At 35.8% G+C, this 144,179-nt stretch overlaps 6 protein-coding genes across 10 annotated transcripts; 2 read left to right on the top strand and 4 right to left on the bottom strand.

Moving 5' to 3' along the window:
* Positions 1–9,293: 9,293 nt before the first annotated feature.
* On the bottom strand, positions 9,294–16,685 carry LOC129265690 (tRNA (guanine(37)-N1)-methyltransferase-like). Of its 2 annotated transcripts, none has more exons than XM_054903655.2 (4): positions 16,561–16,685; positions 13,337–13,943; positions 10,639–11,421; positions 9,294–9,519 (listed from the first exon to the last, which is right to left on the bottom strand). In XM_054903655.2, exons 2-4 carry the CDS (start codon positions 13,908–13,910, stop codon positions 9,440–9,442), a joined length of 1,437 nt encoding a protein of 478 aa, XP_054759630.2. In that variant the 5' UTR covers positions 13,911–13,943; positions 16,561–16,685; the 3' UTR covers positions 9,294–9,439. The 2 variants fall into 2 exon arrangements, with proteins under 2 accessions (XP_054759630.2, XP_063958925.1); XM_064102855.1 differs by having other exon boundaries at positions 16,550–16,627.
* A 2,273-nt stretch (positions 16,686–18,958) lies between these two features.
* Positions 18,959–31,097, top strand: LOC129265691 (uncharacterized). The gene is made up of 3 exons (XM_064101520.1): positions 18,959–19,588; positions 20,613–21,478; positions 30,799–31,097. Exons 2-3 carry the CDS (start codon positions 20,821–20,823, stop codon positions 31,095–31,097), a joined length of 957 nt encoding a protein of 318 aa, XP_063957590.1. The 5' UTR covers positions 18,959–19,588; positions 20,613–20,820.
* A 21,377-nt stretch (positions 31,098–52,474) lies between these two features.
* Positions 52,475–70,767, bottom strand: LOC129264344 (proteasome subunit alpha type-3-like). The gene is made up of 9 exons (XM_054902213.2): positions 70,493–70,767; positions 66,650–66,856; positions 66,150–66,182; positions 65,514–65,582; positions 61,169–61,242; positions 59,053–59,122; positions 57,302–57,429; positions 56,328–56,460; positions 52,475–55,524 (listed from the first exon to the last, which is right to left on the bottom strand). The coding sequence occupies exons 1-9, from the start codon at positions 70,511–70,513 to the stop codon at positions 55,480–55,482; spliced, it is 780 nt and encodes a 259-aa protein (XP_054758188.1). The 5' UTR covers positions 70,514–70,767; the 3' UTR covers positions 52,475–55,479.
* An 8,825-nt stretch (positions 70,768–79,592) lies between these two features.
* On the bottom strand, positions 79,593–101,355 carry LOC129264345 (enolase-phosphatase E1-like). Of its 2 annotated transcripts, none has more exons than XM_054902214.2 (7): positions 100,868–101,355; positions 96,215–96,347; positions 87,893–87,994; positions 86,963–87,159; positions 85,086–85,218; positions 83,202–83,325; positions 79,593–82,343 (listed from the first exon to the last, which is right to left on the bottom strand). In XM_054902214.2, exons 2-7 carry the CDS (start codon positions 96,338–96,340, stop codon positions 82,192–82,194), a joined length of 834 nt encoding a protein of 277 aa, XP_054758189.2. In that variant the 5' UTR covers positions 96,341–96,347; positions 100,868–101,355; the 3' UTR covers positions 79,593–82,191. The 2 variants fall into 2 exon arrangements, with proteins under 2 accessions (XP_054758189.2, XP_063958924.1); XM_064102854.1 differs by having other exon boundaries at positions 101,097–101,330.
* Positions 101,356–112,778: 11,423 nt separating this feature from the next.
* LOC129264346 (coiled-coil domain-containing protein 170-like) lies at positions 112,779–125,570 on the top strand. Its single transcript, XM_054902215.2, has 11 exons — positions 112,779–113,170; positions 114,148–114,218; positions 115,226–115,271; positions 115,638–115,763; positions 116,152–116,541; positions 117,058–117,243; positions 117,735–118,052; positions 118,547–118,747; positions 119,833–120,006; positions 121,300–121,542; positions 121,876–125,570. Exons 1-11 carry the CDS (start codon positions 112,973–112,975, stop codon positions 122,398–122,400), a joined length of 2,478 nt encoding a protein of 825 aa, XP_054758190.2. The 5' UTR covers positions 112,779–112,972; the 3' UTR covers positions 122,401–125,570.
* Positions 125,571–128,596: 3,026 nt separating this feature from the next.
* On the bottom strand, positions 128,597–138,157 carry LOC129264347 (TWiK family of potassium channels protein 7-like). Of its 3 annotated transcripts, none has more exons than XM_064102852.1 (4): positions 137,750–138,056; positions 136,766–136,823; positions 131,894–132,320; positions 128,597–131,563 (listed from the first exon to the last, which is right to left on the bottom strand). In XM_064102852.1, exons 3-4 carry the CDS (start codon positions 132,270–132,272, stop codon positions 130,806–130,808), a joined length of 1,137 nt encoding a protein of 378 aa, XP_063958922.1. In that variant the 5' UTR covers positions 132,273–132,320; positions 136,766–136,823; positions 137,750–138,056; the 3' UTR covers positions 128,597–130,805. The 3 variants fall into 3 exon arrangements, with proteins under 3 accessions (XP_063958922.1, XP_063958923.1, XP_054758191.2); XM_064102853.1 differs by having other exon boundaries at positions 136,658–136,823; positions 137,750–137,841; XM_054902216.2 differs by lacking the exon at positions 136,766–136,823 and having other exon boundaries at positions 137,750–138,157.
* Between the last annotated feature and the right edge of the window lie 6,022 nt (positions 138,158–144,179).

The following is a 144,179-nucleotide window of genomic DNA, read 5'->3' as shown; positions in this document are numbered from 1 at the left end:
AGAATCATGTTCTTTATTGACCCTTCATGACTATTTCTGCTCGTCTTGCAGCTTTTCAATTTAGACCTCATCCAACACTTTCGAATCCCACTCTTTTCGTGATAGCATGATCATAACAAGCATAGTATCATTTTAAAGAGAATTAAATGATCTTTTGAATGATATCAAATATGTATTGTGTAAAATTGGGGGTTGGGAGAAATTAATGGCCAAACTCAGATTTCCAAACTTTTTTTGAGGGGTTTATACAGGAAAATTTTCACATAGACTTTTTTTTTTCTAATCCTGGGGTATGTCCTGAATTAAACCATTACTTAGACCCATATTCTGAAATCTAGTTTAATAGTCTCACCCTGTGTTAGACTTATGGGAAGCCAAACATTTCAAAATTGAATTTGCATTGTTTTCTCTCTTTACTTGGCTTGTCCTTGGGTTTCCATGATGAAGGAAACTATTCCAGTAATTATTCCCAGTCAGTTATGAATGATTTGAGGATTTTGAGCATCAAATGAGCTGACAAATTGAACTTGTAACTGTCAGAAAAACTCATCACAATTGGCTATCCATAGATAAACCACAACAATAAAACCCAGTTCAGAATGTGGGCCACTGTGTTTCTCATCTTGGTACTAATCATGAAAAAAAAAAAACTTAACATTCCATTTAACTTTAGAAAGTGATGCTGGAAATAGTAACTATATATGTATATGTTTGATATTTTGCAGTAGTATTATATATTTTCTGCAAATTTCAAGACCATATAATGGCAAAAATACACTTGTGTTCCAGGATATGAACTGTATAAGTGCCATATATTTTGCAAACATGTTATCAATTTGCTTTTAGACAGGAAATTTATAAGATTCTTTTATAGGTATGTATGTATAATGGGAACAATTATTTTGTGGATTTTTCAGTCATGAAATTTGCAAAAATAAGTGAAAATAACACCACCATGAATTACTCAGTATATAAAATATATATGAAAAACTTTTCATATTTCACCCGTCTATTGTAGGCGATTCATATCAATTTCTATTTAAGTTAAGATTGATTGGTTCCAATCCAACTCATTTACGAGACTAGTGGGTGTTTCGTAAAGCTGTCCGAGGTTATGCATTACTATATATTCACTACTGACCTTCAATTACTTTGATTTATCAGATACATTTAAAAGCTATTCTCTGTATATTAAAGGTAAATGCCCCCAAGAAAAAAGTTGATTTGAATAAATAGAGAAAAATCAAACAAGTATAACACTGAAAATTTCATTGAAATTGGATGTATTAAAGTTATGACATTTTAAAGTTTTGCTTATTTTTCACAAAACAGTTATATGCAAAAGACAGTGATATGCAAATGAGACAGTCGATGAAGTCCCTCACTCACTATTTCTTTTGTTTTTATTCTTGGAATTATACAATATTTCAATTTTTACAGATTTGACTATAAGGACCCTCATGTTTGAACCACAAAATGTTAAAGCAGTGGTAATTCCACATGTTCAGGAAGGAATCAAACTTTATTTCACATAGCAATGAAGAGAAAATTAGAATATTTCATATAATAAAATACAAAAGAAATAGTGAGTGGATGTCATCAGTCTCCTCATTTACGTACTGTCCTAGGATGTGAATATAACCGTTTTGTGAAATTCAGCGAATTTTAGAATGTCATAACTTTCTTATTTTACATCCGATTTTGATGAAATTTTCAGTGTTATGCTTGCTTGATTTTCCCTTCTTATCCAAGACAACATTTTTTTTGGTATACTTGTCCTTTAGATTTCTCTTTAACAAGCTTCTGAATAGTTTTTTTTTAAAGTTTGATTAGGGTTATAGAGAATGCGATCCCATTATGATAAAACAGTAAAAACTTTGGGTATCTTCTTCAGCACAAGAAAGGGTCATTAGTTGAGCATAAAGTTGTGCATAACTTACGAACAGTTTTATGAAATGACCCCCACGTCACCTAATGATGGTTTTACATATACTAATCGGGCGATGCAAGAAACGAATCGAGCGCAACTCCCAAAACCAAGTGAAACTCTTCTGATTGAATACAAATTTGTAGTTCATTTGCGATACACTGCAACTCAACTTTCTTGCAACACCCCCATAATACAACCCTAGGGAACTGTGGCATAAAAGTTATTATTACAGTGACAATGTAATCTTATCTGAAATCCTTGATTTTGATTGACTGTTCAGCATTGATGCCATGGTAACCATGCATTGGAAGGCTAATCTGCCATAAGAGTAACATTTACGCAACTGGCCTCATGGTTCCCACATCTTTACAGTCCTATATTGTTGCCACCCTGATGATACAAGATTCTTGCTATAATAATTAAGGGTATTAATTAAAATGGTCGTTGGAGACCTTTCTCAAGAGTTAAAACGACCAGCCGCCAGATTTCGCACTGGCATCTCGTAAATGGGAGAGGGCTCTGTCACTAAAGTACTTAGGGATCTTGGCTGGGAATCTCTTCAGACAAAAAGAAGGAACCTTAGACTCTGCATGCTATATGAGATGAATTACAGACTGGCCAATATTTAAATAAATGAGTTCGCCCATCAGAATACAAGATCTACAAGGGGAACAACCAAATAATCCACCAGGTTTGCCATGAGGCCCAGGTTTTTCATGATTCTTTCTTTGTGAATACCATAATAGCCCTTCAATTGAAACATTTAAATAAAAAAATAAAAATAAACCAGCTCCAATAAGTCATTCCACACACAGTGCACTACTCTTTCCATCAAGTTATCGTGGATGTGTCATCAAGCTACATTTTGCTGACTCAACTAACTATTCAGATTCAGACATTGTTATACCAAGACATACCAAGACTCAAGTATAAGTGATGCGAGGAGTGAAGGAGCCATGGGTTAAGAGGGAGCTGCGCAGGAGTGACATTCCTTGAAATGAGATCACAAGTTTTTAATTTTTTTTATAGAGATGAAGATGGAGGAGTAAAGAGGAAGGGAGTACGAGTGTTTCAGTTGAAGAAAAGCCGCAAACAATCACAAAGCCCATGAGTTGCAAAGTGGTCTCGCATAGTTGTCGCAACAAGTCGCTTTGCTGGTAGAATCTGTGAAGCAGCTGCAATCACAACAGAAACTGACATAGTGCGTTACAATTGCGGACAAAAGGGGCATATCAAATCTAACTGTACTGAGCCATCCCTTTGTTATAGGTGTGAGGGAAGAAGGCATTTGAGGAAGGATTGTCCAGTTGCCTATCCTATTAGAACTGAAAATTCTACAGCACAAGTCAGAAAGATGGATACATGTACTTCTTTGGATGAGTTGGCCCGTAGGTTGGAATCACCTCGCCCAAGAGGCACGGTACAGATTGCTGGTGTACAGTTAGGATGTGTGCTAGATACTGGTGGAGAGATTTCAATTATTCCGTCATCCATCTATCATTCTCAATTGAAGGACAAACTACATGACTTGAAATTAACAGTTTATTCATGAATGGGATAGGGATAGAAGGATATCTCAAAATGCCAGTGGTCATCAATAGTCAAGAAATGGATGGTAGTTTCTTAGTGACTAAAGATTCAAGGAATCAAGCTGGTCATACAGATCATCCTGTACTGATTGGATGTAATCTTCTGAGAAAGTAGGACCTTGAGATGATCCCCTACACTATTAACTGTCTGGTCAAACATCCTCAAAACATCTTTCAACAAGATTTCTTGACATTCTATAGATGGAAGAACATCACACACAACTTGTCGAACTGAGTCTAGAGAGAAGTGGAAGGACTTCTTCTGCACTAGTCTTTATAATATGAACCAATTCATCCTTGTCAACAAATGGTCTTTCCACTGGAAAAAGAACTGTGAAAAATAAGTGGATGTGGGGAATAAATAAACATTATTATTCAAGTAATATCTAACTATGTGTGAAAATACATAGAGGACATATTTTGAAAGAATTGGCCATCTATTTTTGATCAACAGTCAAAGTTTTCTAACTATAAAAGGTCTGTACAGAAAACAGTAGACTCAGTTTAAGTTTCCCTTCTGTAAGTAGAATAATTGCCAAAGTGGAAACAAACATTTTTCTTATCACACATAACTCGGCACTTGTTGCTGCAATGGCATTCAACCTTAGGTAATACATGTAAATGCACTGGGGGACCCCCAGGTACCTTCATGTATGCTGCCTAAGGAGATAACACTGTAAGTGCTAGAAATAATATTAATAATAATAATAATAATTGGCATTTATATAGCGCTTTATCAATCTACGACTGTTGAAAGCGCTTCACAATTATTAGTACCCACATAGCAGCAAAATGGAGGGTAATAAAGTTAGATGTGCCAACTGGCAATTGGCGGAAATCAACTACCTTCTCGAACCTGCCCATGACAATGCTGCGATATTGGCAAATAAATGTATGGACATTCATACGAACAGAAAGAGAACAGCAGCGTGGGAGGCAGTGAGAGCCAGTTTCGAGCTGAAGTTCGGACAAAAGTATACTCTTCCTCAAATAAAAGAGAAGTGGAAAAAGATGCGGGTCACCGCCAAAAAAGAGTATGGCGAGTGGAGGAGGAGCAGTAAAAAAACTGGGGGTGGGCCTCCTCCACAGCTGAGCGAGTCAACAAGGATGACTTTGGAACAAATAATCAGGCGATGACTGCTTTAGATATTTTGGCAAGAGGAAATACAACACTTTTACAAGCACTTTTTTGGCGGCAATTTCTCGTGAAGAGAAATTACTACAATTCTGTTATCTGATTGGTCAAAGTCGGCGGGCTAACTTAGCCCACGATTTAGCCCCTGGCCAAAGGGGTGGCTAAATTTGTGACGTCAAATGACGCGATTTAGCCCATGATTTAGCCCGGGCTAACTTAGCCGAGCTTCGAGAAATGCAAAATTTAGCACGGTGGGCTAAATGATGTCAAATGACGCGATTTAGCCCATGGGCTAAGTTAGCCGCCCTTCGAGAATTCGGGCCATTGAGTCATCTGATGTTCTACATAGTAAATGACGACTCAAAATCATTGTCAGTGAACAATAACAATCAAGATTTGGAATGACAGCATCCAGATGAACCAAGGCCAGTTGCCAATTCACATGAGGCAGAGCCAGCCAGCTCTTCCAGACAATTATGATATGCTGTTAAGAGGTTAGAGTCACCAAAGAAAAAGACTGCCGAGGGATAAGAGGCTGCATCACAACTACACCCAGGAGATGCATTCACTCTGGAAGAGGGTTATGCTCAGGAGGTGGAAGTCGAGGTAAATACGGCAACTACGGTTGGTATTTACCATATTTCCCAATGATGAGTGACAAGAAGCAGGACAAAACAAGAAGAGTCTCTAACTGTGCTACAAATATATGGGCAAGTCTTTGAATGATATTGCGCTTCAGGGTCCAGACTTGACTGCTGGGTGTCCTTCTGGGGTTCAGAGAGGAAGCAGTTGGTTTGTGTATATGCAGCTCTTGCAAGATCAAGTCGAAGGACTTGAAGCAAAAGAAGAAAAGAGAGAAGAAAAACTTGAAGGAAAAGTTGAGATCCTATATTCAGAAATTGGAAGATAATCAGGATGGTTAAAGAAAAATAAGAAAATTAAAGAAAAAAAAAAGGATCAGAATAAAATAATTGCAGAGTTGGAATATAATGTTGACAAAATCATGGAAAGTGAGAAAAATCCAATTCAAATAATTGAAAAGGGTCGCTACTCCAATGATATTCATTTAGTTGTTTATGATTTACTCAGGATGGGGGTGGGGTCGTCCAAAGCGTAACAGATAATAAGAACTGTTGTTGATAAAGTCGCCAAGATAAAGCTAGATCATCTCTCAAAACATGCTATCATAAGGTACATAGCTACTGAGCAAGGAATGCTTGCGAAGTATGCAGCGTACCAGTCTATTACCAGCAGTGTGCAGCCTATCACTTCTCATATGGATGCTACTAAGAAAAAAGAAAAACATTTTGTAACCCATCTGATTAGTACCGACATAGGAACCGTTGGACTTTCTTTGGACGATGTATTTGTGGTGGCCTTCAGGAGACTTAACTAGCCATTTGTAGTTTCACCTTAAAAAGGACTGCTGAGGATCACGAAGCTGAGAACAGTGCTGACACAGTTAGGCAGTCCTGCATAATTTTTATGTGGACGACTGTCTCGTATCCTGTAAGTCCGATGCCATAAGACTTGTCCCAGAATTGAGGAGTATCCTTGAAAAGGGAGGGTTCAAACTTACTAAATGGCCAAGCAACGACACTGAAGTCTTTCATTCCATTCCAGAGCAAGAGAGAAGCAAGCCAGTGAAGGGTTACGGTGGAGATGCTGCAAAATGAGAATAAGGAGTTGAAAGCAAAGAACAGAAATATGGAGGAGAGAGTTGGCGACTTGAGTGGAGAAGTTCGAGACCTGAACCAGTATCATCGCAGGGAGAATCTCGAGATAGCGGGAATTCCGGAGCAGAAGGATGAAAATCCGGAGGAGATAGCACGCAAGGTGGCACAAAAGGTGGATCAGATGATCATGAAGACATCGAAATCGCCCATCGCATTGGTTCCCCTAAAGATCGACGAGGTGCGAGACCCATCATCATGAGATTTACGAATCGCCGATTTTGGAATGAAGTGTACGAAGGAAGGCAACCGATGAGAAGCGTTTCGACGAAGGATGTTGGAATCCATGGAGCACCGGCTGGAAAGATCTTCATCAATAAAAATCTGATCCCTGCAACTCAAGCTCTTTTGGGAGAAGTGAACGTGGAAAGGAAGAAGGCCGGCTTCAAGTTCCTTCGGACATATAATGGAAAGATATACCTGAGGAAGGAAGATAAGGCATCTCCTATCATTATTCATTCTTGAGAAGACATGGCCAAGATTAAGTAAATATTATTTTGTCTATGGCCCTCCCTCCCTTTCAATTTGATAATTGTCTATTGTAATGTTATAATGTTATCAATTTCTTAATATACTTCAAATGTGATTATATGTTACTATGTAAATTGTGTCATAATTGTAAATATGAAATTGAAATTGAAAGTGGAAAATTAAACAATTGAATTGAATTGAAAATTGAAAGGGTTTAGATTTGAATAAGATCCTCTTCTTATATAATGGCATACAGAGACGGACCTCATAACTCACTGCACAGTACACAGGAATAAGCCCTTGACCCGCCGAGGTCATTTGAGTGGAATTGCATCAATGTACGATGAAGCTCCTTGGTACGACCCATACGGGTTCGCTGCTCCATTTTTACTGAAAGCGAAGATTTTCGTTGGAGATCTTGCTACTATGAAGCTTTGATGGGATGAACCTGTACCATTTGGTATTCTGTCAGGACAGATGGAATCAATGGCAAATGAGTTGTGCAAGATGTCAGAGTTAGCAGGTGTTACAGATCATATATGACTTGAGACTTATGAAGAAATATCAGCTTCACCACTTTAGTGATGCCTTGGAGAAATTTGTAAGGAAATGAGACAGGGAGAAGTTTCCTGTAATATTGAGACAGCTAGTCCTGCCCCTCTCAGAAGGGGACACTCCTACGGCTGAAAATAATGGCCGCTCGCCTAGCTGTAACTACGCATCTCCAACTACACAAGTCAGTGTCTAGGACTGACAGCTCTATCGTGTATCATTACTTTAACAATGAGGGCATGCAGTTTTGAACCTTTCAAGCAAATAGGGCGACGACTATAAGAGAAATGTCTGATCGGAAACAGAAGCAAAATGTCAGATCCGACCTGAACCCCGCGGATGATGTAACCAGAGGGCTACCCCTAGAAAGATGCAGGGATAGTGGTTGAGGGTACCTGATTTCCTGTATGGATACTGAAATATATGGCCACAAAGTGATCAGGATTACATAAAGGACATTGGTTATGTAGGTCAAGCATTAAAGTGTGCTTGTATAACTCTTTTATAACACATAACTATGCACGCGTTGCTGTAATGGCAACCAATGATAGATGAACTTGAGAGACCTGCATACATAGGCAGCGGTGGGGGACGATCCCCTCCTAAATTTCTTGTTGATAACTTTTTTTTTTTTTTTGCTTGTCAAAAATTTTTGGTGGTCTCCCCTAAATTTTTGGCTTCCGCCGCCAATGCCTGCATATTGCCAATGATGGTTGCACGAGAAGAAATGAAATGGGATGTTACATTCGATGATAGATTTAGCACAATGAGCAATGGATAGAATTCTGTTGCGTGGCAGCGGAGATCGCATTATATACAGTTATTTTTGCAAGTGGGTAAGACACAATATAACTAAGAACTTGTCAATGTTTCGGATATTGACTTATCATTTTTTATCTGGTACAGAATGTATTAAAAAAAATACAGGATATGTACTCCACACCCAATACAGATACTTGACCAGAGCTGCTTTCTTTGAATAACTGTACATTAAATACAATGGCCCGTATTCTAAAGTCAGGTTTAACTTAGACCATGGTCTAACTCTGTGCTAAAATTATGGGAAACCAAAAGTGTCAAAGTTTAATATTAAGTTGTATGTTTCTTATGTTTAATGTGCTCTTTCCTGATTCATCGATGGTAAAGACAATTATCTATTTATTCTTCCTAGGTAATTATGAATGATTTTTTTTTTTTCTTCTTATTCTCATAGTTATTCCATGTTTGAGTAAAATATCTTATGCAGGGGCCCCTGATTACAAGCTGTGCTTCTTTGGGGTCCCAAACATGTCATTTGTTTTAGTTCTTTATAATGTAACCATTTATTTTGTTTGTATTTTGATCTCCTTTGACTGGTTTGAATAAATTCAATTCAATTCAATTCAATTCAATTCAATTTAAGAGCAAAATGAGCTGAAATATGATATCTCTACCGTAAGTGATTTATGTAACAATTGGCTATCCATATTTAGGCCACAACTTTAAACCTGATTTTCAGTTAAACCCGACTTCAGAATACGGGCCAATAACAATATGGTAATGCAATGTATCATGGATGCCTCGATATACATACCATGGACAGATTTCACAAGTCTACCCACTGGATATCTTCCCAAGTAATGGGCATACATGTATCTTTACAAGGAGTAAAAAATAGAGTAGTTTAGGTGGGTGTTTCACAAACTGTTCATAAGTTTCAAGCAGCCTTCCAAATGCTCGATCCTTTCTTGTGCTTCATGGTACACACCAGATTTCCATTGGTGTTGATATATTTCCTAAGAAGGGTCACCAGTCATCCATAAAGTTGCTTGTAAATAACAACCAGCTTTATGAAACACCCACCAGGCTAGTAACACTAATATGATTTCCTGTCATACTTTAAAAAAAATCTGGTTGGGGTAGCAAACAAAGCAATTAATTACCTTGTAAGAAATTAGTGTGACAGCAATTTGAGGTAGGCACTACTGTGAAAAATAAAACTTAAAGAGAATAAAATCCTTGCTAAAAATATATTCCTTAATAGTAAATTTCATTGTATCCTTGGTTTCTTCTTGTCAGGTTCATCTTGAGTTGATCCTTCTGTACACTCTGATTGTTCAGTCTTGTCTCCTACAGGTATACAAATCAAATAAGATAGAGAGAAAAAAAGGACAGACTTAATGAATAAGATTTCTATATATTTGCTGCACAACCTGTTAGAACTCCACGGATCCGTAACACAAAGTTTAGCAATTAATTGTACGCTTGATTTTGACGTTTGATTGTACATTGTAGTTAATGCAGTCAATCGTAGAGAATGTTCTACTATCATTCTTGGCTAAGCTTTGTGTTACGGGTCCCTAGGGGTGTTTCAATAACGTTAAGTGAGACATTGTATCTTGCTTAAACGCCAACACACACATTATCTAAAAGCCCAGTCACATTGTTCCGTGCAAGCCTTGCGTGTGACTTGCGAGTACCTGTTTTTGTTACCCGCAGGTCGCCCGCATTGACAGTATCTCGCACGCAACTCAGATGCAAAAGTGCACGCAGAAAAGTTTTGAACATGCTCAAAACATTATTGCGGGCGAGTTGTGGGCAATCACCCGCAAGGCTAGCACGGAACGATGTGACAGGGCCTTAACACGCAATCTGATGGATGGATATGCAGTAGTGCACACAACCTGTCCAGTGCAGAGATGTCTTATATAACCGCATGCTACTGAAATCTAAATGCGACTAAGTCACACTTAAATCTTTGTGAAAAAAACCCTCAGTTGTGTCATGAAGTCGGGAAAAATCAAACTAATCTTTTAATATGCCAAGTAAACACTGATATGTAATTCAGATGAAGGTATGTGATACAATTTGCTAGAAGAACATTTGTAAAGCATACATTTCTTCATTAATCAGGGATGATTCCATAAATATTTGCCCCCACCAAAATAAATATGTCAGCACACAAAGGAATGTCTCTCTCAATTAAAATTTTCTGATCATTCTCTTTGAATTTGTCGATTTTAAAATGGTTGAAAAATCAAATGAAACTATAGTCTTATCAAATATTTCACCTTTGAAATAAATTGTTTAGCGAGTTTTTTACTTGCAAAGATAGTGACTGAAAGTGTACACTGTACAATGCTTTGCCTTGAAATCTCTCCAAAAAATATGCTCTATGACATTAAATAGTCACTACAAATGTTACGATAAACATATCCCTAACCATAAATGATTATTCATCAAACTTACCTTCACAATCATCTTTATCAGTTGGAGCAAACAAGACAGATGGAGGCACAGAGAAGCTGATACACATCATCTCTTTATTGGGAGCAACGTCTCTGACATCATGGATCAAAGGACAGTTCAACCTACACTTCAAGATGTCTTCCACCCTGTTCTGGATATCCTCAGCAGGGTTCTCTGATTTGGAGAAGCCATGGCAATGGACAATAACTTCTGGGATCTTCTCTTTGAGTTCTGATGGCACAAGGCTGAGAAGGGATGGGAAAATGTCTAGAAATTCCACAGCAATCGCAGGGAGATTCATGATGATGTGTGCTCTGTGATTGAAGCCTTCTTTAGCTTTGACGACCAAGTCTGGTTTAACGACGTCAACGGCAAACTCTCGACCATCCAAGTTTAATGCCCTCAGTCTCCTGGAGAGTTTGTTCTGTTTTGCATTCTCCTGCAACCATCGGAAGGATTCCGGATTCAAGTCATTGGCAAATACTTCACATCCCTTTTTAGCTGCAGGAACAGCAAATGGTCCAACACCGGCAAACATGTCATATACAACGTCACTTGGGTGGAGTTTATCAATGATGCGCTGATGTTCCGTAGATAAGCGGGGGTTCCAGTACACTTTGGCAAAGTCAAAGGAATAGGCTCCATGGTTTTCTTTGACCGTCACCACTGTATCAGGGTCTCCTGCGATGCACTCCATGTTGAAAAACCGGTAGGTGTTGTCAATCTCATTGAGTTTGTTGACGACTGTCTTGATGCCTTGAGTCTTTTCCAACAAAACTTCCCCTGAATTATGGAGAGAAAAAAAGAACATGATTGTAAGAGGGAAACATTTAAAAACTTGATTCTTGTAGAACCCTTGCATTGAATTGCATGTAGTTACATAAAAACATAGAAATGTGACATAAAAAATTAAACAGATAGCTAGTGTGACATTGTGATATCATTGTAATCTAAATATATAACATGAGGTCAACATTCTTTTCAATTCATCGGGGTTTTTTTATGGCAAGGAGGAATCTCCGGGTGTTTTTTTTTCTTCAAATTAATCTATAAATCTTTCCATAAGCAAGTGATACTTATTTGACATTGTGTCATTCAGGACTATCATTTCTATGTAATTCCTACCATGAAATTGGAAGATATGCAGATTATATGGTAATGTCAAAGAAAATGAAAATATTGTCAGTAGGCCTATATTGCTTCATTACATTGTAGGTTTTCAAGACATTTACAACACTTCAAAAAAAAAACTTCCCCAAAACACTCAATAGAAAATAAATAAAAATCCTAAACTGTCTGATAAATCCTTATCCTTAACCCTACGGTCATGTGTCATGAGGTTGTTTACTTCTGCGTTACATGGTTATTTTTCCTCCTGTTGCGTTTCTATCATCAAAAGTCTCTATCTCAACTATACACCCTATGATAGTAAAAGTATATATTTTAAGAAAGGAAATTGCTTAATGAATCCAAAAGTGCACTAAGAAATAGCATTAGGTGTAAGACATAATTGTTATGTTGAATAGAAAAATATTAATAATTTTTTAAATCTCATATTTATGATAATAATAATTTGTATAGTCCCCCTATGACCCAAATAATCATATTTCTGTACAGTGCAGAGTCAGACCTTTCTAACAATGTATAATTTTATTGGGTTTATGGTCAAGAAATTAATTAAAAATCAATCAGAACTTAGTCAATTTTTTCCCCCAAAATATAAAGAAATTGATATATTGTGTGTGCTACTTTTGCCTTCATCTGCTGTGTTCATTTGATTTAAGGTATAAAACAGTTCAAAGGAAATTGTAATAGCATTAGACCGAATAATTCTTTTAAGATTCTTCACATATTGTTGGTCTGAATGTCTCTGACCTGTGTCATTTGACCTTTAAGATCTGTAACAAAATCAAGTATCACTTTCATCCTAAAGAATAGTTGAAATCACATTTTCTGTTTTTTAAACAAAAGCTACATTGAAATTAAGAATAACTGTGAAGAAATAATGTGCACGAACTTCGCTCGAGGTACTGAGACCCTGAAGTCATTGCATTGTACAAGGTGATCTACAACGAGCCATCTCTGATAACTCCACGCCTGGTGCTCCGTCTTTAAAGACATGTAACTCAAGTTCTATTTCTCTTAGAGCAATGAAACTTTCTAGATTATTAGCCAATGAATTCAGCTTCAAAATGATACCAATCTTGCTGGCATAACTCCTTTGATTTTGAAAATATGTAGGAATAACTGTACAAATTAACCCATATATGTAACAGCACCAACCTTTTTGGTGAACGACCCTGATGACACATGGCCCTAAACAAACAGAATGTCTTCAAATAAATCTGTAGCATCATTTTGCTCCAGTGCATAGACTAATATGGATGTTGCATATATTTTTTTCCACATTTCACAAATAAATCTTTCTAATTCAGTGGCTTCAAGATACCTGCTGTAACAAATTAATCATGATAATTCAAAGGACAAACAATAGACTCTGTTGAAGTCGACCTTATGCAAACATGTGTAAGTACCATACATGTATGTAGGGCCTACATCTTCTCAGTCAAATTTGGCCTGCCTAAGTCAATCAGGTTTCAGTGGTCCCAAAAGATTTGACCAAGGCCAAGGCAGATTCACCTAGTATATTCACTGTATCTGCAAAGATGGTAGGATCAAGCTATCAATCCAGTCTTACCTATCAACTTTTTATACTCCAACTGGGACTCTCTGAGATTCAGATGCATGATGTGGCCAATCCTGCTAAAACCAGTGGGAACTTCGACACCATCAGGCAACAATCTCTGAAGCACTTCATGAGCGTGCCAGTCCTTGTAGGTAAGCTCCAAGGTATATTCATGCAATCTTTCCTCTACACCGTTCTCCTTCAAGACGGATCGTTGTTTGTCTGTCATGGCATCCACGTGACATATATTCTGTGGATCAAGGAGCAGGAACTTATCATCCGGGTTCGCCGGGATGTCGCGGATGGGAGCAAAGCGGGGTCGACTGAATGAAGCCAACTTGAATGCCTTGAGGAGTTTATGTATACACCGTTTGTTGATTTTCAGAGCAGGTATGGTGACGGTTTTCCTGAATGCTTCTCTGTCGATGTCATTTGACTGCGTAATGTTAGTTGGTGGTTGGAAGACATCCAGAGTGAATGGATGTATTGAAGCCATTGCTGCTAGTCTGTTGCTTCTACAGTGTATCCGCAGGGCCAGTACCTTGTTAAGGTCTTTAAGTATCAATCTTGGCTTTGCAAAGAACATGGAACAGCCTTGTCAAATCATCCACATCTGCACCTGTATATTGAAAATGAAACAAAGAATGATTGAGATGTACACATATCACAATAGGATCTAAGCCAGTGCGCAACACTGGCACTGGTCTGACAGTCCCAGGTCCGTAAAAATTGCTGTCGGGCCACTATTTAGAAATAGCCAGATTTACTGGTCCGACTTGACCAGTAAAAATTACATCAAACTGATAAAAATGATATTTTATTCTCTTTCATAAATTATAAACATGGCTCCAGCATTTTACAAAAATGACTCTATAAAATTGAGAAATGACTCTCATGAATAGTTTTTTTTTTTTTGGGGGGGGGGGGAGTGGGGTAACAATACGCCATAATAGACAGCAAAATGAAATCAAGTCTTTTTTATGTTTTCTTTATTTTTTGGAACCAGTAAATTTTTTGGACTAGTGAAAAATTGAAAAACTGGGTATCTACTGGTCCGATATGATCATGTCAACCAGTAGAAAAAAAAGGGTTAGTGTGGAGGTAAATTGCCAATTCGTCTACTGCCAACTCGTCCACTCACCACATGGTCTACTTTCATTAAGTCTTATGCCATTCCGTCCATCAACATTTCATCTAACAACCGTTTGGTCCAATAACCATTTGGTCTAATCGTCACTTCGTCTAATCACCATTTTGTCTAGATGGCCATTTCATCTCATAACCAGTCGGTCTAATATCGATTTTATTTTCATCCATTTTGCACAATTAATACTTAGTCCAATTAGACCAAATGGTATATGGACTAAATGGCTATTGCACCAACTGAATATTTATATTAGATGAAATGGTGAGTGGACTAATCGGCAAATAGACCATGTGTATAGTGGACAAACTGAGGGTAGACCAAATGATATTAGACGTCTAGACGAGTTGGCAATTGGATGAATTGGCATTTATAGGAATTGGAAATAAACCAGTGTGGAGCCCTGTCTATTAAGGCAACAACAAAAAATCATCCTAAATGCCTCACATTCCAATACTATCTGGGCCGAATAAGATGTGGTAAGATGATATGCATCGATATCATTGTGCTGCCACTGAGCCGGGCATGATCTGAGAGCCTGAAGTCATTGCATTGTATGATCTACAACGAGCCATCTCTGATAACTCCATAAGTGCGTATTCCTATATCCTCTGAGCGAGGGCGCTATGAGATTATGACATCACATGCATTTAGGTCTATTGGGTGTGTGGTTCAATCATTTTAAAAGTTCTGGTTCAATTGAATGTGATGCATAATGCACCTTGAACCTTGAAGAGTAATCCCTTTCAGCAGCTTCAAAGCTATCCTGGGAGTGGTGCGCTAGTGCCCTTTGGTAAGGCATTTATCCTCATTACCAGGTCCCTCCGAGAGGGTCTTAAGCGGTTGGTCCCCTGGTTGCTTGCTCACAGGCATTCGTGCTTCTTAGCAGTCAGGTAAAAAACCTCGGTATAACGTATGAAAACATTCTGTATATCACTCAGTGCGAGGTGCCATGGTGAAGTAATTTGAAATTTCACTAATGATGGTGGTCCCCAAGTCTGCGCACCAAACGATTTGCGTTCAGATTTAACATGAATTTCTTTTTATTTCAGTTGATAATGTTTCTTACCTCATTATGAGTTAGTGTGCCAAATATCTCATAAAAATTTTAAAGATATATATTTTCTTGGAAAAAACTCCGGGCAGTCATTTTCAGATTGAACAAAAAAATGGTACCCCATGTCTGCGCACCCATTCACTTTGCACACGATTCAGGGATTTTGATGAGAAAGGCTGAAATTTGGGGCCGTCCCAATAAATGCCCCAAATTCATTATTTTTCCACCATTTTGAATCAGACTTTTTGATGAATATCTGTCTACGTATTGACTTGTATGTGTAAAGTTTGTGTTTGTTGCGTATCTCCTTTCAGGGGGACTGCGCAGACTTGGGGGAACTTGCCATATAAACATTTAAAGTGAGTGTGCACCTTGCAAGTAAAAACTTCCTCTTGGTTTACAGCATATTAAAAGAGACACTATTTCTCTTGCTCGATTTTTTAAAGCAGTTTTTTCGTATCATTATTTCTATCATACTTACTTACTGTTGCAAACTTGCCATTTGGTCTCATATATTCCAGATAGCTCTAATCCAAATTCGTCTATGTACAGTTTTTCTACCAACCATTTTGTCTTTTTAGTTTTTACCATTTGTCCATTTAACATTTTTAGTAGGTCCTATTAGTAATTTTTACATAATTTTAAAATCAGTGCAGCAGTGATATATGGACTTAATTCTCATCCCAGATCATCGCCAAATCATCCAATCATTTGCATCAAGATATATCTACACCATTGAGATAAAGGAATTCATTAACGTTAGAATAACTTAGATCTATCGTTAGGCCTGACATTAGACTATTTTAGACACATTTTGAATTGAGAGACAAATTCACAAAACCAAACACAGAAAGAAAGACGTGGGGCTACACACTCACATCTACAATTTAAAACTAAAAGGCCTCGATCAGACATCTCAGTTTCTCAATGAGTCAAATTTTATGATGATATTTAAGTTAGGAAGATCAGGAACGAATTTATGTATTATGGGCATGCCGTATTATGTGGTATGAATTACGTTTACCTGAAACTTACTTGAATTAATGTCCATTAGAGATCTATTCCATTTCGACCGACGGAATAGCTGATTGACACTCAACTCTTGGAAAAATAGACCGCCGCGCCGCAACGTACCGCGGGTACCGTATATTGAGAGAAAATGCGTTTACGGCAAGCCATGCACACTGACATACCACCTTTTAACATTTTTTTTCGAAATTTTATATATATATATATATATATATATATATATATATATATATATATATATATATTCTTCAATTGCCCCTTCCCTTTGGAATAAGCTACCATCTTACATTCATAATGCCAAGTCTGTGAATCAGTTCAAAACCCTACTCAAAACCACTCATTCAATGAACAAGGTTATGATATATAACTTGCTCAAAACCTAACTGTTTATTTAAGATTCACAGTTGTGGGTCGGTCAATTGGAGGTGCACACCAGTTTTTATTTTTGTTTATTTTTTTGTTATTAGTATATAGTTGTATTAGTTGTGTCATTTTCCCCTGCCAATCTTTTTTTTAACCCAAGTACAAACCATAAACAGAACACAGTGCGCTTAGAAACACCAGTAGTATAAGCGCCTTATAAATGTTATATTATTATCATTATATATATATATATATATATATGTATATATATATATATATATATATATATATATATATATATATATATGCACTGTGAGCTTTATTGTTTCACTGAAGAAGACGTCAGTTTACGTCGAAAATTTGGACTGGGAAATAAACTTTGTTGAAACTATGTTACAATGCATTATAGGCCTACCTCTTTGCCTCTTTTATCTCATCTGTGTCCAACACGCGGAATGTAATATATATATATATATATATATATATATATATATATATTTTTTTTTTTTTATATATATATATACGGGCATGCTTTCTGGGTTTATATTACGCCTTCTTCCATGTATATAAATTACATTACATCCATTGTTTTATTACTATATTATTGATTTCTATATATTTTATATGAAATTTGATGGAATGTCAATCGGAAGAAAATAAATGTTTAATTGAACAATGATGATCCATTAGTTAATAGGCCCTGTTCAAATTGAAGGTCATTCGCTCCACTCGCTTGTAGATATACGACAAAGTGATAAAGTAAAGTTTGTTTTGTTTGCTTTTACGACTACGTAGAGTTGCAATCGGTATAGAGGATAGAGAATGAAAATATAGATCAATTTTTCATCAGCTTATATAGTATTTGGATAATGACAAAAACGTTAACGCCGATCGTTTAATTTTCTTCGCTCGCTTTGCTCCCTCGCAATAAAGCTAACAAATTCATCAGACGAGGCACGAACAAAGCATTTTATTCCTATTCTGATTATGATAATAATCCCAAAGAGGTTTTATTTTATTACTTATTCCCTCTTCCTTTTTTTCTTCTCATGGCACTTGGAGGAGGTGCGGGGAGTACCACAATTTCCATCTATGCTGTCGTGTGTAAAACATGTTTCCTAATTCTTTATCGCTAGATGATCCGCTAAATTGAGGCGACTGTAGTTTTTGATAATATAATTTTCCAATTCAATGGCATACGATATTTCAATAATTCCATCGATCAAATTGATTATTTCTATGCAATGCCAATGCAGGGGTTTGGTGCTGTTGTAAATGCTCACTGAACTGTTTTGGGATATACTGACGCGGGGTCATGGTGAACAAAAATATCCACGTTGCTGTGACAACGGACTGGTATATGCCATGGTGTGCCAAAATGAAGGAAGTTGAGTCAATGTGAGAGAAAATGTGATTACATGAATAATCAGTACAAAGATATTTGCAGGAGTGATCTTGTAATAATAAAAAATGCACACTGTCTTGCTCATATCTCTCAGTCAATGCACTTTATTTAGGTCTACAGACAGATTGGAGTATGGCGCATTATTTTATTCATTTAATTGTGATTATCTTGGAGAAATTGATGGTTCTCATTTAATCTCGGATGAATAGTTTTTCAAAGATCGCAGGCTCGATATAATTATTTCAAATCTTTTAAATCATCATAATTATATACTTATATACAGTATAGAATTAAAATACCTCAACATTTCAATGCACAAACAATTTCAGCTAGTAGTCTATTCGGGGAGTGTTTTATCAATATCCTTTGTCCATTAAGTTGTCGGAATAAAAAAAAAATCATTTTCTTAATTGGCTGAGAAGCACTGTTTCTATTTTAACTATCAGATACAAAGTGCTTTGTCGGATGAAACGTTCATAAAATCCTCTCGTGAAACGCTCTTTTGATTTTCTTAAACCCGTATATAAAATGTGCAAAGTTCAAAATCCCCTCAATCGATGACTGTGACCTCGGAGGGATAAATCAATATAAATGCTAAACGGAACTTTGAACGTTCAATGTGTTATTCAATTGGACCCTTTTCATGTTCACAAATCAATTATAGTCATGGCACACCGTATTCATAACAATATATCCGTTCTGTGGCAACTATAATATTCGGGCAATATCATGTATTATACACCCGGCTCCCCGCTGAAAGCTGCAATTGTGAGGTGCTAATAATGTCTGTAAGCAAGACAGATATTACTTGTTATTGACTGGGTGCACTGTGGAGCAAGGCGAAGGAGGACTGTCAATCGATCAATAAGCGGAGAGCCTTGGATGAACCACGGGATGTTCCATTGCTATCTCTGTTTTTAATTAATAACGAGACTGGGACGGTGATGGTATGGTTATAGCCTATACGCAAATCAGTGAGTGTTGGACATATGGAATTATCACTGTGAACAGTATTGATGATTGGTGTAGACTCTTTTAGTTGTGTTGTTTAATTCGACTGTTAAAAACTGTGTTTACAACCGCTACCAAAGGACTCACGGTTTTAAGTTACATATTCTTGGGACTAGTGGCGTGGTTTTTAAGAACCAAGATGATATACTAGTAGACAGTTCAAATCTGAAGCACCTTTCTACTTGATGAATAGACCTATATATATATATACTGAGCATGCCAGTTGGAACACCGTTTGCCAAGAGCTGTATATGCGTAAGTGTAAGACTGAATAATTTTCGTTTTCACAATTCATCTAATCATGACCTTGTTGCATTGAGAAAGAATGTAGGAGTTTTAACTTCCATCTCCATCGTGATTTTGCGAACGGTAATATTTGACATCACAACATATACCAATGGAATATGTATACATATTTACGTTTACGCCATGCGCAATTTCTTTTGGACATCTTTCAGTATTCCCAGTTACTTTACGACCCCGTCAATTGAATTGATTGCGTATTATTTTTTAACCAACATTTGGTCGCGTGCTGTCTATTAAACACTAAAGTGGGCATTAGTTGTCAAACTTTTGTTTATTGAATTTACATAGCATTTGACAAATTTCTTTGTAGGCAACGTTCAATGTTTCCAACCGACCATAATTTATATTTAACGAACTTGACCAGATCGACTGCTGTCCATGAAACTGTTGACATTCATACAGGCATTTACACCCAACTAAGCATTCACTTACTATTTCGTTACAATTTCTCTGACTCATTGAAAAACAGTTTATAGCGTTTCACAGGACATACTTTTATTCTTTCCTATCTGATTGACATACAAGAATGGCAATGTCATCTCCGTAGGTCTGATTATAATTTCGCATGAGCTTTGTAACTTTGTATTCAAGTATAAACCATACGTCAAAATATTCATTTTCCCAATTTTATAGTGCCGGAACATCGTCAAAAGGTTAAGCAATAATTGGAAGAATTAAGTATGCCAAGCAAGAAGTGTTGCATATGACAAACAGTTGGAGCATATTTAGTATACACTGATTGCCCATATCGGCTTGATTATATTTGGGCAACGTTTACACATCTGTGGTTAAAAAGTTTTGAATAGAAAGCAGTGCGTTACTCAAACAAAACTAGTAAACTTTTTTTTAGGAGTTTATAGTTCTTGTAGATATCTCAACTGTTGATGCCGGACCTAGGAATCGACTTCAGTTACAAACTAATTTCACAGTTATCAGTTCTATTCATTTATTTATGCTATGTTTCATTTTCCAGGTGGGAATACACCAAGACAACAAGAGTACAATAAATCAACATGTAGACATCGAAAGCCTTGATCGACAAGGACCACTTTGAACATACTGAAGATCTAGGCGAAAAATTATTTGCCACGCCATTCACGATGTAATTAGATTTCATATGGTATCTCGATCGAAAAAGTGATTTGCTAATTCTTTAAGAACCATAGAGAACGAAACCAAGCATGATGCGAAACGGTCCCAGCAGTGACAAGGTGGAGCTTCTTGGGGATACATCACCCATCAACCACCGATTAGATCCTGCAGTCGAGTTACCCAACCAGATACCCGTCACTTCAGAAATCCCCAAGTCCTCTGCGATATGCAACGCAACTGTGAAATGGAAGTCTCGAATATCGACGACCCAGGCCCCGGACAGGAATCTGCTGGACGCGCCGCCATCTCCTGCAAAACGAGCAGCAGGAGCGGTAGATCATCCAGAGACCAGAGAGAAGAATCCGGAGGTGGTCATCACCGCTGTCGGCTCCGAGTCCAGCGTCCATACCGGAAGTGGGTTGATGAAGAATGACAAGCCAACGGATGTTGACAACCTCAGTCAGAACTCGGTCTGGACCAGGCAATCTAGGAATGGATCCATCCAGGGTTCAGGTTCGAGACCTAGCTCAAGGAACTCACTGGCATCCGGTCGAGTGGCATCTGCTTTCATCGCCATGGGGACGGGGGCATCGTTCACTGAGTTGCCTAAAGGTGGAACGGGTGATGGTCAGCAGCAGGTGTCTCGGGTCAACTCGGTGGACAATCCTCTCCTGGCTGCTATTCCGTATCTTCCAGTCAAATTGGCTTGGATCCTTCTCTTATTCAACATTTTTGTGCCAGGTTTAGGTGAGCATTTTTCAATTGAAAAAAGACCCCAAAAAAGAAAAAGACAAAAAAAACAAGAAAAAGATATATTCCAGCAAACTGACATCAGAAACAAAAATAATAAAAAATACACATATATGAGGCGATTGAAACGGGTTTTCTAAGCGCACTGGTTTCTGTTTTAATTAAAACTTGGTAATACAAAAATACAAATAATACAAAAATCATTGAACAAAATATGAATCAATTAATACTGAAAATCGAAGCTGTTGTGCACCTGATATTGACCGACACACAACTAGCTTGCATGTAATGGTCATTCCAGAGATTCATCTGATAAAATGAGTGTTTTGAACAGTGTCTTAAACTGACCGACATACTTTTCATTATGCACTTGGGTAAATCCGCTTCGAGCAGGGGGGGGGGGGGGTGATGACAATATATTGACATTACAAATTTAGGGGACACCCCGCTCCAAGGGCTATGTACTGTATACGGGGTATATAACCGTGAACAAAATAATTTCATATTTCAGTTTAAAGGGCTCTCACGATTTTTTCAATAGCTATATTGTAGTGGATTTGCTGTGATATAGACTACTGAACTACAGTTAATATCCAAATGCGAGCTAGCAAATTTTCAGTACTTAGAAGACATGACCAAAAACGCCTTTCATGAAGTGTATTTATTGAATAAATGCGGCGAGTGATCATAGCGATCGAACAAATTTTCAGTAGGTGCAAGAAAGAATGGTGTCCAAAGCATCTTCAAGTGGTGTGTAATTATCACACCACGAGCTATATTTTGTAGGGGTATGTAATTGAGTACATAATACTAATATCTTCCACTTGAAGGACAGCTCTCACGATGTTTTTTTTGTAATGGATTTGTTGTGACGTCAACTACTGAATTGCAGTTAATATCCAAATGCGAGCGAGCAAAGCGTGCTAGCAAATTTTCAATAGATGGAAGACAGAATGACCAAATCGTCTTTCAAGGGGGCTATGGGAAAAGTTGCGGCAAGTGAGCGTAGTGAGCGAGCCTTGAAAAATTGGCTTCAGTCGTTTTGAAATGATATGCATTTATTACAGAGGATGATAAGGGTAAATTATCAATAATGTAAACTTTAAAAGAAAAGGAACAAGAAATAAATAAAAAGAGCAAAAAGGGTTTACTGTCTAGAAAATTTCAAATGAGTTTTATTGAAACATTTAATGTTGAAATCAAACTCATTATAATTTGTAAAAAAAAATCGGCATTACTCCTATGTGTTTAAGATCGCATGCTCGATCTGTAATGAAAATCATAAGTCAGAAAAAATTGAAACCAGTGGGATTCGAACCTGCCATCAACTGATTTCCGGGCAGCTATGAGACGCCGAATGTACCAATATTATATAGAACAATTATTTGTTATATAATCATTATTTATTAAATAATAACTATTATTTATATATAATTTACATTTTATTTGTAAATAACTACTATTATATAAAATATCATTTCTAATTATTTATATATAATTCCAAGTAATACTTCATTATTTGTAAATAATAATAGTTCGACATTCCATTATTTATAAATAATGATTATTTATTTTTCATTATTTATAAATAATGATTATTTGTTTTTCATTATTTATAAATAATGATTATTTGTTTTTCATTATTTACAAATAATGATTATTTGTTTTTCATTATTTATAAATAATGATTATTTGTTTTTCATTATTTATAAATAATGATTATTTGTTTTTCATTATTTACAAATAATGATTATTTGTTTTTCATTATTTATAAATAATGATTATTTGTTTTTCATTATTTATAAATAATGATTATTTGTTTTTCATTATTTATAAATAATGATTATTTGTTTTTCATTATTTATAAATAATGATTATTTGTTTTTCATTATTTATAAATAATTTGTTGAGTTTTCCATTATTTATAAATAATGATTATTTGTTAAATAATGAAAACGTCTACTTCATTATTTATAAATAATTTTTTCGAGTGCACCATTATTCTCATTATTTATAAATAATCATTATTTAATGTTCGAGTTTTCCATTATTTATAAATAAAGATTATTTGTTAAATAATGAAATATCTACTTCATTATTTATAAATAATAATTTTGTTTCAATATCCCATTATTTATAAATAATCATTATTTATAAACAATTTTTACAGTTTGCCATTATATACAAATAATCATTATTTATATACAAATAACCATTATTTATTAAATAATGACATTATTTATTAAATAATGCCATTATTTATTAAATAATGGAAAACTCGCTATAACATGCAAATGTGGGACCGCCCATGATATGAATATTCATGATGCGATTTCCTTTTTCGTGATTTTTCTTCACAAATTTTTGTCCATTTCCTCTTCATAATGACATTTCTTGAAGCAATTTTCTAGGGATATGGTCTGATTGTAATATTCTTCATTTTCTATATAACTTCGTCTTCGTAGAAATATCAAAAAGTGTAATTTTATACGATTTTTCCTACAGTTCACAATCCCCATAGGCGCGCGTGTATCGTAGGGACAACTGGTGAATCGACGGAGTGCTCTTCATCGAAATACTACGTTGGTTGGTCCCCGGAAGTGGCGGGCGGAATTTAGCCCGAATCCTCGATGGAAGTCGATCAAGTGCATATGAGCTGAGAGAGTGAAATATCAGTGTACTTGTACAGCCCGGGGGGGGCACTCGACCAAAAAAGTGGTGGGGGTGTGCCGCGGGCGAGACAAAAAACGGGGGCCTTGGAGCGGGCTTATTGTAAAAAGGAGGGTCCTCGGAACGGGCTTCGGAACTACAAATGTTTGTGAAAACGGGGGTCCTTGGAACGGGTCGCCTGCGTGCGAGTGCGTATGCATCCCTATGGAACGTGCATGCAGCGCAGCTGGGCTTCGGCACTACTGCCGGGCGCGCTAGCGCAGAGGCGATGGTCAGACAGCGAGCTGCGGCCGCAAAATTGCAACCGGAACGGCGTAACGGAAAATATGCGAAGCCCTGGAGCGGATTTTTTTCTTCTTTTTTTCTCGTGAAGAAGAAAATGCTATGCTTTGGAGCGGCTTTCTTTGTTCTTTTTCTCAATAAGACACAAATGCTATGCCTCGGAACGGAAATTTGAGTGTAAAAATGGGGGTCCCCTCCGCGGCACATACCCACTATGCATTATATACTGAGTGCCCCCCCTCCCGGGCTTGTACAGGCCCTTCTACTTTTTATAAATATTTCTTGTTGCTTTTTTTGTTAAGTTAATTTTTCCTGGTGTATGGAGATAAGTTTCAGTTCTAATAATGCACTTCAAATACATTTTGGAGTGTCTGTTTGGGGCGATTTCACCCTGGTCCCAAAATGCTCGCAACGACAATACGGGGGCATGATCGATGACCCCTAAATTTTTAAAAACTTATTTTTCTATTGAAAATATCACAAAATTCACCAAAAGTGTGCACGAAAGCCTTCGTATTTTACTTTTAAAACTCCAAAAAGTGCCCAAATGACAAGCTTGGTCGATTTGCTGTGTCGCTTTCAACTTGAGAAAGTTTACGCGTCTGCTTCCCCCCCCCCCCCCTCCTCCGAAAGAAATTCTGTATTCGGCCATGCTCTAAAGAGCCTGGCACATTGATTTATGTATACTTCATTTTCATTATTTTTATCTCATTATCATCATGGCCTTACGCAAAATTTTTTCCGGGGGGGTGGGGGGAGCTGGACGCGCGTAAACTTTCTCATAAAAATCTTGAAAAGGCGAAGCGACCAAGCTTGTCATTTGAGCTTGGTCGCGTCGCTGTCTCGCTTTCAAGATTTTTTTGAGAAACTTTACGCGCGTCCTAGCTGCTCCCCCCCCCCCCCGGTAAAAATTCTGTGTAAGGCCATGATGATAATGTGATAAAAATAATGAAAATGAAAAGTACATATAAATCAATGTGCCATATGCTCTTTTGAGCATGGCCGTTCACAGAATTTCTTTCGGGGGGTGGGGGCAGACGCGTGTAAACGTTCTCAAGTTGAAAGCGAAGCGACCAAGCTTGTCATTTGGGCTTGGTCCCGTGGCTGTCTCGCTTTCAAGATTTTTTTGAGAAAGTTTACGCGTCATGCTCCGGCCCCGGCCCACCTGGAAAAAATTCTGCGTAAGGCCATGTTGATAATGAGATAAAAATAATGAAAATGAAAGTATACATAAATTAATGTGCCAGGCTCTTTAGAGCATGGCCGTATACAGAATTTCTTTCGGAGGAGGGGGGGGGGGGGGAAGCAGACGCGTAAACGTTCTCAAGTTGAAAGCGACACCGTCAGCGAAGCGACCAAGCTTGTCATTTGGGCACTTTTTGGAGTTTTAAAAGTGAAATACGAAGGCTTTCGTGCACACTTTTGGTGAATTTTGTGATAATTTTCAATAGAAAAATAAGTTTTTTAAAATTTAGGGGTCATCATATGCCCCCGTATTGTTGTTGCGAGCATTTTGGGGCCAGGGTGAAATCGCCCCAAACAGACACTCCAAAATGTATTTGAAGTGCATTATTAGAACTGAAACTTATCTCTACACCAGGAAAAATTAACTTAACAAAAAAAGCAACAAGAAATATTTATAAAAAGTAGAAGGGCCTGTACAAGTACACTGATATTTCACTCTCTCAGCTCATATGCACTTGATCGACTTCCATCGAGGATTCGGGCTAAATTCCGCCCGCCACTTCCGGGGACCAACCAACGTAGTATTTCGATGAAGAGCACTCCGTCGATTCACCGGTTGTCCCTACCGTACACGCGCGCCTATGGGGATTGTGAACTGGAGGAAAAATCGAATAAAATTACACTTTTTGATATTTCTACGAAGACGAAGTTATATAGAAAATGAAGAATATTACAATCAGACCATATCCCTAGAAAATTGCTTCAAGAAATGTCATTATGAAGAGGAAATGGACAAAAATTTGTGAAGAAAAATCACGAAAAAGGAAATCGCATCATGAATATTCATATCATGGGCGGTCCCACATTTGCATGTTATAGCGAGTTTTCCATTATTTAATAAATAATGGCATTATTTAATAAATAATGGTTATTTGTATATAAATAATGATTATTTGTATATAATGGCAAACTGTAAAAATTGTTTATAAATAATGATTATTTATAAATAATGGGATATTGAAACAAAATTATTATTTATAAATAATGAAGTAGATATTTCATTATTTAACAAATAATCTTTATTTATAAATAATGGAAAACTCGAACATTAAATAATGATTATTTATAAATAATGAGAATAATGGTGCACTCGAAAAAATTATTTATAAATAATGAAGTAGACGTTTTCATTATTTAACAAATAATCATTATTTATAAATAATGGAAAACTCAACAAATTATTTATAAATAATGAAAAACAAATAATCATTATTTATAAATAATGAAAAACAAATAATCATTATTTATAAATAATGAAAAACAAATAATCATTATTTATAAATAATGAAAAACAAATAATCATTATTTGTAAATAATGAAAAACAAATAATCATTATTTATAAATAATGAAAAACAAATAATCATTATTTATAAATAATGAAAAACAAATAATCATTATTTGTAAATAATGAAAAACAAATAATCATTATTTATAAATAATGAAAAACAAATAATCATTATTTGTAAATAATGAAAAACAAATAATCATTATTTATAAATAATGAAAAACAAATAATCATTATAATGGAATGTCGAACTATTATTATTTACAAATAATGAAGTATTACTTGGAATTATATATAAATAATTAGAAATGATATTTTATATAATAGTAGTTATTTACAAATAAAATGTAAATTATATATAAATAATAGTTATTATTTAATAAATAATGATTATATAACAAATAATTGTTCTATATAATATTGGTACATTCGGCGCCTCATAGGCAGCGACTTAACATAGCGACTGAACATAGGAGTAATGACGAAAATTTGTTTACAAATTATAATTTCGTACTATTAAAGCCTCTTTATTTACAAACTCATTACAGTCGAGAAAATTTTTCAAATGAGTTTTATTCAAACATTTAATGTTTGATCATATGATCACTGGTTTATGGGAATAACAAAAAAATGGATCATGATTATCGGAAAAAAGGTGCTTATTTGGTGTCATATGAAATGATCATAGGCCCTCACAGGCCACAATATAAACTTAAAAAACGTGGAAATAGGACAATGAAGCATAAGGAAAGATTTTGAATAATCTTTAAGAATTATATTGAGATGATACAACATTCAAAATTTTTAGCAAAATAACATTATTGTATCAATTAATATGATTTAAAGTCCCCTATAAATTGATAAATTTGTAAAGATGAGTGTTTCATTAACGGCACTGATTTGATCAATGATGATTGTACAAGCCACCTCCCCTCTCCTAAAGTGGGGGCATATATCCCCCATCCCCGGGATTCACGCCATTATGCTATGTCCAAGGGGCAGAGGTAGTTTGCTGGAGAGTAAAAAAACAAAAAACAAAAGCAACAATACCACATCATCAATGGCTATGATAAATTACTTTCAGAATACAACAGAGAATAATCAAATTTCAGCTTGGCCATAATGATAACAAAAGCAACAACAATAATAATAAATGAATAAATAAATAAATACAATTTCTAAGGTACCATCTCGTAATGCTCAAGGCGCATAGTATGATGGATTTAGAATCTATTTTTTATGAAAATGCTTGCTTTGATTATTTTTAAATCTATTTATTAATGTATCTTTTTATTTATTCATTTACTCATTTTTTCATTTATATATCAATGTCTTCATTTATTCAAGTATTTATTTATTTGTATTTTATTATATTTTGGGATAGTCGGTTTTGCTAGTGTTCATTTTACCTGCTGCTCTACGACCTCCTTTTCATATTTGATATAGGTTTGGTTCGCCATTTTCCATTTTCATCAAAACAAGGCACAAAAAAAGAATTATTATTACACCGGTATTATACCAATAATGTCACAAATTAAAATGACAGTTTTATGGCAAACTTCAAACTTACACAGGACATTAAAAATCTACATAGCGATAGCACTACATATAATTTCGCTTGCACTTTGTTCGTGTTTGAACAGTTGGCAGAACTCGCCTTAATAACATGCATCATCTGATGCATGCGAGAATGCATCGATTAATTCGATACGAGGCCGTCATAACGTTATCAAAAATGAATTACCCACGGATTCAAACAATTTGCGTTGCCCGAGGTATCAATTAAAATGTCAGAGATCAAGGTTTTTTAAATTATATTAATCGCTTATTTGTAAATTCTGACATCTTTCAAACTAAATTGAAACAAACGATGCATATTATAATCATGTTCTAATAATATTCCGTTATTTTCGTTTCATTGCACTTTCCACTCATCTTGTTGCCCAACAACCATAGCTTTCCATCGAAAAAAGGGAAAGCAGGACTTGTACCCCGCCGCACTTGTTAATTTCTTATTTGTATTTAACTTTGTACATTTTTAAAGTTCTATACAGGGGCTGCGGAAGCGGGGGGGGGGGGGGGGGGGCTTCAGCCCCTACTTTTCCAAAAACCTATACAAAAACGTAAAAACGACCATTTATTAATATGATTGTGATTTTTGCATGGTCTGCCCCCCCCCCCCACTTTTGGCTCAGCCCCCAACTTTGAAAACCGTTCCGTGGCCCCTGCCATGCCTATATTCTTTTGAGCACTAAGCATGTTTGGAGAATTTAGAGCAGATACATTTATACGGGGGGGGGGGGGGGGGAGGTAGGGCCAAACACCTGTATATAAGTGATTAAAAACTAAGGACATAAAAAGAGAAGTGAGAATGTATACCTGTATATAGGGGGCTTGGTCAGGCTACCATTTTTCTGTGTTTTTTTTTTATATTTATGACGCAAATAAATCACAAAAAGGGCAATCTTGATCCCTTTTGAATACCCTGCACATCGTCCCTGATACCAAGGACACGAGTATCAAACATCATATTGGATCTTCATCTTCACCATTGCAAAGGAAATAAACATGTGAAATCAAATAGCGGATAGGGCGACGCCGTAGTTTATTGATAGGGGAAAAACTGAAGGCGACGTCATTTTTCTTTCAATGATTATTTGATTTTACTGGTATCAAAAATTAAGTTACATGACCTAAACCTTCTCTTTTTGATAGTCTTTTTCTAAAATACTTTTTCTTTTCTTTTCTTTTCTTTTCTTTTTTTTATTTTATTTTTTTTATTTGGGGGGGGGGGGGGTCTCCCATACCTCTTAAAAACAATATAGGGACGATCGCCCCTCCCCTGTCTCGATCGGTCCAATGCCATGATCGCCCTTGGAAAAAAAATTACGGTTGTTAATCATTTTTATTTTGTAACGTAGGAATATTCCCATTCCAGTCAGTGTTCACAATATTTCTGATAAAGTACAGATAGCAAACCCTCATGAATAATCAAATTGGACTGCAGAATCACGTGATCAGTCTGGTTGGCATGGAGATACCAAACACCTTGCGGGGATACCGTGGAATCTATTTGCCCAGCATTGGTTAGATTGATGCCGAGATGCGACTTTAATAATGAAAAAAGCTGTGAGCATATTTAACAGAATCCTCTTGTCGAATTGTATGCATGCATGTATATCAATCCACTTAATGAAGCACAAATGCTTCAGCAATGATGTTTATTCGCGGTGAATATGAAAAGTGATGCAATCCAATCTTGGAATGAACTTGCTGCCGCCCCTAAAAAAGGATCACGTAATTTATAATGATTGTTATTACAAAGAAAGATTTAGTGGCTTCATAAAATATTTTTACCGGAAAAAAATTACATGAATCTTTTGAAATGCATGCGAAATAGCATGCTTTCATTTAAAAATTACTTACCCTAACATAATTATTTGTCGTGATATTTCATTTCTTTTTAATTCTATTTATTTTCTTACTTTTATTTATTTATTGATTAATTAATTAATTTGTCTATTTATTTGTGTGTATGTATGTATTTATTTATTCATCTATTTATTCATTCATTCATTCATTTATTTAATGAGGGGGGAGGGGTTTTCTGCATGTCTGATAGACTTTTGAAAATTGTGTTTGATTGTAATTACAAAGCAAGATTTAGTGGCTTCACAAAATATGTTTACCGGAAAAAAAAATCAGATTTCATTATGTATTTCAATGCAATTTTGAGCAGTCTAAATTTGATGAAGGCAAAACAGATCAAACAACACCACATCAAACGGGATGTCTTATCATTGCGTTTCTTTAATTTTGATTGCATACATACAGGTACGATACTGGCAGGTATTAGTATGCTATGTTGTGGAACCCGGCAACAGAACAACAAACAAGATGATGAAATAGGTCTGTGTTGTACGAATATCTTCGTGGGCGTGTCACAGCTTTTCACCGTAACCTTCCTCCTGATTGGCTGGATATGGAGCATCACGTGGGGAGTCTACATGGTAGTCTTTGCAAGTAAGCCCAATTACAATACTTTCCCTTTTCACGCTTATGTCGTAAATACATGTCAAACGTACAAACTTCCCATGACTGCCACAATCGTAAGGCCAGACTTTGTTATTTAATCGAAATGCATGCCGTAGTCACACACCGACGAAATCAGTTTTGATAGATAATATCGATCCATAGGAAATAAAATGACGGATTTGATCGGTCTTGAGTCGGTTTCGTTGGTGTGACTGCGACATCAACGAGTAAGAACATTTCATAAGTTCATACAGGAGAATCCATAGTTACATGCTATTGACATGCCCGCTGATTCTTGGTGTTCTGGATGACACGAATAATGTCTTTCCATGAAGGTCTGAGATGAGGGTAGCTGTTGATCATCAATGTAGCAACATGAAATAGATCCGTATTATGGATGACGCGAGAGATATAGTGAATAATCCTCCCTAGAGAGAATATATCCGATTGAATGCTGCTGAACTCTCCATCTAAGATATATTCAGGCGCGAGATGCTGATAGACCACCCCCAATCTGTATCCTTCCATCTCGTGATTGGTCAGGTTACGATTCTTATGTGCCATGGTCACCGTGGTGACATTACCCATGTCAATGATGTAAGCCTTCCATCTGTCATTTCTGTGGAGAAGGATATTGTTCGGTTTTATGTCGTTGTGAAGGAGGTCTCTCTCATGCATGGCGTGGATGCCTTCGGTGATATCAACAACGATGCTCAACCATTCTTGATCCGACAATGTAGGATTCTTGGTCTTGATTGCCTTGCTTAGCGAATACACATCTCTTGTATCTTTGTCACCCAGGAACTCGAGGACGAGTCCTGGAAAACTGGTATACTTGGTGTACCCATGACATCTTGGGAATGCTTGGTGTTCCCCAAGGAGACGCAGTACCGCCACTTCCTTCATAGTCCTGGCGTGGTTCAAGGACATCGCTCTCTTGGCGTCATCTTCGTTGACTTTCTTGCCTTTGTGTATACCTTGAACCTTGACGGCCACTGGATCGCTTTCCAGTCTTTTCAGAAAGACCACTCCGAATGCACCTTTGCCAATTGCCTTGGTGTCGTCTTTGTCCCATTGTTCTAGTTGTGATTCCATCACGGTTGGGATTTCTTCCGGAGGTATCAACGACAAGACAGCTCTGTCTACTGTTGGAACATCACTTGTTTCTAAAGATCCTTTGTTTGACAATGCACTCTGTTGAAACCTTCGAGAGAACAAATTTACAAAGAAGTTAAAAAAGCTTAATTATTCTTCTCTTTATTATTATTATAGTTAATGTATTATTATTATTATTGTTATCATCATCATCATCATCATCATTTTAAGGCTACAATGCATGCTTGACAAGATTTTCCCAAATTATTGACAGATGAAATCAAAAGACTCATGGAAAAAATATATAATAATAAAAAATCATTTTGCATATTCCACGTTGTCTAACAAGAAAGTTTAAATGAACTATGACTGTATATGAAACGTTCCTTTCACATTTTTTTTATTAATCGTTATTGCAACTAGACAATATAATTGTAAAGTAAAGATAATCCGTTATCCAGGCGCTGCGCGCGCCATTTTTTGAGGGGGCTGAAAGGACCCTCTCCTATTGAAGAGAGATTTAAAAATCCAGGGGCACTGAACTATGGTTGTATCATGCGGACAACTCTAATTTTCCTTGAGATGAACTTACGTTGATAAACTGTACCGGAGTTTGGTGATCATAATATCTTGGCAACTTATCTTGAATTTGAGTGCTTCTAATTCAGAGCCGCACTGTCCATCCTATGATGATGTTCAAAAGAGAATAAAATATGAATAAAAACAACGATTACAAAATTATAGTAATTACAGAAACATATTAAAAAACAAAAATGTTATCACCACTAGTGCACTGTTTACTACAGCCAAGAAATATATATACTGCCGCTAAGAAAATATTGCTCACCCCAGCCAGCAACTATAAACATGATTGTTTTCGAGATGTTATCACATTCAGAATAAAGTTTTTCAAGTATCTGTCTCATGGGAAAACTAGATTTTAGGTTAAGATACGATATCACGATTTTATACATTATTTTGATAGTGAATGAAGCATGGGGGAAATAATTGGGGAAATAAAATGCTTGTCTTTTGTCGAAGAAGAAAACTAGACAATTTGAAAGTATTGATTAACATGACCGTATAGCTCCATTTGCCAGTTATGGTCTTAAATTGTGCGAACTAATAATAATAGCATACATTTTATAAAGGGCTTAATACACATTGTTTCTAAGCGCTGGATACATAGACAAATATATGTAAGTTGAAGAGTTATATAGTATTAACGAAATACAAGATAATCTACCGAGAATTAACGAAATACAAGATAATCTGCCGAGAATTAACGAAATACAAGATAATCTACCGAGAATTAACGAAATACAAGATAATCTGCCGAGAATTAAAGGAAAACTGCATAATACCATTGAACTTACCGATGGAGATATAATACTCGAAATCATCCCATCCTCGACCTGTGATTCAAGTTTCGAACACCGTTCCTTTAACTCTTGGTACGATTGAATTATCATTCCAATATCTATCTCTTGTTCGTCTGACGTGATCAATCCAGTGGACATACCAGCTGCTATCATCATCTGATGGAAAGTCTAGACAATAATAGATCATTTCAAACAGTTGAAAAACGAGATATTCACATTCAAAATTAAAATGTATTAGTTAGCCTACAGGTAATCCAAATGTATCGCACACAGATGGGGAGGGGGGGGGGGTCTTCGGAGCCATTGAACCCCAAACTGTTCACGAATAAGAAATGAAAAAAGAAAAGTACAAAGCTTTCATCAAACTGTTATTATTATTTGTTTTAATGGAGCCTTTATCACGTGGGTGCTGTATATATACAAACTTCTGTCAGATGAAAAATCATCGTGACGATATGAACACCAAGACTGCATGGTGATATGGAAAACGTTTATGAAACTTAATTTTCAAAATATTGTTTTTCTCTTTATTTGCTTACTTATATTTCTGCATTGAATTAGTTGTATAATACATGCATATATTATGTTTGCATATATCATGATTCATGTACCTTATTAGGCCTTTGTAATCTTAATAAATATGGAATAAACGATGTAAAGTATAAACCTTTCTTTAAAGAAAATTATTTAATGAATGCAGGAGACCGCCATTATAAGTGGTGAAGCTTGAGATTGCTGGTGGCCTCATATAATATTAGGGATTTTTTTTTTGCACCGTGACGCAGAACAAATTCAAATCACAGTGAACAGCTGGGGTCTTTGTCGAATTGGTAAACTGCAGGGAACAGCGGTTTGGTCCTAATAAAGAGCTGACGAAAAATTGCAAACACGTCCTTTGTCTAGTGTCCCAGACGAAACTTCTGGGAGCCGTTTCATAAAGAGTTGCAACTGTTGTAACTTTGCCATTATGGCAACTACCATAGCAACCTTGATTTTGATTGGCTGCTGAGCCCTGTTGCCATGGTAGTTGCTATAATGGCAAAGTTACAACAGTTGTAACTCTTTATGAAACGGGCCCCTGTTATTGATTCACCAATTTTCGACAAAGACTTCTTGGTTCATCTTTGTCATCGAGGGTATTTGATAATACATTTTCTATGTTCTTGAAAGCGTGCTGCGTCCCAGTGATGGGAAATCTCCCTAATATCGTACAGAATAAAGACTCTTCTCTTTGTGTCCAACTATGATTAGCAATATTTTTCTTGAAAACAAAATCAAGCTTAGTATTTTCCTGAATTCTTACCTTTTGTTTAGAGCAGAGTTTCACATTTTTCTGCTCCAATTCAAAACACTTCCTTTCAAACTCTTGTACACTTTTTGATGTTTCAATCAGCTTATCAGACGAAATCTTCGGAAGTTCGGATAATAGAAGAAATAAAAAGAAAATGCAGTGGGAACTAGAAAACATCTAGTAAAGGCTAATCAACAAAATAGTGTAATCAGAATTAACTTTGGTGTTCACACAACAGCCAGAAAAGTAGTGGAAGGGCATATAATAAATTGGAAATTAGTATCCGTTTAATATCTGTTTAAGTGTTCAATATTAACAATTTATCTATACATAAATATCAATATTCGTGTATAGACCAACCCTATTAGCTTGGAAGTCAAAATAAATAGCCTTGTCAATTTTCAAACTAATAAAGTTCATACAGGTTTATCGGTCAATTTGTATGATTTATAGGATTTGTGTCACTTTACAGATATTCCCCCACGCTTTTTACTATATAGTCTCTATACAAGGGCATCCGCACATCAAAGTACAAAAAAGTAACATGAACAATGAAACCAAATGCAAACTAAAAGCGAAATATGATCGTGAATAAAACATACCTTCAGTTTATTTGACAGTCTTTCATTCTCGTGTGTAATATCAAGACAATGTTTCTGGAGTGAGGTCTGTTCTTCATTTTTCGTTTTGACCTCTCTTTCCATTTCCTATAATACCAGAAAGGATATATAACTTAATTTTCCTTCGATTAAATAAAAGAGAACTTCCACTTGCCCTTGATTCATTATGTGTTAGAAATGACCAAATCCATTCTTACTATACAAGACAAGTTTCTTTTCTCCACTTGCCATTGGTCAAAACTAGTTTTCGGCTAAATACATTTGTTTATACAGGGCCAAAATTATGGAACTCCCTTCCTTCTTCATTGAAGCAATCAGTTAGCCTTAGTGTTTTTAGAAACAAGTTAAAGACCGATTTACTGAAGAAATACTTAGATCAGTAAACAAATGCCTGCTTGTTATATCTCGTCTAACTTTATAAATTGTATTCTTTCCACAATTATCTATGCAAAAATAGAGCTCTGCCTATTTTCTTTATTTTTTCCTCTTTTCTTTCTTCTTTTCGAATTTCAGATTCTTATACTTTAGGTCTAATAGAATGCTTGCATTCTGCATTTCACCTTTTTGTTACTTTTTAGTGTATCTTTTGTAAATATGTATATCTGTACTTTGGTTATTTACTCCAATTTTTTGTTTGCTTGTTCTATGATGTTTTAAAATGATTGCTAATGTAAGTTTTTAACATTCTGGTGGCCTATGGCCCACAAGCTAAGCTTCTTAGTAGGTCACCACGTTTCATTTCCATCTCTTCTCATGGGTGTTACTAATGTTCCATAAAAAGTAGTGCATGTATTATGTATATTATCCTGTAATTATCCTGTAATTATTTACTTTTGTTCTTTGCTATTTACTTGTATCCCAATAATTTACTGTTGTTATTATTGTTGTTTGATATCGGAATTGAAACGAAATAAAGATTCATTCATTCATTCATTCATTCATTCATTCATTCATTCATTCATTCATTCATTCATTCATTCATTCATTGAATTTTTGAATCATTAGTTTATTTAATTTCTCTATCCATCTTTCAACATACAAATAGGAAAATACGTAAATGCAAATAAATTATGAACCAAAAAAAATAATAGCAACGGTCTTTCAGTAGCAATTGCGTTGTATCAATATAAACAAATACAATAAACTCATGTCATTTCCTAAAGAATTCAACATTTTAAAATTAAGAAAAATTAAACATAAAATTATGCTTAAAATGATAGAAATGAAAAAAGAGGCCAGCTAAGAAGCCATGAAAGTAAGTCGCTGTTCTGTTGAGAACAACATCATCTTACAACGTATAAACTTGAGTCAATTAATTTCAATGATAACACAATTATTATAAAAAAATTTGTAATGAATTTTAACGAAGGAATTAATTACTGATACCTGCTGATTGTAAGAAGTAAAGCGGCATTCAACATCTCACACATCTGAGATAATATTGCTATATTGATTTGGAATCCATATATTAAACCGGACACAAACGAATTTAATTTGCCTTATAATCCCTTTTAAGCATGTTTCAAGTGTGCCCCTTTCAAGCATTTAGAGGTGATATTGTGTATTTCTTCTATCCATATTATATTATTGCGGATGATGAGAAATTACCATATCAAAAGATGAAGAAAAACATGAAATCTCGGGGACCTTAAGACTAATCCCCCTTTTTTTAACAAACGATTTTAAACGTACCAAACACTCCTCGTGGGCTGAATCTAACTGGATCATTAGCTCTTTATTTTTCTCTAAAGTTTTTCCAATATTGCCCTTCATTTCTTCCATTTTATCTCCAGTCAGCCGGTTATCTATTTCAAGTTTCTGAAACGGAAAGCATAATAATTATCTTACAATGTAATTGAGAATAGCCATGGTATCATGATGCGTTACTTTTCTTATTATTCAATTGTTACAGAGGTAAATGTTTGATAATAATAATAACGGCATATTTACCCAGGATAGCCACTTCAGTTCCGAAAACTGTTCTCCCAGCGGGTCCTGCTATTATTATTACCCGGTTTTAGCACGGCTACCTTGATCAGGCGCTCGAGCATTCGAGGAATGCTTCCTACCGGGCATGGGTGTCGATCACGGGGGGATGGGGGGGGGGGATATCCCCCCCAATATTTCAATATTTCAAGTGGGGGGATGGCCTGTATTATCACCCCCCCCCCCAATAATTTAGGGTAGAAAAATTATAATAATGATGATGAAAAAATGAAAAGTTTGATCATGATGATTATAGTGATGATTATAGTATGCCATCAATCAGTTTGTTTCCCTCGCAATTTGTGTATATTGTTATTTATGTTATATATGAATGAAAACATTCTTTTTCAGGACTATTAAACAGATGGGTGGAAGTTCAAGATGAAAAAGAATGAAATGTTTATGTATATGATATTTTTTAACACATGACATAAAAGGACCCCAACGAAAAACAACTTTTGTTGATAGGGTGTTCCATCCCACCAGTGGTGAATGAATTAATTTTAATAAATCAATTAATTCAAAAGGGTGGAAAAACAAACGGGAGTAAAAGGGTGGCAAGATAAATCGTCTAAGGAATGACCATATAGCTATTAGAGTAATAGCCCCACCAATGAAAATATTTGGGGGGAACATATCGTTATACCCCCCTCCCAATAATTCCGCATGTGCAACTAAAAATAAAATAAGATTGTAATGCTACACTGAAACCAGCAAGCGAGATTAAGATACCAACTCGATTTTGATCTAAAATCGTGCTCAAAATGTCTGCTTTTCAGATCGGAATATAAAAATTTTCAGCTCGCGCTTCGCGCTCGCATCATTTCTGTACCAAAACCCCATACTTTTCATGATTAAATAGGTGAATAGAATGTCCCGTTTTCAGTTCTATACCTCAAAAGAACTCCCGCTTCGATTTGCAATAATCTTTTGTTGGATATATATCTTGTTCTTTATTAAAAAGCGTCCATTAAATTGTCTTTTTGTCCAGATCGAAATATTAAAATTTTCAGCTGACGCTTTGCGCTCGCATCTATTGTTCTTCTAGATACCCATGTTAATCATTGGTACCAAAAGTGCTTAGAATATCAAGCTTTCACGTCAGAATATAAAGAAATTTTAGCTCGCTCTCTAGTGAGATACATGTATCTATGCTCCTCATGAGTTACTACAAGCAAACCTAAACAGGTACATTTTTCCTGTTTTCATGTCATACTAAAATTTTTCAGCTCGCGCTTCGCGCTCGCATTGTTGGTGAGGTTGAGATATGTGTCTCTTTCTCATGATTCATATATATATATATATATATATAATATAGGCCTATGTGTGGGGGTGTAGGGGTGTGTGGGTGAGTTTGTTCTTTTTATATGATCGAGCGTCTTTGGAACGTTGATTCATGATTTTGCCCCCCCCCAATCTGAAAAATGGATCGATGCCCCTGTGTATACATCATGCTCAATCAACAGATCACTATGTACATGTTCCAGATAATTTTTGTCATTTTTTATTTCGTATGAGTTTAGAATAGGCTTACTTGTAACACAAATTGAATTTAAAAAAAATTATATAAGTACAGTACACTACAACAATGAAGGAATTTCCAAGAACACCATGCGTATCAATCACTCCCAAATGTCCTAACTTGTGATTTTAGTGGGGGTAATGCTGAAAGATCCCCATCCACAAGAAATTTTGTGTCATCATCCCTCCAACCAAGAATACTGATCGACACCCATGCTACCGGGTACCCATTCACCTTACTTGGGTCGAGTGCGGCACAATGTGGATAAATTCATTGCCGAAGGAAATTACGCCATGGCTGGGATTCGAACCCACGACCCTCTGTTTCAAAGTCCGGAGACTAATCCACTGGGCTACAACGCTCCATCACGTTTCCTCAATAAGAGTATAGCCTCCAGCAAGTGATGTGGACATGGTCATGTAATAAATATAATGAATAATGATCATCATCGCCATCAACGACATAAACAAGATCATTATCAGCAGTAGCATCGGTATCATCGTCGCGACAATGGTACTGCATGACGCGTCGTTTCAATCATCATCATCATCATCATCATCATCATCAACATTATCATCTTCTTCATAGCTGCTGTCGTCGCCATTTTAATTAGGTTTCATTTCATAACATTTTGAAACTACATGCTTTATGAATATTTCACATCAAAAGTTTATGAAAAGTAGCGTAAAAGATCAAACTACATAGTATGTACCACAACTATCAGATTTTATTTTCAATTCGTGTATAATAATTATTTTACCAGTATAGCCGTACCTTTTGTATGGAGCGGAGATCTGTATTTTCCTGTTCCATTTCAAAATAAATCTTTTCGAAATCCTGCAGACGCCTAGCTTTTTCAGTCAGTTTTTCAGACGTTATCTGTTTGGAATCAAATAGAAGACACTGAGTGCGAATTGGCGGATTATTATAAAGGCATACGTTTTAAACACGCTCCATATTCCAGTACTTTCCCAATAGACTGTTCAAGTTTTGAAATTCAAGATTATTTCATTTCTCAACAATACTAACAAAGCAAATTATTACACATTAAAGAAGATGACAAAATACCATCAGGACCATTATACTATTTCATATTTCACGCTTAAACGCAAATAGGTTCTAATGTGTAGGTTGAACAGTTGAAACGGGGGTCGTGGATTTGAAAGTATGGGGAAAAGAGGACGGGCTATAACCATGTAAAAAAAATCACAATCAGATGGTCATTTTCACGTTTCAGTGCTCATTTATTGAAAAAAAATGGGGCGGCTGAAGCCCACCCCCTTGCCCTAGGTTCTGCGGCCCCTGTGAAATACAGTCATTGCAGGAGAGGATCATAATGTAAGAACAAAATCCGAGGATACAAGCTTTTCAGGATGGGAGATATCAAATGATTGAAATCATTATAGTTTGATACCTGTAATTTTTGTTGGTATTCGTCTTTTTCTGTCTCCAGAGTTGAAAGAGTTTTCTCAAGTTGATTGACAAGTTTCTCCATTCCATCTGATTTCCGACTCCAATGCTTTAGATTAAACAATATTACAATATTCTAACGGCCTTTTATTCTCTACATGTACAGTATATATTTTCAGTAACGGTAAGCCTATTGCGGGTTTAGCATAATTATTTAATAAATTGAAAACTGATTCATGGACAAGAAATTTATTGTTCACGATGGTTAGAAATCTAGTCAGAATTGGAAAAGTACGAAGAAACTTGAGGCAAAAGTCGAATTACGAAAGGTTGCACAGATTCCTCAATTTGAACCATGATATAATTATTTGCACGTCTGCCAGTCTTCCAGTTACCCGCCATATTTCATGGGGTTAAGATGGTGCACACTAATAATATTGAATGGTGCGTTATAATGCAAATGTGCAATGCGTCGTCTATGGAAAATATACGAGCTGTATATAGTCTGATAGAAGTTTTGAAAAGAGTGTAAATTTCAAATGCACCCCCACTTTATATAGACCTACCTCTATTTTTAATGTCATCTCATTCTTTATTTCATCGGTTTGATTCTTCTCTTCCTTTATTGCATCATCGGCATCACTCTCTGCTTTTGACAATTTTAATTCCATTTCCTGCGAGCAAATTAAGTAAAAATGATAAGAAAAAATGACATATTCCACATTGGGTTTGATTTTTTTTCTACCAATTTAAGTGGGGGTGGGAGATTGATTTCATTCCCCGCCTCATTTAATAAAGCCTATCTTAACCATTATGTAAAGGAAATGTGAAAAAATGCTCTAAAAAAACCCTTCAGTATTAAAATATGAAATCCTTCTCATTATCTTGATCGCTAGATCCCATCAGTGACAGTCGGTGGTATTATTTTGATTGATTTCATCTGATGGAGATGGGGAATAAAATTTGGTAATGACAATGCATCCTTTGAGTACATCTTTTTCTCGTTTTTGGTTTACTTCAGTTCAATCCGTTTTAACTTATGTTATCAAGGTTATCTTTTGTTAACATCATGACCAAAGATGATGATATAAATGATAGTTGCTTTTTAAAACATACCTTTAATTGTGATTCAAACTGCTTTTTCTCCAATTTTAAACGAGCGATTTCATCTTGCATTTCAGCAATTCTACTTGTAGAATTCACGTTTTGGTCCTGACTAGCCTGTCACACAAAAAAGTAATATTGTAACTTCAAATCTTCTTCACATACACGTAAAGAACTAACTTCTTGAAGTGATGTATATAATTGCAATATGTGTTTACCGCCCCCGCCCCCTTTATGTTAAACTAGTATGCTGATGCTGAATTATACTCGTACATCTACGCACTTTTATGTTTGCATTATTAGCTATTACATCATTGTCGGATTACTCTCTCCTGTCATCAGACCGTCACAAGTCAAATTGACCTCAAGTCGACTCATTTTTTCATTCATTCATTCATTCAAATAAATATATATATTCTTTCATTGTCATTGAATATCATTTTTACGGGGTACACAAAATCATTTGTAATAAAAGCATAATATAATCATAAAACTGTGTTCATTAGACATTAGGTCTGATGTCGGTCTGTTCAATTGCAATCATATCTCTAAAAGCGTGAATACGATGATGCCTGCCTATATGTCGTTTTTCAATTATTCAATTTAATATGGTAAAAGATCAATGCGTGTAGATACAATGCCTTGGTTAAAGGCATCTATAGGTGCATGCAGTCGCCGAGGTTCGAACCCCAAACTTTCGTTTTGACTATACATGGCATAGTCAGGCGCCTGATATTTCATTTCGTTCATTTCGTTTATTTCCATTTTCAACAATTACAGTTTATTTTGTACATTTTAACATATAAATAACAAAACATATTTCAAGTATTCCTGTACAAAAATTATATTCAAGATTATTACATATCAGGTTGGAAATGGAGGAGGCTGCTAAAAAGCGGAGCTTGTAGAGTGCAGCCTCCTAATAAATATTCTTGTAGTTGCATAACATATAAAAATCAAAATAACAACTAGAGCATGAACCAGTTAAATTAAAAGGAAATAGGGGAAATTAAAATAGAAAAGGAAATAAGAAAAAGAGAGATTAAAGGTCTCCAGAATCCAGCCCCAGCACTCACAGACGGACCTCGTTGATCGACAGGAAAACGAAAGAGATGTAAAAGCGTACGTGACATGATAATCATGTTTGATTTTAAAAAAAAATACAAGAGTTTGAGTGATGAAGAGTTAAATTCAATGGTTATCTTGGAGAAATGTTTTGAACTTATATTTGAAAGAATTAAGGCTTGGTGATTCTTTGATGTTTTTATTAATAGTTCCCCAGAGTCTAGGGCCTTCAAAAGTAAAAATAGATTTTGCAAGGATGGTCCGGGGTAGTGGTAAATGGAATTCATCTGATTGACGTGTGGGATATTTGTGAAGAGTTTTGTTTTTGTTAAATGAAGAATTAAATATGAATGGTAACATATTATTGTTTAACTGATACATGAATTGACCTAAGTTATATTGGTACAGTGTTTTTATTTTTAGAATGTTGTTGTTAAAAAACAACTCATCTGTGTGAGATCTCCAGGACAAGTTGAAAATAACACGCAATGCCTTCTTTTGTAAAAGTAATATTCTATCAAGGTAGGTTGAGTGTGTATTTCCCCAAACAATTGCTCCATAATTTAAATATGGTAAATTAATGTTGAGTAAAGCATTTTTAGGGAGAAAGTTGGAAGAAAAAATTTGACTTTGTTAATAACACCAATATTGCGTGAAATTGTACGACATATAAAGTCAATGTGTGTTTTCCAAGATAATTTGTTGTCTATTATGAGACCTAAAAATTTTGTTGTAGTAACAACTTCAATGTCTTTATTGTCCAATTTGATATTAGATGGCAATTGTTCTAAAGAATTGCTAAAAAGCATGCATTTCGTTTTTTGTACATTAATTGACAATTTGTTAGCCCTAATCCATTGTACCAATTTATCCAGTTCAGTGTTCAGTACATTTATTAAAATATCGGGGTTAGGATGAGAGTATAGTACATTTGAATCATCTGCAAAAAGGGCATAAGATAATATTTCAGAGGAGTTCTGGATGTCATATCACTCAGCTACGGCACCTCCTAATTTCTTTTATCATTTTATTCTACTTTTCTTTTCCAATATTTTTCGTCATCAATTAAGCAATGATCTCGATACACTGATATACCAATAAAACAATAACTCGGCTTACTTCTAGTTGCGATTTCAAGTCGCCAGCTGATTTGATCGCCCCGAGATACTGTGTCTCTATTTTGTGGATGTTTTTACTCTTTTCTAAAACTTGTTTTTCCACTATCTGTGATAATTAAGAAAAATCTCAAATTATTCACTTGAACGGAGTTTTACTCTGATATTCATTAATTCAGTTAATTTTAGATCTGGATAACACGAGAAAAAATATATTATTTTATCTCCAATTCTGATGAAATTATATAATGAATGTAACACTGAACTTACCGTTTTCATGTAATTCTCAATTTTGTTAATCAGAAACTTACACTTTTCAAAATCAGATCTACAGGCATTGACATTTACGAACAGGTACAGAAGGTTAAATAATACGAAAAAGTACCTTTAGATCTGAAATTAACGAAGTCTCTCTTTCTTTCGATAGCATTAGTTCCTCCTCCATTTTTGGAATAGATTTATCTGCCTCCTCCACTTTCATACGCAATGACTATTTATGAGAAAGATAAAACGTACAGAATATACATGTAGATAGTAAATAGACAGATATGCAGCAGGGGTGGATCCGGGATTTCATAACATAAGGGGAGGGGCACATGTATTAGATCAATTTGCAAATAAAAAAAATGTTAACCTTTCCAAAATGTATATTATCCAACCAAAAATCATTAAAATTAAAAAATAGTACTCAGTCAAAAATCTCACTTTCAAAATGGGGGAGCCAACTTTGAACATGGAGAAGGGGGGGGGGGGGGGGTGGGCTGTGCTACGTCTGTCCCTTGGTAGATAGAGTCGGAAAGAGTATACAAATATACTTGGTTTTGAGTTTGAGAAAGGTGAGGTTGATCTGACGATTTTCTGAGTGGCTTTGCCCCTCGGATTATCGTTTATGGTGAAGCGAGTAGACCATTGGGTTGTATGATCACGTACCTTAATCGTCGTGTTTTGTCGTAGGACTTTTCTCCGCATGTTTTTTAAATCCTTCTTTTGTAAGAGGTAATTGGTTTTTATTTCAACAAACTTTCGTCTGAGTTGGCAGGTTATTGAGTCATCATCATCTATATTTCCAGCGCTTCCAATACCCAAGTCTGTCGCGAGATTCTGTTAGAAAAAAAAGAAGGAATTTGTGAATATTCATCAAGAAAGGCGGTTATATTTGCAGAATTTCAACGATGACAATGGCCCATTCACACTGGAAAAAGAGAAAGTGTCCAATATTGTATGTAAAGGGCAAGACCCATAATAGTTGAGGGCTTTCATCATCTGAATGCATCTTCTTATACGCAATATTTTGCGTTACTGAATCAATCTATTTTTTAAGTAGATGGTGGGGGGGGGGGGGGGTGATACAACAGGGCTCCGTCTTACAAACAGTTACGATTGATCCAATCAATCTCATCTATATGGAAATCCATCAATGTCATAATTTTTTTCTTCAGAAAATTTGCATAATATACTTTGTGAACAAGAGAGTGACATAATTGTCAAGAAAACTGTGATAAATTTATGAATATATATCATATCTAGAAAATAACATGAATAAACATGCATTTAAGATGTTGACGTTGCTGGCCGTCCATAGTTGTGTGATTGATTGATCAATCACAACTCTTTGTAAGACGGGGCCCTGATCACCCCCTCCCCGTAAGATAGAAATTGTACGCCAGAAGAAATACTTTTCAAAATATGTTTTTCAGCATTTTCTCAACTGATTCGAATTGGTTTTATGGAGTATAAAAATGAATATCTTACTTTAAAAAAAACCTAAAAGTGAATAGAAAAAAAAATCGACTATTTATCATTTACATTGTACCTTGATATCGTTGAACTTTGGATCACTATCAGTTATCTTCAGCTGTAGCCTACAAACTATATCAGCCGGGGTGGCGTTGCTTGGGAGACCAAGGGTGTTTAATAAGAGCTCAATCAAAGCATTCACATCCTGTAATCATGGTAATGAAAATTGAATAACGTATGTTGTTTTAAACAAATGTGCAATATTTCGTTGATAACATTATACTGATGATGATGATGATGATGACGACAAGGAGGAGGAGGAGGATGTTGATGGTAATGATTATGAGGATAATGATGATGATGAGAGTAATGATGATGAGGAGGATAATGACAATGATGATGTGATGATAATGATGACTGATGATGATGGTGATGATGATGATGTATGATGTACCGGTATGATGTATGATGATGTATCTAGTATCATTGTTAAAATATCTCGTACGATAGATTGTATAAAGAGAATGAAACAATTCCTTCCGCCTAGGATTCTTCAGAATTTATATTTTGCCATGATTTGACCTTACATTGATTATTGGTGTACATCTTGGGGAAGCTGTGCAAAAACCAACAAAAGTAAGTTTTAAAAAACTACAGAATGAGTATGCCCGAATAATTTTGAATAAAGACTATCTTACTCCCCATATGAATTGTTGTCTACACTCAAATGGCAAACAGTGGAGGAACGTATCAAATATCAATTTTGTGTTCTTGCTTTCAAAATACAAAACGATTTAGCCCCAGTCTGTCTGGGACCACTTATCTGCAAACGTAATGTAACTTATAAAAACGATATTCCGAACAATGTCCCCTTCAAATACACTGCCCAAGGACGGATAAAGAAAATCTTCTGAATAATTATGTTGCTGCCGTCTTATTTAATTCGCTCCCTTGTGATATACTAAAATGCACGTCCCTCCATGCATTAAAAAAACACTGTAAATCATTAAAATTCTGACTGTCATACGTACACTTGATGTAGATGTAATGATTCCATGATAATTGTTGATTTCACTCTATATGTAGTGTATTCTGTTTTTACTTTATTTTTTTGTTACATACATTGAATTGCTATTGATGTAGAGTTATTTGTTAAACTGCAGGGCGCCTTTGAAAGGCAGTTTTGCATGCCTACCGTGCAGTATAAAATAAAGAAAACCAATAAATAAATAAATGATGATGATGAAAACGATGATGATTATGATAAGGAAGAGGATGAATACATCATTAACAATGATACTACTAAAGATTTCATTAAGAATAAATAAATAAAATAATAAACACAAATTATTGTTAGACCAAAACTCTAAATCTATAGACAAATACATATCATTATTGAATAGATTCTTTACATATCATTTTGACTTACATCTGGTTTGAATCTCTGTATACGGCGGTTGATGATGCTATCTCTTGTTACCGTGGCAACTGGTGTCAATGGCTTTAAAATCACCGGACATGGCGTTCTATTAGCCATCTCCGCAGTTTAAGTTGTCAAGCTGCTGGGCAACTTGCTATGGAAAAACTTGGTCAAATGAGGCTTTGAAATGTTCAGAAATCGTTGAAATCACAAAATTATCTTATTTTTCATCATGTTTATATTACATCTAGATCTAATAGATAACAAATTTCGAATAACGCCAATCATTATTTTTCAAAGAATTGATATCATAACAAAGACGGTAGTTTATTTGTTTCAAACAAATAATAATCAACGAAATCACAAAATTATCTTATTTGTATCAACTTTAGATATAATAGATTACAAATAATTTCGACTTATGCTTATTCATTGTAATCATTTTTTTGGTTGAAAAATTGATGACATAACAAAAACGGTAGTTTATGGTTTCAAACAAAATGATAATAAACAGTCAAATTTATTTGTCTTAATATTCAATCACTACAAAATTGTCAAATTTGCTCTGATGCATGATGGATTGGTTGCAACATTTGCTGAACTGTATTATTAATAAGTAAACTAATTGTTTGCTTGATATTTTACCATGATAATAACGGTAAGAATAAGAATTACCTTTTGACGATGATGGTATGCTGCACGTTCAAAATAATTTCATATCGAAAATTCATATCATCAATGCAAAAGGCATTCAGTGTTTATACGATGATCGCGCTTCGTGCGCATGATCGTGACGTCACAATCACCTTTTTCCAGCCGCGTACCCAGGATTTCCCAAAAGGGGGCAATTTTTTTGGAGGATATTTCGTCCGCGAAAAAATTTGACAAGCAAAAAAAAAAAAAGGTCTTCAACCACAAATAAACGATTTCGTACCAGAAAAAAAATTGACAAGCAAAAAAAAAAAAAAAAAAAAAAGGTCTCCAAGTTCAAAAGAGGGGGCACACGTCAGTTTTCTTTGCATATTTACATTACAAATTATTAATTTTGCTTCTCAAAGGGGGGATAGTCCCCTCGGTCAGTTTTGACTCGTCAGGGGGGGGGGGCAGGGGTACGTCCCCTGCATGAGTTGTGACTCGTCAGGGGGGGGGGGCAGTCTGCCCCCCCTTAGGTACGTTAGTGCCTTTATCTGATGTGCACATAAAATATTTCAACATTTTATTGCTTCCTAACCATTATCATTTCACTAAATCTCATTTAAAACTGTATTTTAAAAAAGTCAATTAGAAGTCTCACTATGCCTCTTATTTTTTATTTTTTTTTATTAACAAGTGCACACCTAGTGACCAATAATTTTCATTTATTTGAATGCAGGATAAAAGGGCATAGGTGCCGTGGCCGGGGATCGAACCCCGGACTTCCCATGTATAGCCAGGCGCCTCTAAATTCTCTAACTTCCGATTGGAAATCCGAACAAATCCCAAATTAGATTAAGAAAAGAATGACTTTTATTCGACGGAAATTTTCAAAATTGATTTCGTAATGGTCACTCGTTGTAATCTATAAAGAAATAGAATCTTAATAATAACCTTCCTAAACAATATAGTTCAAGATGTGTTAAAACGTTTTGGAATATATTCGTTTATAAAGATCTACATGAAACATGATATATAAGGAGCATAACAATCAAGTGTCACCATTGTAACCCCCCAATCGTTTTTCGTTTCTCTTTTTTTTTTCAGAGGAGCATAAAAGCTTGATTGACCAGGAGAGACGATTGAAGCGAGTTACGACAGCAGCTAAGGCATTCAAAGCTGGACGTTCTATCCCTGGATCCTACTAGAAAACTGGGTCAAATCGTTTCTGAAGATCTCTTGTGAAGGTTCTTTCCCAGTCACAGCGTCCAACAAAATCGACCACATACAGATCAAACTTATTATACTACTGCAAATCATATGTTCCATGGGTCTATTTTTATTTTCTATTGTTTGTTTCGTTGGTTTGCCAAGTTATCTGGTTGTTTTATTTCTTTTCCATTTTCAACATGTATATCAGAAATAAAGCAATACAGATCATCAATGAGCAAAAACAATAAAATTGTAAATGGGTAATGTAAGTTACGAAGGTCGTGATTCAGAAAAGGCAAGAGAGAAGGGTAAAATATAATATTATTTTCTGAGTATTATGCCAAAATCTATCACATATTTGGAGTTTTGCAATAAAAACGTCGAAATTTATACTCGCTTGCTTCGCTCGCTCACAATTTTTAATAAATATTATGCAATACGCCATATCCAGCCCCCTCACAAATTTTGGCTCATTATGCCACATAATTCAGTAACCATAGTAACTTATATATCAGGAAAACACTGTATAACAGAAAGCATAAAATATTATTCTTATGGTCCTATTATCATTGCTAATCACAAGGATGCATGGTATTTGAATAAATGGAAATTACAACTAAACATGATTTTTATATTTTAGCTGATATACGTTTTTATACAAATAGGCCTACTGAAGAAACAGCCTGTATATGTATTGTTTTTATTCCTTGTATAAGCTTAATTCATTAACACCTTGACTTTCCTTTATCATGTGCAAAATATTAACTTACACAAAACTTGTATATAAGAGGCGTACTTCTTTGGGCAGATTTATTCTATTCATGAATACCAAAGTCTTGAACTGGCACAAAGGAGGAAATACGAAAAAATGAAAACATATTTTGCTGTATTAAGTTTTGTATGGCTACGTTTCTTGCAGAATCCTCTTTAGATTCGCAATGTATATCGCTTCCTGCATGTAAATGATGATGCAAGGGCAAATCTGTGCACAAACTTTAAAGAGAGATACATTTCGTGACGAGGAAAACGCCAAATTATTTATTCTGAAAGCATATGCATGTCCAGGGCTGATGCTACAGTTGGTAGAGTGTGACCACTCCAATGTTTTTTTTTTCTTCATTTACTGAAAAAGGGAGGGATCCCGGAGTGAAGGAGAAAGGAAAAAGAATGAGATAAGAATGTGAAGAAACTGAAGTAATCCAGGCATGCACTCCCAGTAGGTCCCTTTGTTCTGCAAATCAACATTTCTTAACGGTCAAAAAAGCAAAAACTATACTTTTTGGCGACAGGTCCTTTTCAAGCTCTGCCCCACGTCTTTAGAATACTCTTCCAGCTTCCCTTCATTGTATCCCAAATATCACATCGTTTAGATCAAATTTAAAGGTCAAGTCCACCCCAGAAAAATGTTGATTTGAATGAATAGACAAAAATTAAACTGACATAACGCTGAAAATTTCATCAAAATCGGATGTGAAATAAGAAAGTTATGACATTTTAAAGTTTCGTTTATTTTTCACAAAACAGTGATATGCACAACCAAGTGATATGCAAATGAGAGTCGATGATGTTCCTCACTCACTATTTCTTTTTTTTAATTGTTTGAATTAAACAATATTTCATTTTTTTAATACAAATTTGACAATAAGAACCAACTTCACTGAACCATATAGTATTAAACAATGCTAATTTTACATGTTCAGACAGGAATTAATCGTTGTTTCACTTGACAATGATGAAAAAATAGGATATCTCATATTTCATATAATAAAATACAAATTAAATAGTGAGTGGATGACATCATCAGTCTCCTCATTCGCATACCGACCAGGATGTGCATATAACTGTTTTGTGAAATTAAGCGAAACTTTAAAATTTCATATATTTCTTATTTTACATCCGATTTTGATGAAATTTTCAGTGTTACGCTGGTTAGATTTATCTCTTTTTATTCAAAACAACCATTTGTTGGGGTGGACTTGTCCTTTAAAGCAAGGAGAAAGCATATTCAACATAGCCCCATTTACAGTGTCCTTGATATTTTGATTTTGTTTTAATATATAATTTCTAATTCACTTTTGTTTGTATATTTCTTGTGTTCTACATTGTTATTCACTTTGATATGGATTTCATGAAAAGCGCTATATAAGACTTATTTATTATTATTATTATATAAAAAGAGAGATATTGAACACTACTACCACTGGCGTACAGGTTACTGAGCTTGGGGGCTCTTCCCCCCACAAAGTTTTCATGACCAATAAAAAAAAAGAGAGAGAAAAGGAAAGAAAAGAAGAGGGACATATATTATTTTCTGAATATTATGTCCAAATCTATAACAAAATAGGATTTTTGGAATAAAACTGTTGAAATTTTTGCTCGCTCGCAACTTCTTATTAATTTTAAATGATATGCCAGACCGAGCCCCCTCAAAATTTTTGGCTCATCACCCCCGCTCCAATATCAAAATACCCTAGCATCCCCCTACCAATGTGCATGATCATGTGATTTGAATATCCAACACGACTCTCCGAAGAGATATATAAAGTTGTCCTGATTTTACTGTCTTTCAGTTCATTTATTTAGTGTGTGATAGGCCTATAATTATGTAATTGTCAAATTTATATTCATTTAATGCAGTCTCTACAAATTTGTTGTCATACTAAAATATTACAATGCCATCTGTGATAAAAGAACTTTGTTATATGAAATGTCGTCAAGGATAGTCTAATTAAATAAGACATTGATATCATTTTTCTTGTAGCGTATGCCCATTTCATGATTGATAAAGTTTTGTTGAATGCCAAGTCCATCCGAACAAAAGGTTGTTTTGAATAGTAAGAAAGAAAGAATACGGAGAAACATTACATTGAAGATTTTATCAAACTCACACGAGTTATTATTTTTGTTAATCACAGAACAATTAAATCTTATTCCTATCATGTTTTCAACTTTATGCTTGTGTGATTTTTCTTTATCTATCAAAATCAATGTTTAATTGAGGACTAATATGCAAATTTCATCATCCATCACACAATTCATATAACAAGTAATGATCGAGTTACAATGGAGAAATACACACCCACAGATCCAATTTCACCATAAAAATTGGTGGTTTTGTACGGTTAAAGATTGTATTTGATTTTATTGGCATGTATAATTTTCACTCGATTAAGTTTATCTCAAAATCCAACCAGAATGAAAGTCTGAGTTAACTCTGTATTTCTGCTATAAATATATGCTTCTGCAACTCATGAATGAATCATTTGGCACAGATTCATTATTTATTTTCTTCATTTATAAACTCTTATGCAATTCAATCTTTATTATCTGAAATATTCTGAATAGAAAATGTCTTTCATTATATTTGCTTCTTGTTAGATTTTGATTGTATATAGTAAATAAGTTGTAGGCTTGTCAATAGGGATATATGGATGAGAAGTAAGCAACTCTTGTTTCATGTACTATCTATATTTCATCAAAGTTCAAAACTTGTTTTATGGGAGTTAGAGGTAGTTATGATAGCCTATGCGTCATAAGTAAATAAATATGAAGTCATGTTTTTCTTCTTGTTATAGTGGGTATTCAAATAAAACATATATCACATTTTGATGTTTTGTCTGATTGATCTTATTCCTTTGTTGCATGTAATAAATGTGATATTAACTACAATGAGAATTTCTCATTGGCCCAACCAAACACCTGGATGATAAAAAAAACTTTCCAGTTTCCAAAATACAATGTCATTACAATGAATCAAAAAGCTCTCTCATAATACACAGGACCTCTACACAAATTTCAAATTATAGAAAAAAAACATTAATGTAAAAAGCTCTCTTGTACTACACATGACTTCCACTCATATTTCAAATCATAGACAAAATGATACTGTACAATGATTTGCAGTGATTTATTTCAAATAATATTTTTAACACAGGTACATGAAAATCATAGAAGTGTTTGTGTGGATATGGGACCTTATTTTTCAAAATCCCCATTATAAGTTTATAGTTTAATGAACATCCCATTTAAATGTACGTTAATGTTGAAACATATATTTAGATGGAATGGCCAAGAAATCTGAATTACAACTGCCATTCCTGAAGCCTTACATCCAGAAAACTCTCTTCCAAAAATGATTAACTTTACATACACTATGGGAACTTATAGGATAGAAAACATCACATTTTCATCAAAATAACATGTACTATTTGTCACCCTCTATTTATTGGTAAATCAGTATGAAAGGTTCTTGAAAACAAGATCTGAATGGCCTATGATACAAACAAAATCTTGTTTAGTCAAATAAATATCTTCACTTTTTGAGGGCTTGCTTCTGTATGCAAATGTTACCGTTTCCTGATAAATTGAATCAAAATAATTTCAAAGGATTAAAGGACAAGCTAAGCATTGCAATTAACTTAACATGTTCGGAAGCAGTAAAATAGAAACAGATGATTTGAAATTGGGTCAATATGAACAGGAAATGTACATTTTTAGAATGTGAAATTAATATACAAATCCCTATAGTGGAGCATTGCCCATCTGCATTTGGCGATCTGGCCAGAGTTAAGGGTAATACAGTTAAGAAACCATTCCTATGGAAATGGATCACTGGCGTAAATCCTTGCGCCACACCTTTTTCAGGGGGAGATGATCTATTGTTCCATCCCCCCACTTGAATAGCATGACGTCACGGATTTACGCCCATGAAATGGATTGTGTTTAAGGACTACTTCTTGTAACATATATTTATTATTATTTATGAATAATCAGTAATATCTTTAGTGTTTTTCTGAGATGGAAATATAGTTTAAAAATATAAAAAATCAAGGCTCTTAAGTTTTTCTGATTCTGATAAAGTAACTCTCACAGGAACTCTGTAGCTTTCTGCTGCATCAACACCAAGCTGGCTATAAACAATTACATTGAAAATATTTTACGTAAATCTTCATTTTAGTTAATCGGTCGAAGTGGCTAGCCTTATAGGCAACAGAAATTACTATATGGCCTTTTTTATTATTAAAGTGGAGGTAACCAATGTGACCACCAATGTGTTCTTTTTAATCTTACATTGCATATTATATTCTAATTTTTATCGCTCAAGTTAAATTGTTCAAGCAATCATTGCATGATATATGTATGTTTTATTGGAATCAAATAAATTAATTTAATAGATATATTAATCCACTGATCCACAATGTGCTGCACTCAACCCAGGTGCGATAAATGGGTACCGGTAGGAAGTAATTCCTTAAAAAGCTGTGTGCGCTATGAACGCCTAGCTTAGCCGGGTAATATAGGAGCGTCTTGAGCACCTAACAAGGTGGATATGTGTGCAATATAAATACCCTTTATTATATTATTATTATTAGATGAATTGAATTGAATAATGGCCCAGCAGGAATTTGAACTGACAACCTCACAATCATAAATCCAATGCTCTAACCACTCGACCACATGACCCATTTTAAGTGAATTGGATGAATAACAGAAGGGGCTCGCCAGGAGAAGGGGACCCTGAATGCAAGACGGCCGGTCAGATAAACAAGGTCCGACTTTATGATTCCCTCTACAGGAAGGTCTTTTAGGCTGTGCTGGTGTAAATTTCAATTTCAACACAACTTAAAATCAATATACAAATAGCGAATGAGGCATGAGTGCGATGGTGCGAGATTTCGCATGAGGTGAAAGAAAGATGCTCTATTCAACGAGGCGTGAGCCGAGTTGAATAGTGTTTCTTTCTTTCACCGAATGCGAAATCTCGCACCATTGCACGAATAAGAATATTCGCTATTTGTGTTGTACAACACCTCGGAGTTTAGCGAATTTATGAAAAAAACAAAGAGTTTTCCCTGCAGGAATCTATGAAAAGGGAGCAAAAATATTGAAAGCGAAAGGCAAAATCCAACAAGCGCACATGCCTCGGGCAGCATCGCGCATTTATCCAGCAGGCTATACGCATATTTCACCTTCATTTTTACTGAGCGCAATGAATTAAATCGTATTGTGATGTCACCTCCTAAAGCCGTGCAACGGTACATTTTGGGTGGTACGTCGTGTGTGCAAAAGTACGAATGTTTGACATTCAGTCTCCCATTTGCTCGCATACAACAAGCTAAGTAGGTTTGCGCAACAGGCCCTGGTAGGTCCATTCATAAAATGAAATGATTCATGAAAACTTATAACCATCTCATAATTTCTCCATGGTATAACAGGTCCAGTAACACAAAGGTTAGCAATTGATCATATGATTGATTTTTATGATTGATGCTACATTGTGGTAAATGCAATCAATCATACAAATATTCTTCTACGATGATTGCTAAGCTTTGTGTTATGCACCCCTGGTGGGTGTTTCATAAAGCTGTTCATATTAATAAGTTAAGAGCAACAACTTTAAGAACAACTGGTGAACCTCTCTTAAGTGGTAAATAATCACCAATGAATATTTAATGGTAAATATTTAATGGTAAATATCATTTACCACAAGAAAGGATCACCGGTTGTTCTTAAAGTCGCTCTTAACTTACGAAAAGCTTTATGAAACGGCCCCAGGGCATGAATACTCATAACTTGGATGAATAGAAATTACAGGTTTTTCATTTGCAAAATATAGCAGTTCTTCTCAGCCGTCTGCAAAATACTCATATATTTGAATTGACAGAATGAATACGTTGAGTAGAAACTGAACAACCATTCATTTATCTTTATAGAATAATATATTCATGCAAGTCTTTGCTGTATTTATACACTAGATTTCCATTAGTGTTGGACAGTTTAACTGCTGAAAAACATATTAATAAAACGAGGTACTCGACCATTAGTGTTTAATTCTAATAGCTGTACAAAAATGGAAATATTCACAGGAAAAAAAAAAGGTTGCTATGGTTACAAGTCATCCTCGTCAGAGCTTGATGGTTCTTCTAATGCCTCCTGTTGTACAAAAAGAAAAACAAAACAAAACAAAAACAAGATGAGAAGAGTTAAATTGGAATCTAAAATAAATTGACATTGAAAATTCTGATTATTTTATGAAAAGAATACATGGGGGGCCACTGATACTGAGATATTCCCGCGCAAAAACAAATCTAATTAATCTTCCATTATACTTCTAATACAACGAGCGGATTTAGTAAAGTTTAATTTTCCTGTTTTAAAATGGAATCGATTCTGAAAAGTAGTTCTTTATCACATAATATAAGTAGAGAAAATTGTAATTACCGGGTATGCTTTTACTGAATATCACTATAATTTTTTCAATATTCCATATGTAGTTTTTATTTTTCAATGAACAATTTAAGAGACAAAATTATCAAAGTTTTAGACTTCAATCAAAGCACTTCATTGTGTATTGAAAATTTGTTTGCATGTCCTAGAAGGTGAAACATGTCACATCCACATTCTTGTAATTGCTTGGGAGTTTCGATGTTTGTGTTTATTTCATTTTCATTTCTTCAATTTTCTCTTATATCATCCATATCTTATTTTCATTGCGGGGAGGGGGCATGGAATTTCCACGATTATAAAAAACTTGGATATGACAGTTATTGTACGATATTAGTATTCTAACAATATTTCAAACTATAGGTCCTGCTCTTGCTTTAAATAGTAGCAAATACTTTTAACCCAATGGAGACAGGCTAATTAAGATATAACACAAATTATTCAGACCCCAGCGTGCATATACGTGGGCTCCGTCACCAATATGTTAAAAGAAAAAAAAAAAATTAGCTTACCTTGCCATACTTGATGGCTTCATCGGCGATCTTCTTTGGAACTAATTCATGACGACCATCTGTAACCTTTCCAACCCAGCTAAGCTCTAATTCAAAGGCCTTATCCTTGATCTCGTCATGTACTATGTGAATACTGGAAAAGAAAATAATTATGAACAATATTCAAGAACTGAGCGTTTCTGTGCAGAGCAAGAAAAAGTGTAATCCTTAAGTAATTTCCTACAATAAAATAAAGGAAACTTTGACCAAGTTGAATCTTTGGGACAACAGAAATCTTTTTGACTTGGGAGAAATTTGGAAGAAAAAAAATGAAGAGGTATAAATCACTTTTTGCATAATATGGTAAAAAAAATATGCTTCAACTTGAGCGAATATTCAACTTATGGAAGTTTGACGTATGACAGTTTACCAGTACTACAATTGTCTTTAATCAATTTTTCACTCTGATCATTGCAATTTGTTCTAACAAGATGTTGTTTCATTTAACATTTGAAAGGAAAGATAAGAATCTAGTCTTCGCTGTCAACAGATAACCATTCATGCATTTCTGCTACAAGGTGGCAGCATAGTATGATCTCAACGTGAGTGGGTTCAGGTCCCGCTCATACAGAAAGAAGTCTACCAAAAAAATCATGCTATTGCTCTCTGTGATAGCGTGCCTCAACATTCTGAATGCAGTTGAAAAAAAAAACACTCAGTTCATCGAAAAGTACGCAAATGCTGGTCCTGTGTATAGGAGACCTGCAACCTATGCATGTAAAAACTAGTACAATATTCGTCATACAGTAGGGCGTTAACCCTGTGTATTGCACATGCCGGTTCACGGCAAAAACTCAACAGTACGAAAATACACCAAATAAGGTGGTCTGTACAATAAATGGAAGAAGAAGCTTTTAAAACTTGTTCACCAATCGTGATTTTCAAGAATGGTTCTACCAAAGTGATGAATATGTTTTCACTAATCTCGTGCTTACATCTTGGCGACCTCCTTGAGGGCTTCTTCACACGTGAGGTCCTTGAGCTGTTTACCTCCCGTCAGAAGTTTCTCAATCTCCGTCTTTGCACCTTGCTTTGCTTTTCCTATCGCACATCCATAGTATCCCTATCGGAGACAACCACGGTCAAAAGATTATTTATAAAGCTGTTTGAGATCCATGCCACTAGCACTGGACAGTGTTATCAAGTAATCCAATATTAAACAAGTCTTCGAAAAATAGAAATGACAAGAGAAATTTGTTTTGCTACAATTACAAATTACATGCCGGTAACCAAACAAGGCAATGTTGTGAGACATGTTATATGATGTCAAATAATTCAATGTCATGGCATTAGTCATGTTATTGGCTCTGTCTGTTTTACACTAACTATCCAAAGAATTTTATTGGTCTACGTTTCTGGCCGTCTTGCGATAAAAACAATGCCTCCAACATTCATTGATGGCTTCTATCCCATCGGACAATGGGTGGTATTGTGAATACAAAAATATAGGTTATCCCTAGTCTAAACTAGAATTTTGGACCAAACTTCTATGGAATGCTGGTTTTATTCAGATTTTTTCCATGTTAAAGACAAAGATAATGTACTAATTAAAAGCTTAAAAATCATTGTATTTTCATGTTTTCCTATTCTTTTAATTTCACAAGATAATTAATCTTCGACAATCTTTTGCTTGTATTTTCATGTTTTCCTATTCTTTTAATTTCACAAGATAATTAATTTTTTATTTTTTATTTTTTTTAATTTTTTCACTTTAGGATTAGAATGAGTTGGCGAATGAGTTGACAACTGACACTCCATAAAAGTGGAGGCGCGATAGCTCAGTCGGTAGAGCGGGGGACTCGTATTCCGGTGACCCGGGTTCGATTCCCACTTGGTGCGCTAGTGCCCTTTGGTAAGGCATTAATCCTCAGTACCAGGTCCTTCGGAGGGGACCTTAAGCCGTCGGTCCTCTGGTTGCTTGCTTACAAGCATTCATGCTTTGTTAGCAATCAGGTAAAAAAAAATCACCACCAATCAATCAAAAGTGTGGTCAAAGTTTACCCATGCTTAGCTAAACCACATCTATTAGAATACCACCCATTGACTTAGTACACAGAATTTGCAGTGCTTTGTCATGCCATGTCTGAATGAGCCAATGAAAGAAATAGAGAGACAGAGAGAACTGGGGCCTGTCTTACAAAGAGTTGCGATTGATCCGATCGATCGCAACTATGGAAAGCCAGCAACGTCAACATCTAAAATACATGTTTGTTCAACAATTTTTCTAACTATGATGTATATTCATGCATTCATTGTTTTCTTGACGATTCAGTATGCTTCTCTTTGTTTTCAAAGGACATTGAGCAAATTTCCTAAAGAAAAAATTATGACATTGATGGATTTCCATATACTTGAGATTGGTCCTATCAATCGTAACTCTTTGTAATTGGGGCCCAGGGCCCCCGTCTTACAAAGAGTTACGATTGATCCAATCGATCGTAACTATGGAAATCATCAGTGTCATAATTTTTTTCTATAGGAAATCTGCACAATGTCCTTTGTAAACAATGAGAAGCACAGTGAATTTTCAAGAAAACTATGAATGCATGAATATGCATCATAGACTTCATAGTTAGAAAATATTTTGAACAAACATGAATAATACATGTTGATGTTGCTGGCCGTCCATAGTTGCAATTGATCGGATCAAACGTAACTCTTTGTAATCGGGGTCAAGGATACATACCCATGAGACTCCTGATGGATCTATCATAAATAGGTTGGGTGTGTCCTTCTCATAGGATCCTAATAATACACTGATGACAGATAACAAAAGAGAAGAGATAACCATATAATTATCAATATATGGTTATGTTTAGTTTATGATGATAATAATAATAATAAAAATAACAGTAATAATCATTATTATTCAGACAGTGCTAAATTCAAGAAGTACCATAGTGTGCACAATGCATAGATAATAATTATGATCAATAATAATATAATTTACAATGATAACCGCAATCAGTCATTCAAGAAAAATAAAGAAATAGATTAATGAGGGAAAGCAAAGCTATGTTTTAGGGAAGATCTGAAGCCGACAATACTGGAAAAGCTATGTTTTAGGGAAGATCTGAAGCCGACAATACTGGAAAAGCTATGTTTTAGGGAAGATCTGAAGCCGACAATACTGGAAAAGCTATGTTTTAGGGAAGATCTGAAGCCGATAATACTGGAAAAGCTATGTTTTAGGGAAGATCTGAAGCCGATAATACTGGAAAAGCTATGTTTTAGGGAAGATCTGAAGCCGATAATACTGGAAAAGCTATGTTTTAGGGAAGATCTGAAGCCGATAATACTGGAAAAGCTATGTTTTAGGGAAGATCTGAAGCCGACAATACTGGAAAAGCTATGTTTTAGGGAAGATCTGAAGCCGATAATACTGGAAAAGCTATGTTTTAGGGAAGATCTGAAGCCGACAATACTGGAAAAGCTATGTTTTAGGGAAGATCTGAAGCCGACAATACTGGAAAAGCTATGTTTTAGGGAAGATCTGAAGCCGACAATACTGGAAAAGCTATGTTTTAGGGAAGATCTGAAGCCGACAATACTGGAAGCATTTCAGTCGTTGATGTGGAACATGCATGTTCAACAATATATGACAGTGGATTCTTCAAGTTGCATGAGACAGAATTTTTACATAATGTACTCATATATCATAATACAAAAAAGACTGAAACACCTAAAATGTCAATTGGTTAATCTTTGATCTGTATTGATTTTTAAAAATAATTGTTTCCACATGTATCTAACTTGTTCTGCACCTATTCTATATACGAGAAACAAAAATATTCAATCCTTTTATCACTGATTAAAAAATACATTTCAAAGATTTATGGAATTAACTGAAATAATAGGGGATCTACAATTTGCGCCCAAATTAACTTCAAAACATACCTGAATTTTTAAATGCTATGAATTAAGTTATTGAATTATCCTTGTAAAATTATCCAACTGCCTTCATATATCAAATTTCATTGAATTCACCTGTGGACACTTCCTTAAAAGTGAAGACTAATACATCTTAAGCTCCCAATTGATATTTGTAATACAATTAACCCACGTTCTTTGAGATAGGAATGTTAAGAAACTTTCTCAAGCCTAAATTGAATTGATAAGACTATGGATTGATAAAAAAAATAAGAACACTGTTTACATGAGACAATAAGGTGTAACTGGTTTAAATTCACCTGCCTGTTTCATAAAAATTTACAACTGTGGTAACTTTGCCATTATAGTAACTACCATGGTAACAGGGCTCAGCAGGCAATCAAAATCAAGTTTACCAGGGTAGTTGCCATAATGGCACAGTTACAACGGTTGTAGCTCTTTATGAAACGGGCCCCAGGTCTCTGCGAGCAGTTTGTCTACTTTTCAGATATTCTTTCCCACATGGGCTAAACCCATTTGGCCAACTATTGATTTGCTATAATTGCCGTTTGGTCTACACAAACATTGGTCTGACACCCACCTGGTCTAATTGTCATTTAGTCTAATATGCTCAGATGGTCTAAATCCCACTTTTTTTTTCCAATAATTACTTTTCACTTGAACAAATTAGAAATTTGGTCAATAAAAAAATTAATCTACCCATATACACTAAGTGGTCTTAGATCAAGCAGATATTATATTATAAATGTGTCTAGCCTAACTAGAATGTAGAGAAAATGATAAATGGGCTAAATGGTAATGAGATCGAATGGCTAGTAAACCAACCTGTTGTATACGAATTAGGATTAGACCATGTGGGAGGGGACCAAATGATAATTAGACCAAGTGGCAATGGACCAAGTTTATCTTACCTGCTTCCAAACGGTCTGATTGCACTGTAGAGGGTATAGGCATGTGCATACATGGCGACTCGATCTGTCAGGTGCTGTGGAAGACAATCAAAGTCATTATTTTTTTTCACATAAGCAATTATATGGATAGATATAAATTACACTCACAATTTAATCACATATATTATATCATATCATTATCCATGAGCCATATCAAAGGAACCAACAGCAATGTCATCTTTTGAGATAACTCCAACATTATTTGAAATTATCAGAAAAAGAAATATGTGTATACAATTGGCAAAGTTAGAATCTTTTTGAAAGCATCTCTTTGAAAACATGCAATCCATTATAGCAATTTCAATATCCATTTGAATTAATATCAATTATCACAATTCATTGCTTGATCAACAAGAAAACTAATAAGAATAGATATTGTCAAGAAAATGTGTTGTTTAAAATGACTAAAAATGCTGAAACTTTGACAGATATCTAGACGGAGGGCATGAAGTATTTTACACGACATTGTGGGCGTTTCATAAAGCCGTTGGTAGTACATTAAAGGAGAATGAAACCCTTGAAACCAGGAGAATCCATATCAAAGAGAACAAGTGGAATGCCTCTGGCCGTCTCACCTGCATCACGCGATTCAATATAGCAGCAGTGCTGATTTTGAAAACTACTATAACTCGCACAAGATGTTCAGTGATACTTGGTTACTCTTATTTCCACGTTTTATGAACTAGACCAATACACTTATAGAGATATGATGGCAATTCAACAAATACCCCCAACGTGGCCAAAGTTCTTTGACCTTACATGACCTTTGACCTTGATCATGTGACCTGAAACTCGCACAGGATGTTCAGTGATACTTGATTACTATTATGTCCAAGTTTTATGAACTAGACCAACACACTTTCAAATTTATGGCTGTAATTCAACAAATACCCCAATTTGGCCAAAGTTCATTGACCCTAAATGACCTTTGACCTTGATCATGTGACCTGAAACTTGCACAGGATGTTCAGTAATACTTGATTACTATTATGTCCAAGTTTCATGAATCAGATCCATAAACTTTCAAAGTTATGATGGTAATTCAACAGATACCCCCAATTCGGCCAAAGTTCATTGACCCTAAATGACCTTTGACCTTGGTCATGTGATGTGAAACTCATGCAGGATGTTCAGTGATACTTGATTAACCTTATGTATAAGTTTCATGAACTAGGTCCATATATTTTCTAAGTTATGATGACATTTCAAAAACTTAACCTTAGGTTAAAGACCCTGACCGGTGTAAAAACAATCATATATCAAAATAAAGGTAATGATTCATACAATACGAATATACCAAAAATATAACATATATCTCTTTCCAATAGTTAAAAATATTAAATAAAAATCAAAGAAACTGCTCCTCCAAAGTACGCTTCGATTGAGCACCCCCACGTCGCCTGGAAATGATGACGTCACGTTGTGTCAGGAGGGTTGTGATTGCATAGGTTTGTGTACAAAAGCATTGGGTATTTTCTTCCATTTCCATGTTATGAATCCATTTTTTTTTTCGTTTTCAGATGAAAATGGCACTCAAAATTATTCACTGTTCAAATTGTTGTAAACCTACAACTATTCACTACCTTTTTTGTGATTTCTTTGTTTGGCTCTTATTGGGCCTAAATTGCTATGTCAGGAAAAGTTGTTATACATAATCTAAATGCAGATAGAATTGAAATCTGCGCCAAATAAGCAGGAAATAAAATATGGCAAAAACTAGTTCAAAACTGCAGATTTCATAAATTCAAGCTTGTGGGTAAAAATATATGTGATATCCCTCTGTGATAGAAGTGAAGAGAATGAAATGCGTTATCTGGAAAGCAAAAAAATCACCCAGTATTTCTGTGTACAAACCTATGGAATCACGACGCTTCTTACACAACGTGACGTCACGGTCTCGAGGCAGGTGAAAAGCACAATAAAGCCTATTTTCTAAGCGGGGTTCGAAACCCGATAATTGGAATATTCTTAAGCAAAATACTCAGCTGGGAAGCGGTGAAAATGCATAAAGCATACCTTGGTGTATTTAGTAGCTTATAAGCTTTCGATTGGTATATGATTTATCAATTTCATTTTCGGGTCCGGTCTGGATCTTTAAGATTTTGATGTTGATTCCCCAACATGGTCTAAGTTCATTGACCCTAAATGACCTTTGACCTTGGTCATGTGACATGAAACTCAGGCAGGATGTTCAGTAATACTTGATTAACCTTATGGCCAAGTTTCATGAACTAGGTCCATATACTTTCTAAGTTATGCTGTCATTTCAAAAACTTAACCTCAGGTTAAGATTTGGTGTTGACGCCGCCGCCGCCGTCGCCGTCGGAAAAGAATATTGAGATCACTAATGCCATGTAGATCCTCCCATTGGCAATGCGACCAAGATCTGTGATGTCACACACGTACAACTCCCTCATTACTTTAGTACTTATTTCACTTATATTCTCACTTTTATAGAGTCTATCACAAGGTGAGGTGTTCTCTTTATGAGAGGGCAAGTACAGAGGTTTCACAACATTATATCATTGATGAATCGTTTGTCATATGATTAGAATGAGCAAAAAGAGATGTTTTGGGGTATATTTTCAGTGTCCAAAAGGGGAGAGTTGTTCATCTGTGACATCATAGATCTTGGTCGCATTGCCAATGGGAGGATCTCCATAGCATTAGTGATCTCGACATTCAAATGCTCATAACTCTTCTATAGCTAGTCCTTTTTTACTCAAACTTTTGTTGATCTTATTCTTTGTTTTTCTGCTTTCACAAAAGCTAACTTGTTCCAAGAGTTTCATTCTCCTTTAAGAGCAAAGTTACAAACGACTGGTGGTAAGGTTAACTGATGGTTCTTTCTTAAGAGCTCAATCAGCACCAATGAAAATTTGGTGGACATAATTTCTCGAAAGATACATGAAGGATCACCAGTCGTTCGTGAAGTCGCTTGTAACTCATCAACAGCTTTATGAAAGACCCCCCTGAATTGAAGCGAGAGCAGGACATGGGTAACTCATATTTGTTGTGGCTCAGTCGATAAGTCTGCTGACTTTGAACCAGAAGGTCTGGAACCTGTTCTTAGGTCATAACTCAATTGCATAGGGATATCGCATAGCACAAGAGAGGATCACCAGTCGTGCGTAAAGTCATTCGTATCTTACGAACAGCTTTATGAAACACCCACCGGGGTTCAATCCCACCCAGCACTAACGTCCTTTGGAAAGGCATCTATCTACATTTGCCACTCTTCACCCAGGTGTAGTAAATGGGTACCAGGTTGGAAGGAATTCCATGAATGCTCGAGCGCCCGATCAGGGTAGCCATGCCAAAACCATGGTAAGAGTATGCAGTGCTTAGAAACATTTGTATTAAGCACTACATAAATGTTGCATACTATTATTATTGTTGTTGTTGTTATCATCATCATCATCATCATTATTATCATTATCATTTTTAAAGGGGAATGAAACCCTTGGAACAAAGAATAAGATCAAAGAAAGTTTGAGAAAAATCGGACAAATAATGAGAAAGTTATGAGCATTTGAATATTGCGATCACTAATGCTATAGAGATCCTCATATTGGCAATGCGACAGATATGTGTGATGTCACATGTGAACAACTTTTCCTTTGATGGACTCTAATATACTCCCAAAATGTATCCTTTTGCTCTTTCTTATGATGATACAAACTATTTATCCACAATATATTCTTTGAAAATCTGTATTACAAGCCCTTCTATAGTAAGAATTAATGATCTACTGATAGATGTGATAAAAGAGCATTGTGGCCCAGTGGATTAGTCTTCGGACTTTGAAACAGAGGGTCGTGGGTTCGAATCCCAGCCATGGCGTAATTTCCTTCGGCAAGAAATTTATCCACATTGTGCTGCACTCGACCCAGGTGAGGTGAATGGGTACCCGGTAGGATTTATTCCTTGAACGCTTTAGCGCCTATTAATATGGCGGCTCAGCTACAGCCGGGGTAATAATATGATACCAAGTATCAAAAGCGCAGTTGAGTATATGCACATAGTAACTGCGCTATATAAATGGACATATTATTATTATTATTAAGAGGCATTTTAAGTGAAATATATAAAAAAGCAATGGGAAAGTTGTTCACATGTGATATCACACATCTTTGTCGCATTGTAGAAATTATAATAATGATCTAAACTTCAAATGCTCATAACTTTTTTATTATTCATTCAATTTTTCTCAAACTTTTGTTGATCTGTTTTTTTAATTTTTCTGTTTTCACACAAGCTATCTTGTTCCAAACGTTTCATTTAATCTTAATCAATTGAAACTTACTTTAACAGGAATAGGAGTACCATAGGATGCCCTGTAATCTGATGCCTCATCTCTTGCAATCTCAACAACCTGAAAAAAAAGAAAAGAAACGTAGATATCATTGTGTGGACTGCTCATTGAAATTCTTCTGGGAAGTGTTTAATGACGCATCTTGTTAGCAGTTTTCACTGACTAATTTGCTCTCAGCCAATCAGATGCAGGATTTCAGTAGCTTATAACAGTTATCAGTGAAAATCACCATTTGTTTCATTGAATGCTCCCAGAATCTTGCAGTTCAAAAGAAATAATCAAAAGAATAATCATAATTTTATCAGTTGATTTAAAAAACACAGTGAAAGCATTTCCAACTTTACAGTTTATAAAAAAAGGGTCAAACTTGAGTTTTAATAGTCAGTTATTTAATTTCTAAATATTACTTTTTTCCTTGTATATTTCATTGTTTTTATGACTGAATGTGATACAGAATTTTTAATATCACTGAATTTGTAGGAGTAAATATATACTTCAAATGGCTTAATATGTCAAATTAGCAATATTTTGTTACATAAATTGCAATATATGCAAATTTTGTGCAAAGAAAGGGTCAAATTGGCATACCCTATTGGTTTAATTAACAAGTAGCAGCAATTTACTCACCTGCCTTGCATCAGCAATGAGACCAGCAACAGCCTGTCAAATAAAGTAAAGAGGAGACATGTAATCATACTTTTCAAAGTTGACTTAAAATCTATAAAAAAGAAACACCCTTTCAAATATACATAAGTAGCGAATTCCAATTTCAAGGGTGTATATAAGGCATAGCATACATATTCTATATAAAGAATAGCTCAGATGGAATCTATTGCTGGCAGCAAAAGGCAATTCTTGCTTTTAAAAAATGTCAAAAATTACAAATTGCTAATTAACCATAGAAAATAGAGATTGCTTTCGATAAAATATGTCATTAGAATGGGAAGATGTTGGAAAAAAGCCCCCATTCAGAAATATTATTTGTTTCTCTTGATCAGTGTTGGTAGTTTCGTTTTGCTTAGTTGTATTTTCTTAGCTCAAATATCAAAAGAATCAATTATACAAAAGCCTCGGATTGGACTAAAGCTTGATTGATCTGTATTCAATAAAGGCCAGATGTAGCTTACCATTCCAACATGCCTGTCGACTGTAAATATTCTCTTGTTGGAGCCCTGCTCATAAAGTTTTGATGTGACTAACTTTTCGACGCCAAAGACAATGCCATCTTTGCATCGTAGACCTACGGCCGTGCCACTGTTCTCGACAGCTTTGATGGCATACTCCACCTGGAACACCCTCCCATCTGGAGAGAACTGTGAAGCTGATAAATCATACTGAGGACAAAAGAATGAAAATACGGAGAAACATTTAAAAACTAAAATTGTAATTTAACGTAGGATCAGGGGCCCGTTGCAGAAAGCGTTGCACCGATCGCAACTCTAAAAATCATGCGCAACTTGATTTTCAACCAATCAACAGCGCGCATTTGGGACTTGCGATTTATTTTTTAACTTGTGTTTAAATGCAACTCTTCTGCAACGGACCCCAGCTCAGCTTGTTGAATTCATGTACAAGAAACCGAAGAATAGTAAGAGTCCATGATATGAATTAGATCTATAACATTGATACAAGCATGCAAATTAAATTCCAAAAATCAAAGTAACTTGTTAGATCTACATGTGTACTAAATTTAAAAAGTCATCATAAATAAGTTGCAGGAAGTTGTGGAAATCAGGAGGTAAAAAAATTGGTGAGTTAAAAATCTTGTCATTGAAAGTATCATTAGACTCCACACATAACGAAGTTAGTAGTATTTGAATGTATACGAAGTATACATTCAAATAGAGAAAAGCCCCCCAAAAAGCAATTTCAAGCAAAAGTAGGCCCTAAATTATTTTTAAGCAAAAGTAAATTATTTTAAAAAAAATTCAGTATTTTTTATTGCCCATGTTGCATCTCTTTTCGTTGAGAAATCAGTGAATTGTATTGTGAGTAAGCTTGTAACCGATTTTGCAATCGGCAACCGATTCCATTCGATTTCACCACAATCGGCAATCACTTGCCGATCTTCGATCATGCCCCTTGAAGGAAAAAATCGAAAATAAAAAATCGGCGTAGATCTGGTTACAGTGCGTGATCGCTCAGAACATATTTCAAGATTGTTTTTGAGGTGCTAGCTATTTAGAGGTCGCATTATTCAGGGAGAAAGACGCGGTATTATCTATGGCGATGTTTAAGAGGATAGATATCTTCTCTTCCGCAGTTCCGCTTCTCTTCCAACTCGTGGTGATAGCGGATGCCGCCGTGAACTTTGAAAGGTCGTATTACCGACGGAGCTCACTGCGTTACTCTCTTACATCGTTTATGATTATATACATTTCATTTTCAACCTCGTGGTGATAGCGGATGCCGCCGTGAACTTTGAAAGGTCGTATTACCGACGGAGCTCACTGCGTTACTCTCTTACATCGTTTATGATTATATACATTTCATTTTCAACCTCGTGGTGATAGCGGATGCCGCCGTGAACTTTGAAAGGTCGTATTACCGACGGAGCTCACTGCGCTACTCTCTTACCCCCTTTATAATGATATAAATCTTCTCTTCAACCTCGTGGTGATAGCGGACCCCGCCATAAACTTTCAAAGACTGTACTATTGACGGAGCTTATTGCGTTGCTCTCTTACATCGTTTATGATGATATTCATTTTATTTTCAACCTCGTGGTGATAGCGGAAGCCGCCGTGAACTTTGAAAGGTCGTATTACCGACGGAGCTCACTGCGCTACTCTCTTACCCCCTTTATAATGATATAAATCTTCTCTTCAACCTCGTGGTGATAGCGGACCCCGCCATAAACTTTTAAAGACTGTACGATTGACGGAGCTTATTGCGTTACTCTCTTACATCGTTTATGATGATATACATTTTATTTTCAACCTCGTGGTGATAGCGGAAGCCGCCGTGAACTGTGAAAGGTCGTATTACCGACGGAGCTCACTGCGTTACTCTCTTACATCGTTTATGATGATATACATTTTATTTTCAACCTCGTGGTGATAGCGGATGCCGCCGTGAACTTTGAAAGGTCGTATTACCGACGGAGCTCACTGCGCTACTCTCTTACCCCCTTTATAATGATATAAATCTTCTCTTCAACCTCGTGGTGATAGCGGACCCCGCCATAAACTTTTAAAGACTGTACTATTGACGGAGCTTATTGCGTTACTCTCTTACATCGTTTATGATGATATACATTTTTTTTTCAACCTCGTGGTGATAGCGGATGCCGCCGTGAACTTTGAAAGGTCGTACTATTGACGGAGCTCATTGCGTTACTCTCTTACATCGTTTATGATGATTTACATTTTATTTTCAACCTCGTGGTGATAGCGGACCCCGCCATAAACTTTTAAAGATCGTGCTACTGACGGAGCTTATTGTGTTACTCTCTTACATCGTTTAAGATGATATACATTTTATTTTCAACCTCGTGGTGATAGCGGATGCCGCCGTGAACTTTGAAAGGTCGTATTACCGACGGAGCTCACTGCGTTACTCTCTTACATCGTTTATGATGATTTACATTTTATTTTCAACCTCGTGGTGATAGCGGACCCCGCCGTGAACTTTTAAAGATCGTGCTACTGACGGAGCTTATTGCGTTACTCTCTTACATCGTTTAAGATGATATACATTTTATTTTCAACCTCGTGGTGATAGCGGATGCCGCCGTGAACTTTGAAAGGTCGTATTACCGACGGAGCTCACTGCGTTACTCTCTTACATCGTTTATGATGATTTACATTTTATTTTCAACCTCGTGGTGATAGCGGACCCCGCCGTGAACTTTTAAAGATCGTGCTACTGACGGAGCTTATTGCGTTACTCTCTTACATCGTTTATGATGATATACATTTTATTTTCAACCTCGTGGTGATAGCGGATGCCGCCGTGAAATTTGAAAGGTCGTATTACCGACGGAGCTCACTGCGTTACTCTCTTACATCGTTTATGATGATATACATTTTATTTTCAACCTCGTGGTGATAGCGGACCCCGCCATAAACTTTTAAAAACTGTACTATTGACGGAGCTTATTGCGTTACTCTCTTACATCGTTTATGATGATATTCATTTTATTTTCAACCTCGTGGTGATAGCGGACACCGCCGTGAACTTCAAATTGATTTGAAAACGCTAGCTACCCAAAACATTTTAATAACATATTTCAAATCATCGTGCGTGCTTGCGTCTTCTACTTCATTTTAATTGCACTTGCGACTAGATGATGCGTCGTAAGAGATCATTCCAATAATTCTAAATCGCTAGCACCTAAAAATACTTCTAAAAGATGTCCCGCCGATCGTTCATTAACCTGTGATCTATGAGAAATATTTTCATTTTATTTTCCTTTGCGCCTTTGCTCGGAAGATGCGTCTTTCGTTTATCTTTCTAATAAAAATCACTCGGTTTATTTTAAAGCAATAACACCTCAAAACCCCTGGCTTTAAAACGATCGCGCATGTTGGCGACTTCCATCCCAATGCATTCGTCTTTGTGACTTTGTCAGGAAGATGCGCGCGACCGCGAACAACATTTTGATGTATTCCTTTGTTTTTAAACATCGCCGATTCGATTTTCGATTCGATTTCGATTTTAGAAGCTTAACTGCCGATCCGATTTTCGATCTGATTTTTGATCCGATTTACAACATTAATTGTGAGGATAATACCACCTATTTATTTTCTCGTAGGATCAGGGCCCTTATTAATTTCAGTGATAAAAAACTGATATTATCACTGAAATTAATAAGGGCCCTGATCCTACGAGAAAATAAACAGGTGGGACCGAAATAAGGAGACACTGAATACATCGTGCACTAGTTCAAGGTCGATTCTTGCTTCTTTGTTTATTCTAGGTGATGAAAACATTAATTAACTTTTAAAATCATATATAGATCGACTCACCCCTGCTCCTATCGAGCTCATAGTGATGTTAGTGCTACAAAATCTGGATAAAACGACGTCAGTTTTGTTCGCAGAATGTAGAATCGGCTCAGAAAATGCTAGTCACGTTACAACAGATCGACAGAGGGCGCAAGGCCAGTGGGCGAGATACGGTACCGGTATATCTAGGCGACTTTTTTGCTCGAAACGGGCTCGAAATGAGTGCATTTTTCCCAGTTTATGAATAATTTTCTGTCTGACATGCACTTAAAAATGTTACGTAACTTCGAAACCGCGTCCCAGAGACTTGAAAAACAGTCATGCAAGACTTGAAAAATAGTCATGAGGTGTCTTGGGACGATATTTCGCGCTACAGATTTACAGTGAAAAAAATTAGGGGGGCTATAGGTTTAGGCAAAATTCACTTAGTTTTTATTTTTATGAAATTTCCCCGAATTTGAATTAAAAAATGTTTTGCTCATGTAACTAAGAAAACTGGGATTATAATTTACACCAAGTCCACAAAGCTCAACTATATGTCTCATCTCATACTTTTGTTTCATCTCTTTCCAACCATCGTTTCATTGTCAAATCTTATCTCACAATCTGCGTCATCCCTGTGGCTCGTTCCTCGTTTCTCATTATTCCAAACTCGCATCTCAAAGCTCGTCTTGTACCGTCCGTGATTACACCCTCTTTTGAAAGAAAAAAAAAAACCCGGACTGTAAGGCATTGGAATAGAGGAAACCTATAATGGAAATTGGACTTGAGAGTAAAAAAAAATCACGACTAAGAAAAAAGGGGGATATAGGGATATATATATTCCCCCTTACTCCGTGTCTGGCCCCTCAAAAAAAAATTTGACTTATTTTTGGGCGCCATTTATATACACAAAGCTCACCTAAATATGGTCCGGTCCGGGCTAAAATATGTATAGCTTAATAAGTAGAATTTACTAAGCAAAATGCCGAAAATTTCATCCGCAAAATCGGATAACAAAGTTATTGAATTTTAAGTTTAGCAATATTTTGTGAAAACAGTCGTCATGAATATTCATTAGGTGGGCTGATGATGTCACATCCCCACTTGTTCTTTTGTATTTTATTATATGAAATTAGGTTTATTGAATTGTTTTCCTCCAAGAACTAGAAAAATTGGATTGACAACTGATTTAGTGCATTAGATATTTATTGCTGCAACTTATTTCATTATAAGGGAAACATATTATTCACAAAAGTATGAAATAATGAAAAAATTATGATTTTATGTAATAACATAAGAAAACGGAAAGTGGGGATGTGACATCATCAGCCCACCTAATGAATATTCATGACGACTGTTTTCACAAAATATTGCTAAAGTTTAAACTTCAATAACTTTATTATTTTTTATCCGATTTTGATGAAACTTTCGGCATTTTGCTCAGTGAATTATACTCTATGTATTAAGATATAAATATTTTCAGCCCGGACCATCCCTTTAAGAAGTCCACTATGACGTATCCTTGATTTTCATTTAAAAAAAAAATTCATTTATCCATCATAACAACAGGGCTAAAATCATGTATCAGAACATAATTATGAGGGAGCACAATTCGCAGTGCCGTCAAAAACTAAACAAGTGGAACGCCTCTGGCAGTCTCGCCTGCATTACGCGATTTAATATAGCAGCGGTGCTACAGAAAACTACTATAAAATAATCATTCACTAAAACACCATTCATATAATGACATAATAACCACGTTCATTGACCATAGATGACATTTGAACGGTGACTTAAGACTTGTCAACTACACCCATGTCCACATTTCATTCACTCTGTCCATAAACTTTCAATTAACTGACCTTTGACCTTGGTTTTGTGACCTGAAAACTCAGGAAGGATGTTCACTAATACTTGATTAACCTTATGTCCAAGTTTCATGAACTAGATCCATAAATTTTCAAAGTTATGATAGTAATTCAACAAATACCCCCAACTTGACCAAAGTTCATTGACCCTAGATGACCTTTGACCTTGGTCATGTGACCTGAAACTCGTGCAGGATGTTCACTAATACTTGATTAACCTTATGTCAAAGTTTCATGAACTAGGTCCATATACTTTCTCAGTTATGATGTCATTTCAAAACCAGAACCTTGGGTGAAGATTTGATGTTGTTGACGCCGCCGCCGCCGTCGGAAAAGCGGCGCCTATAGTCTCGCTCTGCTATGCAGGCGAGACAAAAACTACACTGTCCTGAAAAAAATATTTAAATACAAGACATTTTTCTCAAGCCACTTCATAAACTGACCAAGTCCGGGACCAAGTCATTGTCCTTTGAGAACATTACCGACCGTCAAAAGAACCAGAAATCGGAGAAAGAAATGCAAGACAATTCTTCTTTGTTACCTAGTCAGTTTACAAGTACCGGTAATTAAATATTTATTTATTTCCGTTTTATTTCAGCAGGGTAGCCCTTTCAGTTACAAAACTGCTCTACCAAGGGGCCCTGCACGATAAAAAACAAATACATATAAATAACAATTTACACACAAAAAACTTAAAACTATATACTTAACTACAAATATTTACTTAAGTAAAATCACATTAAATTAAAATTCAAAAACTAAAATCACATTCAAGCAGAGTATAAGACATAAAAACAAGCAGGATTTTAACAATGTGGTAAAAAGCTAATGCCAAACACTCTACAAGTTTCTCTCGTTTTACTTAGGTCAGAACCAACCAAAAATCGGGAGGATTTCTCCCTTTGATGAAAATGCAAGGTCTTTACACGGGATGGTTTTCCAACTCTTCACCAAGTGATCTAAACATAATTTAAATGAGAGAGAGAGAGAAGGGGGAGGGGACACATGATCTCATTAGCATTTTAAGTTACCAATTAAAGAGAGGGGGGTGGGAATGGATGGAGGGAGGGGAGAAGGCAGAAAGACAGGGGGAGAGAGACAGATAACGATGGGAAAGGAGAAGGGAGACCGAGTACACATACATTTTTTTTAATACTGTTTTTATTATGATTTCATGAACAAATAGTTACATAACATTTCAATTTAACATTTCAAATCACATATAATACTTTACATTTTATATTTTTACTTTTTTTTCACTAACTTAATATAAAAATGAATCATATATATCTTAAAAGAAAACAATGAAATCAGTTACACATACACCCTCACACACACACACAACAAGAGTGGAATACATGATAAGAAAAAAAAACATTTTTTTAATAGATACATTTATTTAAAAAATCAATATCTGGATGTAATTTAAGAAACAACAAAAAAGAAACAAACAAGATATTTTCCTTGTCATATGAAAATTTATTATAAATACACATTCAAGTATCTCATAAATCAATTATAACCAGTACCCAAACATAATGAAAAACTTCATTGACAACAACAAAAATATACTATTTTGTATTATTACATGTAGCTGACATCCGTCTTTCAAATGCAAGAAATTTGAGAAATAAAAAAGAAAATGTTTCCATATGTATTTCAGATGTCATTAATCCAAATGAATTATTGTTCATCAATTAATAATAAATGCATGATACGATACATTTACAATTAAATCTCGTACAAGGGCATTATGAATTTGCATTCAATTCTTTTTGTTTGCATCGCATCCTGAAGATTTACACTACACGTTGACAAGTTTAATTTAACATAAGACCTTGTTAAAATTTACATTCTACACGCCTGAAGATACCATTTTAAGAGTGAGAATACCAGTACTTAAATACCTTGATCCTTGTAGAAGAAATCCCTAAAGAAGCTCTTGCAACGAGCTAAACTGGGATATTAAGTTAAAAGGATATCACTTTGCATGCGTTATGTGTTGCTCCGTGTATGACCCAGAGACCTCTAAAAGCTTTCAAGATGGAAGAATGTCTTTGCTACTGAGTCAGTTGACAGGTACCAGTATTTAGACATAAAAGAGTAGGAGTTTAACAGTGTGGCAAATAGCTGTTAATGAATTCTTAAAAAAAAAAATATTTCCACTGTTTCCAGATGAAAATCAGAAAAGCACGAGTCCCTTTTCTAAGAATATCAATCTGCAAGTTGAAACTTTTATATTGATATACCGATAGCCGTTCACCTTGTAAGCAATATGGAACTTAGAACTAAAAATCCCTCGCTGTGTATTATAATTTCTTATAATGATTTCTCAATCTGTTTACAGCAATTTGCCATAGTATGCAAATTACAAAAAAAAAATAATTTAAATAAATTTGCTAGTCAGAGAAATGAGGCCCAAAATATCTCCTGAACATAAAAAGCCCTGTCGAATCACAAAGCAATATAAGAAATGTCTTGCGTTACCATTACCATAAAAAGGAACAAGAAATAAAACAGAATTATAACTATAAGATCTCAACATCCTGCAAATGACCTTCATTCACATACAACTGTACTTGTATGCATCATGGATTCATTACACTTCATACGGCATAGAGACTTGGAAGAAAACATTCTATTCACTGTGAAAGTCCAAATGGACAACCACAGTCACTTTGTAAAAAAAAAACCATTCACCTCTCACTCTCTTCAACAAGGACATATATTTTGGAATATCCAAATATGTACCCATAATTTACCCCTTATTTTATATAAAAAGATGTATCGCACTAGAATCCAAATTGCACTTTTCATCAGACCTAGTACAATTTTCATTCTATTAAAACTCGCTAACTTTTGAAAGATATTTCATGTAATCATCAATATCTAGGTCTTCACATGGTCAAATGGATATCATTGAGAAAACTAAAAGGTACCGTACAGGTACATGTTCACGGGCGCATTGCAGAAAGAGTTGCAATCAATCGCAACTATAAAAATCATGCGCAACTTGATTTTCAACCAGCGTGCATTTGGAACTTGCGATTGATTTTTTGGCTTACGTAACGTTTAAACGCAACTGTTTCTGCATCGGGCCCCAGTATTGTTTAAACAAAGGAAAATTTTTGTTTTAAAGGAAGAATTAGCAGTACTACAATTTATAGTCGGTGCTGTGTTTCAGTCTGCACTCTCCATTATTACTACATGTAGAACTGTTGCTAGGATAGCACCGTGAGCATCCAGGGAGGACTGCATGTGCACTACTGACCTCAGAGCCAGGCCTCCATTCTGAAGCATATTTATAACTATAAGGCTGAAGCCCTATTTAAAACTATTTTAATTAAGCAAGACACTGAGTAAAATATTTAAAATTATGGCGGAGGTATCAAATTGAATACCAGCCCAGGGCCCTGTTGCATAAAACTTACTACAAATATGGTAAAATTGCCCTCCAATGGTAACTACATGTACCATGGTAACACTGATCAGCAGCTAATCAAAATCAATGATTCTACATGTATGATGCAAGTTAAAATCGCATGGCCAAGTTACCATAATGATTACTGCGGCAGCCCGAACACGTACTGTGTACAGTGTACTCGACACTGTCTTAAGACGTGTCGAGGTCCCCGGGGCAACCATAATGAAGACTTTTATGCAATGAGCCCCTGGTCAATACGTTTACACAATTATAATAATATCATGACATTCATTACAGGAGAGGCCTGAAAGGTAAATTACATTCATAACTAAGAATAAGGAAGCATCTTGGAATTTTATTAGAAAGACAGCCCATTCTAGCCTAGAGCCCTACAAAAAAATTTCTTGGAAAAGAACTTGATATTTATACTGGAAAACAAACAGTTCAAAGCAAGCAAAGGGGGATGGTGAAAGAAAGACGGCTATCTTCTAAAATTGTACATTGCGAGGAAAGAAGAGGAAGTACCTTTTGGAATTTTGTTTCTTTCTTTTCGTTTGAAAATATTGAATTCTAAAAAAGAGTTGACACAATAAGCGTTAAGCAATGCATTTTCCGATCCGGTGAGTGAGGCTATGAAACATATTTCATTGGAGATTCAGTAAGCTATTTCTTGGAGAACACAGTCGCACTTGAGAGCAGCTGCTGATTTCATCAACACTTTCCGCCCGACCAAGTTGTCAGATCTGCCAACTTCCCTTGATAATGATTGGCTGAGAAGCACAGTTCCTATGGCAACTGTCGGACATAACGGATAGAACATTTCGACAAGTCCTTTCATGAAACACTAACGTCATCCATCAGCATTAAGCCTCTTCATGACATAATAAACCCCTCAGAGTCTGTAATCAAATGCATCTCATCCTCGGCCATCTTGTTACCAGTCCCACATATCCAATCTTCTGTCATGTTGTTGGAGAGGCGGCATCAAGCAACCCAAGGTATCCAAGTACCATGGTACAGTGAGATGGCAGGTAGATGTAGGTGGTGTAGGCAGCAGTTAGAATTGTCAGCACGATGATTGAATCTGAGGTTCCATCGTTAAGGAAAACAATCAGTCTTGTGGGAATCAGGAAATTTAATGAAAACAGGCATCAAATTTAATTATTTTTAGGGTAATTAAAGCCTCTCCGTGCACCGAGATCTTCTTTAGTATGCCACCCCTCTTATTTTGATAACAACTATCACCCCTTCTTTCAAAATGGTAGGCCTATGATATGTAATTTAAACTCCAATTTGATACTGGTCAACTATTGGTAACTTGCATCAAACAGCAGATTGGAACACTTTGATTGCAGAGTAGGGGCTTCTCAAACCGTCATCCAAGCAAACTTGGCTGCTAATATTCGGACAGTAAGGACCAAATGAGAAGCAAGCAAGTCAAACTATGACTGCACTAAAGTCCTTCTTTTGCTGGATCTTTTTCCAAATGCTGTAACATTCAAGGATTAATATCAAATGTCACAAGACATCCTTCTTTAACACTGCCAATAATTCAAAAAACCAATACGGTCAGAGTAACAGATGAGCGATACAGCAATTGATTTGCTGATGGCGAACTAACAGACTGGTTGCATATTAAACTTACAGGATGGGGGTCTGATATCCAGACACTTATAAGCAGATAAATACATCATCTTTGCTCAAGACTTTTTTCAAAATTCATATCTCATGCATTTAAATAACAAAAATAATTGTGAAATTCGAGCTCTTTAATAATTGTTGTGTATTTTATAAATAATTTGATGAAATATTGATCGCAAAGTTCCTGAATTTGCCATTTTGTCTGGACAAACAAATACAATCAGGTATATGCCGTAAAACAGTTAGATCAACTAACAAAGTACTAACGACTAAGTATTAGGTTAAAAACAATCTTTTTTTTTTTAGAATTAAAAATAGTTGCCGATGTATGTTTGTTCCGCCAAGTAAAATATCATCTCTGGTAATTACTGGCCTTTAAAGTCTATTTAATCAATAAAAGAAATTAAACTTAATACTGACAGCCTTAACTCTTAAGTCAAGTTCAAGTTAAGTTATTAACCCAGCCATGCCAACTGTGCACCACATACCGTGGCGCCCGCGTGAGAGACCGGCAGTGGCAGACTGGATTTCCAGTGCAGTGAGAGTTGCAAATTTCCCACCACCACATAATTATAAATGTGTGGGACAATGCATTTTTTATGCTTGTTGAAAAGGATACTGAAAGTATATCTTTCTGCTGGTTCGAGCATATAAACAGCAGTCACAAGGGTGTATTGAGTATATAACCAACAAATGTACTCTTTCAAACGACGAAACACTTCCATTATAGACTTCTTGTAAATTTAGTGCCGGTAAATTACTTCTCTCCAAAACGGCGCGTTGCTTGCTAGTTGTTTACGTTGTTTGTTTTGTTTTATTCTATTTCAGAACCACGCCCTTGCAAGCATGCTGCGCGTGCGCCACAGTATGATTGAATGGATGTATTCTATTTCCACCCCCCCCCCAAAAAAAAAAGGGGACATAAAACATACCGGGGGAAAAAAGCCTCGGGGGAAAAATCTAGGAGTGGCTTTTATATAAGGGAGGGGCAATTAAGTAACAACACGAGCGCTTCTAGTTTCTACTCATGTAGATCGACCTAAATAGTGTCAACTTGATTTAAGTGCCAATATTATATAGACACTATTTTGAGGATCGTGCCACATCTCAGACCTCGTTTGTTCTAAATTATTCATGTAAGAACTTTATTTGATGAAAGATCGGATGTTAATAAATCCTCCCCGGCTCTGGATATATTTTATTTATAATACTGATAATAAGTTTACTATGCATATCAAATGTTGGGAATTTATTATAAAAATATTTTTCCCCCTTTTTTTTTTGTCTTCTTCCTGACATATCTCCTCTAGGTTCATCTTTTCTTCTTCTTCTCTCCTACCCTTCCTTCTATTTCTCTTTGGTCGATCTCTTCTTCTCTCCTCCTCCTTCTCTCTCTCCCCTCCCTTTTCTCCTCCTTTTGTCTCTAATCTCCTTAATTTTTTTCATCTTAACTCTTCTACTTCTTCTTTTCCTGACTTCCCCCTTTTAAGAAATCAAGTTTTATCGCAATACTCACTCTTCCCAACACCTCGTTTGCATGGAAATACATGTATTATACACATATACATGTATTTCACAATAAAATTCAAACATATGACACCACTGCAAATCAACCAATCCATCCATCATATCAATCAATCAATCAATCTATCGATACAAGCTATGCTTTTGAGTGAATCTCCCATTTCCACTGATACCCTTTTTTCTATTTAGATTATATCTTATAATTTGTCTACAAAATGCACCATATTTTGTATATATCTTTATATGTTAATTATCATTGATATGTTTTTGAATATAATTGTAATGACAATGATTTGTATCGTAAATATTTGTTATAAATGTATGAAAATGATTTGTATCAATATTTATGCCATTTCTGTTGGAAATAAAATCTGAATCTGAATCAATCAATCAATTATTCCATCTATCAATCAAAGTATTACGACACTGCAACAGAGAACAGCTGCCATCCCTTTGCACTTTCTAGTTTATCGATCATATTTTCTCTTTTTTATCTACCACTCCAATTCTATTGCTCAAAGATGACAAAGAACACAATTCTCTTCATCTACTACTAGTTTCACATTCAAGAAGTGAATATTACATGAACAGTACATGAAAGAGGCAAACACCTTTAAAAACGAAAAAGTACTAATGTTTTTAACCCACATAAAATGACAAAGATAAACCAAAGACAAACAACTTAGCTTTTAAGTATTAATATTTCATATACTATGGACTATTGCTTTAAGCTAAAAACAAAACAATAGTCGTACAATTAAAACCAAAACCCCATGATGAAAACTAAAATATCGGTACAAAGAACAGTACAAGACCACCAGGCTAAATGTACCGGTAATTGCCAATTGCTCCAAGTCAAGATTTTTATTTCACACACAAATAAAGGCTTCTTATATTGGTGAAAGTAAGATATGAATATCATTTTTATTGAGCGCAATGAAAACTCCTGACATTGCGCGCAGCGGCGCATGTCCGTGCATCATGCGGCATTTCATATCAAACTTCCATTGATACCCAACAACAATATACGATACACCTCTGTGATTGATGACGGTTTAGATCTTGTGAATTGCCGATTCTTTAGACTCATACAAAAAAAAAGATTTTATAGGTTCCGTTACAGGTACATCCGTACATGTATACGAATGCAGGTTCCTCTAGTTTCTCCAGCTCCTGGTGGTATAAAGTGACATCTGAATAGTCCACAGAATATCTTATGAGCAAATTTCAATTCTACACTATGAAATCGTAATTTTTTTTATTGTATAACATCCTTAGAATACAAACAATCTCAGGAAGACTTTTCCATACCTGCCATCCCTGAGAGCCAAGAAATAGGAACATCCTTAGATTTCCTATGCAATACTACATACAAGTTTTCTTGAAAACAGAAACAGAAAAGTTAAAAACAGATTTTTTTTCTTTCCCAAATAAGGAAGATTCCTATTTAATAATAACAGTGAGCGGGTACACTATTCCATAAATCACAGATCCTCAAAGTAAAGAGTTGATTCTTGTGAATATTCTTATTAGCTCTCATCTTACACAGTTGTTCTCAACAGTTAGTGAACCTCCATCACAAAATACACTCCTTCATTTCAATTGTTGAATGTAGATGAAAAGACTACAATGTACAGCGTGCCCAGAGAAACAAAGTTCATTGAATGTAATATTTTATCACCTGAATTCACAATTAAATATCTAAACAATGTCAGAACTTGAAACACTTTAAATATGTTCATATTCGAGTGGGGTTCACTAACTGTTGAGCACCACTGTAAAGCTTGTGTGCATGACCTCTTGTGTTGGTTCGAGTATGAAGCTGCAGAGGGTCAACACCAAACACTTATTTCTTTCTTAATATTCATTATGAAAACTGAATAAGAATTCATTCCACTTATTTATCCATGATAGAAATTCATGATAAAAAGTAATTTAAAATCATTTCACACTCACTTCTTTCTTCAATTCAATAATGAAAAATAAACAAGAATTTATTCCCCACTTATTTCTTTTTAATCTTTTGTGGAACCATTAAAGGCACAAACAACTTCATCTATTATTGATTAAAAGCCACAAGATAGCTTGGTAAGGAACAATGTCTACCTGCCCTTAAATTAGTAAATAATATAAATACACAAAGAAACACCACTAGACTTTATACTTTAAAAACAAAAAACAAACATGATGCGCAGTTTAATGAAAAGAATATACATGTAAAAACAATGACTGAACTGAATAATGAATGTATAAATTATTATTCTAAGAAAGGGATATGAATGAGTAACACATTTATACATCATCAAATATATTTCAGTGTTGAAAGCAAAAACAAGAAATGTAGTACTGTTTTAATTTTTTAATTACTTGCTACACCAAAATAACTGTCTGTTTAAAAGGCGAGAGTCAGAACCAGTAGACTACAACGCGCCCACGTAGTGAAAACAAATGAAGAATCTTCACACTACATCTCTCCATACAAGAAAAAAAAATGTGGAAAAAACTCGTCCAGACGGATTTCAGCTGTCTATGAAGTACCCTGCTTACAGTACACAATAAAATACTGGTAGTTGAATTGTTATTCCAGCAGAATAAATTGTAAGGCAGTCATGTGAGGTTTACACAGTGAGACTACTATCCATTCCAAATCCATAAGTTCTAAAAAAAGAGTCAACTTAAAAACACATAATATATTTTAGGAAATCAGTAGATGCAGTCTTTTACACTGTTCTCCCACTACTAAATAAGCACTTCTTGTTGCCTCAGTTCACATAAGTCTTGATCATGTTTACTGAGCTGTAACCCTTTCATAATATTTCACGACAGAAGACCTGTAATTTGATATCAAGTCATATTCATCAAGGAGTCTCCTTTCTAAGAATGAGTTTTACCCACATCAGCTGTGAGAAAGAAAAATAGCAAACTATGCAGCATCAGTCAAAAAACATCCCTTTCATACAAGTGTTAACATAATTTGAACAGATACATCAAGAAATCTGGCACGTATTCTCGAAAGAAATTTCAATTATAACATGGTACATTACCATGTACTGCAGATTTTTGTACATAATTACGCTTATTTCACCTCAAACACTACGAATAATTCAACTTAATGTGCGCTTTTCGCAAAGGGCGCTAAAAGGGAAGCGCGACAATACAAGAAATCTGCATAATCCATGATTTTGTACCACGGTATAATTGAAACCTTTTTTGTGAAAACGGGCCTTTATGTTCAGCCTCATATCATCAATACTTTTTCAAATTACTTTCTTGGAAATTGATCAATCGTCATCTTTATCCTCCCAATCCGGCCAGAGTTCTTTAAATGATTCGAGTAGATCAAACTCCTTCTTCTCTTCATCTGTCAAAGCCTTGTTTCCAGGACGAACTAAAATAGCCGATTTAAGCCCCGCCTCCTTGGCTGGTCTGGCCTCTGCAGATGAAAAGAAAATCACCATAGCACATGAAATGGTTAAACATCAACAAAAAGAACAAATAAAAAAAATTGATAGAGCAAGAACTATTAAGAAGGATATACTGAGATTTGACTGCACACAGTCAAAATGTATGCCACCTGGGTCCCGTAACACAAAGGTTAGCGATTAATCGTACGCTTGATTTTTAAGATTGATTGTACATTATAGTCAATGGAATCAATCATAGAAAAATGATCTACAATCATTGCTAAGCTTTGTGTTACGGGCCCCAGTTGCCAGATCAGAAACATATTACACACCTAAATAAGCTCAAAGAAATTAATATTATATCGTGCCATATGTCCATATCAATATTTTCTTGATCAGATAAATTGAATCCTTTGCCAAGGCCTTTTCGCATTAAGTGTCATGTGCTTGCTGTCATAATAGTAATAACAATTGGATTTATACAGTGCTTTTTCCAGAGGATACAAAGCAATGTTAATGGCAGTGTTAAGGTTTATAAAATATAATGGTGTTTTTTAAGATGCTTTTAGAAGAGGTAAGAAGAAGAGATATTTCAGAGAGTTGGAGGAAGTTTGTTCCAAAGATAGGGGGCAAGAGATTGAAAAGAATTGAAGCGAACCCGTTTTCTGGATTTAGGAATGACACAGGAATGAGCTGATGTATATGTCAAACAGCCCCTTAAAAAACGTGGAAAAGTTTATTTACACAAATCATGTTGTTATTTTTTCAACAGACCATCTGAAACATATCATCAGGAAGATATAAATTTAGAACAAAGTTAATGCATTCATGCCATCGACATACAGAAGAAAATAGAAAATGAGAAAGACTCATTGTCATCATCATACCTCGAGTAACATCAGTAAGAAAAAGTATCTCTCCTGGTTCCACCTTTAAATCATCAGCAATCCGAGTATAACTTTCTTTCTCCACCTTGGCTCCTATCTTGGTGTCATAGTGGCCAGATAAAAGCTATTAAAAAACAAATTAATAGACAACTCATAATATTGGAATTTCCTTGTTTTTTAATTTTTATTAAAAAACATAAAATGCTCTTCCAATAACTACAATTAATGATTTGCTTATTGCAAAGTTCAAAATATCAAATTTTCGAAAAGGCAGTTAAAATGATTTTTTTTCTTGTTGGAAAAATCAGTTCACATCCTTATTCCAACAATGAAATTGAAGTTCCACTTCAACGACAAGGTTATTTCAATAGAGACAAATCTTACATGATCAATGTTGGAAATATCATCTAAATCGAATGTAAAATAAGAGAATTCAAGATATTTAAGGTATATTCCATGGCATTTCTTTGCATAATATCTCATTTCATCCACTTGAACATAATATTAGGTGACTTGGGCTTTTAATAAATGAACTCAACATTTCATTGCAAATTAAAGGTTTTCTGTAACAGATAAAACATGTTCTAAAATGTGCCATTACTGGAACAGCCTATATCAATACATACGTGCTTGGGATAACCTTTGCATTTGTACCAGTAATGTACACAGCAGAACTTACATTACTAATGTAAGAAACAGACAAACTGAAGGGGAAAATAGGTCAATGAGTCAAAACAGCTTTTATGTAAATGGTGCCACAAGGAGCTCAACTACTGCAGACTAAACAAGAGTGTCGCTAAGGCGAGCACATAATACGCCCGTCTGTAACACAGAAAATGGAGTTATTGGTCAAGCAAGAAAAGTGGAAGATGGCGACTTCACCTTGCACCCTCTGACCTCAAAATCTACAGAATTGCTAGGATCTATGCTAGTATCATACACACCAAATTATATGAGCCTAGGTTAAGTTAAACTAAAGTTATCACGTTTACAAGGACTTCAGAAGGGTAAGATGAAAACACGTCAGTGTGACCTTGACTATTGACCTCAAAATCAATAGGCTTCCTGGGATCCATGCTAGTATAGCCTAGGTTAAGTAAACTGAAGTTATCTCGTTTACAAGGACTGCAGAAGGGTAAGATGAAACATGTCACTGTGACCTTGACCTTTTGACCTCAAAATCAATGGGCCTCCTGGGATCCATGCTAGTATCATATACACTAAATCATATAAGCCTAGGTTAAGTTAAACTGAAGTTATCGCGTTTACAAGGACTTCAGAAGGGTAAGATGAAAACATGTCAGTGTGACCTTGACCTTTGACCTCAAACTCAAGAGGCTTCCAGAGATCCATGCTAGTATCATACACACCAAATTATATGAGCCTAGGTTAAGTTAAACTGAAGTTATCACGTTTACAAGGACTTCAGAAGGGTAAGATGAAAACATGTCAGTGTGACCTTGACCTTTTGACCTCAAACTCAAGAGGCTTCCAGAGATCCATGCTAGTATCATACACACCAAATTATATGAGCCTAGGTTAGGTTAAACTGAAGTTATCGCATTTACAAGGAATGCAGAAGGGTAAGATGAAAATATGTCACTGTGAGCTTGACCTTTGACTTTTTTACCTTAAAAATCAACAGGCTTCCTGTGATCTAAGCTAGTATCACGCACACTAAATTATATGAGCCTAGATTAGTCAAACTGAAGTTATCGCGTTTAAAAGGAAAAGTTAACGGACGGACACCGAGCGTGATACCATAATACCTGAAATGAACCATGAAACCTTGAATTTTATACTGAAAATTTTTGTATAGGCTCTTGATCCTTGCAACCACAATAACATTTTTGCAAATAAAAATCCAGGTTTGTTTTTACTTACTGGTAAAATGTCTCCTTCCACACTATTGCCAAAGAGAAGCTTTTGAGCCTGAACGCTGCCAGATGAGTAGATGTAAACATCTTTCTCTTCTTCTTTCCATCTTTTAATGCACGGCACAACATCTTTAAACAATCTACAACGTAATCACAAGAAATACATTCAAATTGATTTTAGCCAGCTGTAATGTTAAATGGATATTTCCCAGCGCAACGATATCATTCTAAACAAGTCCGGAATTCGCAGTAGGCTTCATGAATAAATTTACTTCAAGTTCATGCACAGATCATTTGCACGCAATCATTTATGAAATAGATGGCTGTTTACGGTGACCATCAATTAAATCACATTTAAAATGGTATGGGACCAAAGACCTTCCAACAACTTTATGCAATCTACAACATAATCACAAGAAATACATTCAAATTGATTTTAGCCAGCTGTAATGTTAAATAGATATTTCCCAGCGCAACGAAATAATTCGAAACAAGTCCGGAATTTGCAGTAGGTTTCATGAATAAATTTACTTCAAGTTCATGCACAGATCATTTGCACACAATCATTTATGAAATAGATGGCTGTTTACGGTGACCATCAATTAAATCACATTTAAAATGGTATGGGACCAAAGACCTTCCAACAACTTTATGCAATCTACAACATAATCACAAGAAATACGTTCAAATTGATTTTAGCCAGCTGTAATGTTAAATGGATATTTCCCAGCGCAACGAAATCTTTCGAAACAAGTCCAGAATTTGCAGTAGGCTTCATGAATAAATTTACTTCAAGTTCATGCACAGATCATTTGCACACAGTCATTTATGAAATAGACGCTTGTTTGGGGTGACCATCAATTAAATAACATTTAAAATGGTATGAGACCAAAGACCTTCTCGAGCTGGGTTATTACTTGCACTTTTACAAATTTATCATGTTGCCTACTAGATCCAAGAAGTCTTTGGAGAAGGCTAATAGCATCATGAATTCAGTATTCAAGAGGTTTCACCTTCTGAAGTACACCATTACCAACTAACCTGGGTTCCAAAAGAAACTTATCAAAATTCACAAGCTCACTACACAAATTCCACTCAGCAAAATGAACAAAACTTGGACACAGGCTAGCTTCAATTATCTTTACTAAGCACTTGTCAATAATCAAGAGATTGGTTTTATCACAAAGAGGCTATTGCCACTGAATCAATTGGTTCTGGAATCCAAAGTCACAAAATGGCAAAAGAAACCCAATTAAAATGAGATGGGATTACACAAACTTACCAGTTTATTAAAGTTCACAGTAAGATCATCGGCATGTTTAAGTTTACAGGAAGTTAAAATTAACATTTTAAACACACCTTTTGAGGTGAAAGAAGCATAATGTCTGAATGGACTCAATAGCAGTCAAGCAAATAATGACCATTTGGTTTCATCCCATCTAATTTCCATTGGTCTTTCTTTCGCCATTTTGTGACTTTGGATTCTGGGACCAATTGATTTGAGGAGCTACAGCCTCTTTGTTATTAAACCAATCTCTTAATTGTGCTTTAATAGTAAAGAATATTAAAGCTAGCCTGTGTCAAAATTTTGTTCATTTTGACTGAGTGGAATTGTGTAGTGCGCTTGTGAAGTTTGAGAAGTTTCTTTTGGAATCCAGTAAAGTCTGCAGTGCAAACCCTTTACTCAAAGAAAATGGTCCATGTACTACCTGCAAATGACTGGAGTACAGAAGGTCCCTCTCATTTGTGCTAGTCTTGTGTGTCGACCCACTTGCTGATAAAAGTTTCAATCAGGGTCTATGTCTGCACCCTGCAAACTACTTACTAACAGACATGTCATTATTACAGACTGCCTTGGATTAACATTATGAATATTCCACTTACTCTCCCTTTATCTTGGACCCATACGCATCTTGCCACATATGACCCTGTAGCTGCTTAAGAGCGGTCACCTTACGATCAGCATCCATCAGCCACAGAACATTCTTCGCTACAGCCTCTTTGATAGTCTCCTCATCAGACTCTTTATCAGATGCATCTGGAATGGAGACTACTCCATCAGCCTCTTTGTCTGATTCAGCCTATATTGAAATAGTCATTAGAGAGAAGACAAAACATGATGATTTCGCAGGTTATAATTTTGATGCAAATCTTATCTCACTGTCATAATGTATCTCATTTGGCTTCTGAGGTCATTTCCAATTTTAGGTTATCCCTATTATAGGAGTTTTTTCCTTGTTGGGTCCTGTCTAAAACTGTTGGAAAGGTTGAATCAATATATCATATAGGACTAGGGCTTTATCAATCTAATCTAAAGGTTTAGGGAACATTACATAATTTCCCATTGACTTTTTTTTTTGACAATTGGCCTGATTTATGTGCCATTTTAAGTAATGCTATAAAAAAAAATGTCCTATAAAAGACCTTCAACTTATGCACTTTCTTATAGATTTATTTATGGCACATAAACAAACATGAATATTCTATCCTGAAATTTCCATCCCTATTGACACTCAAGAAGTTGTTTCATACCACAATGTTTCTAATGAACTTTTGTTGAAGCTCTGCTTTGCACAATTAGACATTCTGATTGAAAATTACATCAATAATTGTAATGGTAAGATTGCATCTTTATCCTTTAGCTTTACAAAAAATTGATACATGTTTTGATGTCACCTATCTCTCTTCCATGTGCATGAATCTATTTCATTGTTGTTTTTTAAACCACTAATACAGAAATCACTGTCTTTACTTAGCCTTCATATGATCATCTTTTCGCCAATGAAAGGGAAGCGATCATTAAAGAAATATTACCTGTAACCTAAGTGCCTCAATATCTTGTTGACATTGTTCTTCGTCCCAATGAGCGTCTAAATATTCTGCTACATTCTCTCGGATGTATGGAAACAAAACATCCTAGATGGACGAAATTAATAGGGGGAGATAAAGGAGTTCAAAATGCTACAAATGTAATGTAGTACCATGATACAAATATTGTACCATAAAAGCTCAAACAAAACTTAGTTAATGCAATTTGGAGATATTCTCAACTCACCAATGCATATGATCATTACAATAACACAAAAGTTCTTAAGAATTGGTTTGGTAATTCTTATATAATTTCCTTTGAAAATTTGCACATATAAAAAATTACCGCAAATTTCTTTATATTTTTTTTATTAAAAAGGCAAATTGTGTACACTTGTACGAAGCCCCAAACCGGACATTTTTGACAACCAAAAAAAAAAAAATTATCACGTACGTACGTAGTATTATTACGTACGTACGTAATATTATTACGTACGTACGCAGTATTATTACGTATGTACGTGATAATTATTACGTACGTACGCAGTATTATCACGTACGTACGCAGTATTATTACGTACGTACGTGATAATTATTACGTACCTACGCAATATTATCACGTACATACGCAGTATTATTACGTACGTACGTGATAATTATTACGTACGTACGCAGTATTATCACGTACGTACGCAGTATTATTACGTACGTACGTGATAATTATTACGTACGTACGCAGTATTATCACGTACGTACGCAGTATTTATTACGTACGTACGTAATGTTATCTCCCAAAAGGTCATACATGAATTCAAATACCGGTAGTTACTGAAATCTGATCACGCTAGCGCGAAGCCCGCAGGCTTTAAATTTTTATGTGGGCCTACAATAGCTAGCCTTCTGCTTTGATTGTTCCCGCATAGAATTTCCCTTTAAATACCAGCCTCTTCAAATAGTTTTTCTTTTTTTAAACACCTATACATCTTCACTTAATTTACATCAATTAATACCATATCATATATAGAGAACGAAGCAATTTCAAAAGGGTGGTAAAATAATAGTGGCTCATCCCAGTGTCGCGTGTGGGTACATTTTTGAAAAAAACTGTCTCGCCAAAACACTAACATTTATAGGCCTTTAATTGTCCTTTCCCCCATGTGTTTCTAGCAGTTTCTGAAAGGAATTGTTTAATTGAAAACACAGCCTGATGACGAGAACAAATGAAATGGTTATCATATGAATATTGTGGGTTATATAGCAGGGACCCGGGAACTCGCGGGGGTGCTGAAGCACCCCCAAAATTTTTCCTGGGGGTGCTGCGTGTATTATTTTCCATAGGCAGCACCCCCACGAAATCAGGTTCCCTTTGTATTTTTTTTATATATGTTATAATGTACATAATTATCACATCCGACAATCGCAAATCATACAACGTCTTTCACATATTCCAATCCTATAACATGTAACGCGACTCAATCAAGCTCCGGCACGCCGATACAGACGTAGTCGCGCGCGATACGTGATAACCATAGTTTACACACTACCATGACTACTCGATAGCAGGGAGGGACAAGGGTGTGGTTGGACTTGAAACTTAGAGGGTTTTATGTCGAATCAAGTGTGGCCTCACTAGAGGGGGGGTATGGGGGGGTGTGACACCCCCCCAACATTCGTGGCAGTCGGCAAAATCATGTACCAGTTGGCAAAATGGAGGATAGGGGAGAAAAAGAAAGAAAGAAAGAGAGAGAGAGGGGGAGAGAGAGAAAGAAAGAAAGAAAGAAAGAAAGAAAGAAAGAAAGAAAGAAAGAAAGAAAGAAAGAAAGAAAGAAAGAAAGAAAGAAAGAAAGAAAGAAAGAAAGAAAGAAAGAAAGAAAGAAAGAAAGAAAGAAAGAAAGAAAGAAAGAAAGAAAGAAAGAAAGAAAAGGAAAGAAAAATAGGGGTACTAACTTCGAAGAAGGTTACGACTTTTAGAGTAAAGACAACCAATTGGCAAATCCAAGTCCATGTAGCCAGGCTTAGAGCCCTACTAGTCAGCAAAATACTAAGTACAAAACAGATGGAGCTATAATAACACACAAAGTAAGCCCCCAGTCCTCCCCCAATATGAACAAGCTTGTTAGTTTGCAAATTATACCACAATTATTGACGATTTAACAAACACATTAGTTTTGTAAAATTAGAGGCAATACTAGGTACATAAATATTGGGTGGGATGAATTTCCAAGGTTTAAGTTGAATAATCAAAGCCAAAGTATAGTTGGCAAATTATAAAGTGGGCCTATTAAAGTGGCAGAACACTATACGCTCTACCAGTCAGCAAAGTGATGTACAAGTACTGCCCCGTTTCAGATTTGAAAAGAACAGAACACAAGACTTACAAAACTGGTAACTCTGCAGTTGGCAAATTCATGAAGACAAGTCTACAACTTGTAGACTTGTCTACAAGTTTGCAGTTGGCAAAAAACACAAAAAATGTTCTAAGTTATTTTTACTAAACTTTTTTTTTAATTTATGGTGTCAGAAGGTGCTTAGGGTGGGGATGGGGGCAGGTTGGGGTTGCATCATTCCTGGTGCTCGCATTGTCTGACTAATGAGATATATAGTCCTGTTGTATTTTAAGTCCACAAAGATTATGCACCAAACTATCTTCTCGCACTTCAAGTTATCATTGTTTTATGTAGTGACATATGCTTTTTTCATGACTATATACTTAAAGTGATTGCCCCCTTTTAAGGCCTTAATAAAACATTTCCAGTATGTGCTTACGTTCGCATTGGTGTGGACCGATATAGATACCAGGCTGGTGTTAAATCAACACCGGCGTTTTTGCAGTGCACGAATTCCTAAAGACAGTCCTTAAAATGTCCCTTTTTCGGATCTAATTATAACAAATTTTCAGCTCGCGCTTCGCGCTCGCATCACTTAATTAGTGAAATAGTAAATTCCTACAAACAAGCCATATAGAATGCCCCTCTTCAGGTCTGAATTTCAAAAATTGTCAGCTCGCGCTTCTCGCCCGCAATATTTCATTAGTGAAATACGTATCATGTTCATCACAATGACCACAAATAGTGCTTCATGTGCCAGTGTAATTCTAACAAAATCAGCAAGCGCTTGGCGCTCGCATTAGATGACTATGATGAGATACGTACGCACTTCATAAATTCCAAAAGATAGTCCTGAAAATGTCCCTTTTTAGGGTTAAGTTATACAAAAAATTTCAGCTCGCGCTTCGCGCTCGCATTGTTTGTTTTGTAAGACAGGTACCAGGGCTCGACTTTAGCGGGAGCCCGGTGGCAATTGGCTCCCTAAAACCTTGGCGGGCTCCTTAGAAAGTAAATCAAAAAGCCCGGCTTGCTCCTTAAGTTTTTCTAGTATCAGCCAATAAAGTTCATTCATAAAAACAGTGAGTGACCTCGTAACTGTCAACATTGAGCCTGTGTTGCTTGGTTACAATGGTATGTCCATGGGGGGGAGGGTCATTGTATGAGCCCCTTGGGCATTCCTAGTGCCTGTGGCTGAGTTTAATGTAAACAAAGATGTCAGTTCTGAAATAATGGATGAGATGAATGTCCATTTTAGTGGAAATTGAATATGCAATGAAACAGATTGAGCAAAGGATGAAAATATCATATTTTGGGAAAGTTCTGAAAGAAAAGTGTATTCCTAGTGGTTAAACGCATTTTCAATAGTTTTTGTCATTTATTTTCCTCTCTGCAAATTATATTAATTATTGCTTGCTCAATCTGTTGAGCAATATTGACGATTGAATGAATATAAATTTGAACAGACGAAGCAAGGAAGAGTGACTTATCCAGTGCTATATCTCATTCTGATAAAACCTGAAGTCCAATGTTAGACTGTTACTGTAACAAAAGGGCTTCACAAAAGTCAATTGCTGTAAGATTAATTCTTCAGTTCAGTTAATCCTCACATTTACTTAATAATAGTACACCTGGTATTGATGATTATAAAAACAAGGAATTTTGTTGGTGTGTTTTAATACTGACCATTGTTATGACCAAAAAAAAAATGTGATAAACTTGGGCTCCCTGAACCCCTTGCGGGCTCCCTAAAAAAGTGGTTGAGGAGCCCGGCTGGCTCCCTAAAAAAAAAGTAAAGGTCAGGCCCTGGGTACGTATCATGATTACAAAACTTTGCTTATAATGTCCCTTTTTAGGACTGAATATCAAACATTTTCAGCTCGCGCTTCGCACTCGCATTATTTGATCACTAAGATACATATCCGTTTAATGGCACAGTCCTTAAAATGTCTCTATCAGGTCAGTATACCTGGCGATTGAGCGCGCTTCGCGCGCCCACTTAATGACTCTAAATTTTTGCTGGTGCCCCCCCCCATGCCGTGACCCACGGTACGCCACTGTTAGCAGTAGCACTTGAAATTTTAGTTGAGACATCTTGCACAGAAGGTCAATTAAAAATTAACAAATCTTTGATTTTGATATTATTAATGCATAGGGTATATCATTATACTGCAAGTTAGCAACTACGGCACACTAGCCTTTCTATTTTGATCCAAAATGTTTATTTTTAAAGTGCAAATATCTTTGTATATCTTTGTATAATTTACCTTAAAGTATTCACCAAATGCCACTAATTCAATTTTAAAAATTCAAAATCTTTTAGCATGTGATTATTGTAGGGGGGGGGGCACATCCCCCATCAGACTCCCCCTGTGCTCACGTTGGCGCTGTCACGCCAAATTTAGTTGGCAAATTTAGCTGGTACACCCCCCCAACAAAATGCTTCTGGCTACGGCCCTGAGTGTGGGCGAGCCCGACCGCCCGTGTTTTGTATAAACAATTACAATTCAGACAATAAAAATCAAATTTCAGTCTTTTTCGCCCTGCCCCATGGCCCTGGGAAGCGGGGGTGCTGGGGGTGAAGCACCCCAAAATTTGGGGGTGCTGCATGTGTTATTTTCCATAGGCAACACCTCCTGGAAATCTAGTGGTAAGTTGATGAATGACAGAAATGTAATGAAAATGAACGACGTTTTGTAGACCCCCACCCCCTTAAGAATTTTCCGACACAGTACTTAAAATAGTGTTTAAATTCACCCTTTTTCAAATCGGAATATCAAATATTTTCTGCTCGTGCTTCGCGCTCGCATTATTGATTTTTATAATAAAAACAAAGTATTTACAACGCCCAGATACTAAAGGGCTAACTCTAAACACGCGCACGCATAGTTATTCAGATACGCAGCTTGTTTTGGGGCTACTCCGGGCTGAAAATATTTATATCAAATACAATTTTATGAAAATCTGATAACAAATAGTTAAGTTATTTAATTCTAAAGTAAAGCAATAGTTTATGAAAATGGTGATATGCATGTCGTCATGAATATTAAATAGGTGGGTTGACATGTGCGGAAATCTCTCCCCAAAGGTAGAGGGACCAGGGCCTGCATGGAAAATTTGACAAGCATAAAAAAAGAAAAAAAAGTTTTTCACCCAAAATGTAAGGTCATTTAGTCCAAAAGCTATTATTTCGATTGTGAAGTGATGTATTTTTCTCCATGAAAGACCCAAAATAGTAGGGGGCATTTGATATTGTGTCCCCCTACTATTTTTGGTAGGGGGGACACGTCCCCCTGTCCCCTGTCCCCTCTGGGATTTCCGCCCTTGCGGGTTGAAGATATCACATCCCCACTATCCTGTTTCTTGTGTTATTACATGGAATCAAAATTGTTTAATTTTTTCATACCAGTGTGAATGATATGTCTCCCTTATAATGAAATAAGTTGCAGCAAAGAATATCTAATAGACTAAATCAGTTGTCAATTCAACTGTTTTTTGGTTCTTGAAGGGAAAATATAAAATAAACCTAATTTTATATAATAAAATACAAAAGAACAATTGGGGATATGACATCATCAGTTTGCTCACTGAATATTAAAGGACAAGTCCACCCCAACAAAAACTTGATTTGAATAAAAAGAGAAAAATTCAACGAGCATAACACTGAAAATTTCATCAAAATCGGCTGTAAAATAAGAAAGTTATGACATTTTAAAGTTTCGCTTCATTTCACAAAACAGTTATATGCGCATCCCGGTCGGTATGCAAATGAGGGAACCGATGACATCACTCACTCACTATTTCTTTTGTATTTTATTATATGAAATATGAAATATTTTGATTTTCTCGTCATTGTCATGTGAAATGAAGTTTCATTCCTCCCTGAACACGTAGAATTCCACTATTTTAACATTTTGTGGTTCAGGCAATGAGGTCCTAATCGTCAAATTCGTAAAAATTGAAATATTGTATAATTCAAACAATAAAAAACAAAAGAAGTAGTGAGTGAGTGACATCATCGACTCTCTAATTTGGATGTAACTGGCTCGTTCATATAACTATTTTGTTAAAAATAAGCGAAACTTTGAAATGTCATAACTTTCTTATTTTACATCCGATTTTGATGAAATTTTTAGCATTGTGCTTGTCTGATTTTTCTCTATTGATTCAAATCAACATTTTTCTGAGGTGGACTTGACCTTTAATGAAGACATGCTTAAAACTGTTTCACCGGAATAATGCTAATCTTTAAAATGCAATAACTTTGATATTCCTTGTCGGATTTTGATCAAATCTTTATTCTTATGTTCGCCTGATTTCTCTTTATCTGTTCAAACCACATTACATTCAGTGTGGAGTTTCAGATCAGAATATCAAAAATTTTCTGCTCGCGCTTTGCGCTCACATTATTAATGTAAGAATATATCCAATTACCCATCATTTTCTTGATTTTCAAAACATGAATAGAATGTCCCAATTATAGGTCTGAAATCTCAATTTTGTTTCCGCTCGCTCTTTGCGCTCGCATCAATTGTATATTTATATACCTATCCTGTTCTTGATTAGAAAAGTGCTTAGAATGTCTCGTTTTTTGGTCTGAAATCTCATTTTTAATTCCGCTCGCGCTTCGCGCTCGCATCTTATCCTGTTCATGATTGCAAAAAGTGCTTAGAATGTTCAGTATTTATGTCGGAATGTCAATTTTTTCAGCTCGCGCTTCGCGCTCGCATTATTTGATTGGTGATATATGAATCGTCTTAATGAGTAACTGCAAACATTCCTTATAACACTTCCCTTTCGCTCAGACCAGAGCGTATATAAAAAATATCTGCTCGCACTGATCACGTTCGCAGTTATTATTTGTTACATACGCATCTTGTTTCAGGACCACAAACATTGCTCAAAATATTCAATTTTTCAGGACAAAATACATGAATTTCCCCCCCAAAAAATAGCTCGTGTTTCGATCGCGCTCGACTTATCTCATTATATATCTATGTTCTTTTATAATAAGAAAGCTAAGAAGTGACTGTCATATATATGTATATATATATATATATATGTGTGTGGGGGGAGGATTGGTTGGTGTGTGTGTGGTGCCCTTAGAGGTGTGTGTGTGTGTGTAATTATGGAAAATTCAATTGTGTCCCCCCCCCCACCTTTAAGGAGAGATTTCAGCACCCCCACTGAAAAAAATTGTTCCCAGGTCCCTGTTATATAGGCCCTATAATCGATGAAAAGTCATGATCATCACCAGCATGACTATGGTCCAACCATGGTCCCAGCTAGCAAGCTGACGTTGGTTGGGCCAATGCGGGGTGCCGATGTCGGCCACATTCGGCGAATATCGGATTCCATAGACCAATGAAAATTAGAATACTACGTACGTACGTAATAATACTGCGTACGTACGTGATAATACTGCGTACGTACGTAATAATTATCACGTACGTACGTAATAATACTGCGTACGTACGTAATAATACTGCGTACGTACGTAATAATTATCACGTACGTACGTAATAATACTGCGTACGTACGTAATAATACTGTGTACGTACGTAATAATACTGCGTACGTACGTAATAATTATCACGTACGTACGAAATAATTATCACGTACGTACGTAATAATACTGCGTACGTACGTAATAATTATCACGTACGTACGTAATAATACTACGTACGTACGTGATATATTTTTTTTTTGGTTGACAAAAATGTCCGGTTTGGGGCTTCGTACACTTGGTGTTCCTTTACTTATAAAAAGTGTGATCTAGATCATGTCATCGTTTCCGGACCACCCACAGAGGGAATCGGATTTGAGCTCGCCACCGATAACCATGGATCCTCTGCAAGCACGGGAACAATTCTTTCTCAATCCATGTTTTTGAGATGATGCAAACTACATCTAGATTGCACTGTGTTTTGTTCAGAGAACATAGTCACTAATTAAGAAATTATGGAGGAAGGATCTTTACTTTTGTACTTAGAGAGCTACTTACTGCAACAAATGTGATAGGAGTAGTAGTTCCTTCTATATCCAACAGTATTATCTTTGCATCGTTTTGAAGAGATGACACGGCCGATTTGGTTTCTTTATGCCTCTTTGTAGGTGGTGATGAAGACATCTTGGATCTAAAAAGATGAAAAAAAATGAAGATTGGATACTAATTAATCTAAAACACACCATGTTTAGAATACTGATACATGGCATTTGACCCATAGATCTACAGAGGCGGATCCAGCCTTCGCCAACTAGGGGGGGGGATTTTTTCAGCAACATTTTCCCTGATCGGCCGCTCCTTTGAAGGGGTAATCCTAATAGTCACTTTTAAGCTTTATTCTTATAAATCAACATAAATAGATTCCGGCTCGTATTCTGAAGTCAGGTTTAACTTAGACCACGGTCTAAGTCTGTGCTAAAATTATGGGGAGCCTAAAATTCTGTTTATATTGGATATTTGATATGTTTACTATTTTTCTTCCTTTTGCTTGCATAATGATGAAAAATACTTTAAAATACATCAGTTGTCATTCCCAGACAATTCGGGTGTCATATGAGTTAGTAAATTTGATGTGTACTGTTAGGGATTTGTGCCCCAATTGGCTCTCCATAGTTAAACCACAACTTTAAACCATGGTTTAATTTAAACCCGAGTTCAGAATACGGGCCTATATAATAATCTCATAAGCCTTATTTAAATAATGCGAAGCGCAAGCTATTTTTTTAAATTTATGTATTTTGTCCTAAAATTTTAACATTCTGGGCAAAATTTGTGATCCTAAACGAGATGTGTATCCAACGAAATAATTACTTTCCCGCTCGCATAAATTTTTAATATACGTTTTGATCTGATAAAAAAGGATCTGTTAACGGCTGCTTGCAGTTAGCCATAAAGTCGTTACATATTTTAATAATCAAATAATGTGAGTGTGAAGCGCAAGCTGAAAATTTTGACATTTCTACCTAAAGAATGGAAATTCTGAGCACTTTTTGTAAACATGAAAAAAATAAGTATATAATTAAACATTTGATGCGAGCAAGAGCGGAAAATTTAAGATTTACACCTAAAAATGGGACAGTCTATTCATGTTTTGTAAATCATGAAAAGGATGAGTAATTGGAAATCTGTTTCAGATTTCGAGCTAGAATCTGGGCATTCTAAATACCTTTTTTTATCCTGAAAATCATATTAAAAGCAAGTACCGGTACATAAAATATTCCGATTTGAAAAAGGGTCAGTTTAAGCTCTGTATTTCATATACTTTGTAGGAAAATTGTGAGGAGGATATGGATCACAGTTAAAAAGAGCTGATATGTTTCATCATTATTACTCTGAGTTTTAACATAGGACCTGGACATTCTAACTCTAAGAACATTATGTCATCATATGAAAATGATGACTATATCTTCCTATTCCTTTTCCTAAGCACCAGATGAAACTTGTTGATATTCCATTCTGAAAAAAGGAAAAATTTAGTATCTTATTTATTAATCTAATAAGCCTAATAAGAGCGCAAAATATGTTAATATTATGGCCTGAAAACTAGACATTTAAAGCACTTTTGTAATTATGAATAAGATACATAAGTATATATATTTTCAACAATCAATGCGCGCGCAAATCGCGAGCTGAAATTTTTGATAAACTGTCATGAATGGGGATTTTAAGTAGTTTAATAAGTATAACTCAACAATCAAAATGTGAGCATGCAGCGCTAGCTGATATGTTTTGACAATCTGACCTGTATAGGGATATTTTGAGAACTTTATGGAATACAGGAAAATAATAGGTACCTGACAAATCAAATTTTGCGAGCGCGCAGCACGACAGAAAATGTTAATATTCAGACCATAAAACATAATTTTTTACAGAGCACTTTAAAAAAATCAATTTGTAAATCAATTCCTCTTATGTTCCTCAAAACAGTTACGAAGTAATGACAAACTCTTTATGGTTTAATGATAGAGTTAAAATTGGTGGTGATGTGATTGTATATTTTATCATCATTGGGCAAAGAAGGGAGTGAGATTTATGAATGAAATTTTGGATGATTCAGGGAAATATCTTTCGCTAAATAAATTTAGAGGAAGATTCAATGTTCGTACAAACTTTATAGAGTACGGGGTATAGTGAGTGCTATTAAAGTCTTTTGGTTCTTTTCTGAAAAATATATCGAATGTCATTACTCAACTTTTTGAAACTTTCAACTTTAATTTTCATTTAAAAGACAAAAAAGGATCAAGGAATATCTATGACAAGCTAGTTTCTGTTAAAAAGGTTGCAAGGAAGTTTGTAGATAAATGGACCACAAAATTAAATGTTCATTACAGTCAAGATAACTGGGCTGCAGTTTACAACTTTCCACAGAAATGTACAACAGACACTAAATTGAGATGGTTTCAGTTTCGGCTCATTCACAGAATTTTGGGAGTTAATTCATTTCTTTTAAAAATAAATAAAATTGATTAAGGATTATGTTCTTTTTGTAAAATTGAAGAAGAAACATTAATTCATTTGTTCTCTGAATGTCTGATAACTTTATTATTTTGGAACAAAATTATACAATGGTTAAGAGAACTTTCAAATATTAATTTACAGTTTGATCAAGAATTAAATTTATTTGGAATTAGATCATTTTATTTTTGTGCTTTTAATACCATTTTATCAATTTCTCCCTTTCATATATATGAAAAAGAAAGATAAATTACTTAATTTTAATCTACTTAAAAGTGAAATTCAGACTTCAGAGATATTTTTTTTTTGGAAAGTGCATTTTTATGAAAAACAATCAATATTAGTAAAATTATTTCCCCTCAAAACTAAAAAAAAAAGGCCTCATATTTTTTGTTATTCTGACTATTCATCTAATATTCTATTCACTTGTCTTCCTCCTAACTTACTCCTCTTATGAATATGACATTATGTTTCCCCTCCTTTTTTTTCTCCTCTCCAGCTCTTTTCCCCTTTTTTGTTTTGCTCCGCCAATAGGGGGGGGGGGGGGGGGACCTGGCCCAAAAGGGTCTTTCCAAGGACCGTCTTTCGGATCGCCCAACTTTTATGATGCGCTGTATGCGGGATATTTCTGAAATGTATGATAAACAAATAGAATTTGTTAGCTTGTGTAACATGACCGTTTGTACACTCCAAAATCATAAACTCTTGCACTTCAGTCTCCTATGCTCTCCTGTAAATTCAATCTCCAAAGCTCTCCTTACTTTAATTAAACTAAAATTATTAAACTGAAGATAGGGTGAACGCAGAATAAATTAGAACTTAACACGAAGTCCAGATCAGCACTGACTTTACTTTCCAATCTAATCTTCTGGGAAGTTCTGCCAATGTACCCACATTGGATAATCATAGAAATCAACCAATCAAATACAAGGAAAATGGTATGAACTATAAAATGAACTAACCCTATTTAAAAATAAGAACCAATCAGAGAATAGAGAAGGGTGATCATGAGTTAAACCGAATCCTAATGAGAATTAAACAATAGGACCATGTGGAGTGGAAAGCTAATGGAAAACCAGGAAGCATGACTGAGGGGAAACTGAATGAAAGATTGAAATGCAATGATCCTGTGTTGCTATGTGAGATGTATTGTGGAGATGGAATGAAAGATGAGATCATGACAATGTATGTGGATTGTGAGGATGGAAAGGAGGATGAGATGAGTTAGAATGGAAATAAACAAGTTGAACGTAGACAATAAAGTATGGAAAGCCAAATGTAAGAGTACAGATTAAATAAATAAACCTAGCAAAATTTACTGTTACACTAGCATTTAAATCAATTTGTAAACAATTTCATCAGTATTATCACATCATTTTATAAACAAAGAATAAATATTTTGTTTACTTAAAGATAAATTCCAGTTTTGGTAACGATCTCAAAATGACTTTTTACAGAATCTAATATAATGACCACCCAAGTGTCTGTTTGTATGAATAAAAAATATGTGCCAAAGGATTCTGGAAGAAATTGTGTTATTGCTGAGAAATAAGCAAAATAAGCGCAGATTCGGTCACTTCCGTCGGGTCTTTATTCCAGCAATAATAATACACTGTCCCACGTGTGCCTATCTGTGTTGGTGATCTTCAGTGTGAACATTTTTTCAGCGTAGATTTCAAGATTTCACAAAGTTCAGTTTATATAACTGTACCAGATCTAGATCCTCGATGATATACTGACAATTAATCCTGGTTTTACAGACTTTCTCATGAAATCAGTGTTTACTGCAATTACTGGCATTTCTCTTTAAGTTAAGTTTAAACTTTAACAGATGAATAAGATCTTAAGTCTAGATACGCCATACGGTATGTTTGCAGGTAATTTATTTAAAATGCTTTTTCACTTGGCACATTATAATAAATGGGCGACACGAAAGACGAAAATGCAAAGACCCTTTCGTGCAATCGGCCCCTGGACCCGTCTGATCTGGATCCGCGGGCCGGAGCTCTCCGAGTACCTACCGGCTAGCCCGATGACGACGCCGTCGGAGTCCCGTGGCGTGGGCCTGGGTGGGTGGCCAGCGCCAGCCTCCCACTCCCAGGCCCAGCTCTCGCTGCTAGTTGCGAGTGTCATAGATGAAATTTCACCATCATCATCATGACCATTCAAAAATAAATTTGCCATTAACAAACTTACTAATTACTTGGATTAGAGCTCAGAGCAACCCAATCAATGATCGATCCGTCAGCATCTACTCGCAAAGGGCCAATATTCTACGTTATTTACACACTCCACACAGTGCTGTCTGCTTGCGCTTGTACAAAAGGTAAACAGCATGTGGTTGTATAATACCGTAAACGTAGAGGGCTTTTTCATCAACATCATGCATGCCATTTGGGTTACATGTAGACCCCCATTCACTCACGTGTTAAATCATAGCTCATCAAAAATCAATCCTTCGATAGATTTTGCTTTAATTCACTGACATTAGTCACAATTAACAGTACATTAGGACTTGATATGTCAATCGGGTACTTGTCCAGCTCAATCAAAAGTTAAATGGCCTGAAATAAGACTAACCATAATTTCGGCCAGTTCATTGCCACTGAACTAGAAATATTTCTAGTTCAGTGTTCATCGCCAGAAAAACCCGAACTGCATTGTGGGTAGTACTAATTAAAATGAAATACAAAAATGCAGTCTAGCCTCCCCAAAGGCCTTAATTATAAAAGAGTATGAACAACAACCTCGGTATAACATGACATTGTTTCTATCATTTATATTTTGATATACAAACATTTTGTCTATTTTTAATGAATTATTTTAATCAAAACTTAAAACTTATCAATATAACAACAAATTTGCGATAATAGTTGAAATTGAAATAGTTGAAATTAAAATTATTCAATTTGATTGGCTGCTAGTAAATTTTTATTATTATTATTATCATTATTTATTTCGGCAATGAAAAGTATAAGAAATTGGTACAGTAGTACACAGGGCCGTAGCCAGAAGCATTTTGTTGGGGGGGTGTACCAGCTAAATTTGCCAACTAAATTTGGCGTGACAGCGCCAACGTGAGCACAGGGGGAGTCTGATGGGGGATGTGCCCCCCCCCTACAATAATCACATGCTAAAAGATTTTGAATTTTTAAAATTGAATTAGTGGCATTTGGTGAATACTTTAAGGTAAATTATACAAAGATATACAAAGATATTTGCACTTTAAAAATAAACATTTTGGATCAAAATAGAAAGGCTAGTGTGCCGTAGTTGCTAACTTGCAGTATAATGATATACCCTATGCATTAATAATATCAAAATCAAAGATTTGTTAATTTTTAATTGACCTTCTGTGCAAGATGTCTCAACTAAAATTTCAAGTGCTACTGCTAACAGTGGCGTACCGTGGGTCACGGCATGGGGGGGGGGGCACCAGCAAAAATTTAGAGTCATTAAGTGGGCGCGCGAAGCGCGCTCAATCGCCAGGTATACTGACCTGATAGAGACATTTTAAGGACTGTGCCATTAAACGGATATGTATCTTAGTGATCAAATAATGCGAGTGCGAAGCGCGAGCTGAAAATGTTTGATATTCAGTCCTAAAAAGGGACATTATAAGCAAAGTTTTGTAATCATGATACGTACTACCTGTCTTACAAAACAAACAATGCGAGCGCGAAGCGCGAGCTGAAATTTTTTGTATAACTTAACCCTAAAAAGGGACATTTTCAGGACTATCTTTTGGAATTTATGAAGTGCGTACGTATCTCATCATAGTCATCTAATGCGAGCGCCAAGCGCTTGCTGATTTTGTTAGAATTACACTGGCACATGAAGCACTATTTGTGGTCATTGTGATGAACATGATACGTATTTCACTAATGAAATATTGCGGGCGAGAAGCGCGAGCTGACAATTTTTGAAATTCAGACCTGAAGAGGGGCATTCTATATGGCTTGTTTGTAGGAATTTACTATTTCACTAATTAAGTGATGCGAGCGCGAAGCGCGAGCTGAAAATTTGTTATAATTAGATCCGAAAAAGGGACATTTTAAGGACTGTCTTTAGGAATTCGTGCACTGCAAAAACGCCGGTGTTGATTTAACACCAGCCTGGTATCTATATCGGTCCACACCAATGCGAACGTAAGCACATACTGGAAATGTTTTATTAAGGCCTTAAAAGGGGGCAATCACTTTAAGTATATAGTCATGAAAAAAGCATATGTCACTACATAAAACAATGATAACTTGAAGTGCGAGAAGATAGTTTGGTGCATAATCTTTGTGGACTTAAAATACAACAGGACTATATATCTCATTAGTCAGACAATGCGAGCACCAGGAATGATGCAACCCCAACCTGCCCCCATCCCCACCCTAAGCACCTTCTGACACCATAAATTAAAAAAAAAGTTTAGTAAAAATAACTTAGAACATTTTTTGTGTTTTTTGCCAACTGCAAACTTGTAGACAAGTCTACAAGTTGTAGACTTGTCTTCATGAATTTGCCAACTGCAGAGTTACCAGTTTTGTAAGTCTTGTGTTCTGTTCTTTTCAAATCTGAAACGGGGCAGTACTTGTACATCACTTTGCTGACTGGTAGAGCGTATAGTGTTCTGCCACTTTAATAGGCCCACTTTATAATTTGCCAACTATACTTTGGCTTTGATTATTCAACTTAAACCTTGGAAATTCATCCCACCCAATATTTATGTACCTAGTATTGCCTCTAATTTTACAAAACTAATGTGTTTGTTAAATCGTCAATAATTGTGGTATAATTTGCAAACTAACAAGCTTGTTCATATTGGGGGAGGACTGGGGGCTTACTTTGTGTGTTATTATAGCTCCATCTGTTTTGTACTTAGTATTTTGCTGACTAGTAGGGCTCTAAGCCTGGCTACATGGACTTGGATTTGCCAATTGGTTGTCTTTACTCTAAAAGTCGTAACCTTCTTCGAAGTTAGTACCCCTATTTTTCTTTCCTTTTCTTTCTTTCTTTCTTTCTTTCTTTCTTTCTTTCTTTCTTTCTTTCTTTCTTTCTTTCTTTCTTTCTTTCTTTCTTTCTTTCTTTCTTTCTTTCTTTCTTTCTTTCTTTCTTTCTTTCTTTCTTTCTTTCTTTCTTTCTTTATTTCTTTCTTTCTTTCTTTCTTTCTTTCTTTCTTTCTCTCTCTCCCCCTCTCTCTCTCTTTCTTTCTTTCTTTTTCTCCCCTATCCTCCATTTTGCCAACTGGTACATGATTTTGCCGACTGCCACGAATGTTGGGGGGGTGTCACACCCCCCCCCCCCCCCATACCCCCCCTCTAGCTACGGCCCTGGTAGTACAACACATAATAAACATAACAGAGTATAGATTGAGCACTTACTGGACTGCCAGGGTCAAATAAAGTTAACTGGCTGAATTACTGTAGTCAATAAAGGCCATTTGACCCTATCCAGTGGGTGCTTACATAAAACAGAAGCGGATAAAAGAGTGAGTATGAACAAAAAGGTTTAAGATCAATTATAATAGAATAACATATAGGTCTACTATATATTTAACTATATTTATAAAAAGTGTGTATTAGTTATTGTAACAATTCTTCATGATACGAGAAACTGATTTCCAACGTAAATAATTGGGGCCTGATTTGCCAATTTATATATGTGTGTGATTATTCTAACCAAGATCGAGGTTTTTTTTCTTCTTTCTTTATGATTAAAATTACGGAGCCTTCAAAGTGCCATCGACTTGACGAGTTGGCGAGATATGTTATATATATTGACAAGTAACTATTGTCTTCGTGTATTCCATCAAGTCCTTAAAATCTCCCTTTTTTATGACAGTTTATTAAAAATTACGGCTCACGGTTTGCACTCGCATTAATGTTTAACAATATATTAAATAATCCATGCATCCTATTCAAAATTACATAAGTGTTTAAAATGTCCAGTTGCAGATGGTCACTTTTGATCAAACCTTACATACACAACACATAACTTCAAAGCAGTTGCGGATAATAAGCGAAATATTTTGAGGCAAAAGTAACATAGCAAATGTGGTAAAATTTGTAAAAAAAATTGGCCTTTAAAAATTTTGACATTTCTAATTATGTAATAGTAGCTTTGTAAATTTAGACAAAGTTTTTTTTTGGTAAATCTAGCAGGCGTAACGCTTTACTTTTAGGTTATGACATAGGGGGATAGTACTATACTGAGCCCTTGTATATTTGTTGTCCTGATTGCGACCATTATAAATTTAGCAAGCTTATAATAGACGCCTTCCACCTTTCTTCCCGTTCTTTATTTTATTTTTCATTCCTCGGCGGCCCGATCGTATAAATTCTTTTCTTTCTTTTCCTGTCCCTTTTCTTCATAATTTTATTTTTGATTTTTCAATTTAGCTTTTGGCTCTACCTTCATTTCCGGCGTTTCTTAATTCTTGCCTCTTTCTCCCATTTTCCCGCCATTCTTCCCCATGCCGGCCATTATTTAGTCATATCTTTTGATTTTATATCCCTCTCTTAATTGCTAATCATGCTAATGTATTAGTATCTCAGGATATTTTGTACTTTCTCAATTGTTCTTTCGTTCCTTTCCCCGCTTTCCTTCCACAGCATTCTCTGTGTATGTTCTTTCTTTCTGTCCCTTTCTTTTCACTTTTTCCCTTTCCCTTTCCTCTTTTTCTTTCTTTCTTTCTTTCCCTTTTCCTTTCTCTCTTTCTCCCTCTTCTCTTTTTCCCGTTTTTTATTTTTCCCGGTGTAATCCGCCGGGAGGGGGGGGGGGGGGTTCCCCCTGCCTGTTACGCCACTGCCTTTCCCATCCTCCCCCCCGGGGGGGCCACTTACATTGACGAGTGGATACCATGCGCGACCAAAAAAACACGTAAAAAGGATGTCCTTTTCACGATAGGGCACGTTACGTACGTAACGTGATAAGGGTGTCAAAAACACAAAAATAATGAAAAAAGGGTGTCTATTTCGCTAGGAAAATTACGTGTTTAGGGTCGAATTTGCGGGAATGATAAAACAAAATTAAAATGTTTTATAAAGGATGTCCATTTTGCCCCAACACTTCGTGTTTAGAGTCCGATTTGCGCGAGGTGTAGAATTAAAGTGGGGTCGTACTAAACCAAATGAGGTAAAGCCGACGACCGAAGGACCCATAACAATAAAACATTCCTGTACTTGTTTAGGGGTTCATTTCAGGGAATATTTGCCAAGAGTATCGTTTTGTTTCCAATACTTGTTAAGGGTAGGGTTTCACGCGCCAATACTTGTTAAGGGGTGCATTTTCAGAATATGGAAATTACGTGTTTAGGGTGCTTTTCGAGACCCCATGGTCGCGCATGGTATCCACTCGTGAATGGAAGTGACCCCCCGGGTCGCGAAATTATTTTTCCCACCGAGTTCTGGACCAACATATGAATATTCATGACTTGCGTCTTCGGATTAAGAGTACGCATGCGCGTGGACTCTGCCTCGACCAGTGATGGTCGTAAGCATTCACGTTCAGTTGCTCAGAATGAATATTAGCATCGTCAAATTACCGGTACTCTTATATATATACAATTCTTAAACACTTTTCAAACTAGCTGCCATTAATGGCAAGACATGTGCTAGGCTAGGGCTCGCTTAGGCTAGCGCATTAACTTTACCTCAAATCTGGACCTGTCTAATGCCTAGTACTAATCAGTGTTGTAGTGCCTTGGCCTTGAACATTCAAGCCTTGGCCTTGGCCTTGAGGATTTTGAGCCTTGAAATTTCAAGGCATTTTCAAGGCATTTTCAAGGCATTTTCAAGGCATTTTGTATTATGTACTTTCATTTGTTTTATAAGTAATTATAAATGTTTCAGTTGTTTTTTTTAATATTTAATGACACTATAATGGTCAATACTACCAGTCAGCAGTAACATTAGCAGCAGCAGCAGTAGTAAGTGTACTAGCAGTGTCATCGATTGTAATTGTCACCATTATCAAGAATTTTCAAACAAAGAATACATCAGTTATGAAAATTAGCATTATGTATTGGTAATGTGTTGTAATCATGACTAATGATGATAATGACAGTAAATAATAATGATCAAGATCAAGATAATAGTGCTTTGATGACAAGAATAAATTTGACATCTGACTGCAATTTTGACAACAATTTTCGTACTTTAAACATAGCTAACTCTAAAGCACGATAACAAGGTTGATTTCTATTCCATTAGGATTTTCCTTGTATTATTTTCTTTGGCCAACAAGAATGTTTTAAGTCTTAATGATATTCTGAAAAGATTTGGTAAACTTGAACACAGTCTTCAATTTTGTCATATCCAAATGGGTTATGTCAATGGCATGATGAGCCAGAAACTTTGAGGGGCCAAGCATGGCATATAGAGCAAAATTTCTGTCAAAAAAAAAGAAGAAAGCGATTGAAGCGAGCGAGTGAACAAAATTTGTCCCCCTCTTTCTATAGGAAAAGCTAATTTTGCGATAGATTGTTTAAAAAATAATATCACATTTACTCCATCTTTTCCTTTCCCTTCCCCCCTTATCTAAGTGTATTCTTGGTGGTGGAACTTCTTCTTCTCTCTATCTCTTTTCTAAATTGTATATTTGTTTTGGGTCAGATTGACAAAACAAAGGGGGGAAAATGTTTACTTCTTTTTAATCATATATCGTTCAACAGTGAATTTCATTTCTCTACAGTTTCAAGGAAATAAACAACGTATTTGTTTTTGTGTCAATATGGTTTCAAGAAATAATGATTAATAAAAAAATAGTAATTGAATAATTAATTATTATTAATATTATCAACAAGTATTAATGATGGCAAGACATGTCCTAGGCCGCATACATTCGTAATTCCGAAGCTTCGTTATTCCGAAGGTTCGGATATTCCGAAGGTTCGTTATTCCGAAGGTTCGTATTTCCGAAGGTTCGTAATTCCGAAGGTTCGTTAGTCCGAAAAAGAAATGAGGTTCGTAATTCCGAAGGTTCCTTAGTCCGAAAACGAAGTGAGGTTCGTAATTCCGAAGGTTCGTTAATCCGAAAACGAAATGAGATTCGTAATTCCGAAGGTTTGTTAGTCCGAAAACGAAATGATTAACGAACCTTATTTCGTTTTCGGACTAACAAACCTTCGGAACAACGAACCTTATTTCGTTTTCGGATTAACGAACCTTATTTCGTTTTTGGATTAACGAACCTTCGGTACATCGAACCTTATTTCGTTTTCGGATTATCGAACCTTCGGGCTCGCTTAGGCTAGCGCATTAACTTTACCTCAAATCTGGACCTGTCTAATGCCTAGTACTAATCAGTGTTGTAGTGCCTTGGCCTTGAACATTCAAGCCTTGGCCTTGGCCTTGAGGATTTTGAGCCTTGAAATTTCAAGGCATTTTCAAGGCATTTTCAAGGCATTTTCAAGGCATTTTGTATTATGTACTTTCATTTGTTTTATAAGTAATTATAAATGTTTCAGTTGTTTTTTTTAATATTTAATGACACTATAATGGTCAATACTACCAGTCAGCAGTAACATTAGCAGCAGCAGCAGTAGTAAGTGTACTAGCAGTGTCATCGATTGTAATTGTCACCATTATCAAGAATTTTCAAACAAAGAATACATCAGTTATGAAAATTAGCATTATGTATTGGTAATGTGTTGTAATCATGACTAATGATGATAATGACAGTAAATAATAATGATCAAGATCAAGATAATAGTGCTTTGATGACAAGAATAAATTTGACATCTGACTGCAATTTTGACAACAATTTTCGTACTTTAAACATAGCTAACTCTAAAGCACGATAACAAGGTTGATTTCTATTCCATTAGGATTTTCCTTGTATTATTTTCTTTGGCCAACAAGAATGTTTTAAGTCTTAATGATATTCTGAAAAGATTTGGTAAACTTGAACACAGTCTTCAATTTTGTCATATCCAAATGGGTTATGTCAATGGCATGATGAGCCAGAAACTTTGAGGGGCCAAGCATGGCATATAGAGCAAAATTTCTGTCAAAAAAAAAGAAGAAAGCGATTGAAGCGAGCGAGTGAACAAAATTTGTCCCCCTCTTTCTATAGGAAAAGCTAATTTTGCGATAGATTGTTTAAAAAATAATATCACATTTACTCCATCTTTTCCTTTCCCTTCCCCCCTTATCTAAGTGTATTCTTGGTGGTGGAACTTCTTCTTCTCTCTATCTCTTTTCTAAATTGTATATTTGTTTTGGGTCAGATTGACAAAACAAAGGGGGGAAAATGTTTACTTCTTTTTAATCATATATCGTTCAACAGTGAATTTCATTTCTCTACAGTTTCAAGGAAATAAACAACGTATTTGTTTTTGTGTCAATATGGTTTCAAGAAATAATGATTAATAAAAAAATAGTAATTGAATAATTAATTATTATTAATATTATCAACAAGTATTAATGATGGCAAGACATGTCCTAGGCCGCATACATTCGTAATTCCGAAGCTTCGTTATTCCGAAGGTTCGGATATTCCGAAGGTTCGTTATTCCGAAGGTTCGTATTTCCGAAGGTTCGTAATTCCGAAGGTTCGTTAGTCCGAAAAAGAAATGAGGTTCGTAATTCCGAAGGTTCCTTAGTCCGAAAACGAAGTGAGGTTCGTAATTCCGAAGGTTCGTTAATCCGAAAACGAAATGAGATTCGTAATTCCGAAGGTTTGTTAGTCCGAAAACGAAATGATTAACGAACCTTATTTCGTTTTCGGACTAACAAACCTTCGGAACAACGAACCTTATTTCGTTTTCGGATTAACGAACCTTCGGAACAACGAACCTTATTTCGTTTTTGGATTAACGAACCTTCGGTACATCGAACCTTATTTCGTTTTCGGATTATCGAACCTTCGGAATAACGAACCTTCGGAATAACGCCACAAATGTTCGGATTAACGAACCCTTCTACGTTTTCGGATTAACGAGCATCGAGGTAAAGGCAATTTTCGTGTTTCGGAATTACGAACCTTCGGAATAAAGAACCTTCGGAATTACGAAGTGTAACCGTGCTAGGCTAGGGCTAGCTTAGGCTAACGCATTAACTTTACCTCAAATCTGGACCTGTCTAATGCCTAATACTAATAGTAATAGCCGACTAATGCCATGGTTTAAAACTTCGAACCAAATTCCGAACTTTACGTTTGATTTTATTTAACATGGTTTAATATTTCTAGTCCGTATACAGAACCAGTCCTAGATCTAAAAGATATCTTAGTTCTAGTCTAGTCTCTAGATCTAGACTCTGATCTACGCTGTATCAGCATGGAACAACTAGTGTACCAAGGGGGGGGGGGGGGCGCAGACTGCCCCCTGACAATTTACAACTGATCCAGGGGACGTGCCCTCCCCCCTTTGAGAAGCCAAATCAATAATTTGTAATGTCAAAATGCAACAAAAAAAGACTTATGTCCCCTCTTTTGAACGTGAAGATTTTTTTTTTTGCTTGTCAATTTTTTTTCAGCTAAGAAATCCTTAATTTGGGGGGGGGGGAAGACGGGGATCAAGATCACTGATCAAGTGCCTGACGTTATAATACGTTCCATGCAATGCAGTGGCGTAGCTAGGATTTTTTTATGGGGGGGGGGCACTGGGGGGTCCTTGCTTTTTTGTGATATTCCAACCATTAAGCAACATTCTATACATTTTTGTAACCATGAGCAGGATTAGTACTGTACTAAACAATAATTGATGCAAGCACGATTCAAAATCTGTGATTTTCGAACCTAAAATGTATTATGTTTTATTATTAAAGAAGGTATATTTCTTTTTTAAAAAGGGCATATTTCATTTGGAAATAAAAATCCTACAGGGATTTTTTTTTTTTGGGGGGGGGCTAGAGAGCACAAAACGCAAGTTAAAATTTTTAAATGCTTAAACTAAAAATGAGTCATTTTTAGGACTCTTGTCAGCTTTCTTTTTTTTTTCTGCTTACAACCACTTTTAAATTTCAATTCTCATTTCTTGTATCTTCTACACTTATTTTACCTTAAAAAAAAAAACAGAATAAAGAATACTAACAAAATAAAGTTATATTCAAAAGGATATAAAGTAAACAGGGCGCACCCCATACCCTTAGTTGGGAGAGGGTAAATCTTAATTATTTCTTTAAACAGTTAATCAATCATTAATTATTAATACTTGTTGATAATATTAATAATAATTAATTATTAAATTACTTTTTTTTAATTAATCATTATTTCTTGAAACCATATTGACACAAAAACAAATACGTTGTTTATTTCCTTGAAACTGTAAAGAAATGAAATTCACTGTTGAACGATATATGATTAAAAAGAAGTAAACATTTTCCCCCTTTGTTTTGTCAATCTGACCCAAAACAAATATACAATTTAGAAAAGAGATAGAGAGAAGAAGAAGTTCCACCACCAAGAATACACTTAGATAAGGGGGAAGGGAAATGAAAAGATAGAGTAAATGTGATATTATTTTTTAAACAATCTATCGCAAAATTAGCTTTTCCTATAGAAAGAGGGGGACAAATTTTGTTCACTCGCTCGCTTCAATCGCTTTCTTCTTTTTTTTTACAGAAGTTTTGCTCTATATGCCATACTTGGCCCCTCAAAGTTTCTGGCTCATCATGCCATTGACATAACCCATTTGGATATGACAAAATTGAAGACTGTGTTCAAGTTTACCAAATCTTTTCATTCTTGTTGGCCAAAGAAAATAATACAAGGAAAATCCTAATGGAATAGAAATCAACCTTGTTATCGTGCGTTAGAGTTAGCTATGTTTAAAGTATGAATATTGTTGTCAAAATTGCAGTCAGATGTCAAATTTATTCTTGTCATCAAAGCACTATTATCTTGATCTTGATCATTATTATTTACTGTCATTAACATCATTAGTCATGATTACAACACATTACCAATACATAATGCTATTTTTCATAACTGATGTATTCTTTGTTTGAAAATTCTTGATAATGGTGACAATTACAATTGATGACACTGCTAGTACACATACTACTGCTGCTGCTGATGTTACTGGTGACTGGTAGTATTGACCATTAGTGTCATTAACTATTAAAAAAAAAACTGAAACATTTATAATTACTTATAAAACAAATGAAAGTACATAATACAAAATGCCTTGAAAATGCCTTGAAATTTCAAGGCTCAAAATCCTCAAGGCCAAGGCCAAGGCTTGAATGTTCAAGGCCAAGGCACTACAACACTGATTAGTACTAGGCATTAGACAGGTCCAGATTTGAGGTAAAGTTAATGCGCTAGCCTAAGCGATCGAGCCCTAGCCTAGCACATGTCTTGCCATTAATGGCAGCTAGTTTGAAAAGTGTTTAAGAATTGGATATATATAAGGCATATGTAACTATGTAAGAGTACCGGTAATTTGACGATGCTAATATTCATTCTGAGCAACTGAACGTGAATGCTTACGACCATCACTGGTCGAGGCAGAGTCCACGCGCATGCGTACTCTTAATCCGAAGACGCAAGTAATGAATATTCATATGTTGGTCCAGAACTCGGTGGGAAAAATAATTTCGCCCCCGGGTCCTCCCCCCACCATTCGATCTATTCTCCTCTCTTCTCTCCTTTTCTCTCTTCTCCCTGTCTCTTCTCCATTATCCCATCTCGGGTCCCATCTTTCTCCCTCTCTCGTATTCTCTTTTTATCTTATAAAATCTTATCATAAATCATTTTATCTTATCTAATCATGTTATATTATAATACAATTTAGATCTATGCAAAAAAAAGGCATCATAAATTGTGTTCAATCGTCGCCAAAGCAACTCTAATGAGGTGAAATATATGTCCTCGAGAAAAATGGGAAAATGGTAAAACAGGTGGAGTGCTCCATTATTATTATCATGTTCATGATATACAAAATCTAATCAAATTTTCCAAATGACTCACACAAAACAGTCGAAAACTAAGCGAGATAATTTTGATTATTGGCAATTATATGTGATCTTTATTTTCCCAAATGTATTTTGAACGTTCAATCTCAGTTCATAATATGATATTGTATTACTTGTGACAGCCAGGCTGATTCCCCCATGCACATAATCGATTCGTCCAATTAATTAATTCTGTCATCAACCCGAAAACCAGCGACGAGATACGATCCGATTTACGCTGGAGCGCCGTATAGCAGGTGTTTGTTTGTTGCCTAGCAAAGGTTGTAATGTGTACACGCAATGTGTATGTACAATTTCATTCGCATTCCAGTGATTTTCGCAAAATTGTTGTTGATCTCGCCAATTCATAAGTGAAAATAAAGTTGTATGTACCTCATAATAAATCTTGGAAATGGCATATTACAGTAGAGATCGTATCGAGGATGGTCTCCCAAGATTATCGGGAGGAGGAGGAGGAAGAGCAGCGGATTTGCGACTTTTAGACGATGAAATTCAACGACTTGTCCACAATCGCTCTGCTCCCCCATCTGGGTCGCCTAACGCTTCGGCGTATGCAAGCCCGATGCAGTCGAGAAAACTGGTGCAAGATGTAAGTAGTCACGGAATGGCAGATATGGTGATGAAATAATGTGTAAATGATTAAGAGTAGGCTTTCTACTACGTTATTCTACAATACACCAGTTGGCTTGAACTTGAAGAAGAAATTTGGGATAGAATTTAACTTAAGTTAGCTGAATAATAAAGTCTTTGTTTGAGTTTGACTATATTAGTTAAACTCTTATTAACCGGAATGACCAGACAGGTGAGACAGTGTCCCGGGGGGGGGGGGGGGGGGGGCAGTCAAATATATTGCTGTACACACGCATGACCAGAAAAACATGTTTAAAGGGGTGTTTTTTCAGTTTTGGAAGCGGGCCGTGCGTGCACTCGTTTAACAAAAACACCAATTTCAAAAGGGTATTTCGAAAGACTGGTCAATGGTCAATCGCTAGGTCAAACGTATTTAGGGTATGTTTTTCTTCCAAAGCTTTTTTTTTTTTTAAGACTAGCTAAACGTGTTTAGGGTATGTTTTTTCCCCCAAGCTTTTTCCCCGAGGTCATATTCTGGCGACAACTTAAGGGGCCAAAATGTGTAGCCCGCGAAAACTTGTTTAGGGGGTTATTTTGCACAAAGAGAACTGTTTGGAAATAATTTTGCCACCCGTGTGTACAGCAATACATTTGACTGGCTCTCCCGGGGACAGCGGAGCCAGACATTTGGTCTATTTACATTAGATGGTGGGTTTGAATCAAGAAAGTCAACAAGACATCACTTTATTGCTATGCTATATAAATTATTTTTATGGATTTAAATGAAAAAAAACAACAACCTTAATTTAAACATCAGCCACCCTTCACCAAGGTAATGCAACTGTATAAAATGTATTGACTAAACTTGGTCAAGTAATGAAATTGCCATGGTTTTATAATTTATTTCATAACAATTACATTTGTTTGTTTGCTCCTGCATGCTCTATGTACAGTACATGTATAATTTTAGTCTTCTTCTTTTCTTTTTTTATGCAGCTACATGAACAAGTCAAATTGTACAGAACAGAAGCAGAAAAGAAAGACAAACTCATACAAGACTTATCCAGGTAAGATGGGAAGAATCTTTTAGAATTATCCAAGTGGGTGACCAATTTGGGTCTGAAAATAGATTGAAATCACCCTTTTTATGTTGGATGTAGATATTCAAATCCAGAGTTGATGTTTGATATCAAATATAGGAAAATTCTCAGGAAGGATGGACAATTGGATTTCCGGTAGTTTGGAAAAGTATTTGCGACCTCTGAATGTCAGACATTTTTTTTCTCAGAAAGATGCCTGGTTTTTGTCTCACCTGCATAGCAGAGTGAGACTATAGGCGCCGCTTTTCCGACGGCGGCGACGGCGGCGTCAACACCAAATCTTAACCTGAGGTTAAGTTTTTGAAATGACAGCATAACTTAGAAAGTATATGGACCTAGTTCATGAAACTTGGCCATAAGGTTAATCAAGTATTACTGAACATCCTGTGCAAGTTTCAGGTCACATGATCAAGGTCAAAGGTCATTTAGGGTCAATGAACTTTGGCCAAATTGGGGTATTTGTTGAATTACAGCCATAAATTTGAAAGTGTGTTGGTCTAGTTCATAAAACTTGGACATAATAGTAATCAAGTATCACTGAACATCCTGTGCGAGTTTCAGGTCACATGATCAAGGTCAAAGGTCATGTAAGGTCAAAGAACTTTGGCCACGTTGGGGGTATTTGTTGAATTGCCATCATATCTCTATAAGTGTATTGGTCTAGTTCATAAAACGTGGAAATAAGAGTAACCAAGTATCACTGAACATCTTGTGCGAGTTATAGTAGTTTTCAAAATCAGCACTGCTGCTATATTGAATCGCGTGATGCAGGTGAGACGGCCAGAGGCATTCCACTTGTTTTTTTATGAATTCATAACTGAAGGTGCATCTATTGTTAATAGTTGGATTCAAATTGATGTTCCTTTGATTTAAATGTCAATCATGATCTAATGTAATGAGTGTGGTAGCATGTAGAATATATACATGTATTGGAAATATTAGGCCTAATTCAATTGTCTCATATTGCTTTTCAGAGGGGATATCTTGGCTCACAGGAAACATGTTGCATTTGAAGACAAGGTAAGGATGGTTTATAACTGTATTTGATCATTATCATTGTTTATTTATTATTATCAAACTTCAGGACAAAGTAGAGATAGTGATAGGACAGTGATAAATTATTTAAAGTGATGAAATATAGTGCTCAGCAATCATACAGATTTCTATAAGTATTAGTCTCTGTGTTCTGTGTGTTAAATATACAAGGTACTTAGAACATTCAAATTGAATCTTTCACTAGCAGTCATAAATTGGTAAAGAAGTGAGGTATAAAAAAAAAATCCTGTTTAAGTAATCCAGTGTAACATTTTATATCAGATAATAATCGCAAGAAGATTAACAAGAACAGAAAGCTTGATATATTATTCATTCTTCCCATCCCAACAGTCCAGCCGTATGTACTCTGATGCGGTGCTATCTTCTAAACTCTCACAACTCAAGATGCAAGCGGAATCAGCACCCAAGAGAGACCTGGCTCTTCTGCATCTAAAAAATGAACAACTCGAAACTGAGGTAATGATACCGACTCTCCTACTACATGTAGGAGCTATGCTTACAATCTTTTACAAACACTAATTGTTCCATGGGTAAGGAGTTAACAATCTGTCAAAAATAAATATATTTTATGGAAACAGACCATATGTGTTTCACTGTTAAATAATTTGTTAAAAAATTATTACCGACATGAAATCAAATTGTGTTATTTGTGTTTTTATGATATATGCGTAATGTATTTGCAAGTTATTGGTAAACATAGAAAGTTATACACCAAACAGAATATCAAAATAAAAAATGCAGTGTGTCAGTGCGACTTTGTTTATTGAGACAATATTGTCATGAGCTTGGAATTATCAAGGTAATTCTTGATTGAATTTTCTTTGTTTTTCCTTTTTATTTGTAGCTTGCTGAAGCCCAGGCCAAAGTTGCTGCTCGTGAACTCCAGCTGAAAGAAGTCAACTCCCAGCTGGAGCACCAGCAATCCGATGCGGCCCAGCACCTCACCATCATCCAGTCCCTGCGAGATCGCATCGGGGAGCTCAACAACCAGAGCGGGGTGCTGGAGGGCGCGCACGCCCGGGGCGAGTACACCATCGAGGCGCTCCAGAAGGAGTCCGGTGTCCAGGCGGAGAGGATCCTGGAGCTGGAGTCCAGGATCCGAGACCTGACCACGGAGAGGGAGGACTCGGAGCAGAAGGCCCAGACGCTGCAGAGGAAGTTTGATGAGGTGTTCCTGCAGCTTCGAGGAGCCATGAAGCTGGAGAGTTCTTCTCCTGAGAGGATGCTAGATAAGGTTAGTCAAGAATGAGATCTACAGGAACCTCTTTACATTGAAATAGCCTAAGTGTTTAGAGACGGAAAGCCAAAAACCAAAATTAGTAATAAAGGTAGATGAGAAAATGATGGCATATTGAATTCACAAGCTATGATTAGCCCTCTAAAGGTAACAGGAGGAAATTATGCTTTCTAGACAAATGTAGACAGCCAAACATAACTTTTTTCTAGACTGCTCATTTGCTTTATGTTCATTGATTCTATCGTTTCTAGCATTACTAGTTAAGTCCACTATGACACTCGTCCAAACATTGCTGGTTTTTCTAATTTTGTTTTTGCAACTTGGAATACTACATTTTTTAGATATATGACACTATTAATATTTCCATTTTCTATTATTTTTTCCATTGTTGTATGTCTATCATTCTCATTTGTCCTAAATTCTTTTACTTGATAAAAAAAAATTAAAAAGCCCTTTTTAGAATCAAGCCATTGGTAATCTAAATTTATTTAGTAATCATTTTATTTTTGATAGGTGAATGACCTTGCCCAGGAGAATATCATGCTTCGAGGGAGGTTGTCCTCTCTCACTGAAGCCCACAACAGCAGCGAGCTGGAGTCCAAGGCAAGCCGAGAAACCATCCAGAGACTGGTGGGAGAGATCGAAAGAGAACAGAAGACCTACGTCGAGAAGGCTACCTCAGTGGAGAAACTGAAAATGGTGAGTATCTTTTGAAGCTGCCTAAGGATGTAGGTTATTGCTTGGTCCGAATTTGAGGTAGCTGACATTATGGGCAGTCACATAATGTAGTTCATACTGTCTTTTACACAGCTCATCATCATTGGCATTTTGATTGAAATACCTATCTACATGATGTAGAATTGATTGAGTTGTATTGTGTAATTCACAATAATAACTGTATGCATACACAGCTATGTCTGCATAAGCTGACCTCCAAGTTGAATAATGGTCAAAGTTCAAGCAATTTCTAATACCAAATGCAAAATCATGTGATTTACCTCTTCTGTAAATTCAAATAGATTTCTTTCATTCAAATTAGGCAAGTTTGATACTGTTATAACTATATATCTCCATTAAACATTTGTTTGGGAGTTGTGAAACACAAAGTCTATTTAGAAACTTGTAACAGCAAAGAATCAGTCCTAGCATGCTGAAAATTTATTGGCATTTCTGTCTCCATTGTATTCCAGGAACGTGACATTGCTTTCCGAGATCGCAGCCACCTCGAGGCAGAGAACCGTTCTCTCCGTGAGCGTCTTGATGCCAGCCAGGGCATGTGGGCCAATCGCCAGAAGGAGCTGGAAGAGAGAGAGGTGAGGGTAGCGAACCTCGGCAAGGAGTTCAAGACCATCGAGTTTGATTCTCAGGTAGCTAAGACAGAGCTGAAGTCTTTCAAGGAGTCCCTTGCTCTTCTGCTTTCCGAAGGTACCTCCAACTGCCAGCCACATGATGATGTCATCAAGGAGAGAATCAAAGCTCTACAGGTTGCTTCCAGGGAAAACAATGTGGTAAGTAATGGTCATAAATTGAAGATTTAATGCTGTGCTCTAATACTAGATGATGACAAATGATAAATATGGCCGTTCTTGCTTGCTATATTTCTAAGTTTATTTGTCATATTATTCTCTTTGTGTGTTTCATTCTTTAAGATATCAAATTATTTGTGTCTTTTCCTTGTTGCAATCTCACATGGACCTGAGGCAGGCTGTATCCATCAGATTGTCAACAACAGTCAAAATGTACGATTGTGTTGTTTTCTGTGCAGATTTTAGTGTGTTGGTTCTCAATAGTCCCTTGCCTCATTAATGCACCAACATTTACAGTGAAGCTTTAATCTTTATGCATGTAGATGAAAATTCTTTTTTAAACATGAATAAATAGCAAGCTATTGCAATTCTTCATTTTTGTTGGATGAATATTTCAAATAATATATATTTTTAATTTATGCAAGAGTTCACTTTCAAATGTTGATTTTTTTGGGGGTTGTCTTTTCAACCACCAGCATGTGGATGCAATGGAAAGCAAGGTGAGACAGCTCTCCGATCAGCTTGAAAGTCAAGCCAACCTTCACCAGGCAGCCATCCGACGCGCCAGGGAGGCGGAGGGCTACTATGAGGACCACAAGGATAGGATCCGGACTCTGGAAGGCGGTCTGGCCTCGAGCGATGCTCTTAGAGACAGCCTCAGAGGGGAGAGGCAGAAAGTAAGTTTATTTTAAAGAAACACAAAGATGCTTTTTACAACCATCAGTTCAACCTGTGATTTATGCAGATTTTGACTTTTACATTTACTTTCAAATCTACTTGTAACATTTCTATGGTGATAATTTTCTTTTTTTAACCACTTGCACATAGTCTTAATGGGTTAATTCAAAGGTTTGAGGGGGCATAACTCTCTGCCCACGAGAAATAATTTGGCCAGAATTAAAAAAGGCAGTTCTTAAAACCATTGGTTGAACCCATGGTGTATGAAGATTTCCTGTATAAATTACGCTTATTTACTGCGCATAATAAAAAATGTCCAATGCTGATGGGCGCTTTTGTCACAGTGTGCCAAATTGACACCTGTTGCCAAGGTTATCCATGCTATTTTATTCACGTGGCTACTGTTTTGAATTGATGAGTCCACTCTTTAAACAGTGGACTCATGAGTAAAATAGCGTGGATAACCATGGCAAAAGGCGTCAATTTGCGTCACTGAGACAAAGCGCGCATCAGCATTGGACATTTTTTATTATACGCAGTAAATACGCGTAATTTATACAGGAAATCTGCATATACCATGGGTTCAACTGATGGTTTTAAAAACCACCTTTTTTAATTCTGGCCAAATTATCTCATGTGGCCAGAGAGAGTTATGCCCCCTCAAACCTTTGAATGAACACATGAAGACTATCTACAAGTGGTTAAAAAGAAAATTATCACCATAGAAATTTTACAAGTAGATTTAAGAAGAAAGTTAGTGAGGTTATCTTATTTTCATGCAGATTAAGGGATATATTCTACCTGTCTGTGACCCCAGAAATTTGCAGTGACATGAGAATCCCTTTAACTAGTGGGTTGGCATGCGGATTTTGTTTAAAGAAAAGACACGGCTCAATAAACCAACACACAACCACCCTTCTTTTTTTTAATGATTTCATTGAAATTATTTTGTAAATAATCTTGGAATTCTCTGTGTTTGAATTATTCTTTGATAAGAAAACAATTCCTAGCTTTGTAAACCATATCTCAATTAGATTCATTACGATAACAAATTATAATGCTATATTCTGTTTTTATCCTTCAGTACATGGCATTCCTGGAGAAGCTCGCCAATGTCATGAACATGGATGGTGTCTGTAAGGATGTAGGCTTCGACATGAATGGAGAGGCTCTCCTCGCTCGGGCTGAGCAACTGGCATCTAGAGAGGGCGGTGTCCTTGCTGACAAGAATACGCACGTTTATGCACTCCAACGAAAGGTAAGGGCTTGAACACGAGACCAAACAAGGTTTTTCTTGCCTTGTTACTTACAACTGTTTAACAATGATAAAAATTCATCTTTTATGTAGCAGGAGGGGGGTGATGGTATGTATGCAGTAGTAGGGATCATGTTGATTAATCATGTGTGCTCATATGTTAAAGGGATGGTCCGGGCTGAAATTATTTTTAGCTTAATAAGTAGAGTAGAATTCACTGAGCAAAATGTAGAAAATTTCATCGAAATCGGATAACAAATAACAAAGTTATTGAATTTTAAAGTTTAGCAATATTTTGTGAAAACAGTCGTCATGAATATTCATTAGGTGGGTTGATGATGTCACATCTCCACTTGTTCTTTTGTATTTTATTATATAAAATTAGGTTTATTTAAATTTTTTCCTCCAAGAACTAGAAAATTGGATTGACAACTGATTTAGTGCATTAGATATTTAATGCTGCAACTTATTTCATTATAAGGGAAACATATTATTCACACAAGTATGAAATAATGAAAAAATTATGATTTTATGTTAAAACATAAGAAAACAGGTAGTGGAGATGTTACATCATCAGCCCACCTAATGAATATTCATGACGACTGTTTTTGCAAAATAGTGCTAAACTTTAAACTTCAATAATTTTATTACTTGTTATCCGATTTTGATGAAATTTTCGGCATTTTGCTCAGTGAATTCTACTCTATGTATTAAGATATAAATATTTTCAGCCCGGACTATCCCTTTAAGGAATGTAACAGGAATAGTTTACTGCTAAGATCACCTTCCAGCAGTATTCAGTGCTTGATTATAGTGAATAATTCAGTTTCATCTAATGTTAAAGTCAAAGCTAGTTAAACTGATTTTATTCAATTATTCTTTGACTAGAAAAGGTGTAAGTCCTTGATATGCCAGTATCTGTAACCTTTAACATCATGATATGATTGCTACATTTGATAATTAGATTAAAATGAAAATGAAAAATTCATTCTATTGTTCGAAATAGCAATCTGAGAATAGAAATATTCAGAAAATTCATTTTTCCTAAATGATCGTGGGCCCGGCAGCCACTGTACAGTGCCAGATCGACGAGGCTCTATCCCTTAAATGTTGAACGCCAATCAGGGTAGCAGCAACTCCCATCTTTATCTGTCTTTCTTTCGGTCTGATGCGGCCGGGGTTTGAACCACCGACCTTCCGGTTGTGAGATTGACGCTCTACCGACTGAGCCAACACACCGGTTAACATTTACATTAGAGGTAACCTTTTTCTCATCTCTGTCCTTGCCTTCATCAGGTCAAGACCCTGAAGCAGCAACTGGAGAGCAAAGACCTCCACCTGGATCTGATGAGGAAGAAGGTAGCCAACCTGGAGGAAGGGGTGATGGGACGCTCCAATCTCCAGAAGGACAAGGACGAGATGGAATGGAGCTATAAGAAGCTCGGCAAGGAGAACGACAGGCTCCGCGCCGAGCTCGCTCGGGCCAAGAAGATGGTGGTGGAACTCAAGGCAGAGATGATGGATGTCAGCAACATTAAGGTGAGTTTGAGTTTGGGTGAGATAAGTTTGTTCTCAAATCTCAATTGAAAAAAAAAAAATCTAATGTATTTTTTTTTTTCTTCTGTTGATCAGTATTATGAACTGTAGTTCATTAAAATCTATACTTTGACTTTATGGGTTGTCAAATGCGAAATACATCTCCATCAGTAAATGTTAAATTTGATTCTGATAGCAAATTGGGATTTCCTGCCCCAAGGTGATTTGGTAGCAGATTACAGAGAAAAAAAGGACAAACAGTAGGACAGTCAGACACAAACCCAAAAATGTCCACATCATAATAGTATTTTGCATTTTTCTCTTCTCATCTTCTAGCTCTCTTCAATGCATCAGCATGCCACAATAGAAGATCTGCAGAAGGTTGTAGAGAAGCTGGAGAAGATCAAGGAGAAACAGGCCCGCAAGCTGGCTGGGATGAAGCAGGAATTGGACTTCACGGAGCACGAGGCCAACGAGACCAAAGCCCGCTCTGAGCAATCAATGGGTTCCATGTCGGAGGAGCTCCACACCTCCAAGGTGCTGCTGGCTGATCTCCAACGGCGAGAGCAGCAGCTGACCGACTTCCGACAGGTCATCGGCAGGATGCTGGGCATGGACGTGGGCGTCCTGGCCGTACCCGACTACGAGATCATCGCCAGGCTGGAGAAGGTCATCCAGGCCCACCATTCGCACGCCATCACCAGCCTCGGGGTGGAGAATACCCTGACAGAGATGGAGAGGGGGTTCAAACAGGGTTACCAAGAGGCATCAGCTCTCCTAGGCAACACCAGGATGAACAGGTCAGGGACGCGGTCTCTGTCACCAACCAGGAAGAAGGTTGTCCGTACAGAAGTCTACTAAAATATTAATTACCTCATTAGTAAAAGAAAACCTTGATTGTAAAATTTATAAATGCTCCTGGACATTGAGAAAATATTTGATATTTTTCTTCCTTTTCTGGGAAATAAGTGAATCATCAATGGGTTCTCCTTTGTAGTTGTGAACAAAAAATATGAGGTGCCCAAACTTGAACAAATCTATCTTTAAGAATATAAATGTTTTCATAAGTTATGCTTTGTGTCACAACCCAAATGCAAGAATAACTTTATTTATCATTGTACTGTCGTTAAAACAGTAAATATAATCCAGTGGATTGAGGATGGGATATGGGGGGGGGGCAGGACTGGGGCTCTAAAAGTGAAATTACTTTTGAGACATTTTGATATAGTTTTCTAAAAGGTAGATTGTTTATGGCTGAATGTTAGTTGTTTGTATACAGTGAACTTTGTAGTTATATTGTACAAAGTGTACAGATTGTATATGTTGTGTTCAATTTAATTAATTCAGTATAACATCATGCAAGAGTTAACTAAAATGATCGTGAAAACATTTTCTTTGTACAAAGCTTAATATTGATAATTAATAATGATGGACTAGGGTAGATATTTATACTGAAATGCTTATTTATGATAGAGAATTAACCTGTACCAGTCCATATTTTGATTAGTATGGTTAGGACATTTAACTTTTTATGTCATGACAATCATGTTCAAATTTCATATGTAAGTCTTCTCAGTATCTTGAGAGTTTGCAAAGTACAAAGGATAGCTATTAAATAAGGTATGGTGGAAGTAATGTTTTTTCATTGTCTTCACTTGCATGTATTGAGAGAGGTGGGGGGAGGGGGTTCCAGCAATATAAAATAATATGCTTTGATTACAGTTGTCAAATTGGGATACCTTTAATTTTTGTGTATGGGTATTGCTTTGAAATACATATTTGATTTGTGCCAAATATTTTATATTTTGTTTTTTTTTAAGCTAATTTTTGTAAGAAATTTCCATTATTTTGACAGGCAGTCAGGTAAATGTCTTTCTCTCTTAATTACGTTAAAAAAATCTATCATTTTTTGTAACCTGGTTGTTAGGTTATGAAAACATATGATTCAAGGAGAGGATGCATTAGTATTTAATGTAACTTTAAAAAGCACTTTGACATACTGATTGGTGATGCGTCAAAAGGGGAAGGAATTCGAAAAATTATCATATTTATATGGGTTGGGATGGGTTATATTGTGTACAACATATATGTTAAGGATAAATGTTATTTTCGGTTTCAATTTTATGCTTGTTTCTTTTCAATTGTGATATGTTTGTGTTATTACCAAAGAATCATGATGCACGCATGTTCCTTGTTTGTGAAACAGACTAGGATATGTACAGTAGCATGATGACTATAGTCCTATGATAACAGTACTTTGTGAAGTAGTTGTTTCATATTATCCCCCTCCCCTTTGGCTTTCCATACACTGATCATCATGTAGTAAGTACATCATTTCTTATGCGACAGTCATACCAACGAACCGACTTCAAACCAACTGTTGGTATGCTTAAACAAGTGTAACAGCTCTCTTCAATTGATTTCGTTGGTGTGACTAGGATTACTGTAGAGGCATGGTTTGATAAGTCCCAGTGACTGAATATTGTCGTTTGACAAGATGTGGCTCTACTTCCGCCACTCTCCACCCAGGTGTAGATGGGGTTCCATGAAATGCTGTTAGTTCCATATTTGAGAGCCAGGCTAAGTTGGTATTTATTAATAGATCACCTCAAGCAATTTGTCTAGTGGATAAATGCACAATATAACTCATCATCATCATAACACTTATATTAGACGGGTCAATTGAAATGAAGTTCTAATTCATGTTTTTGGCTGTGCATGATTTGTTGTATGACCATAACCGCTTACAACAAAATTTCTGCACAAAATATACCCTTAGGTCAGGCTTGGGTGCGAAAGAAGTGAATTACCATCGTAGTGACATGTATCAATCAATATCTTCATCTTATTTTTTCAACTTTCCTTTTCTGCACCACCTTGCAGCTACATATACCATGTGAGCCGCCTTGCTACTTCCTGTGTTTTCCTAGATGTACATTACATTCTTTGACCCAAGATCGTCATAGCGATCATACCATATTTCAGGAAGTTTACTATTTCCGTCATTTTCTATAGCTATAGTATTCAGCCAATATCATCATACCATATTTCAGGAAGTGTAGTATTTCTGTCTTTTCCTCTTAATATCTACCGAAATTCATTATACCATATTTTAGGGAGAGCATTACTTTCTAAATATGTTTTTTCAGACACCTTGAGATAATGTTACTTATTGTAAAAACATTTTATTGATTGTATTTGCTGATTACCTGTGGATGAATTAACATGGACCTGTTTCACAGAACTTGATGTCAATGGCACAGTACAGGTTAAGTACAGTGTCATTTGATTGGTGAAAAGGTTTAGTGAAACCTGGGTCCAGATATATTTACCATAGTGATTATGATTAAGTATTTAATATTAATAATTCTCAGGGAAAATGCTGCTGTAATCGATTCAGACTAATGATTTTTCCTCTTGGTTTGTGTCTTTTCTTATCTTATGTATTTTACTTTGTAATCCTCTGTTAGTTGATACCACAATGACAAGATGGCACCCCAATTAGAAGTTAAAAAAACAAAAAATTATTGAAATTATTCAGATTTTGTACAGACATTGCATATATATATCCTTGAAAATTATGCTATGTACATGATATTTTTGTTCTCTTATGAAATATTATTTGTTATAATGTGCATTTTAAAAATGTTTTCATTGGTCTTTGGCAACTGTATAAGTAAGTGAATATGTTTGATTTGTGTTTCTTTTCAGTCAAGTAGCTTGTAAATTAATTTGAGTTGATACCCCACTCCTATGCTATTCTTATTGATCCAAATTGTTTGTATTAGTATGTGCTTATTTAACCCCTTGTGCTGTATATATTGTTTGTAAATTTTAAGTAGAAAACTGCATTTTTAAAATGATTTTGATGTATTTAAGATATACACTAACATTCGTGCAATGAAATATTTTCCTGAATTCATTCATGTTTATATCTGTGTATTCATGTAGGACATAGTGATGTACGCGTACATGTATGCAAAATTGTATAGTGCTCTATGCATAGATTAAAGAGAAATATAAAAAAAGAATGGTATAAGAATTTGTATGTGTTTATTGCTGGTCATGAGTTCGAGACTTGCTTTAAAAATTGAAAATGTGAAAGGGCGTTCTAGCGAGTGGTTCAAAGGGCAACTATTTCTAAAGATTTCATTTTATATATCACTCAAAAAAAAGATCAGATCTATTCCCATACCACAGTCAATTTGCATGTGGGTGGGGGGGGGGGGGGAAGGGAGTGTGCTTGCATGTGTGAGTGTGTGTGTGTGTGTGGAAGGTATCTCTTAGTAATAATATTGAACACAAGTAAAATTGTTTCTTCAGCTACATGTAAAGGTATCGAATTCAGAAAGAATATTTTGGAACTTGACATAAAAATGCTATTAAAGATATGAAATTGTAAATTTTTCGATGTGCTACACGTGCAAAATTCTGTATTATAATTCATAAATTAAAAAATTTGAACATTATCTTTACCCCCTATCGCCATCCGAAACATGTATCGACACTTCTAGCTCTAAACTATTTGTTTTAAAGGACAAGTCCACCGCAACAAAAAGTTAATTTGAATAAAAAGAGAAAAATCCAACAAGCATATAACACTGAAAATTTCATCAAAATCGGATGTAAAATAAGAAAGTTATGACATTTCAAAGTTCGCATAATTTCACAAAACAATTCTGCACATCCTGGTCAGTATGCAAATGAGGAGACTGATGACGTCATCCACTCACTATTTCTTTTGTATTTTATTATATGGAATATGAAATATTCTAATTTTCTCCTCATGGTCAAGTGAAACAATTATTAATTCCTCCCTGAACATGTGGAATTAGCATTGATTACACTATAGTTCAGTCAAGTTGGTCCCTATTGTCAAATTTGTAAAAAAATAAATATTGTATAATTCAAACAATAAAAAACAAAAGAAATAGTGAGTGATGGACATCATCGACTGTCTCATTTGAATGTCACTGAGTTGTGCATATGCACTGTTTTGTGAAATATAAGCGAAACTTTAAAATTTCATAACTTTCTTATTGAATAACATTGTTCTTGATATAGGCCTACATTTCACGTATCTCAACACCATAAAGGGATGGTCCGGGAAGAAAATATTTTTATCTAAATAAATTCAATTCAAATTCACAGAGCAAAATGCTAAAAATTTTATCAAAATCAAAATAACGAAGTTATCAAATTTTAAAGTTTATCAATATTTTGTGAAAACAGTTGTATGCACATCGTCATGAATTTATTTAAATGTTCAAATGTATGAAAAGTATTGCTCCCACATGTCTGTTCAAACTATTTACTTTTAGAAAAGAAATTCACTCACACTGTACAAGAAGTTCCTCACAAAATAAGTTACACTTCCCCAAATGTCATATTGAATCATTCAAACACTCATTTCATTATCAAGCCGTCTCATTATGGAATAGTCTTCAACCTGAATCTCAAAACATAAATTCCCTCTCAATTTTTAAGAAATATTTAAAAGATAACCTTTAAACCCAGTTGCAGCTTTTTTCCAATAGTAGATATCTCCGATGTCAATTTCGATTATTATGTTATATGTACAGACCCTTCGTTCTAATGATGTGCGTAGTTAATAGTTATTTATAGTTTCGTTTATATTTGACTTCAACTATTATGTTCTATCATAATGTATGTACATTTTCTCATGTTAATTCTACTGTGTATAACAAGATATATTGTGATTGTTTTTTTAATATGCAGGACCCCAAGGGAGAGCAATTTTTATGTTGATTGGGTATCCTGTTGAAATATTGTAAATAAATAAATAAATGAATATTCATTAGGTGGGCTGACGATGTCACATCCCCACTTTCCCTTTTCTTATGTTATTACATGAAATAACAAATGTTAAATTTTTTCATACATGTGTAGATTTGTCTCCATTATGATGAAATATGTTGCGGCAATAAATAACTAATGCACTTATTCAGTTTTCAATCCAATTATTTTAGTTCTTGGTAGAAAATATTTAAATAAACCTAATTTCATATGATAAAATACAAAAGAACAAGTTGGGATATGACATCATCAGCCCACCTAATGAATATTAATAAATGCCTATACTGTTTCATCGGAATAATGCAAATCTTTAAAATTCAATAACTTCGTTATTTGTTATCCGATTTTGATAACAATTTTCAGCACTTTGCTTTGTGAATTTTACTCTGCATGATATATATCTCCAGCCTGGACCATCCCTTTAAAGGCAACTTTCTTCTACTCCTAACGCTTTCGCGGCGCTTGGCTGTTTCAGCTGCATTTGATGTTCCCAAAAGAAGAACATCTTTTGGATAATATAGAAATCATATAGAATTGAAAAAGATAACTCCTCAGAATTTGTCTTAAGTCCAGGTATACGCCGACCCAAACCCTTTTGATCATCGTCAAAGAAAGCTGATAAAATAAAATGATATAGCGTTGATCATGTAGATAGAGACTGATAAATATGAGAAATTAATTCTAAAGCCGAATCCGAAATACAATGGGAAATATAACATAAATGAGCAGGGGGCCGGGGGCACTGTGATGATTTGAGAGAAGGCAAACAAGCTAGACCTATATTGGTTCCGTATTCATAGAGGGGAGGTTACACGGCACACATAATACCTCTTCTTTTACTCTTCTTTCTCCTTTCCCAATTTCCCACTATTTATAAGTCTTATAAGGGGGTGATTATATACCCCCTGACCCGTTGAGGCGCTGCCCCTATATGTGTGATCGAGGAATTAGGAAACAAAGTGGGATCGATAGAGGTCGTGACCCGAGTTAAACATCGGTCACATGACGAGAGTCTAATTACCTGGTAAAATAAAATCTTGTAATGTAAACTACTTCATTATTTATATTCTCAATAAGAAAAGCACATTCTACACAGTGTTTGGGTTACACAGAAAACATGGCCTCAACCATGCCAATAGGAAAAGTTTATTATCTCATGCCAACGCAATTATAAAAGCTCCTGTATAGCTTTGGTGCAAATTATTTACAAACATTTAGGTTCGTAAATGATTATACACAATTGTAAAATCCATGTCGTGTTTTCTCCCGGGGTTATCTCCCCAAGCATGATCAGTACGAGACGAAATTTTGCTTAAAAAGTCAACATCATTATAACACTATCAAAACTAATACATAGTAAAAACTTCATAAAATCAGCTTTGATATGAAAACCCTGTCATATAGAAGCCCAAATATTCAAACTCAGATGGTGCTATGGTCTACTTAAAATTATCCGTTCAAGTTATGATCATAAGTCATCGCCTCTTTATGAAATTATTTTGATGAGGTTCCGATATCTTGAGGATAGTGAATGATATTCAATTTACAAAAGCACATCATGTTGAATAAAAATAGTTATGCTAAAAACTGAGGAGAAATTATTTCTTATCGTCTGAATCTTCCCACAGATTCATTCATTTCAACTTCGTGTATTTTTTCTTTGAGCGGTGAGTTTGTCTTTTTTTTTTACGAATAAGTGATATATATCTTTCGACTTTGGTAAAACCAATTTGAAAAGTTAATTAGAAACAGAAGTTATCAATTGCCTAATTGTGTTAAGAGTCTATCTACTTCGTCTCGGTTTCTTTTAATATCCAACATTTACCCAAGAGCAGCATTTCTTAACTGCAGTTTTATGGAAGGAAGCGAAAACACAAACGAATTCTAAAAATATTTTGAAATCCTATGTTGGCACCCTTCAGTCCAATCCTTTACATCTGATCTACGTGGAAATAGAAGTAAGCAACTTCTTCTCTGAAACTAATAACCATGCAAAAATTGTACGTTAAGATAATTCTAAGACTATCTGTTATGAAGCTAATAGCTCTGTTTCTATAATACTAAGCACTAAGTTTAAAAATATCGTTTTACATTCATTGACAAAATACATTGGTTTATAAAAACGGTAAATCGGTAGTGATACATAATTATGATTGAATACATATAATAACAAGACCGGTTAAAGTTATTGCATTACATAATTGCAGTTAGAATATAATTGGACTTACACAAAAATATATATATATTGGAGTAACAATTAATATTTTGTACATAGGCGTATTGCTGATTAGGTATTCATGAAGGCTTAAAGCATCAACAAAAATTATACGTTTCCTTTTCCAATGCCGCCGCATATCTTCCAAGGTTAAAGACATAGTGATAGTGAATATATACATTAAAGTATAAAATGAAGTTCATTTTATATTATATACAGAAGAGCAAAATACACGTATGTACAGTTACGTTAAATGCACTATAAATAGTTATTCACTTCCTTTTCTGATCATATTTTCTTTCCAAGTATATGATCATGTAAAAAATATACAATAACTTTTTTTGATAAAAATGCTAAAAAATACAATTAAGTAAAATACAGTGTCTTAAAAACTTATCGATGTCCCATACGCAATTACGACTATTTTTTTTTAATTGTACAGGCCTACATGACAAATATAACTTTTGTCAATTAACGTTGGGTCCGTTTCATAGAACTTTTTAGATTATAACAATTTTGCAATAACAGTTATAAGAACCATGCATTGAAATCCTTCAATCTGATTGGCTGAAAGTAAATTCATTATTAGAAATTGTGATAAAAAGTCTTTATGAAATGGGATCCTTATCATTACATCTGCCTCTTGTTTTTTTTTAAACAAGTTCACACCTAGTTACCGAAAATGCATATAGCATTTTCATGTATTTGAAAGCAGGATAAAAGAGCATTGTAGATTAAATGCTAGCTTGCTCACGGGCATAGCTGCCGCGGCCGGGGATCGAACCCCGGACATTTTCATGTATAGCCAGGCGCCTTAGACCACTCGGCCACGGCACCTCCACGTATGCCACAGTCACACGAGCGATACCGATTCCAGACCGATCAATTCTATGACGTTATTACCAATGGCATACTATCGGTCGTTTTGGAGTCGGTTTCGTTTTCGTGTGACTGTTTCAATAGGGTGTTTTCGCACCGGGACGCACGACGCATTCAAGAACACTGTAAATGTAAGGAAAACACCCGTCAAAATAATGACAAAGAGCAGTCGGGATGTCTTCTGGAAAACTGGTGAACCGGAACAGCAGTTTCGTCCCGGACTCTGGACAGCGACATAATTTGCAATTAGGACGAAACTGCTGTTTTGATTCGCCAATTTTCGACACGGGCTTCTTGGCTGTTATTTGTTATGAATTCGTTGTGCGTCGTCAGCAAAAACTCGCTATCAAGGTATCTAAATCGACATGCTAGAATAGCGTGCATCCCTCTGCCGAATACGTTCTCTTCTGACTAGTGAATCCAGGAATTCTAGCACCCATGTGGCCACTTTGATGATCTTGCGGTACGCAAGAACGACGCATGTCGCCGTGGTGACCAGACCCATCCAAGCAAAGACAAGCCCTATGGAGCATTCCGGTACAACATCCCCGAAACCGATGGTGGTGATGGAGATGTAGAGGAAATAAATGGACGTAGGGAAAGACCAACCTTCGATGAGGGCAAACATAGGAGCGCTGAGGATGATGTAGCTCCAGAACACGATTGGCGGCAGGAAAATCGGGACGTCGTCCAGCAATGCGTCGTCAGCATCGATGTCCTGTTGATGGTTGTGACCGATCACCTGGATCTGGGGTTCGTCTACGTGGTGGTTCTCAGCTCCATTCGGACTATGCAGGGCGCCCTCTTCCTCAGGGGTAACTTCGATCTCTGTAAGATCTAGCTCCCGGTTGTTCTCCTTTTCTCCATCGGGATCCATCCCACCGCTGCCACCAGCTCCTGGGTCTTGGGAATCGCGCTGACTGCTCTTCTGTCCTTTGTCCTTCCCGCATCTGCAACACATTGCCAGACACTTGTAGTACATTTTCATGATGATTACTGCATACAGGCGACCGAGGTCGGCGAGCAGAAGCATTGTCAGAGGTATCCCGACGCTTGTGTACATGACGCAGATGAAGCCTCCAATGAATGTATGAGGGACAAGATGACCATATCCTGCAATAGATCACAAAATACAAATACAATAATTCACCACCTTTTAACCGAATTTCTGGTATCACAGTTGTGAATGCATGGATATCGATTAATCAAGATGTGGTTTTAATGACTCTGATTTTAATCATTAAGATAATACTGTAAGCAATTAGCCCGCCCGTCTCGGTATAGGGCCTATTACCAATGTATCTTAGACAAATAGCATGAAGAATGTAATCATAATTGATTTCATCGGGACTAAAGATGGGACTCGACCAAGGATCACCATGCACTAGAGGACATGTCATTGTTAAAATAATTATCCAATAGTGATCGGATCGATTTCCTTACCAATTGTCGAGATACTGGTCATGCAAAACAGCATGGAGTTCCCAAAGCTCCACTCCTCTCCGATCACGACTGTCTTGTTATGCTGACCTATCATCACACCATCGCCGTGTTCCGCGGCATAGACCAATCTCTTAAGTCTCTCGAAGACAGCATCTCCGTCGATACTGCTCGTGTCGTTCCCGTAAGCCTGGATGAGCAGGTCTTTGGCCATCTCGAAGTCGTACTCCTCCTCGGCTACGAGTTGGTCGTACCTTGGACCTTCGATCATGGAGAAGACCAGGCCGCCGAAGAGGAGGTAGAAGATGTAGGCGGTGATGAGGATAAGCCGAGGTACGACCCGCTGCAGGGCCCTGCAACAGGTTTTTCCGTTGACAGGCATGTTGTGGAGATTTTGACTATAAAATAAGCCGTCTCTAGAACTTCAAGTCTGTTTTACAAAAGAAAATTCAGTGTGTTAGATAATTATGTTTTCATCTATGTTTACATATATATATATAATGACTATACGAAACTACAGTTACTGAAAAGTGCTCAACTACATGTACATATAGGATCTTCATGTAGTATAGTAATAGGGTGGAGCGAGTTGCTTAGATTTTAGTTGTACAGACTGTTTCCCCCTGAGGGTTCATCAGCAACTAAATAAAATTTAATGTTTAACTAAAGTACAGTTAAAGAGAACAATAACTCTAGTGCAGTCAAGCAAACAAACAAAAGACACAATGTAAGGGGGATAAATAACTACAGTGAACAGATAATAGCTATTCTTTAAACTGGGGTAATGTTGGGGTGGAGTGGGTTTGACACATAAGGGGGGGGGGGGTGTTCTATGGTTAACCATAACCTGAAAGTAAAAATTTCTTCTTGTGTTTACAAGTTGAAATGAGATCTGTTCTTGAGTTTATCATTGCTGCTTTCTTGGCCGTGATTATGTGGTACTTCTCCCACAGACACAGGTTGTACTTTAGTTCAACATTAAATTTGATTTAGTTGCTGATGAACCCTCAGGGGGAAACAGTCTGTACAACTAAAATCTAAGCAACTCGCTCCGACCTATTACTATACTATATATATATATATATATATATATATATATGCTTATATATACTGTATATAACGATATTACATTTCGCGTGTTGGACATAGATGAGATAAAAGAGGCAAAGAGGTAATGCATTGTACTAGTTCCAACAGAGTTTATTTCCAAGTCCAAATTTTCGACGTAAATCCCACGTCTTCTTCAGGGATACAATAAAGCTCACCATATATATATATATAGAGAGAGAGAGAGAGAGAGCCTATATGCCCCAGAGGCTACAGATTTGCCCTTCGTCTCCCAAGAGTCAAAGAGTTCTCACCATCTCTCTTCATCTCTCCAATTAACCCTCTCCCCAAGCTGACATCATTCCCTAATTCTTCAACACTCAATTGGGTCTCTATTTTTGTTTCCTTTCTCTTCCTCATTTTTATCCCTTTTTTCACTGATTTAAAACCATAGGGGTGCTCGCCTCCATGCCACCCCCCCCCCCTCCTAGGCGTAGCGCTACCCCTTATTTATTTACTTATTTTGGCTGTAGTCGGAAATGCTTTTACTCTTACGGAAAACATAGGACAAATCAAATTGAAACGTCATGCACGTATGCCTATATCTGCTGATCATCCGGTGTCGTATACCGATCAGGGTACGTTGGTAATGATCAAATAAAAGTAGTTTTGACAATCAGACGAAATTAATGATGACAATTAACGTTACCTCACCAAGCCAGTGTTTGCACATATATTATTTTATAATCAGACTTTCTGCACATTATTATGTCTTCACAATTGTTGAACACGCAATCAAAATTAGGCTCTTTTGGCTTTCAAAATGAATATACCAACACACACGATATATCAATTGCGATATCATCAAGACTTGATGATGGTAAATGCAGACAAGATGTCATTGTCTCATCCAGTCCCTGTAGTTGCTATGGGAACACAATGCAGTGCCATAATCAATATCGCGATCGCATGCACGAGATTGAATTGATATTCATGAATACATCATTGGTTCCCTTCGGCCAGTTTTAGTGCAGTTGAAGTATACTAGCAAACATAATAGTAACCTACATGTATTACATATTGGTATGTATTTTCTTTTAAATAATGCATATGCCAGGTGCGGGGGCGGATCCATCCTTCGCCAATAGGGGGGTGGGTTGCCCGGAATTTTTTTTCAGCCATATTTTCCACGATCGGCCGCTCGAAGATGATTTTTGGTTTCTTTGAAGGGGGTAGTCCTAATAGTCACTTCTTAGTTTTATTCTTATAAATCAACATAAATATATAATATAATCATTATTTATATAATGCGAGCGCGAAGCGCGAGCTCAATATTTTTGGGAAATTTGATGTCTTTTTCCTAAAATTTGAACATTCTGGGCAATGTTTGTTATTTTGAAAAGATGTGTATGCAATTAAATAATTACTACGAACGCGAAGCGCGAGCAGAAATGAACCGATAAAAAAGGTACCTGTTAAAGACTGCTTGGAGTTAGCCATGAAGACGTTAAATACTTTAAAATTAAAATAATGCGAGCGCGAAGCGCGAGCTGAAATTTTTTGACATTTTTACCTACAAAATGGAAATTCTCAGCACTTTTGTAACTTAAACAGAATAGGTATAAACAATTGATGCGAGCGGAAAATTTCGAGATTTAGAACTACTGAACGAGACACTCTATTCATGTTTGTAAATCATGAAAAGGATGAGTAATTGGGGATCTTCCTTACATTAATAATGCGAGCGCAAAGTGCGAGCAGAAAATTTTTATATGTATACATATTAAAGTGGTCGAAAAGGTACCTGTTAAAGACTGCTTGCACTTAGCCATGAAGACGCTACGTATTTTAACAATCAAATAATGCGAATGCTAAGCGCGAGCTGAAACATTTTGACAATTCTACATAAAGAATGGAAAAATTTTAATCAATTTTTGTAATCGTGAACAGGATAGCTATAAAACTAAACAATTCATGTGAGCGCGAAGCGCAAGCGGAAAAATCGAGATATATAGACCTAAAAACGGGACACTCTATTCATGTTTTGTAAATCATGAAAAGAATGAGTAATAAGGGATCTTCATACCTTGATAATGCAAGCACAAAGCGCGTGCAGAAATTTTTTGATATTGTGATCTGAAACTGGATAATGATTTAAATAGTTTAAACTATTTGATATTCCGACTGAAAAAAAGGGTCAATTTCTGCTCTATATGTCAAGCATTTTGTAGGAAAATTGTGAGGTGGATATGGATCGCACTTAATAAAGAGCTGATACGTTCCATTATTATTACTTTGAGTTTTTACATATATGACCGGGACATCCTTAGGACATGTCATCATATGAAAATAATGACTATCTTCCTATTCCTCTTACTAAGCGCGAGATAAAACAAAAGGGACAATTTAATTTCTAAATTAATATCTTACTCATTAATGGCTAATGAGGGCTCGAAATCTGATGATATTATGGCCTGAAAACTGGACATTTCAAGCACTTTTGTAATTATAAGGATGCATCAGTTAATATATTTTAAGCATTAATGCGAGCGCAAATCGCGAGCCAAATTTTTTGATAAACTGTCAATAAATGGGGATTTTAAGTAGTTTGTTGTATAATCAATATTGAAACATACCTCTCCAATCAAAATGCGAGCGCAGCGCTAGCTGATACGTTTTGACAATCAGACCTGAAAAGGGATATTTTGAAAACTTTACGGAATACACGAAAATAATAGGTACCTGATAAATCAAAATTTGCGAGTGCGCAGCGCGAGCAGAATATTCAGACCATAAAACTAACATTTTAACAGAGTACTTTAAAAAAATCAATTTGTAAATCACACAAAATAATGAAAGTTCGATTTCCGAGGTGAAATATGTTTTGTATATTGACTTCCAATCTTGATATTTAAACTCCATATTGAACAAGATATGAAAATGACCTATCAGGCATTGCGAGCGCGAAGCGCGAGCGAAAATTTTATATAGTGACATGAAAGATTATTTTTATTTTCCAAGTCTTTCCTTCATCTTATTTTATTCACTCGTTTTCCCCCTCTTCTTTTTTCTCTCCTCATTTCCCTCCTTTTTAATCTTTTTTTCTTTCTTTCCTTTTTTTCTTCTTTTTTGCTCCGCCAATAAGGGGGGGGGGGCGGGCCCCTCGGCCCCCTGGATCCGCCTTTGGCCAGGTGTACCGGAAGTGAGTTTCGGTGGGGGGGGGCATCATCTTATCGGCTTTGGGTGGCATCAGCCGTGTCCCTCCGCTTTTGGCGCCCTTGCCGGAATTTATCTCCTTTAAAAAAAAAGAGCATTGCAGGTTGATCATTGCTCAAATCTATATATTTACATTAGAGGGGCAAAATATATATATATTCCTCTATACCCCCCCCCCACTTCATTTTCCTGAAGATGGAAGACAGCGCTTTATCATTAATGCCAAAAGGATTATGTCTCTATTGAAATTAATCAATAATATTCGTGAATATTTATAGTTTACTCATTACATTGCGGACCGTCAACTACCGTTGAGGGTTGTGCCATCCATTTATACATAACTATACGTGCATGGGTATATCCATTTGTAAAATTTCCTTCATAAGAATTTTTAAAAGGGCACAGTATTGCTCAAATACATCAGACGGTTTGTCCTTATAAAGAAAAAAGTAGAAATAATGTAGAACTCGCATGACTGTGCATGTTACTGGGCTTCAATCTTACTTCATGGAAAATCTCGCAAACACAACGTATCTCTCCCTCTGAAATGCCACAACTCCAAATCCATCTGTTTGTTAAATGGGGTGGTTTTGGTATAAATGATAAACATACCACTTTTTGTGTAAATAATAAACAGGTCTGGCCTTCCTCTGATCGTCGTCTTTTGTCCCTATATACGAGAACAGAGTTATGTAACATCATTGAACAGACCGGAGGTTTTCTATTCAAATCTGGCAAACTATTAGGATTTCATACAACTTTTTTGTTTGTTTACCCTTGACCAGAAATGGTTAATAGTGGGCCTACCATGAATGAAAGAGGGTAAAATAAATAGAGAGAGGGAGAGAGGCCCGGGGCCGGGGGAGAGAGAGAGAGGGGGGGGGGGGGAAGAGAGAGAGAGAGGGGGGGCGGGGGTATGGTGAGCGGATATAGGGAACGTTATAGGGCAGTACTGTGTGAGAGAGAGAGAGGGGGGGGGGGGAGAGATACGTAGACAGAAATATAGAATGAGCTAGATCGAGAGATCAAGAAGAAGCAGGATATTGTGTGTACGTCTAAAATAATAAAAGCGTATAGTGGTCCTGAGAATTTGGTAATCATTAAGTAATTACAGAAATCCTGGATAAAATATCATCGATGTTACATTAAGTTATAAACATGCATCCACTTTATTTTTGTTCAGCTAGGCTAAGGCCGGTATTTATTGAAGCAAAATATTCGGGGGGAATATATCAATCAGAGTTTTCATATATCATCCGATGAAAGATATTTCGTTTTCGATATATTATATATTTACAGGGCGCATTGGTAACATGACTGATACATTTATTTGGACGAGTTTGACGGTTACATACAAATAAAACACGAAGCATTATTTTTACAATTTTCATTAACATGCATATCACGTACCCTAGCTGTCCCCCTATAGGTGGACCGCCATGCAGGCCTCCTAAATGGGTTAATAATCCGGGGTAATATACTAAACATATAGTGTATTCTGAACATGTCTACTGTATCATTCATTTGGATTTTTTCTTTAAAATAAGTGAATACAAGGAATTGAAAAGTAAGTTTATAAAGATGGATTATACTCACGGAAAGTTGTTGCGAAATCAGCTATCGCTGGCACCTGGCACGATGTACTACAACGGTTGATGTAACTGCATGGGTGAAAACACCCCATGCAATGCAATGGCGTCCAAACAATAACAGATTCCCTACACGGGGGGCAAGTCTTCCCCTCTTCTATTGTCATGGGAGGGGTACGCATTCAAGAGAGAAAGTCTTGCTTTGAATACGAAACAAGGCACTCACAAATTCTCTTAATTCTCCTGACCTTAGAATCTTTTCATTTCGGCGACCCCGATCCGCTTGAACAGGTTGAATAAAAATACCAAATTGGGCCCTCACAGCACGTACATCATTGTGAATTTCTGGCAAATTTACTTAAGTTTACGGCGATTTATTTAAAAAGGATAATGAGAGAGTGGGAAGGGGAAATATGAGAAACGGAAAAAAAGTGAGCAAACAGCTAGGCAAAGGGAGGGAGCGTTAAGCGAAAATGTATTTCTTTTTCTTCAAAGGAGGGAGGGAGATCGAGACGACAGAGAAGATATGAGGAAATGATTCAAGCAAAGGGAGAGAGTGGCGAGTATCGAAGGGAGGCACTAAAAGTACCTATATTATGTATTCTATAGGGGGCATCACGGGTCAATTACTTTCAGGGGGCGCAAACAAGGCAACGTTTTTTTTTAATGTAGGAAAAAAGGGAATGAAAAAACCCCAGAGAATGTTAATCATATGAAAAATATTGCGAAAATATGAAGGGGCGCGATTTCAGTGATAGTCTGTATCCCTGTATGCAGTAAAACTAATGGAAGGGACGCAATTTTCGCACTTGCTCCGGGACCTGATTCTCTAAGATAATTATGTCACTGATGATTTATAGAGAGGAAGAGAAGGGAATGAAGATGGAAACGTGGAGGGATCGAGGGCACGTGTAGATGGGAGGGGCTTAGATTAGTGATGTTGGCAGCCAAGCTATAGTGCCATCGCCAAAAGAAAAAAAAGAGAAAAGGGTGACATATGCCATTATTTTATTAATACGAAGTCAAATTCTATCATAAAAATTAGATTTTTATTTTCAAAAGCCAGGTATCATGATTTTATTGCGCGATCCTGAATTTATTGAAGTTTGCCCTTTAATGTGCCCATCATCGTAAAAAATATTCAAGTAATTAATTTTTATGATTATATTTTTTCTGGGGAGCTACAGTTATGCTACTGGGAGGAGAGAGAAATACAAATGAGAAAGAGGGGAGAGAGAGGGGGAGGGGGAGAGGGGGAGGGGGGAGAGGGGAGGGGGGAGAGAGGGGGAGGGGGGAGAGGGGGAGGGGGAGAGGGGGTGGAGTGCGCTCAAAAATGAGGAAGGAAAATGGTTAGTAGTTTAGGTTGATAGAGGGTACATAGTTCACACAAGTCTGAGGTGCATTTCATAAAAAGTCTTGTCAGATATTATTTACCCGACAAAGTCGTTTTTCTAAAAGTTCTAAAAAGTTCCAAAAGGAACGGCATTTCTTAGCCAAACGAATCGATCGAGCAAAGTTGTCAGCTGACTCAGGTCTTACCATGGCCCTGGGAAGCGGTGGTGCTGAAGCACCCCCTAAAATTTCCTTGGGGGTGCTGTCATTCTCCATATGCAGCACCCCCAAGTATTCTGGAAGATGTGTACAAATTGACAAATTATAACTCAAATTATCTTCATTTGTTGTGAAAACCCCTTTCATTTTTAATTTCTCGTGATAAATTTGACCTCCATTAAATTAAAATTGTTCCCACGGCCCTGTCCTGTCAGATAACAGTGAAACGGTCCCCAGAGGCCTATTAATATATCAGAGAAAATCTCATAAACGATTCCCCGATTATATTCAGAAAAATCTCTGTACACGCATAACTATATTGAAAATCTATTTTGTTTGACAGAGTGAGCTTTGAATACGAATGGAATATGGTGGGAATTAAAAATTAGAGTCAACCTTTCCAATCTTCTGGGGTCATGTTTGCTTATGATTAAAGAGGAAGCACACCCTAATGTGAAAGTTGATATTTAATGACGCAAACAAATCATAATTTAACAAAAATCTTTCAAAGAATAAACAACGATATAGGTATTTAAACCTTTGAATTTGTGACGTCAAACGTATGAGGGCCATAATCTCCATTTTGAGATCATATCTCATGAATTCCAGGGCCGTGATTCCCGTGAAGTTTACCTTTCGGATAAACTGTATATGATTCGGTATTCAACGAGCTTGATAATAAGTATCATACTCGTCAGAGAAACCTTCTCTATCAGCCATTAGCAAGAACTCAAACTGCTTTGAATTCATTTTGAATAGTTTGTGTTAAAGAATGGAATAAGTTACCTCATGACGTTAGAAATAGCTTGGCTCTGTCTCGATTTAAAATATTGTGTAAAAAACACCTTTTCGATAGATTGCGGTCGGGTGTGAGTGTAGAAATCATGAAGCAGATTGCAATGAGTGAGGTATCCATGTGTGTGTGAGTGTGTGTGTGTGTGTGTGTGTGTGAGAGAGAGGGTGTGTGTGTGTAATAATAATAATTCATTATGATCAGGTGGGATACATAAAAGACAGAAATATTGGGGAAGCAGTTCGACTAATAGAGGATATATTATTTTACTCTAAACATTACTTGGAGCAAGGACAAGGATTTTTTATTGCGGTAGATTTTGAAAAAGCTTTTGACTCTGTTTCTCATCAATACTTATTGAAAGCACTCATTTTTTTTGGTTTTGGGGAGTCATTCTGTTCTTGGGTGAAAATATATACAAGGATATAAGTAGTTGTGTTATGAATGGAGGGTATTCCAGCGGTTACTTTAATGTAGAAAGGGGGGGTCAGACAAGGTGACCCACTGTCGCCCTATTTGTTTTTTATTGCAATAGAATTACTGGCACATGAAATAAGAAAAGACAAAATCATTAAAGGGATAAGTTTTGGGGAGTATGAAATAAGACAGGTATTGTATGCCGATGATATGACAATTTTTTTGAAAGACATGGATTCAATAAAAAGGTTGCATTATAATTTTGAATAATTTGAAAAAGTCAGTGGCTTAAAGGTAAATAAGGACAAGACACACTTTATGTACATGGGTAAGGAAAATGGAAAAACAAATGACCCTGTATATGTATTTGGTAAATATGTTAGGGAGTTCAACATTTTAGGAGTTATCTTTTCAGTTGATTTTAGATTAAAAGATGATCTGAACTATAAAGAAATATTAAGTAAAATAAAAAAAGCTTTTAGGTTGGTGGAAACAACGAGATTTGACTATTATGGGAAGAATACATTTATTGAAAACATATGCATTGACAAAGTTAAATTATGTTTCATCCATCCTTGTTGTCCCCTCATGGGTGTATATAGAAATCGAGAAATTATCATTTGATTTTATATGGGGAGGGAAAGATCGTATTAAAAGAAAAATTATGTATCAGAATTATAATTGTGGTGGGGTTAAAATTATAAATTTTGAAATATTTGTTAGAACGCAGCGTATAATGTGGGTAAAAAGACTTTTGTATGGAGAAAGAAATTTGGGGTGGAAGCTATTTTTTTCAGTTCAGTTGGAGGAAAGTTAATTTTTCTATGTTATTATGAAATGAAAAAGATAAAAAGTAAGTTGAAGATTCCATCGTATTATTTGGAAATGCTAGATGCTTTGCAAGAGATCGATAATTTAAGACATTTTAATGGTTCTAAAAATCCAATCATTTTCAATAATAAGAATATTTGTATAGAAAATAAGACGATATTTGATAAAGATTTATTAGAATGAGGGTTAATTAAGGTGAAACATATCATTGACAATGGACATGTTAAACCAGTGGCGTACTTTTTTAACCTTGGTATGGGAAGTGATCATTTGTTTACAATAGGTGAAATATATCATGCAATTCCAAGTGACTGGAGAAATGATTTAGGTTCGATACAATTTTGTGAGATAGACTTAATTAACTATAATATAAACTTGCTTCTGTTGGGGAGGGAAATTAGCTTTAAGGAGGTACCATCAAGAAAAATATATGATTATCTTATTAAAGAATTGCAAAAGTCATATGATTTACAGATAAGAGATGGACAAAATAATTATAATTATACAGAGAAAGAAATTGGTGAATGCTATTTTAGACCAAGAATAACATTATTGATTGGGAGACAGAGAGAATTTCAATTTAAGCTACTGCATGGGGCAATTTACACTAAAGTTAATTTGTTTAGATTTGGATTTGTTGAAGATAATCTCTGTTCGTACTGTAAACGGGAAACGGAAACATATTCACATATATTTTTGTCTTGCTTAAAGGTTAAACTGATATGGGAAACTTTGATAGAGCAATTTGAATTAGATGAAATAAAGGACTTGAATTGGCGGGATATATTTGTTGGTCTGTCAGGCAATACAAATAGAATAAAAAGTTGTAATACTATTATCTTTATGGTAAAATATATATTATTTATATTTAGAAAGGAGGGGGTATTACCAACCATTGACGATATACATAAACGTATTTTAGAATATAAGGATCAAGAGAAGAAAATAGCTATTAAAATGGGGAAATTAGGGCGGCACTTGCAAAAATGGGAAACAGTAAAATTATGACAAGGTTAAGTTTGCAAGTCTTTATTTACTTTCAATATATGTAATGCTTCTCCCGTGAGCTTGTTATATTCAAAATTGTTCATCGAATTGTTTTGTACATGTAAATATGATCTATTTATGATGAGTGTGAGCAGATCTTCTGGACAGTGGTGTGTGTGTGCGTGTGTGTGTGTGTTGGGGCGGGGGGGGAGGGAGGGGGAAGATGGTGTTTAAGCATTTTTATAATAACTGATTTCATTGTTTTCTGTTAAGATATATATGATTCATGATTATAATAAGTTAGTGAAAAAAAGGTGAAAATATGAACTGTAAAGTATTCTATGTGATTTGAAATGTTAAATTGAAATGTTATGTAACTATTTGTTCATGAAATCAGAATAAAAACAGTATTAAAAAAAGTGTGTGAGAGGGTGTGTGTTTTTGTATTTATCTGGAGTTTATGTAATTCATTTGAATGAAATCCTTAATAAAAACATGTTGAAAAAAAAGAGTGTGTGCGTTAGTACGCCTGTGTATAAGGGGGGGGGGGGTGTTACATGTGTGCATTTATTATTAGAGGTTGTCTATACAGGGGTAAAAAAGGGTGGTGTTTCGGTTTCCTTAGGGCTCCTGTACATTTGATGCGGTGTCTTTTCCTGAGCATTTTTGATGAATTCACAAATTTGGACCGATTTTAATGAACGAGGTTGTAGGATCCTCCGGGGAATGTCCTGGCCCTGCTTCATTTAGGCTGTTACCTTGGGCAAGCAGAAACATCGCCATTTTATAACCTACCCCTTTTATCATACTGTTAATCATTTGTTCTTAATTAAGTTTATACTCAATGTAAATATGCTAATTTTGTTATATACCACTATGTAAAGGGGCCCCGTCAACAAGCTGTGCTTCACTGAGGTCCCAAACCTATAATTCTGAGTTCTATGATGTGCTTTGTACCACTGTTTGTGTTTGATATGGTTTGAATAAATACTATACTACTACTATACTATAATAATATGATAATAATAAGTCTATAAGTCCACGATCCTGTCTGTCACGATAAAAAGAAAGCAAATATATATTTTTTAATTCAGTAAAGGAATTTCAAATAATAGTTTTTAAGCCTACTGCTTTAAAAAAAATCTCACATAATAATAATAGTGATATTTTATATAGCGCGCACACCGTCCAGAGACGCTCATGGCGCTAGGCCAGCAACAGTTCCTTTAGATAGCAAATATTATATACACGTACATTACAAACAGCTACTTAGATATAAATAGAAATCTAAAATGGAAAACATGCAAGTGGTTATACATTGCAATTGCATTTCCATGTAATCACGAATTACAACGCTCCCGCCTCCGTCTTTAGAAATAAAACAAAGTAATAGACAACCACCAAAAACAGAAATGGGAAATAGAAAAAATGAGAGCCGAGGAAAACCAGATAACGTGTCATCACCGCCTGGAATTACCACAAAAAACTTGTAAACTCAGATTCAGCTGATCACTTCTTTCGTTTGATAATCATCAGTTTATCGAACGACTCAAAAGTACAAAGTTCACTTATAATGTTTAGAATGTATCCTTTACGTGGACATTCAATTGCATGATGAAGACTTATCCATTGTTGACATGTCTTTCGCAAGAGGAGTTCATTCATGGTGCTATGTATTAGGCGATATGTGAATTATTTTGATTTCACTTCCTTGAACTTACTATCCAAGGCAAATACAAATATTATTAAATTGTCTATCAAAAGAAAGAAAAATGTGCGTAATTCCAAATTCTTAAAGAGGGGTTAGTGTGGCGGGTTTTTATCAATGATTGCTCGTCCATAAATATTGTAATCAAAT

Source organism: Lytechinus pictus, chromosome 7 (assembly GCF_037042905.1).
Source record: "Lytechinus pictus isolate F3 Inbred chromosome 7, Lp3.0, whole genome shotgun sequence".
Lineage (NCBI taxonomy): Eukaryota > Metazoa > Echinodermata > Echinoidea > Temnopleuroida > Toxopneustidae > Lytechinus > Lytechinus pictus.
This window is presented reverse-complemented; position numbering and strand designations above follow the sequence as displayed.

Excerpts from the sequence above, each read along its gene's own strand:
- LOC129265690 (XM_054903655.2), bottom strand. The coding sequence starts at position 13,910 with ATGTTCTTTGCAAAGCCAAGATTGATACTTAAAGACCTTAACAAGGTA. Across the intron at positions 11,422-13,336 it reads GGAGTATAAAAAGTTGATAG|GGGAAGTTTTGTTGGAAAAG; the intron begins GTAAGACTGGAT and ends TCCATAATTCAG. Across the intron at positions 9,520-10,638 it reads TGATAAAGATGATTGTGAAG|GAGACAAGACTGAACAATCA; the intron begins GTAAGTTTGATG and ends GTATACCTGTAG.
- LOC129265691 (XM_064101520.1), top strand. The coding sequence starts at position 20,821 with ATGATGCGAAACGGTCCCAGCAGTGACAAGGTGGAGCTTCTTGGGGAT. Across the intron at positions 21,479-30,798 it reads CATTTTTGTGCCAGGTTTAG|GTACGATACTGGCAGGTATT; the intron begins GTGAGCATTTTT and ends GCATACATACAG.
- LOC129264345 (XM_054902214.2), bottom strand. The coding sequence starts at position 96,340 with ATGTCTTCATCACCACCTACAAAGAGGCATAAAGAAACCAAATCGGCC. Across the intron at positions 87,995-96,214 it reads CTCCTATCACATTTGTTGCA|GATGTTTTGTTTCCATACAT; the intron begins GTAAGTAGCTCT and ends TCGTCCATCTAG. Across the intron at positions 87,160-87,892 it reads TTGAGGCACTTAGGTTACAG|GCTGAATCAGACAAAGAGGC; the intron begins GTAATATTTCTT and ends ATTTCAATATAG.
- LOC129264346 (XM_054902215.2), top strand. The coding sequence starts at position 112,973 with ATGGCATATTACAGTAGAGATCGTATCGAGGATGGTCTCCCAAGATTA. Across the intron at positions 118,053-118,546 it reads CTTCCAGGGAAAACAATGTG|CATGTGGATGCAATGGAAAG; the intron begins GTAAGTAATGGT and ends TTCAACCACCAG. Across the intron at positions 120,007-121,299 it reads TTTATGCACTCCAACGAAAG|GTCAAGACCCTGAAGCAGCA; the intron begins GTAAGGGCTTGA and ends TGCCTTCATCAG.
- LOC129264344 (XM_054902213.2), bottom strand. The coding sequence starts at position 70,513 with ATGAGCTCGATAGGAGCAGGG. Across the intron at positions 66,857-70,492 it reads TGAGCTCGATAGGAGCAGGG|TATGATTTATCAGCTTCACA; the intron begins GTGAGTCGATCT and ends TTTTGTCCTCAG. Across the intron at positions 61,243-65,513 it reads GTACTCCTATTCCTGTTAAA|CACCTGACAGATCGAGTCGC; the intron begins GTAAGTTTCAAT and ends TGTCTTCCACAG.
- LOC129264347 (XM_054902216.2), bottom strand. The coding sequence starts at position 132,272 with ATGCCTGTCAACGGAAAAACCTGTTGCAGGGCCCTGCAGCGGGTCGTA. Across the intron at positions 131,564-131,893 it reads GACCAGTATCTCGACAATTG|GATATGGTCATCTTGTCCCT; the intron begins GTAAGGAAATCG and ends GATCTATTGCAG.